The sequence below is a fragment of the Amborella trichopoda genome, chromosome 6 (assembly GCF_054954075.1).
Source record: "Amborella trichopoda isolate Santa Cruz 75 chromosome 6, AtrichopodaSantaCruz75HAP2 v2.0, whole genome shotgun sequence".
NCBI classification, from domain to species: domain Eukaryota; kingdom Viridiplantae; phylum Streptophyta; class Magnoliopsida; order Amborellales; family Amborellaceae; genus Amborella; species Amborella trichopoda.
In genome coordinates, this window is record NC_142341.1 from 31,826,534 (window position 1) to 31,970,712 (window position 144,179).

The following is a 144,179-nucleotide window of genomic DNA, read 5'->3' on the forward strand; positions in this document are numbered from 1 at the left end:
AGCAGTGGTCATAGCTCAACTCCATTGTGGATAATTCTCACCTTCAAGGGTGTGAGAGACAAAAATATTGCGAGGATTGTCATTGTTGGTCAAATGAAAAAGGCTAGTGAAATCAATAACAGAGGAAGAAAAACTATTACCATTAGTCATAGTGTTCCCACCAAGGATGACATTGGTGGAGTTTTCAGAAAGCGAAGGTATTTGGTTATCCATGGCAATAGCAATAAATAAGGAAATTTGACGGAATTGCGTCAATGCAATACAAGTACCAAGGAATTTATGGGCTTTCCCTTTCTTTTTTTTTTGGAGAAAATTTCAGATGTATTAAAAGGGAAATAAGAGAGAGCCAAATAGAGTAGCAAATAGGAAATAGAGTCATCGGGTGCGCCAGGTATTGGCAAACTTTCTCTCCAACTCTTCCAAGCACCAGATATCTCGCACTTCTATAACCATCAGCACAGTGGACATGAGCCAAGTTTGAAGGTGAGGCTATCAGGTGAGAACACAGGTGGAGGCATAAGCAAGGAAGATATTTCCACTCTCATCAAGCCCTATTCCCATATCAAACCTAGCTCCCTCCAAGCTGTTGGTGCACTGGTCTCGGTCTCTACTCCTCTAAGAGGACAGTAGAGTTAGCAGGAGTGAGCACAGAAGTGGCTTCAGAGGTAGGGAAAGGCAACAAATTTGCCTTCACATTGCCATTTGAGTTGGTGCCCCGCCCAAACAGAGCACCAATGGAATCTGGCAATGGTGCTATCCGTAGGACCTTCCCAGACTAAGTTGTGGGTCTTGTGGGACTTCAATAGATTGGCCGGAATTTGAATTTCAAAGTAGAGGCGGTTGAAGGGGCTCACTATCAGATTCTGGTGAGTAGTGGGGCATTTTCTAATGAGAGAATGGGAAATGTGGTATGGGAGAACATGGGTTCTTTGTGTGGATTTCCCTTTCTCGATGGGTTTGAATCTCGGATATAACTTTCAGAGACGAGAGAGGGAGAGACATAGATTGCTTGATTAGGAGAGATATTGTTGCTGTGGGGAGGTAGCCATGATGACCGGCCTACATGTCCTCAATGGAGCAACAATGGTGGTGAAATGAACACCCACTCTGGCTCTGCTTATATCGGATCTAGAGAGAGAAAGTACGAGGTGGCAAGAAGATGAAGGAGGAGGAGATGAGAGCACAAAGGAAGGGGAAGCTATGGCTTCAACGGAGGTAGAGGAAGGGGAAGAGGCGGCGGTGGCTCTAATACCATGTTAACTTTTGGAGAATTAATATTTCATTCATTGATCCAAAAATGTATAATTATACATGCCAAATGAGATCCTTTTATTATAGGGATTTAAAATTTGAAATAAAAACATCTAACAAATAATAAAATCGTCTAACACCCTCCTGAAAAATTTGAAATTTAAAATAACTTACTCTCTAAAAACTTTAAAATAGGCCTGCTCTCTAAAAGTTTTTATAATTTTTATCTCTAAAACTTTTAAGATAGTTTTTCTCTGTAAAACTTGAAATTAGATATAATTTATCTCTTAAAACTTTGAGATTGTTTCTCTCTAAAAATTTTGAGATAGTCTCTCTCTAAAACTTAAATTTTTAAGGTAGTTTAATTTGGGTCCAAGGGCAAACATTTTTCTCTTTCGTCATTCGAGATTTTGGTAAATATTTATCACATAGAATAAATTTTCACATGTTCAAAAGTACGAACCAAACAAATATAACCTCTATTTTCGTATGAAAAAAATTCTGAATTATTTTCATATGAAACAAACGACCCCTAATGGTTTTGCCCACAAATGAAACCTGGATAACAATTCTACTTCTTTTTTCTTTTCTTTTTTTTTTTTTTTTGGCGGGGGAGGGGGGCAGAATAATACACATCAATTGCTAAGAAAGCTTAAATAATACAATATGAATGTACAATAATACTGACGAACTCATGCTTCTTTGCATGTATGTAATACTAACAAACTTATGTTGCCCTCAGTTTTAAATCTTTTGGCATCCGCACATTCCCGATAGAAGGTCCATAAATTTGTTCTGCACAAATAAAAAAGCTCATGGTGTTAGAGGAATAGACAAAACACAAAGAGCAATGGACCATAGGATTGATGCCTCAGTTTTAACCACTCGTGTCTATAACCAAATTTGGGGCAATGGCTTTCTTAATTCAATTAGTACTCTTTTTGGAATTGTGCTGGAATTTGGGGGAGGTTATCCACAAAAGACAAATTATTGAGAAAATATCTTCATACAACTCTAATTTGGTGTACGATTTTTTGGAAGACTCGTAAATTTAAAATGCATCTAGTGGCATTAATTTTGCGAGAAGTCTTTCAACTAACCCCCTGAACTCATTGAACCCCTTTTATTATATATTTCTATCTCAAACAATTTTCAAAATAACACGTGCCATCTCTCTCGTTTTCTTATTCTAGCTGGGTCATTCCCCTATCCCATCCAACCGTAACAAACCTTTCATGTCTTTTACCTTCCAAAAACAAAACCACTTCTATCTTGTCACTATGCTTCTTTTGCCATATTGGACGGGCGTTGCCAACTCATTTGTCTGTATGCTTCTTTTGCCATTGGACGGGAATTGCTAACTCATTTTGGCCTTCACCTGGTTCTCTTTGGCTCTATCTATTTGTCTATTGTAAGGTTAAGAAAGAGAGATGGGTTAGGGTGAAAAAAAAAGAGTTTGGGGAAAAAGTGTGAAAAAGAGAGGTTTAGGGCCGAGGGTATGAGAAAAAGAGCCAGGATTTAGAAAGAGAGTGAGAGGGGCTGGGGGTAAAGAGAGAAGGAGCTTAGGGAGAGAGGGCATGAGAGAGAGGTTTAGGGGGGAGAGGAAGAGACAGAGGTTGGAGGAAAAGAGGGAGTATGAGAGATGCAGAGGGAGGGGAGAGGAGAAAAACTAGAGAGAAAGAGAGTGCCTAGAGGAAAAAGAGAAGGGGAAGAAAAATGGAAAAGCTAGAGTGAGAAAATATCATTTCAATATTTATTGGGGATGGAAACATTATATGTAACACCATTCTACAGGTTTGGGGAAAGTTGATGCTGCTAAGTACATTTTAAATATGTGGGTCTATTTGGAAATCATATACCGAATTAGAGTGCATGAAAATATTTTGAAAGCTAGTGTGAGAAAGATAGTGCCATTTCAACATTTCTTTGGGACGTAAACATTGTATGAAACTTCGGTCTATAGGTTTGAAGGGTTAGTAGAAAGAATTTTGGGAAAGTTGATGCTGCTAAATACATTTTAAATGTGTGGGTCTATCGAGAAATCATATACCGAATTAGAGTGTATGAAACTATTTTCCCTAAATTATTTATGATGGTGAGGGTAGGTTGTCAATAAATAAAAGACATAAATTATGTATGGGGGTGGGATCCGATATCAATCCACCACCATCCAATGGAGCCAAAAATAAATGGTCCCATGATATAAGACCTCATAAGATATATATATATATAAAAGGGAAAGGTTTCTAGATTTCCTCTATAACATAGAAGATCTATGCTTCCCCTACCATCCAACCATCCAATTTTGATAAAAAAAGCCACTCACTGTTTGATCTTAGATCCAATGTCTCAAAATACTTCATTTAATTTTTTTTATATACAAATTGTATGAATATTAAATTTGGTATGTACCATCGGAGGGCACCTATAAAAAATATTAAGATTTTAAAAGTATTTTGATCATTTTATTTTATTGAAAATATTGTTTTTATATTTTTCTCTAGTGCAAGTTTAATAGAGGATTGGACAAACAAAATTTGGTATCACAATAATTTATAGAAAAAAATTTTAAAAATAATATAGTTTAGAGATGCGACATTGTGATTGCGGCAATCTTAACCTCTATTCAGAATGGATGGTTGGATAAGGAGAATATATAAGCTTTATGTTGTAAGAGAAGCATAGAAAGCTTTCTCATATATAAATTCCTGCATTATCAAATAACATATTCAATGCTTTGTTTCATGGCCTCTGAGTTTCCATTGTCACTTTTTAATGAGGGTTCAAATAACATATTCAATGCTTTGTTTCATGGCCTCTGAGTTTCCATGGTTACTTTTTAATATGGGTTGTTGGACGCTATCCGTATCTCCTCGGATGATGAATCTCCACCATTCGTTGATATGGAGCAAAAAGAAACTATTTTTTATATTATGAAGGTAATTTGTTTCTTACTTTTTTATATTAGATTAATTAAATTATTCTTTTATTGGGAAGTTGAGTGTAAAAATAAATAGCATTGACATTATTAATTTATAGGAAAAATTATCCTATAAGAGAAACAATTTAACATCGTACTTATATTTTCTTATTTGATTTTGAAACACTATGCATGATTTTGAGTTAGAATGGTTATGAACATGCAAAATGTTAAATAGTTAATCTCTTATAAATATTTTAATAAATTTTGTTAAAAGTATTTAAGATATAGGTGTGGTTTGTATAAAGCCGACTCTCTAAACCATCAAAGTAAAGCACATCTTCAAATAGTGTCAAGAAATATGGTTTCAATACTAAAAATTTTTGTGAAGGCTTTAAAATATATTTTAATCTCTAATTACAAAATTTAAGACTTCAAAAATTGAGTAGATCAAGCATATCTCTGAAAACTTGAAAATTTTAAAAATTGACGGTCCAAAAATGTATTACAAGATGCCCTATTTCCAAAAATTGAAATCCATTTTTTTTCTCATGTTCATTCATCTTGAGATCAAGATGATCAATTTGATGATCTTTGAGCATCAAAACAACTTTTAGTGAAATTTTTGAGGTGTGGCCTAATTTGATTGTTTAGAGCCTCGCACATATATAAATTTTTTCCTTGAGATATACAATACTTAAAGGACCTTAAAAATATACAATTACATATGCACCTCAAAAATCCATCAGAAAATGTTGTTTTTAATGTTGAAAAACCCTCTAATTGATCATCTCGACAATAAAATATATGAATATTAAAAAAAAAAAAACGATTTTGAGTTCCATAAATAGTACATCTTGTAATCTCTTATCTAGACCGTCCATTTTCAAGATTTTCATATGATTATAGATCTGCTTGATTTTAACCCTTTTTAGAGTTTAAAATTTTATAATTAGATATGAAAATAGATTTTGAAATGATCCTAAACAAATTTTGTACTTGCATATTATGATAAAATTTGGAGGAGTGCCTTAATTGGATGGTTTACGATGATAACTTTATAAAAACAACACCCATACCTACAAGGAAAAAGTTTATATAAAGTTTCAATCTTATAATATACAATTAAAATACGCATAAAAAATCCAGGAAAAAAGAGTCTTCCGAAACTAAAACTCCAATTGATCATCCCGACCTCAAGATATATAAATAAAAAAAAAAATTATAAACCTTTTATATACATTAAAAAGATTCTACTCGTCCTAAATAGACAATTTTTTTATAGTGTTAGTGGGAACGATGGCTAAAACTCCTGTCCCCAAAAAAAGTAAAAAAATAGTGAGAATGATAATAATAATAATAATAATAAATAAATAAATAAATGAAAGCAATGGCTTTTAATGGGGCAAAGGCCCACTGCCTAAAAAAGTTGGCTAGAAATGGGGCCGTCTGTAACTTTCTTCTTAACCAAAACCACCTACGTTTGGTAAGGAAGTTGAGACAAGTCAAAAAGCAAAAATGTACGAACGCTGCCCCCCAAGGAGCCTATTTAAAGACAATAATACCCTCTTGTGTTTGGTTTTTTTACAATTGATGAAAAATCCTTGATCCGATAAAAGCAATGTATGATGTGACCATTTTGGGAACCCCATCCTAGTCAGCTTCCACTTTTTTCTTTTTTTATTTTATTTTATGAAAATTCCTAATCACCTTCCTTTCTCTCGAAAATAAGCAGGCTCCCTATTTTTCCTCGACGAGTGGCCCCCATAATCCCACATTTCTCTAAAAAAGCATATAAAATTGGAGGGTTTATCTTTGCACAAGATGGGTATAACCAATATGTGTTGTTAGATGTGAAATTTTATGGCTACGATGTGCTATCTACTATGTTCAACGCTCAAAAAAAATTTCTCAAGCTTTGAGACACCTCTAGCTGCCGGTTTTGGATCTAGGATTAGTAATGACCATAAACTGCTAAGAATAAAGGATATCGTCATATACCAAATGGGTTTTTTTTTTTTTTTGGATATGATAAAAATCAGGACGGGAATCGTTCGCATCATGTTCTGGCTCGGCCAACCTGTTCACCGAAGCTAAAAGAATATCCATTAGCACATCGGTATTTTTGAGGCTATGAAAATGCGAGCTTTTTTCTTTCTTTTTTTTTTGGGCGAGAAGGCATAGAATACAGAGAAAAGGGATAAAATGAACAAGGCATGAAAAGGGGTAGGTATCTTACTCTGCGAGATCGTCGAAGGAGCTCAGGTGGTATCTTGTAGAGGTCTTCATCCACTGGTTTGGGAGTCACTGCTGGTTTTCTTGGCATGGGTTCAGACACAGAGCAAACCCTAACTCCCACTTTCTTCTTCTGATCCTTGGTGTGTTGGTGCGGCTTAGTCCGCGGTTTTTGCATTACTTCGCCACTCTGCAACCAACCAGTCACGTATTGTGCTTTTTATAAGATTCATTTATGGTTTTAGAGTGCAATGCAATCAATTCTTTTCAAGATATTTTTTTGTGTAAGTAATTCTTCTGAAGATATGACATTGTCTGAGATGCATTCACTTGTAAAGACCATGTAAACCGTTTAGTAAACTGCTTTAGAAACTGATGATCATAACCCTGGTTAAGTTTTAACATTGTTGAGCAGGAAATTCACATATTTAAAATGACATATAGAATGAGATTACAATCACTCTTGTACATCAAATTCCAAATCAGGTGGTTGAGTGTTTGTACATCAAAATTCAAATCGGGTGGTTGTGAGTATTTTTACGTTAAATTCCAAATCGGGTGGTTGTGAGTGTTTATAAGTCAAATTAAAAAAATTACACCCAAACCATCCAATTTGACATCTAATAACTAGCAACAAATCGTGAGCTCTTTCTAACAAAGACAAATAGTATGGCAGTAGCAATCTCTTAAAAAATAATCCACTTTTTATGAAGTCTTTTTTATGAAGTCTTATTTAATAATTGGTCCGAAAATACCTTTGAACTGCCCACACATTTGGTATGTTTAGTGATTTTCAAACCTCCCTTTTCAAGGGCAAAGTCACCCATTTCGAAGGTGCAACCTTCGAACCTCTGATTATTTATTAAAAAAAAAATACAAAGGTTCCAAACTTCAACTTTCAAACAGCTCTAAAATCGAAAAAACATTGTAATGGAATGGTTTGAAGGTCCAACCTTCACATGGCTCCGTATCCTGGGTGCGGCATATGCAAGGAAATTCAAAAGTTCAACTTTCGAACCACCTTGCTGGTAAAATTAAAACCTTCCAACTGCCGTTTTTAAATAAAAATTATACTCCAAGGTTGCAAGGAAATTCAAATGTTCAACTTTCGAACCACCCTGCTCGTAAAATTAGAACCTCCCAACTGCCGCTTTTAAATAAAAATTATACTCCAAAGTTGCATCTTTATAAGGGTTCTGATTCAAACAAAAGATTCGACCCAAGCTCCCAATCTTCAAATTGGGTATCAAATGAATATAAAAGAATTTGAGAAATTTTTAAATAGCTGTGAAACCATTTTTTTGTGTGCGGTTTCTATAGAGCCAAGGCTCTAAACAATCAAAGTAAAACGTACCTTCAGCTTGTGCCGAGAAATGTAGTTTCAATACTAGAAATCTTTGTGATAGCCTTTAAATATATTTTTATCTCAATATAAAATTTAAAGATCTAAACATAGTATAGATCAAGCAAATCTATGAAAACTTGAAAATCTTGAAAATTGATGATCCAAAACACATTACAAGATGCCCTATTTCCAAAAGTTGAAATTTATTTCTAGATGCCCTATTTCCAAAAGTTGAAATTTATTTCTTTCTCATGTCCATGCATCTTGAAATCGAGATGATCAATTTGAGGATACTTGAGTAACGAAACAACCTTTCTTCTAGTAAAATTTGTAAGGTGTACTCTAATTTGACTGTTAAGAGCCTCGCACTTATATAAACTTTTTGATTTTTCTGTTCCATTAAATTTTTGGTCCGTACATAAATTTTCTATTATTGCGTCGATTTTGAATAAGTTTTTATCACGGCTTGTTGACCATGGATCCAAGCTTTTCACATGGATTTTACACGTGAAGCTTACTGGTCAAAGACGATATTGGGCTAGGTCGCTCCCTCAAAAGATATGGCGCCTGTTTTTCTTGCTTTCCAGTCTTTTGACTTTGGAATGCCCAAACAGATTAAAAAGTGTTCGATATTAAAAAATAGTTAATTCTCCTTAAAAGGCTACGCCAACTTTAAAAAGACTTAAACCCATTTGTGGAAGATTGTAAAAAACTCATAGAGCCTTTTAAGTAAGGTTAGCCTAACACTACGCTTTACCTACCCTAGAATGTAGAGTATGCAATTTGAAGTCTTAAATTGTATAGTATGTGAACACTCGAAAATGGACGAATGAGATATGCTGTCTTTAGGGTTTCAGCTTCTTTCTTTTTATCTATCTATAATAGTAGTGGTTGAGATAATTGATTTGAAAGTATTTTGTTGAAGTCATGGTTAACAAATCTCATCATTTACAATCATGCTCGTTTAATGAAAAAATTAAGTTTAGTACAAAAGAAGGCAAAATAAATGTTTGAAATTTTTTTATTAGTCCAACTAATTACTTTTGATCTATTAAATTAACTTAACAAAAGTATTGAGCTTGGAAGTAACTTCTATCAACATTAAACCTCAAACTTGATTATTAAATCTTTTCTTTTAAAAGCAGATCCAACGGATTCGAACCATCCAATGAAATCAACAAACAAATATCTTCTCTTTTTCCCAATACGGAAAACCCTTGGTTAAGGTTAGTCACAATCTCGTTTTCGATCTGCCACCTGTGAATACTCAATCAATGATACAAGTGAAAGTCATTAAATTACCCATGAGACCCATTCAAGTAAAAAAAACACTAAAGGGAAAAGGGCCTTCATATTGGTGGTAGCATCCTTGACAACCCCAGTCCCACTAACGCCACCCCACTATGTCTATCTGAAAAAACGGGGAAGCGGTTGTCTTCTCCACTAAAGTAAAAAATAAAAAAAAATAAAAATAAAAATAAACTAAACTAAACTGCCCCAGATATACAAGAGGCGAATAATGTAAAATACACTAAAATATACATAATTTCTCATTCTATAAAAAAAAAAAATCGGCTAAACCACCCATAATTTCTCACCCGAACTATGAAAATAAAAGAATGGACACTGACCACCATATCCATATGACTGCATTCCTCGCCCTAATTGGCCGCCATCACCAATCATCTTACACGAAGCAATCCCAAAGAGAGGGAAATACATAAAGAGTTAGGTTTCAGCCAAAGAGGACAAATGGCTTCTGGTGTTTATATTCGGAAAAAATTTGTTCCCCTTTGAAAACAAATATAAAATGAAACAAGGAGAAAATAAAAATGGAAATATGTAAAAGACAAACTTATTCAGTCTTTCTCCCTGGGTCTGGGATAATTTCCAGTTTTCTTTCAAACTCATGGCAAATAAAATTTGATAGAAATGAAAGTTCAATAGTGACAGTGAAAATCAGTAAATGACAAAAAAAAAACAGAATAATCTAATCTCCAAGAGAAATAAAACCAACAACATCAAATCACTCTAAGAAAACAAACAAGCAATTATTATTATTTTTTTTTGAAGAACAGACAAGCAATTCATTTAAACAAAAAGAAAAAGAAGAAGCAAAGCAATTCAACAAGTCTTCAAATGTTATTTTTAATATCCCCATCAATTGAATCATCATTATCATCGGAGCCTTATCCTAACCATTTGGGGCCTACTACACGAATCCCACTATTCATAAGATCATGATTCACATAGCAAAGTTTTAAGTTCTAACTCAACCCTCCTCTTTTACCTGGGCTCGAGACCGATACGACCAGTCCAGTCCTCGCGAATTAAATAGGGAATAAAAAATTTACCTTAATGGTTTGCCTGAAACCGCTCATATTTTCCTCAGCATGTCTTCTCAACAACCCTGCCTCTCTCGCCGACTCAAAATACTGAGTAATTGGGAGACTTTCCCCGCCATCCCAGTTACCAAATGCCGGAATCTGACCTCTTCTATATTCCTGCAACAAAAAGAAGAAAGAAAGAAAAAAAAACCAACAAACAAGGTTACAATTGGAGAGAAAAATAAAATCCCAATAGGAAGAGTTTCTCAGGGAGTTTGTGAGTGCTCCTCACCTCCATGGAAGAAGTGTGTAAGCAAAAGGAGTTTGCAGAAGAAAGAAGAATGTTTATGCATATAAACAAGGGCATATGAAAGGAAAGAGCGTAGAAGTTTTAAGAGGAATGGGAAGATGGGGACTGAAAGTCTTGTGAAGTCAAGTCAGGTGCAGCAGAGGGACCATAACTGAGTTTTTAAATGGGGGATGTGATATAAAATGGTTTAAAGAAAAGGAAAACAATTTCAGGGAAAGGAAAAAATCAAAAAGGTTTTGGTTCGTGGATCCAAAGCATAAATACTGAGAATTTAAAAAAGTGCGAGAATTGAGGGAGTCTTTCTGCTTTTTGATCAGTCACTCTGCCACCAGTGCTGCTGCTTTGTCTCCTCTCTTTCTCTCTCCTGATAATAAAAAGCAGAGCCCACCCCTTCCCTCTTTCTCTCTCCTAATAATTAAAAGAAGAACCCATCCTCCCATCCGAAGAAGAAAAGTTTTTGTACATGGTATCAGTACTCTTGGACTCAATTATAACTTGAAAAATGACGAAGATGCCCTTAAAACGTTTTTTTTTTTTTTTTTTTGGAGCTCACAATTGACCCGACCAGACCGATAACTTGATTTATAGAATTGGGTTTAGGTATGAGCCTAAATTTTGAACTCAAAAACTATTTGGCCCAAGTCCATCCGTATCCGACCAGTTGCCACCCCTATACTGTACTTCTTCAATTATCCTAGGGAAATTCCCATTATTTAGTCATGTGTCTCGAAAGAAACTAAAAACTAATATAAATGAATAAGCTGAGTAAAACAAGGGTTTGAGAGGAAGAAACAAGGGGGAAATTGCCCTAATTTTAAATTTTAGAAAAGTACAGCGGTTGCTTTTTTACCATCATTGTTTGTGGTTGGAATTAAAATGGGCTGCTTAGACAGAAACAATGGAATAAAAATGAACCTCTACCAGGAAATTCGCTGGATTTGAGTCGACATGAGGAACATGAGAGATGACTTTCATTTTGAATGAATTTATTTGCGATTTTATATGTCTATAATTTGTTCGATTTGCATTATTTTTAATAGTTTATATTTTTCAGTTAAAATTGAACACATAGATTTTCAAATCAATTTAAGGTTTTGACACTTGAATTTGGCAAAATTTAGATGTGCACCTTACCTTTATAGGAAGGTGGGTACCTTATATAGACTACTCACCTACAAAGCTATAGCTCGGAGAGAAGACTTGGGCACTATCCAAGCCGAGTAACTTGGCCCGAGTCGGGCCAGGTCATGGCAAGCCAAGAAGTGTTAAAAAATAAAAACTACAAAAAAAATCTCAAAAAACAGGAAAAATATTTTTAAAGTAAAATCAAACAAAATACATCAAAATGAGGTTAAAAAAGTAGTAAAAAAATATATTTCAAAACAAATTATGGAGGGAGGTATCTTTAAAATAATTTTAAAAAAAAAAATCTATAAAAATTAATATAGAGTTGTAAACATTGAGACCATTTATCTTTAATACAATGATGGTCTCAACTACTTATAACCATCAAATGTGAAATCCGATAGTTTGGATGTTGTCACAAAGTTCAATAAAATTCATTTTGAACTACAAGTTTAGTCAATACAATAAATGTAACGACCCAATATTACATCCAATAATTAAGATTAATTTTTTGAATCTTTTATATTTTTTTTAAAAATTAAAGATTACCGAGTGACTTGAACACCCAATATGGGTATGCTGACAGTTTGTTAGGGCGGCAAGTCAGTCTACATGCGTGTTCCAATTGGCCCGCCCGAGTAAACAAATACGGTTATAGATAAAGACAGATCCAAAGATTGATTGTTTTAAGAGAAAGGAAGACTTTTAGTCATCAGCAACGTGCGGAATACGGATGAAATTAAAGAATCAAAATTATCAAAGCACACGCAAGGATCAAACTGTTCATGTTTGAAAACTTAGATTCTAGATCTATCGAAAGACAAAAGAAAGGTAGAGAAAGAAAAAGAAAGTTGGCCACATGGGGTCGGGTCTTCATTTGGGCCCTTTATGCCTCACTTTGGAGGACAAATGAAATACTTGATATTTGATCATATCAAAATCCTTTTTAACTTTTTATGCTTTTGACATATGAGTCTCAAGTGAAGTACTTTTTTCTTTCTTTTTTATGCTAATGGCGATTTGTCTTTAGATGCACTTGTACAAGGATGAAATTTTTAGGAGTTAGCCTACTCATACTGTACATTTGCAAAAAAAAATTAATCTAATTTTTTTTGAGATTTATGATCTAGTTTAAGATGATCATGAATATAAAAATAAAATACAATTTTTGATATTTAAAATGTGACTTTTTTGAAAAATAATTCTACACCGTATAAGTCCGGTGAGTTTTTGACACGTTGCTGAGTCAGCGGGCTTTTGCACCTATTGACTCATTGCAACACACTCTCTTTCTCTAGGATTGCAACAGCCGTGGGTACCACGCGTGTGATAAAGCAAAAGTTCACTTTACTTTGTTTTATTTCTTTGGGGAGATTGATGGAGATAAGAGTCGGAGGCCAAACCAAGGTGTAAATAAAAAGGTGGGTAGGTTATTCTTGAAAAAGAAGGATATGTGCCAACAATGGAGATAGTAATTCAAAACCATTTTAATCCAGGTCAGCACTTATGCAATGTAGAAAATATATTTGAAAGGTTGAGGTGATAAGGTAAGCATTATTGTCTATAAAGAGGTCATTTATCTTTTTGAAAAAATTATAAAAAATTTTCAAGACTATATTTTTTATGCAACTTACTTCTATCTAATTTTTTTCTCATTTTTTTCTTCAAATTACACTTTCTATGCAAATACCCCCAACCAAATAAAAAATAAAAAAAAGTCTAAACTACCACTTTTTTTACTTTAGGGTGTGGTTTCTATAAGGTTGCAACCTTAAACAATCCAATTAAGGCACACTTCCAATTTTTATCATAACATGTAATTTTGGTGTAAGAAATTCTTAGGATTATCTGAAAATCTATTTTCATATCTAATTATAAAATTATAAACTCCAAAAATAGCTAAAATCAAATAGATCTACAAACATATGAAAATAGACGTCTAGATAATGAGTTATAAGATGCACTATTTCCGGGAGTCAAATCTTTTTTTTTGTCATATTCATATATCTCTATATCGAGATGATCAACTAGAGGGTTTTTCAACATCAAAACAATATTATCCGATGAATTTTGAAGGGGCATCCGTATTTCTACATTTTAAGGATGCAACATTATATAAATTTTTTCCTTTACTTTACCCTCCCTTACTTTACTTTAACCTAATTTTTTAACCCACAGTTTCCCTCTCTCTCACTCTAACTCCCTACCCGAACTACCACCCTCTCTTTCCCTCTCTCTCTTGACCCGAGCTCCTTCTTTATCTCTTACTCTCTCTCTCCTGGGCCTAGCTCTTTCCCTCTCACTCTTCAAAGGACTGAAGGCCCACCCTCTCTCGTAGTGAAACAGCTCGGGCTCTCAATTTATTCACCCCAGCCCAAGCCCCCAAAGCCCGAGCTCAATTTTTAGCTCAATCTCTCAACCCCAAATCAGCCCCATCAAAGGTGTGAAAGAGTTTTTAAATTATTTCTTATTAAATAAATATATAACAAATTTATGGAAGAGAACGCTAAAATATGTTGTTGGGTTATTGTTTGTCAAAATTTATTGTATTTGATCTATCATTGACAATGATGGGATGGATTGCTCATGGCTTAAGAATTATTGAAGTTTTTCTTAGGAATTTATTGTGGGGTTTGGCTTTTTTTTCCCTATTGTCATTTTAGGGCTAGAATGTCTTGGTGGTAGGAAATTTTGGGATTTTTTTAGATTGAAAATCATTCAGTCGTTTGATTTCAATTGATCGCTCATGGCTTAAGAATTATTGAAGCTTTTCATTTAAATTGTTATGGAGTTTGGACTTTTTCTCTATTGTCTATTATTATTTTAGGGCTAGAATGTTCTTGATGGTAGAAAATTTTGGGTTTTTTTTAGATTGAAAATCATTCAGTCATTTGATCTCAATTGATTGCCCATGGCTTAAGAATTATTATAGTTTTTCTTATTAAATTGTTATGGACTTGTCATATTTTTCTCTATTGCGATTTTAAGGGTTGAATGTTCTTGAATGTAGTAAAGTTTGGATTTGTTTTGCTGTATATGTTTTCTCATGGTTTTCTTTACATCAATTGTTTCTTATTTGATGATCCATCTTCTTTCTCTTGTTCAAATTTAGTTTGTTATTAAAAAAAAAATGCCTAGCTCTTGTTAATTTTTAGTAGTAGCTCTTTATAAAATACAAAACCCAAAAAACAGACTTTAGGATGGTCTATATTGCTAGTTGTATATATTGTGCTTATCTATGTTGTTAGATTGAACTATACCTTAGAGAAATGGTATTGCTTAGCTGTGGCATAGAGAAATAGTATTGTTTATATATTAAAAAAAACCCATGCTCCCCCCGTCGCAGTTGCACTCCCATGTATAATCCTCCACAGGCCATGATGATATATATATATATATATATGTAATTATAAAAAATAAAACTATGGTCCATTTTGTTTTTTTTATTGTTTACTTGCAATGACATACCTGTATAGAGATGCCACAAGCTGCACCTAATAGTGAAGTATTAGTCGGGGAATCCATGCGTTATATACAGGAGGCTCGTGATTTGATATTGAATAACCCTTCTATAGAGATAGGTGCCGAGGAGACAACGCAGGCTAGGAGTGGAGAAGTGGAAAGTGAGCAAGGAGGACGATGATGTGAAAGCGAAGAAGATGTTGAAGGTCACGATAATGGTGAGAGCGATGATGAAAATGAGATAAGAACAAAGAAAAAAGTTGATCACTTTCAAGCGTCGGCATTGCAAGAGGAATGGAGGTATAATTTGCGATCGCGAAGAGATGGGAATGCCCAGGAGGGAAGGACTATGGAGGAACCCGATGTGAGGGGAAATTGTGCTTTTAGTTTGGCCAAAAAAAGGGTGGAGAAATTGACCTTTTATTTTTTAGTTTGATATGTATATTTGAAACAGATGTTAAGTAAAGAATATGGTTGATATTTATTTTAAAGCGACGTTTCATATGTATTTTTGGATTTGATCAGTATATTTGAAATAGATGTTAAGTAATGATATGGTTGATATATATTTTGATGTTGAGTTTGACATGTATTTTTAGATTTCATATGAATGTTCAAAACAGATGTTAAATAGAGGATATAGTTGGAATGCATTTTGATGTTTAGCTTGATAAACATTTTTTAGTTTGTTATGTATTTTTAAAAAAGAAATGGTTCAAAAATAATTGGATATGCATGTTCTTTGTCTTTCTTAATCATGATGGTATGTGGTTTCTCTCCCTAGACTGCAACTCTATTGCAAATTATTTCTGATTACAAAATGGATTTAGCTATCAAATCTATCTGCCACTTAAAAACAGTGTCACCACTACCTAAAAGCAATACGTAAGTCCAGTTCTTATTATTATTAGCTAACATATAACACCAACCAAAAGCAAAAAGGAAAAAAAAAAAGGAGGTTGAGGGATAGAGAGAGAGAAAAGGGTCTGGTAATCTATGAGGGTCGTCAAGAAGAAAGAGTTTCTGGAATCACAGCGTTCCGGCACTGTGTAAGTACGGTCTAGCAGTGGAATACTCTGGAGTCATAAGGCTCCGGCACTGTGTAAATGCGGTCCGGCAGTAGAACACTTTGAAGTCACAGGGCTCCAGCACTGTGTAAGTGCAATCCAACAGAGGATCAAGCACTCCGGCACTGTGTAAGTGCAGTTCGGCAGTGGAACACTCTGGAGTCACCAAGCTTCAGCATTGTGTAAGTGCGATCCGACAGTGGATCAAGTGCTCTGGTACTATGTAAGTGTGGTCCGGCAGTGGAACACTTTGAAGTCACAGGGCTCCAACACTATATAAGTGCAGTCTAACAGTAAATGTTTTGGAGCAGTAGAACTTCTAGAGTCACTGGGCTCCAACAGTTGCAAAGGGCGATCTGACAGTACTCAGTTTTGATCCAGCAATGCGATGGTGCGCTCCGACAATGTGCTACTGGTATTTGCAAGTCAACATCAAATCTAACCAAATTGATTTTTTTGTACGGGAAGGGCATTTCTGTCTAAAAAAAATGAAGGTTTTCCCTTGGGAGGTATTTTCATAAAAAGTTTGTTTTGGGGAAAAAAGTGAGAGAAAAAGTTAGGTTAGGGGTAAGTTGCATAAAAAGTGTAGCCTTGGGGGTTTTTAATAATTTTCCGTCTATCTTTTGCACATAGAGATTATAATCATTTTCACTCATTAGATGTTAAATTGGATAGCTTGGGGTGAGTCAAGAAGTTTGATAGTTTCCTTTTTGGAATTATGTGTTTATTCAATGATACTCTTGCAACCACCAATTTTTTAAATTTAAGGGACAATATGATTGTGACCTCTATGTACAAAAGATAAATGGTCTCTTTGTAGATAATTTCAAAGGTTAAATTGATCCAACAAAAAGATTAATGCTCTTTATTGATTCCATTGTAGTTTGTTATTTAATTGTTTTTGGGGTAATTGAGTGAGGATTAGGGTCTAATGCTTTTTATTGATTCCATTGTACTTTATTTTTATTTTATTTTTTTGGGATAAATGAGTGAGGATTAGGGCCTCTACTCTCAGTGAAAGGGAGAATGGAGCTTGAGGCTTCGTCATGAGGCCGACAACTCCAGCCATTGTATCCAAGATATTAGTTGGGCCCAGTGGTTTAAAAAATGGATCGGGGCCTCGGATCGGGCACCCCAGAACCCATACGAATCTGTGAATCGACGATTCAGATTGAGAATCGGCCAAATTGGTCAAATTAAACCTTAAAAAAAATTCAAAAAAATTATTAAAATTTATTATAAATATTGTTTTTTAGAAATCCAATAAGAAATTAGGGTACTCTATTAAGAATTTTCATTTTTTTGCATCAATATGCGAATATTATAATGTTATTTCCCTGTATGAATTATTGTTAATCATTAAATTTACATCACACAAAAGAAAAAACATTAAATTATCATGGATGAAGTATCTAATCATACATTAACTACAATAAATTAATAATACAAACAAAGCAACTGTTATAACAAAAATAATACATTATAATACTTTATAACACAAAAAAATAATAAACAAAATACAATATTTGATTATCAATGTATAATTATTATTTATAATATTATAACAACTATGATTCAAAAAATATTAAAAAACACTTCCATATCATACGATAAAAAGTAAAATAAATTCCCTTATAAATGTGAATATTATGACATTACAAAATAATTCAAGAAAAGATTTTCACTTAAGAATACTAACTAACAATGTCAAAATTTAGAAAATAAATAAAAATAAAAAAATAAATTACGTATCATATATCCTAGTATTTTGTAAAGTATAAGATATACGCTACAATTTTTATGTCAATAAGCGTTCACAAGGGGAAACTGAAATTAATCCCACATCGTTCTCATTGAGAAGTAAATCTACCTATAAAAGGTAGAGAATGCATCGGAGTGGTAAGAAAATTCAACGCGTGAGAGAGACTTGACCAGTGCTTTCATGGGAAGTGATGATGTGGTTCCAACATCAGTACATTTTTATTTGGCCGTGTTTTCGCTTAAAACTCGGCGACTCTCTTTGGACATGAGCGCTTCTGCATCTTACAACTCGATGACTCTCTCTGGACACGAGCGCTTTTGTGTCTTTTATGTGACACGGGGTGTCCAAAAATTGTGTCGAATCAGGCGAGTCCGGTTTAGACTCCGACGACTTTTCTATCACTAATTGGGCCACATTTAAATATCTGGTTGGGCCACATTTAAATATCCAAGTTAAACGGCTGAGCAGAACATTACGACATTTAAATATCCAAGTTAAAAGGCTGAACAGAACATTAGGAAGCATTGCTGAGCATAACATTAGGAAGCACGCTATACAATTGTTGAGTAAAAGAGTTGGAAGGATTTTTTGGATGTAAAATTTTGGGATGCATCTAAGAATACTCGATGACTATTTAAAAAAAAAAAAAAAAGATTTTGAATTTTGGATATCACACTCTAAAACGATTGTCTTTGTTGAGGCATTATTTTTCAGGCACATGCAAAGTGCATGGTTCATTATTATCATCATCATCATTATTTGATGTTAATCGCTTTAATGAGGAATTATATACTTATATGGCAGAAATTTGAGGCCCTAAAAATATAAGTAGATTGGGTTTTACTCTAGGGAGCAAATGAACAATGCACTCCCACCAGAGCAGGAACCTTTGGCTAGAAAAGATTTTTATGAATGATCATGTATACTGTGCTACATCGAGAGCATGGTTTTATTTCTACTCATTCAGTCAAAAGACCTACTTGGGAGGATTTTTTCCACTTGGAATTTTGAGAACCACTTAAGATATGATTATTGAAATTTGAGTTTTCTAACTCTTAAATCTCATCATCTAAAAATTGAATAATTTCTATTCACCTTCAAAATTCATTTTTTTAAAGTGCATAGAGGGTACAACTGAGAAATTTTTCAGTTGAGGTTAATCTATGGGTGGGATCCTAAAACTAATTTTAGGTGGTATTTTACCTAAGGGAGTAAATGAACATTCTACTCTCCCTACTCCAACATTCTACTCTCCCACAGGAGTAAAATATCTTGTCTTTGTGAATTTACCACTCGGACTTTCATTGAAGTACACCATAGCACCTGTTTTTATATGCATGAGTCTTTGCTCGTGCTTTGCACCTTTTTTTGGGCGAGTATGTGGGGAAAGGCTCCTACCCTTGGTAAGAATTGAGTTTAAGACTCATTGTTACAATTCATCAAGCCCTAACTAATTAAGCTCAGGCTCTTTTCTTACATGCTTTGCACTTAATAATGAAGTATGCATTATTTAAAAAACTGAACTTATGAAAAATTCAATAAATAATCGGAAGAATTTCCTAAACTAACGTATCTAGTTCATTAAAGAGTTGAAATTAGATATTACCTTCCCTCCGTATCTCTCTTAAGGTGTTCTAAATAAGCAAGATTATGCCTAAAATTTTGAAAAAAGATATTCACATCAATTCCAAGTTCCAACCAAACCTCCTAAACCATCTTTAAGAATTCATATAGACTACATATATCAAAATTATTTTCTTTTTTGAAAAAAATCATCTATACTACATGTATGAACCTTATTAGGATGTTTGTTATTATCATACAACAAAGGTCTTTTATTTATTTATTTTTAAATATAACCACTTGATTTTTTTTCAACGAAGTCCTCACAAATAAGGTTTTAAAACTAATTATTTAAAAATTCTCACTCTTCTATTTCAAAATAAAAGAAAAAAAAAAGCTCCTAAGAAAATTTATCTCAACCATGGCCCTTCTCAAAATCGAAAGCCAAGATGCAAACTATATAGGCTATTCGCAAGATCTTCATTTTGTGTGATAAAAGGGTCTCTCCAATAAAAAGGAGACCCAAAACATATAGGGCATAAACATGTAAGTTATACGTGATCTTACTTTTTAACCGTTCGATTTGAATCGACAGCTAGGATTGTTCATGCTACAATGTCATATCAAATACTGTTTTATTTTTTTATTTTTTTTATGAAGATGAACTTAGAAAAAATAAAAAACAAATATTTTTGTAAAAATAAATGACCAAAATGCCCTTAAAATTTTCAGGGGTATTCTAAAAAACTTTTATCACTGGAAATATTGTTTTATTATTTTTATATGTGCGCCCCAATCAGATCTATGCGTGTGCCAAATTTTGCTTCAAAATTATTTGTAGAATAAAGATAAAGATTAAAAAAACTATGAGCTGTCAGATCAAGATCTGACAGTTAAAAACTAACTTGTGATATTGTGATTTAAGTCATCTCAGCCATCTGCTCCAATTTTACAACTGACAAGTCAAATCTACTCAAAACTGCCTCCCTCCTTATATTTATTGTTAATTTATATTGGTATTTGTATTATATTATATTCTATTATTTTATATATATTATATAATAAAAATAAATATTAATAAAATATTTTAGTATCTAATATATTATATAGAATACAAACATATATCAATAAAATAAATATAAAATACACTATATTATATATTATATTATATATAATATATGTTTCATATTTTATTGTATAATAAATAATATATTTTATAATATAATAGATATTTAGAATATTATATATAATAAAAATATATTAATAGAATAAATATAAAATATAATATATAATATATTATATTATGTTATATATATATAATTTATTATTAATGTATTCGTATTATATAATATATATTTACGTAATATAATATATTTTATTATATATTATATCATAAAATAAATATAAAATACACTATATTATATATTATATTATGCTATATATACTATATAATATTAAATATTATATTATGCTATATATATTTTATAATATACAAATATATTTATGTAATATAAGATATTTCATTATATATATTAAAAATAAGGAAAAAGCTCATGTTAGCCCATAGGCTGATGGAACAGTGTGAGCCTAACAATCTAGATTGAATCTATGCCGATCCAATGATCACAGTTGTATTTTATAATTGGACTTTAATTCTTTTTCTACAAATTCAAATCACTTTAAATTTGGAGTGTCTATTTGTTAAAATAGTGAAATTTAATAAAAAATATCAAAAAATAATAATTTGTATAAAATAAATTGACCAAAACCCCTAAAACATTTCAGGGGTATTTTAGTCAATTTATTTTATGTAAATTATTTTTTTAATATTTTTATTAAGTGCACCTTGATGAGAAGAGTTGTTGCTCCAAATTTTATATTATTTGAATTTATATAAAAAATATTAAAATTATATTACAAAAATATAGTCCTAACGGTCAGATCGACCCCGATTCAATCTCGGTCGTTGGGCTTATACCATTGTGTCAGCTAGTGGGCTGACCCTAGCATCTTCCTAAAAAATATATAAAATATACTATATTATACATTATAGGATGTTATAAATGTCATATATTTATATTTAATTTATTACCATATATATTTTATATATTATATATTTATGTAATATAAGATATTGTATTATATATAGTAAAATTAAATATGAAATACACTATATTATATATTATAGTATGTTTCAAATATCATATTTAAATTATTACCATATATTTATTTTATATTATTATATATAATATATATTTATTTATATATTGTGCTGTATAATATATTTTACAGATGTAATAGATGTTTACACAACAATATATATTATATATTGTTTTATGTCTAATATAAAAATAATATTTAAATAAACATGACTTGGTTGTCGAATACATGTACCTAGAACTTCTTGAATTTTTTTTACATTCCAGCAAGTTATGAAACATATACACTCAAAACTTCTTTAATTAACTTCTTTCTTTCCAACAAACAAAAATTACTAAAAACATTTACCCTCCAGTTATCAAACAGGCCATATATAGCCTAAATAAGAAAGAAACCATAAGTCACAAGGTCCAGGTCCTTGACCCCTACTCGTTGTGGAGGACGGAATAGCGGATCATGATTGAAAACCCAAATCACAAATTCTGATTGGCCTCTAGCATGCCAAAGTCACCCACTAAACTCAATTCAAGAGGGCGTCAGTGAGATATGGTGTACTGTACACTAGTGGTATATGATCACAAAAATACTCCAAGAAATTGGGCCTCAAGGCACCCACGGATGATTCAAAGCGGCACAAAACCCTTTTATCTCCAAATTTCATGCCAACCGATCGGGCCCTACCATAAAGATGAGGTTGCACGCTAGTCAAGCTTTGCGTTAATGATGTACGGGCAGGTAAGGTAAATGTTTTTTGGAAATTGAAAGTTTTCTTTGTTGGAAAGAAAGAAGTTATGGATTTCTATGTTTGATAATATGTTAGAATGTTAAAGAAGTTCTGGGTTTGTGTGTTTGATAACATGTTGAAATGTTAAACCCAGAAGTAAATTATGGGTTTCTGTGTTTGATAAGCTGAAATATTAAAGAAGTTCTGGGTTTGATAACATGTTGAAATGTTAATGAAGTTATGGGTTTTTGTGTTTGATATGAAATTTTAAAAGATATTTTAAGTACCTGTATTTGATAACGTGCTGGAAGATTATGAAGTTTTGGATAGCTGTATTTGATTAGCCATAAAAGTTATTAGGAAGATGTGAAATCTTAAGGTTGAGATCTAGTGAGAGAGATAGAGTTTAATTGATGAGTGAGAGAATCGTTTTAGAGAGAGAAGCATTGGATTTTGGATAGAGGACTATGGTTCTTATATATATATATATATATATATTTGTACAAAATTTGAAGTAGATGTTGCATGATATATTTCATTGCACTTAAAAATTCAAGCAATCTCTAAACAATGTCAAGCACAACCTCATTTCAATATCAAATATAATATTTTATAGGTTCACGAGACCTCAATTAAGTATCCAATACAATATTTTATAAGTTCACGAGATTTTACATGAAAATAAAAAAGACAAATACAAGAAGAAGAACATTAGTTAAACAAAAAATACAAAATATGTCTTAAGTGGCTCAGGTCAACAATAGAAAAATGATATAATTAGGGTTTTTAATTTTTTTTGTTTTACTATTTATAGGTGATTACAATTTAGCTTTTAAGTTATACTGGATTTTTAATCTTCTTTAAGGATATTTATGTCGCTTTCAGTTGTAGAGCATTAAGGAGTATAATTTATGAAGAGTTAAAATTAATTAGGTATCTTACTTAATAGAGAAAAAATATTGTAGTACCTATTTACAAGAACAAATGAGACATTCAGAATTATGCGACCTAAGGATCAAGCTTATGAATTATACTATGAAGCAATGGAAGAGAGTGATTGAGCAATGATTAAGGCATGAAACGAGTGTCTCTGAAAACCAATTTGGTTTATGCCAGGCAGGTCCTACTTAGACAATTGATTGAGAAGTTTAGGGCGAAGAGAAAAGAACTATACATGGTCTTTATTGATCTAGAGAAAGCATATAATAGAGTGCCTCAAGATTTGATTCGATTAGAGTTGGAAAAGAAAGAGGTTTTCAGGCACTGCATCGACTTGGTGAGAGATATGTATAATGGAGCACTTACTAGTGTACGAGCAACTAATGGAAAGACGAGTGAGTTTTCAGTAACAATAGATCTACATCAAGGGTCAGCATTAAACCCATGCCTATTTGTCTTAATTATAGACGACTTAACTAGACACCTACAGGGTGCATGTTGTTCGCAAATGATATAATTTTGATCGATGAGAATCGAAACGGCATCAAGACAAAATTAGAACTTTGGAGGCATGCTCTAGTATATCAAGGTTTTAAAATTAGTCGAATTAAAACACAATATATGGAATGCAAGTTTAATAACAATATGAATAGAGATGAGGTAGTAGTTAAGATTGATAGGCAAGAAGTACTAAAAAGACCGCACTTTTGATATCTTGGATCGATAATATAGGAAAATGGAGAGATTGAAGAAGATGTCTCACACAGAATTAAAGCTGGGTGGGTCAAGTGGAGATGTGCAACCATAATTTTATGTCATCGCCACTAGTGTTGGAAAACCCGAGCGATCTAATCGCTAACTGCCCGATTATAAGTATCAAATACAATATTTTATCGGTTCACAAGACCTCAATTAAGTATCAAATACAATATTTTATAGGTTCACGGGATGTTACATGAAAATGAAAAGGACAAATAAAAGAAGAAGAACATTAGTTACACAAAAAATACAAAATATGTCTTAAGTGGCTCAAGTCAACAATGGAAAAATGATGTAATTAGGGTTTTTAAATTTTTTTTGTTTTACTATTTATAGGTGATTACAATTTAGATTTTAAGTTATATTGGATTTTTAATCTTCTTTAAGGATATTTAGGTCTCTTTCAGTTGTAGACCAATGAGGAATATAATTTTTTTTTATTTTTTTATTTTTTTATGAAGAGTTAAAATTAATTAGGCCTCTTACTATAAAGAAAAAGTATTGTAGTACCTATTTACAAGAACAAATCAGAAATTCAAAATTGTGCAACCTAAAGATCAAGCTTATGAATTATACTATGAAGCTATGGAAGAGAGTGATTGAGTAATGACTAAGGCATGAAATTAGTGCATCTGAAAACCAATTTGGTTTTATGCCAGGCCGGTCAACAACCGAGGTTATTTTCCTACTTAGACAACTGATTAAGGAGTTTAGGGCCAAGAGAATAAAACCTCTACATGGTCTTTATTGATCTAGAGAAATCTTATAATAGAGTACCTTAAGATTTGATTTGGTGAGTGTTGGAAAAGAACGGAGTTTCCAAGCACTACATCGACTTGGTGAGAGATATGTATAATGGAGCACTTATTAGTGTACGAGCAACTAATGGAAAGACGAGTGAGTTTTTAGTAACAATAGGTCTACATCAAGGGTTAGCATTAAACCCATGCCTCTTTGTGTTAGTTATAGACGACTTAATTGAGCACCTACATGATGAGGTACCGTCGTGCATGTTGTTCACAAATGATATAATTTTGATCGATGAAAACCGAAGCAGCATCAACACAAAGTTAGAACTTTAGAGGGATGCTCTAGTATATCAATGTTTTAAAATTAGTCGAACTAAGACACAGTATATGGAATGCAAGTTTAATGACAATATGAATAGATATGAGATAGTAGTTAAGATTGATAGGCAAGAAGTACCAAAAAGACTGCACTTTTGATATCTTGAGTCGATAATATAGGAAAATGGAGAGATTGAAGAAGATGTCGCACATAGAATTAAAACTGGGTGGGTGAAGTGGAGATGTGCAACCATAATTTTATGTCGTTGCCACCAGTGTTGGAAAGCGGGGTGATTTAACTGCTAGCCGCCCGATTAGATCGGAACTGGCCATTGGCCAGTTCCAGTTTTGGGCAGTTTTGGTGAGCGACCAGTATTTAAAAAGAAAATTTAATATATATATATATATATATATATATATATATATAAATTCTCAAAAATAAGAAATTTGATTTGTGATGTGTGTTTTTAATATTCTTTACATTATGGTAAAGATTAAAAATTGTTTTGATCATTAATACTCACTTTAATTAAAAATTCAATTAGTTAAAATCCATCTTTTCATTAATTTTTAACTTCATTTGAATGTATTTTGTTTTAATCATTCTTTATATGCTTTTCATATTTTAGTAAACTTTTTTTTTGGTATATTTTATATTTTTTCAATATTTTTTTGACTATCTGAGACTTGTCCTATTAGAATGTTTCAATCAGCCGGTTTACCTATTAGGCCAGTTAAACGGCCTCTGAACCCATGTCTGGTTGATTCAATTTTGCAAACATTGATTGCTATGTACCAATGAAGTTGAACACAAAATTCTATAAGCCAACTGTAAGTCCAGCTTTACTCTATGAGGCAAAATGTTGGACGAACAAAACAAACATACCCATGGAATAAGTGTAGTGAAATTGAGGTTGTTGAAATAGATAAATAGCTAAACAAGAAGGGATAAAATTCAAAATGAATTCGTTCGAGAAAATTTAAGATGTGACATCTATAAACGATAAGATGAAAGAGAGTAGACTTAAGTGGGTTAGCCATGTATGGCACAGACCTAGTATCATACGTGGTTCAAAGTAGTTAAAAAAGATATAAGACTTATAGCCTCACTGAAGATATGACCATTAATAAAGCAGAATGACGGATCAAGATTTGTATCGCCAACCCTAATTAAATAGAAAAAAATTATGATGATAATGATGATGACTAAACAAGTTAAGTTCTAAGTTTCTTTTGTTTTATAAATATGTAATTTGACAAAACAGATAGTGAAGATAATAAAAGTTTATTTTGGACTCCCTAGAAGATCTTCTTTATTTTCTGATTAATTTATTTATGTCCAATCTTAACTGCATCAAACTTCAAAAAATATTTAATCAATAAAAAATTTCTTTTATTGAATATTTACATCTGTACCACACTCATGTCCGGAAAATTTGCATATTAGAACACAACGGATTATGTGAGATGCCCTGTGGCGGTTGAACAACTAGAAAGTGGGGTTAATAGCTAGTTCTCTGCCTCATCCATTTGGTAGCTGACCATTTCTCTCCATCCAAAACTTCACACCCTCCATGAATACTATTTGGATCTGTTGACCCATCAAGCCCCTGCACAAGGCCATAATAGCAAATTCATTAATTCAATAAACACTTGGGCTCCCATTAACAATGAAATGCTAGCTGTAAAACTATCTAAGCATGAAAACAAACCATGCTCCAAAACAGCACCGCATCTCCTTTCCCTGGTTTCACGCACAGCCCTTTCATCATCTTCCCTCCACAACTACATTCTCCATTTCCTGCCTACATTCCCAGCAATTGGAAGAAATGTGAGATCATTAGTAACATCAAAATTATACATAATTAGATATGAAAATAGATTTTTGAGATAATCCTAAGAATTGTTTATACCAAAATTACATGACAAAATTTGGAGGTGGCCTTAATTGTATTGTTTAAGGTTGCAACCTTATAAAAACCACAGGAAAAAAGTTTATATAAGATTGCAACCTTAAAATGTAGAACTACATATGCACCTAAAAAATCCATCGGATTGATCATCTCCACAACGAGATGTATGAATATGGAAATAACAAATATTTCGAGTCCTAAAAATAGAGCATCTTGCAACACATTATCTAGACCGTCCATTTTCAAAATTTTCATATGTTTATAGATCTACTTGATTTTAACCACTTTTTGATTTTAAAATTTTATAATTAGATATGAAAATAAATTTTTGAGATAATCCAAAGAATTGTGTATACCAAAATTACATGTTATGATAAAATTTGGAGGTGCACCTCAATTGAATTGTTTAAGGTTGCAACCTTATAGAGACCACACCCTTTAAGTAATGAATGCTTTAAACGTAAAAGTTCCAAATGTTCTTGGATATTCTGCCAAAAGGATGTCTGACAGTATAAAGGATGCCTTGTTGAACTAATATCCATTTACATTGGAATAAAATGTCTACAATTTATACAAAATAGACTTCATAATAATAATGCATGTAAGCTTGATGCTGCTCAAGGAAGATTTAAAATATAAGGATGTGGAAGGGGACCAGAAACTAGTATAAAGAAACAAATTAGTACTGCCATCATGGAGGAGAAAGGAATGCCAATGGGAACTCAGAACAGACAGAATCTTGAACACCAAATTCCTGAAGGCATACAGTCGCCTAACTAAGCTGCTGATATGATCACGCCAAAAGGCCTAACGTTGAACATCCAATACAAACCACATATAGGGATCATCATAGTTTATGGAAGTAAAGAATATTGTAGGCTATTGGGTGTCATTCTCCTAAGTGCACTGCAGCAACAGACTTTGGCACTTCTGTGCTTCTCAGTGTGCATTTATTAATAAAAATTATACGGGACCTGCTAAACCTTTCCTTGCCTACTACACATGCCTTCCTAACTAAATAGTGCACCCTTCAATTAAGTCATAATTTCTATCTTACAATACCAGGGGTGTGAGATGCTTTCCAAATTCATCATTTTGCCTCTAATTTAAAGCTTGTTATTGTCACAGGATGTGAAATAGTGGGAACTGTGAATGCTTTAGGACTCTTCTAGTCTATCTAGCTTCTAGTTGATGTGCAGGTAAAGGATTGCCCTTCTTCAGGTATGGTGCTTTTTGCCAGTATACATATGTAAAAAAATAGCGTGTGCGTGTGTGTGAGAGAGAGAGAGACAGAGAGAGGAACCAAAAAGCATGGCTGGGAAAAACTCACCGATGGAAAATATGTTTCACCCCCCACAACATTATCGCTTAAATACATGAGCATCGTTGCTATTCTTTGTCCTCCGCGTTTGATGTTGAACTGCACTTGCATGAAAACACGAACCATATTTACCATCAATAATATATTCACAAAACTGAACACTTTGAATATTCATTGAACCCTTTGATGAACTTTCCTTACGAACACAAAATGTAAATTAGAATGATTCAGACTTGCTTAAGTAGGTAACAATGCTTCATTTTGATATCAGCACGGTACTAAAGCAGGTGACACAGTACTCACTGCATCGGAAAAGTAGTCATGATGAGGCTTGTAGAATTGGCTCTTCTCATACCTGCGATTTTTCAGACATTAGTATTGAAATTTTGGCCTACAATTCATATTCATATACATTTCATTTATGATAATAGACAGTAGTTCTACCGCAAAACTTGTATGAGCTCTCCATTTTCAGCAGGCACTTGAGAAAAGACGGCAATTCGTTTTTCTATTGCCTGATCACATCAAAGACAAAAGATAAGAAACAGCGAACTTTGCAGTCGATATTAATATAAGAGAGATCTTAGAAAATCACTAAAAAGGTTGACCAAAAAGGTTAACAATACTAAGAAGAAACATATTAATATAGGGAAATTTGAAAAAGCAGTAAAATCAGCAAGAAAACATGCCAAACAAACGCAATAACTAGGAGAAACCTAGTGTTTCCAACTCACCCCAAGCTAGGGTTCCAAGAGCCTAAGCTTTTCTTTCTTTTTCAATTCTGAAAATCATGTTGAATAACCCATCTAGGCCCCATACACCTCATACATATTATACTGCCAAGTTAAAAAAAATTAAATGTCCATACAATAATTAAAATTTCCCAAAAAGTTCTAACTTAAACTAAAACTTCGTAATGACAACTTTACTCGTGTGAACACTATCCATGAATAGTAATTATTAAATAGCAGATAAAAATATTACAAAATCCTAAAATACCTAAAAAACTTAAAACACCCAAAAAATAAAACCTAAAACTAAGATCATGCATCCTTTGAAATTGTATAAAAAATCATCATCATCATCCTCAAAGCTTTTTCCCAACTAATTGGGGTTGGCTACACGAATCCTGGCCCCCCATTCTGCTCTATTAAAGGCCACACCTTCAGTGAGGCATAATCCTCACATCTTTTCTCGTTATTTTCAACCATGTCCTTTTGGGCATGGGCATACCCCTTCCCCTTTTTGAGCTTTCCACTTGAACTAACTCGCAACCCCTACCAGGTGTTGTACTGGGTCTATGCCACACTGGCCAGCTCACTTAAGTCTACTTTATCTCATCTTATCACCAATTAGTGCCACACCTAAATTCTCCAAACTGTGTCAGTTCAAATTCTATCCCTTCTTGTCTTGCCATTCATCCATCTCAACATCCACATCTCAGCTACACTCATTCTATAGGTATGTTGTTTCTTGACCGCCCAACATTTCGTCCTATAAAGTAAAGCTGACACTGGCCAGCTCACCTAAGTCTACTTTATCTCATCTTATCACCAATTAGTGCCACACCTAAATTCTCCAAACTGTGTCAGTTCGAATTCTATCCCTTCTTGTCTTGCCATTCATCCATCTCAATATCCTCATCTCAACTACACTCATTCTATAGGTATGTTGTTTCTTGACCGCCCAACATTCCGCCCCATAAAGTAAACCTGGTTTCCCAACTGTTTTATAGAACTTGCCCTTCAGCTTCATTGGTATACCACAATCACATAAAACTCTGGTGGTTGCACATCTCCACTTCGCACACCCAGCTCTAATTCTAAGTGTGATATCTTCTTCAATCTCTCTATTTTCATGGATTATCAACTAAGATATGAATAAAAATAAAAAATAAGATTAATTTTTCTTGCATCATTCTGTCCTGACTGGAGAAAATTCATAATCGAGTTTTGAAGTGTCCTAAGATGAATTTAGCATCAAAACCACATTTTCCAACCTCCTTTGTGGGCTCAAATATTATTCATGATAAGAAGAAATCCCTAAGAAACAGATCAAATTTGGCACAAATATTGTTCCAGTATGTATAGTAAGGAATTGATACGAACTTATCAAATTTGGCCATCCCTAAACTGGCATTGAAAATTGTGTAGGAAACTTCAAACTCAATTTTTTGACCTTTAGAGGCTTTCTCGACATATATTTCATTACACTCTGAAACCAGGGCTACAATTTGCGATTTATGAGTCAACCACGCTTCCTCTGTGCTACTCTGATTTCAATTCTTTAAATATGTTGAATGCTCCACCTCTTTAATATCCTTAAGATCTTCAAAAGCCATGCTTTTATCGGCTCCCCTACTGCCTTCAGGGCTACAATTTGCAATTTATGAGTCGACCACGCTTCCTTTGTGCTACTCTGATTTCAATTCTTTAAATATGTTGAATGCCCCACCTCTTTAATATCTTTAAGATCTTCAAAGGCCATGCTTTTATCAGCTCCCCTACTGCCTTCTCTCCATATTCTTGACGAGTAAGATCCTCTTCCGAGCATCTTCATCTTGATCTTTATCATAGATCGGATCTCCAAAGAGATATTGTTGTTCATCTAAGTACATATCGAAGATTGATGGCAAATCCCAATCTACAACATGCTATTTTTTTTATACAACCTTTGTCAAAATAAAAAGTGTCATCTTTACCAAATTGAAAACCCTAGAGTAATGTTCCCCACGTCTAGGTCTTTTATCGCTTTCCTCTTCACTCAACTCTTCATGCAGAGCACGGAGGTGAAAAGGGTTATACTCGATACCTTATTAGGCAGAAAGATTACCATGTTGCCCATGAATGATGCTGGCAGCTGCTAAACTTTCCTTCTAAGTTCCTCAATTTCATCTTTGGGATCACGAAGTGGATATTGCAAAAACCCCTTTCCATAGTCCCTTCTTTTTTTCATGGGGTTCGCCAATCACAAACTCTAGACAGATAATCAACAAAACCTGTTGAAACCAACAAGATCTAGGCTAATTTGGTAAAATGTGGCCCAAAATCAGTAAACCCTAGGCTTGGCTGTAGTTCCCGACATTCTTATTGAAGAAAACATGAGCTTTGATACCATTTGATACAAGGAAATTTGAGAAAACAGTAAAATCACCAAGAAAACATGTCAAACACAAGCAATAACTAGGAAAAACTTAAGATTTCCTCCTCACCCCAAGCTAGAGTTCCAAGAGCCTAAAGATTTTCTTTCTTTTTCAATTCTGAAATCACATGGAGTTATCCCTCAAGGCCCCACACACCTCTTATATATTATACTGTCAAGTTCAAAGACATTAAATATCCATACAATAATTAAAATGATCCAAAAAGTCTTACCTTAAACAAAACATTTGTAATAATAATTTTATCCTTGTGAAGGGTAACCCATGAACAGTACCCATGAATAGTAACTGTGAACAATAACCATGAATAGTAACTAGTGAATAGTAAATAAAAATAAAATTCTTAGAATCCCTAAAAAACTCAAAAATCCAAAAAATAAAACCTAAAACTAAGATCAAAATATATAACCTTTGAAATTTAATAGAAATTAAAAATAAGAATAATTTTGTCCTACATCACGGACAACTACAAAGAAGAAGCCCATGCATTTTGACTAATCGCTTTAGGATGCATATATTAAGAGGAAAATATCAAAATGACTAGCTTGAGACTAGAAAACATAAAGAACAATTAAAAAAAAAATGCTCTAAAGAAGTTATATAGACACAACAGCCATGGAGATCTTTTCCTTATGTTTCTAAATAAGCAGAACCACCATATACTAAGGTACTTCCTCCCTTCTTACATCACAAATTGTGTTCCCATTGAGCTCTTGGAGCTAGTTGGGCACGGCACTAAATGTGTTCCTTTTCTAAATATAATAGGTACTCTCTCCACTAGAAGTGCAAGTGAAAGAGCTTGACTACGAAAAATGATATTGAAGATAAATAATTGGGTTGTTATATTGTCTGTGACGGATTCAATATACAGTTTGGACTCTTCTTCAATTCAAGGGTTTTGGATCCCCAGATCCATTGCTAGGAAAACTCCGTTCAACACCACTTGAGCCTCAGCAAGACTGCTGACCACAAAACTCCTGTCATATAGAGAATTTCTCTCTATGGTAAGAACAACTCAATCAGCTGCTCTCCTGTATCTCCAACCTTGCTAAAAAAATCTGATTTGAAAATTGGCCTAAGCCATTAAAGAGATAACCGGACTGAAATTTCCAAAAATGATCCAATCCCTATAATAGGATGAAGGTCCAAGTATAACTGGCTTGTTGGATAGTCCCGGTAGGGTTCAGGAACATAGCTTAACTGGAAGGCATTAGGTGAGGTTGGGATCACACAAGGCTCTAACTACCAAAAACAGGAAAATGAAGCAAAGGATTTTAAATGTTTCAAGCAGGGTTAGCTTCAATTTCTTTGCGTATAAGAAATTAACATTTAGCCCAAAAGACACACACAATGTATGCACTCTGAAGTCTATCAGAAAGAGAGTACTTCCAGTTGAGACTATAACTATTAAAATTGCCTAATCAGTTAGCCCGTTGCTGGGAATGTCGCTGCAAAAATAATCAGCAAAGAAAGATCATAGCAATGTTGCATAATTGAATGAAGGAAATTAGCCCTGGGGACCTCTGACCTACTCTCTGCATTAATGGCATCTATCCCAGCTTAACACACTTCGTTTTTACTTGATTGTCAGCAACCATCCTAATAAGAAATATGGGATAGAAACTGCTGAAATTTTTCACAGGTAACTAATTAGATGATCAGCTTGTCACTATCAAGATAAGTATTTGAAGTAACTGACAGAATAGATACCAATCCACCCATACAAGCCTCAATGAGTTGGAGAACGATCCCAGGATGATTACTTGTGGTGATGAATCTCAATGATTCAGAGTAAGGTATCAATCTACATCAGAAATTATAAGTTTGATGACACTGAGAACTGACAATAGAGTTGGCATAACGAATGCCTGAAGATTTTAAGAAATAATCCAAGGAGCACAGTTTGCTGACTCGTGGCTCTCTAGTCAATTTTCTTATCAAGGGGTAATGAATGTAACAGACAGAAAATGAACACAACAAAATATTTTGATCTTTGGTTAAGCAACAAGATTTAACACATTGTAAACATAAGAAAGATTCCATGGATGAAAGTAAGCTGCATCTATTGTGAACTACAACGATGCCTTTAACTAGGGCCAACCACAAAAGATGCATTACAATTATTTTTGGCTCAAAGGTGACAGATGGTAGGAAGAACAAACAATGATTTTCAACAGCCATAAATCTAAATTATCACATGACGACCATAATCTAATAAATCGATATGTATAATAAGCATTATTTTTTATACTTATCCTGCAAAACAAACAGAAGCTGACAATCTTCATTTTGCAATCTACTAGTTCTAATAACAACCTATAAAAGAATTACTCCAGATTGCCACTTCTAGATCCACACACATGAAAATCATAATGATATTAATGACATATATGATAGCCTGAATTCCATGCGAATACCAAGAAGATGAAAGTCCTATAAAAAGCCAAATTGTGAAGCTCTATAAGGCATATGAAAACCAAATAACCTCATGGCTTCAAAGAAAAAAGGCATAAATTGTTTCCCGTTAAAATTAATATTGTCTGTGCAAATTTGATCAACTGAACCTCTTAATGTCAAAAAAAATACATCTAACCAATATTACAAAAGCTGTACCAGTCAGCCATCTATCCAAGGTTTGTTTTGTCAAACGGTTGAACCAAGCTTTCCTGAAATAACAAAAAGTATTCACCAAAGAAGAAAAGAACAAACAAAAACTTAATCATTTCTTTGAGAAAACCAATTTGGATAATGGTTTGACCTGGTTCAACCGTACTGAGCAAAAATTATAAAATGGTTACAACCAATTTAGCCACAAAAAAAAGGGAAAAGAAAAAGAAACCTAGTTCAACCCAATTGTAATAAGCCATTTCTCAGTAGCTTTAAAATTCTTTCCCAAGTACATGAGTAGGTCGATAACAAAAGGTTTGGTGTGTTTCAAACTTTTAGGGTCATTCCATGCAATATGGTTTTGAAACACAAGCTTTGTATTAACGTTCAGGAAATCTGTTTCAACAAGTAAATAATGTAACCTACCTGTATCATTGGATATTTTCTCTCCTCAGAATTCAAAAACATGCCAGAGCTTGTCCGAACTTCACTTTTGATTCCCTGCAAACAACATTAAAAATTGAAAAATAATGAGATTCAATATTGCTTCTAAATGCACTGAAAATAAAATTCCATGTGAAAATGAATACCATTCAACAACATAGCACATAAAAAAACTTTCTACTCTAAATTCGTAAAGTGCAAGCAACAGACAAAACCTTGATATATTCTTGCAGAGAAAAGACCCCGGATGGGCCAAATGGATAATGTGGCTATGTCATAGTAAGGATAATTCAAGGCATAGCAAGCAATTATGTAAAGTTTCCAGTCACTGAAAGATCCAGAATCACTGGATTTGCATCCAAAAGAATATGTAGAAGTAACAGACCTCAGCTTCATGTTGATAATTTGGACAAGACCACCCAAACTTCTAGAACGCAGAAGTAATGCATCTAGCTAGTGGAAAGGTTTTGACTTAAATTCTAGGTAAAAAGGTCTGGGCTTTGTAATGGGTAAACTATGCAGAGATTGAAGACAGCAAGGGGTGCCTATGGCTCAACCGATGTTGAATCCCTAAGCACATCATGGCTCTAGAAGATAGAACAGGGATTATAGGATATGATCCATCAAAATGCAGTTTCAATGGTATAGGACAGATAATAGATTAGGATCCACCGAAATGCAGTTCCCATGATCCCTCCTCCAATTAACAATGACTTCTTCCTTGCCTGTAAAATGACTAAGGTAGCTACGAGGAGCTCATGACTTGTTAATATAGTAAGCCTTATCATTCACAAATCGACACGGGTTCTAGTTGACCATGATTGTCAAGCCAGCATGGAAGGTCAAGGGCGGAGTAGACGGGCCTTGGTGCCAACACAGAGAAAACACATACACACTAATGCCTCATGTTCCTCTCTTTTCCTTTCATTTGTCTCACTCTAAATTCAGGAATAAAAGCAGGTCTGCAATACCTAGATTGCTGTGGAACTTGGTCAATATTTTGATGAGATCCATAATCCAATATTTAGTGTATACGTAATCAACAGTTGACATTTACACTAAGGAAACTTTAACGCTAACAAGTTTACTAAAGAAATAACAAGATCAGAATTAACGAATTATGTCCAAGAAGTGAAGTCTATATGAGGAATTGAGTATCCCTTTGGTTCTCAGATTGTACTTTTCTAGAGAGAAGATATTTTGCATACAAAAGGGAGGTGTCACTCATAGCAACAAACGCATGCAGAGGAATGCAATATAGTGAGACAAAATATGTAGAGGAAGAATAATAATGCACAGCTAGGGAAAATGGACTTAACTGAAGTTAAACATGAAAACAATGAACTGATAAGTTTGAATGAACATGAAAATTTTGACTGATTTAGCATACGTGCCTTCCCTGTTTTTGTATCCACAACAGTAGAAACTTGAAGTCGAGGTTGAGCAATTGCTCTAAGATAATCACACTCCTGCAAGTAAGCCACATTTTAGAAAGTAAATTTCATTTCACAATTTCGATATACAGTATTTGCACCACGAGAATTAAATACTGTGAATCGAAAGTTTCATATTCATATAAGCTTCCAGCAGTTGTCCTGGAAAACACAATTTCGAAATTAAGCCACATTTTAGAAAGTCAATTTCATTTCACAATTTCAATATACAGCATTGGCACCAAGAGAATTAAATACTGTGAATGGAAAGTTTCATAATGCATATAAGCGTCCAGCAGTTGTTCTGGAAAACGAACTAAAAAAAGCAGATATATGATAATATCATTAATACATGTATGCCACATCACGATGGCCATTTAAACTGAAAATAGATTAGTAGCCTAGTACTGATTGAATAAATTAGTATCCTAGCACTGATTGCTGGCATAATGTAACTATCAAAGTAATAAGGTTAAGGTTCTCCTTCATTATAACTATTAAATTGGGACAATTAAAGAGAATGGACTTGTGCACACCAATTCGTAGTTGAAATACCCAAGAAGCTAAGGTGCAACAATGAAGTCTGAAATTGGATTATGTTAGTTGTGAAAGAAGTGACAATGTGGAATTCCAAGGAATAAAAACAAAAAAATTCTCTTTTCTTTTATTAGTATATATGAATTCCACTCACAAGTGCCACAAAACAATGCTTTAAATAAAAAAACTAAAATACAAGCTTTAACTATAAATGCTAATACAAATAATGTTCCTGAAAATTGCAATAAATTCATTAATTAGAACCGAAAATAAACTTAGAACGGCTGGGAAGACTTACTTGACTTTGTATAGTATCACCCCTTAGGACTTGGTACACCCCACACTCAATTACCTATTTGATGGCATACTCTGATTCCATTGGCCCCACTGAATTCTCTGGGTGGGGAAGCTCCTTAGGTAATATCTTTTTTACTGGGGTTTTGAGAGCATAAAATAAATTAGGATTTTTCTAGACCCTTTTGAACCTATCTAGGGCATGCCACAAGTGGCACTTCCCTTGGTCCTTCTAGGGCTGGTTGTGGCCCTCTTATCTAACCTATGAGTAGCATGCCCCCGAGATCCCTAGAGTATTGAGCGCCACCCCCTTGAGACTACAGAGAGAGAGAGAGAGAGAAGAGAAGAAGAAGAAGAAGAGAGAGGCTAGGAATTTCCAGATGGTAAGAATCAGCTGGTCTGCCCCATATTTAGCGCCTCCAAGCAGGTCTAGGTATGCCTATTTAATTTAGAATTCATCTCGGCCATAGGACTCCTAGGTAATCTGTAAGGTACGAGAGGAACAAATCTAAGTCATCCATCCCATAAATCAGCCATCATGATTTAGGGAGGAATCTAGCAACCTTATCCCCTGAATCTTTTACCTAGATCCACTTCTAATCAACCTAGGAGAAGGCCAATAAAAAGATCTCTTCTATCTTGACTAGAACTTCATCTTTTCTCACAAAGCGATTGCAGGAATTCAAAGTAAAGAGATTTGGTCAAAAACAAAAATTTGAAAGAATATTTTTCAAACATAAAATCAGAATCTTCTCTACTCCCACAAAACTATGTACACTAAATCTTTTCCAACGATTTCGTAAAGTTTCCTTCTTTAATAAACCATCTATATTAAAAGACAAAGCTTAGTCCACAAAAAGAAAATGGAAAGACATGGGCATCAACAGTGAGCTACGACGTGTGGGCCTTGTGGCCCCTATGTCCCACACCTTTGTGGCCCCCAACATGCGGGGCTGGGCCCTTGAACCTCACATGGATCCCACAATGCCTAGGATTTTTGGAAATCATGAAAACACCTTTTTAACTGTTTTTCACTGCTGAAAATGATTTTAAAAATTTGAAAATTTTCTAAACATCACAAAAACATTTCTATGACTAAAAATAGAAAAATTCTAAAAAGTGGATTGGCACCATGGATCAAGAAAAGTGTCGAGGCACTCCACCCAATCCAATAACTGTGGTCCTCGATTGTCTTCTCAAATCAACCTAACGAGATCTATGACCCATAGTGTCATGCAGGTTCCCCCCTTTAAGAGCAAGACACACGTACATATCACTATAGTGCATGAGGGACTCTCTATGCACATGTACACAATCCCTATATAGGGTTACTTCCCCATATGCGGTTGTCATGTATATATGTCGTGCAGAAGTTTGTTGAGGATTTAATCATCTTCCTCACAAGCCCACATCTGCATACAGGAGACCACGAAACTCGTCTGGCCTATAAATCATCCTTGGGGAATCTCTTCAAACTATAGTTACTGGGAACGGGAACATGAGAAGTTCCAAGAATGGGAGCACGGAGCAAGTCTAGCTTGAAGTTCCCTGGGCGGCTGAGTGAGCTCCGTACATAGCCTGGAAATGGGAGCGAGTATCATAACTTCTAGGAAGTGCATTGCTATCTGGATGGGAGCGAGTTCCCGACCAAAAGGGATCACGTTGTGCTATTCTTAGGATCGGAGTTTTCGAAGTACACTATTTCCGGATATTGTAAATTGAAAGCGAGTTCCATTGGATAGCATGTTTAATTCTTTCCAAATCCACGGTTCCAATCATGGCATTGAGATTGCCTTTGAATTTTTGATGTCATTGGAGTATGATTTCATATCGAACTCAGCAAACAACAGTATTGGGGTACATTGGAACATGATTTCATATCAAATTCAGTGAAAAACCTTATTGTGATGCATTCGAGCATGATTTCATACCAAATTCAGTAAACAACATTATTGTGGTATACAATGCACCACTACACCCTAATTATACAATACCCTTCTCTAAACTAGCACTCGATGCTGGGCAAGATTTACCCTTCTCAAATCTATACTATTGACACTCAAGGATGGCCTAGATTTCCCATTTTGACCGAGTTTGTAATTGATGATTGAGCACATGTATTGTGCTCATGCAGGAGCATATTTTGCGTTACTCCCTCAGTCAAAAGACTCAAAACACCACACTAGGTTGATTGTTTTAGGCTAAAATTTTGAGAACCAAATGATAATTGGCCAAATTGCTATTTGATCAAATATAATTTGAAAAAAAAAAAACACAATTTGAGAAAATTTGAAAATCAAACGGCCCCTTAGGAATTATTAAATTGAATTTGGCCCAATATAAAAAGATATGCGAAGGAAGAAAAAACCTTATGATTTCAAATTGAATTGGTTTCTAAAACAATATAGAACTAAAATTTTCAAATTGAATTCCGTATCAAATTAGAAAGAAAGATACTATAGAATTTCTAACTGAAATGAATATCTAATTAGAAAAAAATAAAGAGGAGGGATGATAAATAAGGTGCTATTTAGAAAGAAATAAAAATGACACAAAGAAAGAGTCACAATTTAATAATAGAAAGAATCAAGGGAGAAGTTTCTCCATAGATAGATCGAGAGAGAGAGAGAGAGAGAGAGAGAGAGGGAGAGAGAGAGAGAGACTAATGTACAAGCCAAGCCAGGCTTGACATGGCCAATTAGGTTCAAGAAATGGCCAGTTGGGCCTCTAGACTTGAGCCTGGCTCACTGTAGTTACAAGCCCTAAAACTAAGGCCCGATCCTGCCTGACTGGTCTTCTCTCTCTCCCAAGACTAGCCATGTCGAGTCAGGCCTTCTAGAACCTGTCGGGCTGGCCTCGCTCATCTGAAATCCTAGCCAAAAACTTGTTGTTGAACTTCTTTTCAAAAAAAATTGTGGAGTGGATGTTTCAAAAAAAATTGTGGAGTGGATGTTTGTACTTGGTGTGCTTCCCTCAATCTATTAATCCACAATTATTAATCATATTAGAAACCTCACCTTTTAACTTCCAAGGAGTTAGTTTCAAAAAAAAAAAACTTCCAAGGAGTTGATTTTCCCCCTTTTTCACTTCCACTAGCCAGGATATTGAAGTCGCTGGAAACTAGGCATGGACCTTAGAGAGTTCCAAAGTTCCCCAAGAACTTTAAAGGTATAAATTGACAAAAGGATCCAAGGTTGATGATAAAGTTTTGGCGAATTGGGTGTGTTTGGCTTGTGGTGAAAAAGCACAGGTTTGGAATTGCTTGTCATTCTTTAATAGGTCCAAATGCATCCACCCTTTATCTTGGCAAAGTTTGCCTCTATTCCATAGGAATTTCCTAATTTGCATGAGATTTTTATTGAAATTCCTATATTTAACTAAGATTTCATAGGGGGATGAGGATGGTGGGTTTGCTCTTTTTGATGAATTTCATGCTTTGGAGATTTTCCAAGATCTTTGAGATGCCAAATATTCCAAGGATGATACTTATTAGTGCAAGGAGTTATGTTTGGGGTGGTCGGATTGTTTGGATTCTTTGATAACTGGAAGCAAGTTCTTGAACTGTAAGTTGGAAGTTCTTGAAGAACTGTAAATTAGAAGTTACTTAAGAAGTTCATGGTTTCTGTGTTAGATAACCTTCTTGGGAAGTTAAGAAGTTCATAGTTTCTCTGTTTGATAACTCATGAGATATATGGTAAATATCTTATATTTATATTTACATTGATAATAATTTAAATATAAATATATAATATTTATAACATACTATAGCATATGATATACTGTATCTTATATTTATTTTTAATATATATATATATGAAAATATCTTATATTACATAAATATATGATATATAAATATATATTTTATATAATATATATAACATAGTATAATATACAATATAGTGTATTTTATATTTATTTTATTATATATTATATATTATATAATAAAATATATATTATATTATGTTATATATATTATATTTATATTACATAAATTTATAATATATATAACATAATAATGCACTTTTTATTTATTTTAGTATTATATATTTACATAAAATAATATAGTATATTGTACATTGTATTTTATATTTATTCTATTAATATATATTTTTATTACATAATATTATAAATATCTATTATATTTTATAATATTTATAACATACTATAATATATAATATACTGTATTTTATATTTATTTTTAATATGTATATATATATGAAAGTATCTTATATTACATAAATATATAATATATAAATATATATTTTATATAATATATATAACATATATTTATATATACATAATATATATAACATAGTATAATATATAATATAGTGTATTTTATATTTATTTTATTATATAATATATATTTTATATTATATAATAAAATATATTATATTACATAAATGTATAATATATATAACATAATAATGTATTTTTTATTTATTTTATTATATAACATATATTTATATAAAATAATATAGTATATTATACATTATACATTATACAAAAAAGCATATTATATATTATACATATATCATATATAACATAATGTAAAATATAATATAGTGCTTTTTTATTTATTTTATAGATATATATTTATATTATATAAGATATATTATATAGTCAATTATTTTATTAATATTTATTTTTATTATATAATATACATAAAATAATACTATATAATATATATAACATAATATTGTACTTTTTATTTATTTTATTTTATTATAATATATATATATATATATATTTTTATATAAAATAATATAATATATTATAAATTGTATATATTTTTATTATATAATATTATAAACATCTATTATATAAATAAAATATAATATATAATAAAATATGTTTATAATATTCTATAATAAAAATATATACAATGTATAATATATTATATAATAAAATATATTATATATTATACATTAAATTATATTGTATATTATATAATAAAATATATACATTTTATATGTGGGGGGAAGGCGGGGGAGGTTCATCAAAAAAGAGTTCCTAGTTTAAGTTCCAACCCTTGGGTTGGAAATTTTTTTTTAAAGCAAGATTGGAACTTGAACAGTTCCTTGAAGTTTTGTTTGAAGTTCAATTTTTTATCAAACACGAAACTTGAACAGTATTAAAAAGTTCTAAACTTAGAGGAAGACACTTCCTGTTATCAAACACGCCCTTAGAGATGTCCTTGGATTGAATAACCTTTGCTACTACAACATTTCTAATCACACAAAAAGTCTAGATTGCGGGATAAAAGCTGTGTCACATGCATTAGCCTTGCATAAATCATTGTCAAGTAGCAACTAAACATCAAGGTAGCTAATTGATATTAATAACCTACTGCGATGGTTATTAATATATATAATAGCTAATTGATATTAATAACAGGTAACTCCAAAAGCATCAGCTAAGTCCTCTTATGGAGCATTTACACTCGATGGTCCTTCACCACTTGGTGATCAAGTACCACAACTATCAACCTTGTGCTCTGGAATGGATGTTGAGTAGCACATCATCCCACATTTAGGTTATAGCATCGAAAGAAATGGTTTCTAGGACGAGGCTAGCCTTGACAAACAATGCAGCTGTTACAATCTAATTTTAATCCACTAACATTCTTGTAGAAATTTTCCATGAATGAGAACTTCAAAGCTAATGGCCATAGGAAGTCATACATGAAGAAGCCATGAGAAGGATGATATGTCACTAAGGTGATAGGGATCCTAATACTTTTTGCTTAGATTATTTTAACCATAGTTGTTGGGAGGGGGAGCAGGTGCAGGAGTGAAAGCGGGATCATCCTCTGCATAAAGTTCCTTAAATTGGAAGCACATGAGACCTCTTGTCTAGGAGGGTGCTAGCAGTGCCCCTAGAATATACATATTGCGTATTATATATTTATTTTTTTTTGATAAAAGTTAACATATTGTGTATTATATAATATTATATATGTATAACACATAGTGCAAATAATATATATAATACGCAATGTGAGTGTGTGTATGTGTGTGAACATTATAAAATAGGTGACATTGTAAACGCTTAATAACCAAATGCATGCCTATAAATAATACTATATACACGTGCACCACAGAAATGCCATAGTGAGAAAGTCCCGTACCAAAACTAATCAAGATATAGGGCCATGACAAGAAAGGGAACTGAAAATTATACTTAAACCACCACAGTCTTTTTTTGAACAACTCAAGTTATGGTGTCTACAAGTTAGAACCATTTCTTATAGAATGATGGCATAACATGTAGAAGCATTTCACTTGCCAAAGAAGTTGAACTCAAACCCAAGTAACCAGCACAACTGGCAATCAATTATCAAATTTTTTCTTATGAGAATCCTATCCAAGACTGATTCGGTGGGTTGAAATAAGGAATTAATAATAAAAAAAAGGAAAAAAGAAAAGCAAAACAACCAAAGATGAATTACCTCTGCACTCAAAAAATTATGGAAAAGGATAATTCTTGGCGACCAATTGACTATTTCAGGTTTGACCTACAACAATGGGAGAAATACATAAGAAAAGCATAATATATAATACAGAAATACATAAGGAAAGTATAATATATAATAAAATAACTACTTTTCTTCCAACCTCATGTGACAAGATAGATAGTGATGCATCACAGATTGCACAATAATTGTTGGCAGAAAACAAACTACACAACCAAAAAATTGAAGCAATGGATAGAGAGATAAAAATCTATGTGAACAATTTCAAGATGAATTAAATCTATATAAAGTGATCCAAAAAGAAATCCACGCATCTGTGATATTAGATTGATCATTATCATCATCATCCGAGCCTTATCCCAACTACTTGGGATCGGCTATACAAATCATGTTCAACTATTTTACTCTATCAAGGACCATACCCTTAGTCAAACCATAAGTCATCATCAATATTGTCACTACTTCCATCTCTGTCTTTTGGGGCCTTCCCTTTGCCTTTTTAGAACCATCCACTTGAACTAAATCACCCCTCCTAACCGGTGTTGTTCTAAATTGACGTTGTACATGACAGACCACCTAATTCTACTTTCCCTCATTTATCACATATTGGAGCTACCCCTAAATTCCCAAGAATGTATTTATTCCGACTTCTGTTATTTCTTATCTTGCCACTCATCCATCTCAGCAACACTCATTTTATGGATATGTTGTTTCTTGACTACCCAACATTCTGTCCCATAAAGTATGGCTAGTTTTATAGCCGTCCTATAAAATCCCCATTCAGTTTCATTGCTACGCAACAATCACATAAGACTCTAGAAGCACATCTCCACTATGTCCACCCAGCTCTAATTCAATGAGCAACATCTTCCTCAGTCTCTCCTTTCTCGTGGATTATCGACCTAAGATATCGAAAATAATCTATTTTATGCAATTCATGGCCATCAATCCTAACTACTTCCTCCTTTTTATTCCTAATATTACTAAATTTGCATTTCATATATTTTGTCTTCGTCAAGCTTAATACTAGAATTATGCTATAACATCCATCAAAAAAATGTATAAATTAATGCTTGTCCAAAATCACCCTTGACTACACGAAATGCTAACCATGTAGAGATTTGTAGAATCTCTAAGTAAAAAATTCCACAAATAAGAAACGAAATCCACAAAAAAATCATAAATCAGCAGAACTCCAAGATCGAAATACCCTTATCAATCTTCAGATAACATAGAATACCTCCGGGAAACGCTAAGCCAGGATTCCACAATCTCTTAGAGCATATATCATACATAAAAGCGCTAGAAACTTATACATACAAGAAAAGACTCTAGGCTTGTACAACTACACCCTAACTAGGACCTGCAACCACTTAATCAAGTTGCAATGAAATCCTAGAAAGAATGAACAAACAACCAACCGCCTACAATTGGAACAATTTGCTTCAACTAGGACTTTTAGTATTGAGGGACCACGGCACTGGGTAACCTAGAATGAACAAACAAACCAGCCTCTTAACTCCTATGTTAACCAGGTCATTTGGTCAAATGCGACCTTATACATATGCACGTGCAAATGGCAATGAGTATAATAGAATGAATAAGCACTCAACGTTTAACTAATCCCTTGATCAAATATGATATTACACACACAAGACATACATACATACGTTTATGAACCATGTGCCAAGATAACCTTGCTTTGCCTAGTGCAATGGCCTTTTGAAACAAAGATATGAAGATGCATTTTGATTACTTCAAGGAAGTATACACTAGATCTATGATGCAAATAGGAAAGAATACATTAGGTGTCTGAACTGAGGTCAATTGGGAGGAAACTTTGAGACTAGGTGCCAAATATAGAGCGGTAGAGAGAGTCATCTACATTACAAACATTGAAACTTTGCATTGCATGCCCTAAGTTCAGAACCCCATTTGCAGGTAAGAGTTCTGTGATATCATCCTAGCACATTTGAATAAGACGGTATAATGAAGTTTTTCCTGCAATATAGCAGCACGGACCAATAGCCAACAGCGCCACAAAAGGCAACTTTAGATGCCACTGTTGACCTTGGTGTTTGTAGAGTGGTAGGTGAGGGCCTAGTTCCAATAAGGGAAATCCTTTTTTCCTATTTCCGATACCCCTGTAACAACTTTCTTTGATATTCATGGAGTTGGTTCACCTTAAGACATTGCCCTATGCAAGCCCAAATGTGAGACTTCTAATAAACTAATAACTGAAGTTCCCATCACAGATAGGTAGGTGAACAATACCTAATGAATCACCAGACTAAATATTGCATATGATGTGAGCAATGAATCAGTTCATGGATGGTCCTAGAGAACCTCAGTTGGAGGTATTTCGTAGCTGTGGCTTCCAATTTACTTTGCTTTTGCGACAATTCATGAAGTGAAACATCATTCCAAAAGAAATTTGGAAATTGATTCACGATTAGGGGGGTTCTTCAGCCAAGTAAGCATGTTTAGGGTTAGTAGGCCAGAAGTAGAATGCTTTGGTGAATTCCAATTTGAGGTGAATTTTTTTATATATTTCCTAGAAAATAGAATGGACTAGTCACAATAACCGTAGCTAGTTTACATTCATCATGATATGTACCACATAAACCAAGTACAAAATGATTTCCCAATTTATCAGTGTGAAAATAAGGTTCTTTTATATAATACCAAATGCATTTAGAATTTCTAATTTAAAGATGTGAAAATTCCTATCAATGCACTATTTAAAGCAAAGGTTCAATGATTAGATCATTCGATTAACTATCTAGGACACAATAGTTGCTCAGACCAATCAGACATCATATAAAAACCACAAGCAGAAAGCAAGTTTCAGTTGGCAATAAAACTAATGATGCAAAAATGAAATCACATAAACATGGAAAGAATGAAACTAAGGTCAGAGTACTCAAAACATACAAACCCAATGCGCAGAACACGGGCATCCTCATCATTTTCCCAAAAAGAAAGACCTGAAATGCATAAAAATATGAGCCACAATAAAATTTTGCATAAAAGAAATAGAATTTATGACACGTAAAATGCAATAAACAAAAGAAAGTTGTAACGTCAAAAAATGTATTCCAAAAATAATTCAAGTTTAGAACAAACTTCACAAATGTTAGATAAATCCTAATTGAGTAGACAAATCTGAATCACCTTCATGTATAGCATAGATAGTTATTAGAAATTTTGATGAGAAACCATAATGCTCATATGTAACTAGAACATTAGCTCTCAATGATAAAAGACGCAAAACAATCAGAAGAAATAGTTTTCATCACAAATGGAGTGGCAGCAGTAATGCTATTTCCATGGCATTTGCATCAAAAGGCCAACAAACACTCTTAACTAACACAGCAAAGATAGCATCCTCACAAGTTCAAAAGAGCATACCCTTTTAGCATTAAGTACATTACAAGAAAGAGAGGACCAATATTGCTCACATTATTGAAGAACGGCATATATGTAAAGAAAAACATTGCACTGTTAAGCCAATTAGTCTAGCTATCAACCAAAAGAAATATGACAAACCTTTAGGTAATTGTATATATCCTTCCATCTGAGCCTCATTTATTCTTCTATTGAGAGGAAATTTAGAGCCTAGAACCAAGAAATATGAGTGTGTCACATGACATGAATAAAGTATTTCAAAAACAGAATATTGAACACCTAAGAAATCCAAATCACTACAACTTGTAATCAAACACAAAACTAAATCATCTCTATAAGTAGGTAAGAAGCCAAAGTCAAACAAGTTCTATTCAGTGCAAAATATAGAAATAAAAATAAAAATGATTATTTGAAGGAAATAAAAATGATTATTTGAAGAGTCAAACAGGTTTCCCATGCCCTCCATTGATATTGAGGAGACAAGAGAGGACAGAGACCAAGGTCCCTTCAAGAAAGGCACAGTTGAGATCTATCCCTGCAACTACAAGCTCTGAAGAACCCTCTAATGGCAATGTACAGAAAACCCCTTTGTGATCGCAAACATTGGTTCCCACCCATGAGCCAGTTATGCCAAATGGATTATTAGGAAGGGCATGAGTTAGGTAATGGCACCTCCATAACAACCTTGATTACATGATTGCATGAGTGATTGAATAAGCCTTTGACAACCAGGTGGGGAAGTGTTTGCAATGATACCTCCAAAACCACCTTGAATACCCCATGAAATTGAAATGCCTTCAGAACCACCAACATCTTCGGTTAAAGAGAGGGGATTGGATGAGGAGAGAGAGGACAATGGAGGTTTTGGCCATTTGGGAGTGAACAGGCGGTTGGTCTAAGGTGCTTGTGTATATATATATTATCACGCACAAGCGCCTTACACCAACTGGCTGAGAGAGAGAGAGAGAGAGAGAGAGAAAGAGAGGTGAGGGAGAGGGTTAGCAACCGGGTGGGGGAGAGAGATTTGGGTGAGTAGGGTGCGACTTTTCAGGGCAAAGGAATTGCTTTATTTTGGTATCATATAGAGAAAAAGATTTCTGCCAGAATTTTATTTCCATCCCAGATTTTGGACTCAAAAGCAGAAACAGACAATTTCCTTGAAAAACCATTTCTTGATAATCTTTTCCCCAGAGATCTAAATGGCCCCTTGGAGTTTAAGAGAGAAATGATGGACAAGTTAAATCTGTGGCTTCGGGTTAGAGAAAGAGTAAAGGAATCATTTCAGTGGTGATTAAAGGTCAAAAGGAAAGGAACCAGTGAAGAGCAAATTAAAACTGATGCCCTCTATCCTGACTCTCTAAGAAAATCAATAGAAGCTCTCTAGCTCTCTCTCTGTGAACGGTCCTTCTCTGTCAAACTAGAACAAGTTCTCTTTCCAAGAAAATCCAAACCAAATCCCCCTCCCTGCCCAGCTAATCAGAGCTCTCTCTCTCGCTAGAACAAGAACTCATAGAAAATCTAGATTCTCTCTCTCTCTCTCTCTCTCTCTCTCTCTCTCTCTCTCTCTCCTACACAACCCGACGGTGCCTAAGAGCAAGGCCTAACTCCATAGTCCCCTATTTAACCTTTTCTCAACTCTCTCTCCAAGACCTTCAACAACAAGGACAAACTAATCTCATAAAAATCATCAACAACAAAACCAGTAGCAAATAACACAACTCCTCCTCATTTCAATCAACCCCATTTTGACCACTTCAACAAATTCTCTCTCCACCTATCATTCCGGCATTTCAAAAAAACCCCGAAATTCACAAAACTATTTCAGAGGGAGCAATAAACTCAAGTGCCCCTCTAAATCAGTCATGTATGAATAGCCCCTATAAAATCTCAAACCCATGAAATCTCATTTCCACAAAAAAGTAGCTCAGATATTTTCTCTTAATAAGCCTTCATATATTCTCCATTCACCAATTTCCAAAATCTGAAACATGCCAATAAATTTCAGATCCTTCAGATCCATATAACAACTCAATCACATGCAGAAAACGATTTATATTGAAACTAAGTTATATATTGTCTAAGTCAAAGCAGAAACCACTAGAAGATAGAACAACCAAAAAACCAGGCCCAAACCCTAGCCTTGCCAACATTGTCCATTAAGCAACTTCCATGATGGGCCATACCATCAGCTGTGGAAATCATCATACAAAGAGCCTTTCAATCACTATAATACAGTGTTAAATAATAGCACCATGAAACTTGGACAACACAGTTAGGATTCCAAGGGTCTTGCAACAAACAGTCATCATCTATCCAATATTGTTCATGGAATACACCTCAATCATTATCACTGTTTTCAAAAAGGCCCGCTTAGCGCGTAGGTGCCCCTCCACATTCCGAGGAGGCCATAGCCCACCTCGCCCAGGCCTGGGCTCTTGGCCAGAAGACACATGAGCTTAATGACACACATCATCAGAGACTGGGTGCTAAATTACACTTAGTGTGTCATTTAATGACGCACGACATGATGCACATAGCTTGCGACGAACACGTGCCCACATGGGCTAGGTGGATGCCCTGTGCCCAATCCTAGGCGGGCACCCAGGAACTACCATAAAAATGGTAGAAAAATTGTGAGGCCATTTTGGGTGGGTATTCTATCCCCCCAAAGTACCCAAAAGAAAAAAGGAAAAAATAAATAAAACACTCTTCCTATGCCCTAGAAACACCCAAATTGGATCATTTTGTGATTTTTTAGAAAGAAGAAAATTTTAGGAGTTCGTAGAATTATCTGAAACATTATCATATCTTATTGCAATCAATTTGAAAAATTGAAGATCAGACATCTGCAACATTGAAGAATTGAAGATCTCCTCTTTCTTTTCATTTGTACAGCATCTTTTGCACGTCATTTTGTATTGGTCATTTGTCTCATAGGAGAGTTGGAGTCCATGAGTACGACTATATGAAGTATGAATTACAAAGGATGGTGTATGGACACAAATCACTAACACATTATGCACTAGCCCCCCCCCAACACCCCCTCCAAAAAGAAAACTATTGTAGTTATTCAAAGCAGCAGCAAAATTCTTAGTGATTTGAATGTGTTTCAATGTTCATGCGCATATATTTACATAAAAAAGTTCGTTAGAATACATGTACACAATTGACACATATGTAGGCATATATTGCATTTGAACAGCACAAATATGCAGTTACGTGTATATCTCTCACCTGTAGGCTCCTGAGGCACCTAGAGGCCACCCATCATTCTTAAATCTTGCTCATTATTCTTGAATAATTTCAATGATTATTTAAGTGATTAAAATCAAAATTCAAGAAGGATCTTCAACAACGAGCCATCATATTTTATAAGATATGAATACGTCAAGGAGTGCCATCATGTTGGACTTTATGAGAGCACAAGGGAAAAAATGACTTAACACTACAGAAAGGCTAGGTTAGCAGATTCAATTTAGGACAAACTTCAAGGGTCCTCCCTCACCCAAATTTATACGTCTACCACTAAGCCAAAGCCTAAGAGGCAATGTAACTCAGCACTAACCGTGGCAAAATTAGGGAAATCCTGGATGACCAGTTTCAATTATTAAGAAAACTAGATGACAAAGGATAAAGAAGAAAGATACTTTGAGAGCACATAAGTGAAAGGTCCTCATTACAAGAACTTCAATATTTTGTTGTTTAATCCTAGAAGACATACTTCAACATAGTCAAGAATAAAAGGTAATCTGAACTTCTTCAAAGTTCCCATCCCAAGATATGATTGAATGGAACTTGATAGTGGCTACGTCAAAATAGACTTAACACCCTCTGCATTTGAAATAATAAGACAAGATTATCAATATGTCACAAACTCCAAGCAAATTGCCACACAGGCCTAGCATGTCATTAAAGGTAAAATTACAAACAGTAGATCCAACTTCACATTCCTACCAACACATTTATGAAGGCTGCGTTTTGTGTTTCCATCAACATGATACTTAACACATTCCAAGAGTGCCTATTTCCATGATTACGCATCTAAACTATATGCTATTTTTTTTGTTTGGTCGGATTGATTAGTCATGCATCAGATTTTAAACTACCCTTGTTCATGCATATTAATTTATAGAGAACACACCATTCAATTCAAAAGACCCTTATGTTGTTCCAAACTAACCAAGTGTCAGTTTTTTGGATGAAAATCCCCTAGTTTTGAGGTATTATTTTTGGGACGAATACATAATAGTTTAAGTAAACCATATTAATTAACCAACTATTAGTATATTTATGAAAATTACATTTGACTTGAAGATATTTCTTTGTAGATGAATTTAAGATGGTATAAATATGCAAACTTTAGCTTATCATGCAATCTTTAGCTTATCATAGACCCTTAACTTTCTAAAATCCCAAAATTAATTTGACACAACATCCAGCTACTTATAGGACTATAATAACTCCAATTTCGACTAAAGCAAAAGGACCACCAAATTCCGGTAAAGGAAGCTCTTTTTTCCACTATTTGTGCATTGCACAGGGCTTCAAATTTTCGTTCCTAAAATGCCCATGCTTAAATGCCTTACTCACATAAGAAAAAGATAATTTTTATATGGTATTTAAATTCGTTATTTGCTCATCTAAAAGTAAGAGATTTTTTTTTTTAAAGAAATGGCTCTTCTTAGTTATTAGATTAATTACATGTTGGGCAAGCGTAATACTCTATTTAAAATATTTGAAGTTTAAACAGTTTCTTCAAACTTTTATTACAGTTAATTTTTTGCTAATAACTACATTACTACTTTAATCAATGGTTTAAAAAACGGATCGGTGACCCGGATCGGGCTCCCAAAAAACGGATCCGGATATGCGAATCGACGATCCGGATCGGGAATCCGGTGAATCGGTCAGAATAAAGCTTAAAAAAATCCGAAAAAATTATTAAAATTCATTATAAATATTGTTTTTTAGGAATTCAATAAGAAATGAGGGTACTCCATTAAGAATTTTCATGTTTTTGAATGAATATGCGAATATTGATATGTTCTTTCCCTGCATGAACCGCCATTCAGCATTTAATTTACATCACACAAAAGGATAAACATAAAATTCTCATGGAATAAGTATATCAACATACATGGACTACAATAAAGCATAAAATTAGTAACATATGATCTAAAAATAAAATGATAGACGACGTTATTGTTCTTCTTGGTCACGCTGGTGCCATTGATTGAATTCGTTTAACAATTCATTGATTCGATCTAAAAACGAATCATCGATATTAGCAGGCGTCTGACTATTCCCAAATCTCTGAGTGTTAGTGTTTTGTTGTGTTCCCAATCTAAAATCCCCGAAGATTGGCCATCCTTCAAGCTCACCTGCACTGTCGTGCTCATCCCTACACTGTTGCTGTTGGGACTCGATATGTGAATAATATGGCTGGGATAGGGTGGCCTCAGAATCATCATCTCTCTCATTTTCTCTTTGAATAATATGGATTAAAAAAAAAAAATAACAAATTTTCAAAAAAATCGATCATGGATTAAAAAAAAAAAATCTTAAATTTTCAAAAAATTCTATCATGGATTACCAAAAAAAATTCGATCATGGATTAAAAAAAAAAAATCACAAATTTTCAAAAAATTCAATCATGGATTACAAAAAATTTGATCATGGATTACATAAAATTCGATCATGGATTACATAAAATTCAATCATGGATTACAAAAAAAACAAACAAAAAATTCAATCGTGGATTACAAAAAAAGAAAAAAACAATTCGATCATGGATTACAAAAAATTCAATCATGGATTAGAAAAAACTCTATCATGGGTTACAAAAAAAACAAAAAACAAAAAATTCGATCATAGATTACAAAAAAAAAAACAAACATTTCGATCATGGATTACAAAAAAAAAACAAACATTTCGATCATGGATTACAAAACATTCGATCATGGATTACAAAAAATTCTATCATGGGTTACAAAAAAAAAAAAAAAACAAAAAATTCTATCATGGATTACAAGAAAAAAAAACAAACATTTCGATCATGGATTACAAAAAATTCGATCATGGATTACAAAAAATTCTATCATGGGTTACAAAAAAAAAAAAAATTCGATCATGGATTACAAAAAAAAACAATTCGATCATGGATTACAAAAAAATCGATCAAGTATTACAAAAAAATCTATCATGGATTACAAAAAAGAAAAAAAAAATTCCGTACGGGACTCGTCGATTCGCTGTACGGACTCGCCAATTCCGTACAGCGAATCGGCGAGTCACTGTACAGAATCGTCCGATTCTCTCTAGAACTGGACGATTCCCGTTTTTTTCGCCGATTCGATCCGTCCATGACGATTCCCGAGTCGAACCGGGCGAGTCCGGTTCGACTCGGCGTTTTTTTAAACACCGACTTTAATAAATACAATTGAAATATTTAGTTGTCCAAAAAATTACGACCAATAAAATTTCTTCCTGAAATACAGTCTTTGTCCTAGGTATGTTACAAGGTCCCAAGATAACATACAGAAAAAGCAAAAACAAATAAATTCCTACATACATCTAGAAACCGTCATTTTCCAATAGAGATCTCCAACCCTTTAAGAAAACTTCCTATAATGTTAAATTTTCAACTTCTGATAGAGATTTCTAATCATTATGAACAACCCTATAAAATCAAAAGGCACGATAACTTTTTGAGCAAGTGTTAATAAAAGACAAAACGACTTGTAATCGAAGAAAATTAAAAGGCAATTTAGATAAGAGAAAAATTTTAAAAAAATGAACTTATTTAGTCTTTTTTTGTCTCTTTTGCAAGTGTGAATTTATAATATTCTTGATAACAAATACAGGTGAAAGATGAGGAGTTCCAGTCAAATCAAATACTATTGAATATATTTCATATTTGAAGTAACTTAATATTAACTATTAGGGAGATTCTCTATTTTATTTTTTTTGAGAATGTTTAAAAAATGTTTTAATTAATGGCCCCCACAAGCAATAATTGGCCCCAACTGCACGCTGAGCATGTGCTCAAGCATGAGCATTAAAATGTTACTAATGAGAATGGAACTCAAGATCTCTTGTAAAGAGATCCATTTATGTAAGGGGGGACTAACTACCGTGCCAGTTTACTTTTACTATTAGAGAGATTCTCATAACTTATAACCTATAATATATTTATTTTTTTTAAAAAAAAAGGAGTTCTGGTCCGCGAAGGAGTGGTATTTCGTAATTTAGCTGTAAGAGTGTATCACTTGAAAGGCCAATGTTTTAGGAAATATTACCTATCTCCATGAGAATTAATATGATGAATACAACATTTTGAGTTTCTTAGGTACACCTCCACCTCATTAATGCATGTCTGAGAGAATTATAAGTTTGGAAGGATATTTGCTTTTGCAAAGGAAAATTAGGAGTCCAAATTCAACACACCGAGTTCTGCAATTATGTTGGAGAGAAAGCATGTCATGACAGAAACCGTATGAAGCATCTCATCGAGATTCCATAACAGAGCCAGAAAACCAAGAAAATTAGAGTTTTAAGGCTACTATAATCCCAATAATCTCTAAGCCAATCCCTCAAGTTTCCAACGCAATAATCAGAACTAAATTGAATCTTCTAGAATAGAGGTTAAATTTCTTAATCAGATATTATTGTCACTGACAAGTAATTATACAAATAATAAGGAAATATTAAAACAATGCATCTTTATCTACTTAAAAAATAGTAATATCCAGTAAGAGTTTAAATCGATTGAGGTGATCGAAGAAATTGTACCAGATGATTCTTCCAACCTTCGAAGGAAAGCTAATTGCAGCAAAGCACCTGTAAGTATCCACAATATAAGGCACTCATAGATAGGCAATCCTTTTGAAACTGTATGTGAAAAGCCATGCATTCAAAAGGAACATGCGATGCATCAATCTTCATTTTATAAATGCTAGCATAAAAGTAAATTATGATGTCATAATTACAAAAGACTACGAAGTTCTAATGAAATGATCTATTGCCAGGGCCCTTTTCCAACATCCCACCTAGCAGTTTTTGCATTTAAAGAAGACTTGAAAGCAACAAGCATTGAAGCAAGAGACTGAATGCGACCAGATAAAAATATCTAAAACAGAAGATCACATTCCCGGCATCCTTAGATTGATCTAGAATAGGTGTAGGCCACACTGCTCTTCATAGATCATCATCTGTTATTACAACTTACAACAATGATCGGCTTTTTGGTCAACAAAATATGCCAACTTGGCCAGATTGTGATGCAATCATAATACTGTGATACTAGTGTCCAAAAGGCCAAATTTATAGCTTAATCAATCATATAAAATTCTCCATGGATCATTGTTCTGTTACAGCAACAATTAACATATTAGCCCACATATACAAATGTAAAATTGGTTGAAAGTTGTTACTGGGGCAGCCACATTACCACAATATGATGCAATCATAATCCCTGTGAAAGTAGAGATATTACTGATACATATGGATTTTGGATCCAAAAGGATAAATTTATTACTCGAACCACGATAAAAAAACCAGCACTATGCCAGAATAAGCAACACATGAGTGGATTAACCTCAGTAAATTGAGTCTCACAGGGTGCATCAAAGCTTTTTAATTCCTAGTACATGTGGGCAGTTATAGGGTTATAAAAATATTTACTGCCATTCTAGTGCTTTTTCTTTTTTTCTTTTTTCTTTTCTTTTTTTTTTTTTTTTTTTTTGTTTTTGGGTAAACGGATGTGAGCTTCAAACATTGGATAGTCTGTTGAAAATGTCAACATTCAACACCATAACCAATGAAGCCAGTGCTCAGAATTCTGCCCCACAAGGTGAAATTTTGCTTATATTGTTTATTAGTTTCCTAAGAAATTATAGCAAATTTATGGCAACTCATGGAAGTAAATTGAAAAATTTTAGAATGTTATAAGCAAATTGAGGGAGACAAAATCCAGCATGATCTAGAAGTAGACCTCTTAGGTTTAGGTACATTTTCTACCCGAAAGACAAATTTCAGACAGAAAATTTTTATTTGAGGATAACTAAAGCCAACCCTTAGTGTCTCCCCAGGTCCTCTAGATGTCTGTGATTTGACAACGGAGAAGGCTTTCGCTCTCCTCATGGTGACTTGCACATTCCCGATGGGTCAACCCATTGGAAGTTGCTGCAGAATCCATGTAATCATTCAGCAACTGCAGGAAAATTTACAAAATTTTACCTTCATATTCGTGCAATTAGTTGTTTAGGAGACTTGGTTCTCTCAAAAAATTTAAACGGGGAAAAATTAGATCTGTAGAAAGGCTCATCTGCATTCCCCTCTAGGGTAACTTACTCTCCCTCTCCTATCACAGTTATGTATTCAAGTTAAATATGATAGCAGCGATGCCATACTTTGTGCAGGCACCAATTATCATTCGACAAGGTTAAATTTGTGCATCTCAACAATGTCAGTTGTCCTATATAAGTTAGTTAGATCTTAAATTAGACGAATCTCACATGTTGTTTTGTCCTTTTAGAACTCTATAGAAGAAGCTCTCATGGTATCATCCCCATCCAGGGAATCTAAAATGTTTCTAATAACCAAGTTTGGTACTTAAAAATCAATAAAAGTTAAGCATGCACAGGGATCAATTGCTAAGTTTGCTCAAAAAAGAACTGCAGAGAATTTTATAACGTTCCATCCGACTTAAAATTATAGTTTACATACAATAGGAAATGGCCAAGTCCACATGATTAGACTCTTGGTATAGATTAATCCTACAAATAGTCACAGTCCGACCCAATTCAACATGCCCTAGGATCTAACAATTCATGCTTGACCAAGGCCACACAAAAAGTAATCTTAAACCTAACCAATGAACTACGGTGGTTTTTCAGAAACACAAACGAACCTGTAGGAAAGTGTCAAGTGAGACTATCAAGTTTCGAGTAGTCATCTTGGGCTGATGCATATGCAGCATTGAAACGGAGTAGTCACCTTGGGCTGATGCATACGCAGCATTGAAAGGAGTTCACATTTTGACCAATGAATTCCATGAAGTGGCTATAACCCATAATGAAATTTGCACCCTATGGTTGTCAGCCATGTACGTAGAAGCAAATGCAATACGAAACAATTGGACTGACCCGGAGTTTTTAGGGCAAGTTTAGTTTTTTACTTCTTTTTTTTCTGTCACACTAGGAGCTAATTTCAGAGCACCTATTCTGTTTCTATAATTTTAGTTACATAAGTCACTACTTAGTACTCATCAAATAAAACAGAAGAATCAGTTGAAAATATTCATGAATTCCATATGCTTCATATCCAGAGGACATTAAACATCCCTTTTTTCAGTAAGAGGATGAAATAAAAGATCTCAAATGCTATTTTACCCCTTATAAATCAAGACTCGTAATTTTAACCGTCATTGTACATATAAAAGCTCTCTCCACTTCTTAGCAACCTCCAAAGACTTCTCAGAAATGGCACAAACAAATTCATCCCAATAAACCGATCGTGTCTGCCATCTCACGCAAAGAATTTCTTTCTTCAATTCCAAGAAAGAAAACCAATCACCAAATTTCTCGAATAAGCAAGCAAACCTACAAAGTATAGTTTGCCATGAATAAAAACATGAGGAATGAAGGGAAGATTCATTCACAGAGCCCTCAACTCACCTATTATCATGCCCACTGTAACAAAAGTGAGCAGCCCGAACACCATCTTCACTCCACCCATGGCAGCCACAAGAAGAGGAGGAGGATAAACAAATAACAATGGCCTTTTCAATTCTGATTCTCCTCCAAAAGCTTGAGACTTGAGTATGATACACACCTAGAGTTCAGCAGACATGAGACTAAATGAGAGAGACGAATGGAAAGCGCTTCATTTAGGGGGAAATTGTTTCATGCGGGCTGGACTGCATTTCTACATATGCGGTTCTGAAAAAGTGTAAACCATCCATCTTAAATATGGATGGACTGCATTTCTACATATGCGGTCCTGAAAAAGTGTAAACCATCCATCTTAAATATGGATGCAAGCAGGTGATCCATAAAAAAAAAAATTTACTTTTAGTTTTTAAAAATTATTTATTTTTTTGATTATATATTTTTAAAAATTAAGTGCATCTCAAAAATATATGTATTAAGAGGCTTTGCATTTCTATATATGCGGCCTTGGCTGCATAAAAACCGGTACCATTTAATGAGAGGGAGCGAATTGAATAAAAAAGGCGCTATATTTAGGGGCGCATGAGAGAGAATTGAATGAAAGGCCGCTATATTTAAGGGCGCATGGGTGGGTTCACTGCGGCCGCAACGCCCCTGGTTTTGCGATGCCGGTATTTGCCGTGAGTTGAAAATAGAGGGGAGTTACGCTTGTCCGTTACCCTCCACAAACGCAAACACTATAAAATTCTATATGATACACAAGGTACATATGGTTTAGGTATACCCGGTGGTTTAGAAAACGGATCGGTGATCAGGGCACTTCAAAATCTATCCTGATCGGTGAATCGGCAATCCGAATTGAAAATCGATTGGATTAAGTTTTAAAAAAAAATCTAAAAAAATTATTAAAATTCATTATAAATGTTGTTTTTGAAGAATCCAACAAGAAAGCAGAATACTATATTATTAATTTTCATTTTTTTCATCAATATGTGAATATTTAGTTTTTTTCTCTTACCTATTTTAACAAAAATACTTGTATTTTTGAAAAAAATAAGAAATGAGTTTTTTTGACAAAAATATGAACTTATTTTAACAAAAATAACAAATGAGTTTTTTTGACAAAAATACTTGTTGTATTTTTTTTTATAAGAAATTTTTATTTTTTATTTTTTTGACAAAAACCTTTAATTTTTTTTGACAAGAAAAATAATTGATAAGAACTTTTCATTTTTTTTATATGAAACTTTTTATTTTGTATATAAGAAAAAAAATTGAAAAAAGTGAAATTGATAAAAGCCTTTTATTTTTTATTTTTTAGAAAAAGACTTTAATTTTTTTTATAAGAAAAAAATTTGAAAAAAATTTTCATTTTTTTATACAAAACTTTTTATTTTATTGATAAGAAAAAAATAAAACAAAAAGTGAAATTGATAAAAACCTTTTATTTTTTGGATAAGAAAATAATTTGACAAAAAAAAAAGAGAACAAAAAAACCAACTCAAGAATCAAACCCGCATCCATCTCACATTGAGGACGCGCAACAACCAATAGGGCACTTGCAACTTAGTGTTTGCAAAATAGTTAACAAAAATATATAGTGTATGAACATTTTAAGGTATTACCTATTCACATAGTCCCACATAGAAGAGAGAGAAGAAAATTTATATAGATAAATAGTTCTTTGTACTCATTCTTCACAACGTGTGTGAAGCAATGAAATTACACAAAGCGTGTGAAAGGGGTCCTTTTGCCTCTTTGAATTTTACAAAAATGCCCTTGACTGCGGGTCATCACACATGCGTGAAGAACTTAGGGTCACGCATGTGAACTTAGGGCCGCATGAAGCCTGCAAGGGGGGGTGTCCTTTTGCCTCGAAACGGGTCATGACGAACCGATGTCATGACGCGAAGAACCAGGCGAGTTATTGTGCGAACCCGGGCGATTTACTGTGCAGAATTGCCAATTCCTTTATAGAATTAGGCGATTCCCAAAAGAACCAAAATTCTTTGAATTTTACGAAAATGCCCTTGACTGCGGGTCATCACAGGTGCGTGAAGAACTTTGGGTCATCACACGAGCGTGAAGAAAGAACCGAAATTTCCTGAATTTTATGAAAATGCCCTTGACTACGGGGGTCATCACACGTGCGTGAAGAACTTAGGGTCATCACACGTGCGTGAAGAACTTAGGGCCGCACAAAGCGTGCGGGGGGTCCTTTTACCTCGAAATTCCCTGAATTTTAGGAAAATGCCCTTGACTGCGGGTCGTGACGAACCGACATCATGACTCAAAGAGAGACTGTGGGTCCTGACGTCATGAATCGAAGAACCAAGTGAGCCGACGTCATGACTCGAAGGACTGGGCGAGTTATTGTGCGAACCCGAGCGATGTACTGTGCAGAATTGCCGGTCCTTTCTAAAACCAGGCGATTCCCAAACGAACCGACATAGGATGACCGATTCCCGATTCGAATCGGTCGATTCCATGCCGACTCGGCAATTTTTAAGACGCTAGGTATACCTATATGCTTCGATCTTCATTGGCTAGATTCGGGGCTATATTCACCGTTTGTTAATGAGGTGAACGGTCGATGGCAGTCTACTTACACCATGCACGCTATAATTCACCGTTTGTTAATGAGGTGAACGGTCGACGGCAGTCTACTACACCATGCACGCTATATGCCATAGATGCTCTCCCCTATGATGAAAAAGAAGACGATGAATCTTGGGCGTGTACAACGCTTACTTCGTATCTGGACGAGTTGAGTTCGACCTTCTTTCGACCTGGAGCAACAAAGGAATCTTTTTTTTTTTTTTTTTTATGGGTGTACTTTGACAATTCAATCTATGTTAAAAGATCAAAGATCTCAATAATATATTACAAGATATATTATTTTCAAGGCTTAAAATCAATTTTCATATACATATATATCGAGGTTGAGATTATCTATTGGACGGTTTTTGTAGTGTCCGATCAATCTGTTTTGGTGGGTTTTTTAGGTGACCCTTACTTCTGGAGTATAAGGTTGACACTATATATAAATTTTTTTTTTTTGTTTTATATATCAGGAGGTTTGTATTAGGTACCCATCTCATGTTGTACAAATAGGGGGGAGCACCTTTAAATTTTGCCAAAAGATGTAGCTCCTGTGTTGAGAACTTTAAAATGGCTTGAAAATCAATATTTTAATTATGAAATTTGAAATTTAAAAACTGATGCACGTTGAGCATATCTATAAACACTTAAGAATCTTGAAAATAGATGGTCCAGATAACTGTTTACAATATGAACTATTTTTAGGAATCTAGTTTTTTATGTTGTTTATACCATACATCTAAAGGTCGAGATGAACATCAATTGCAAAGTTTTTCAACTTTGGAATACTCTTTTCTACTAAAATTTTGAGGTGCAACATATTTCTATGTAACATATTTCTATGACATAAGGTTGTAGCCTTATATAAACCTTTTCCTTTATAAATAAATACAAAGGATCATGGGAACTGCAAAATTTCTTAAGATCACCATCTGATGAAATGATGGACAGTGACGAAAGCGGGTGAGATCCATAAGAAGTCCATAACATAATTTGCATCCCCCCATCACTTTAATAGATGCTGAAGACCTCAAGCACAATATAGTTTCCCTATGGTCCTTAGTATGTGATTAAATTAAATCTGATTTTTAGTCTTTGATGGGCTGCAGATACTGGGTTGGGAATATATTGACTGATATAAACACAAAGTGAAAGAAAGAGGGAAAGACTAACATCTTGAAAATTGATTGATTCAAACACAAACCACAGGAAAAAGAGAAACCAAGCATCCATTGAAATGAACTCATCCAGCTTTATCTATATGGTCAAAGCATGAGCCATGAATCAAGTGCATTCAAAACTTTGAACAAAGACCCATGTTTATGGTCTAATTTATCTTAGTCTAAGTCTTAGACTACAGGAAAACCCCAATTCTAAAATAACATAAATAAAATCGCATATGAAATGCAATTTTACCCCTAAGATTCTTACCCTGACATTAAAAACTTTAAATGTCCATTTTTTTCCTTAAGTGGCTTTTTTTAGCAAAGTTAATAAGGAAAATTGGTGAAGCGAGCTTAAGTATCACAAAGTCCTATGATACATTTGAAATGAGTAGTCATAATAACGATTATGAGTTACAATCAAAAGTTATGGGCACTTGAAGGTAGAGTGTTAAAATCAGTACTGACCTGTGGTATGGTCCTAATCTGCCCTAATTTGTTGGTTTCATTGTCCTTACATCCTTTATATCTTGTAATTTGATATTTGTGATGACTATTAACCATATTCATTAAAAAAACATGTCATAGTTTGAAGCTTTTTCTTTTCTTTTGTGTGTGTGCGCGTGCTTTTTTTTTTGGTAAATCAATTCGTGGCTCATATTTTTCATTTTTGATGCTAATTTGAGTGTGACTATTATCTATGAGCTTGTAGTTCTTGACCTATTGTTGATTTTAGTCTAACCTAATTTTAGGGAATTTTATATATTTTTAGGTTATCTAGTTAAGATAAGGATGTTGAGATGGATGAACGGCAAAACAATAAAGGATAAAATTCGGAATGAATACATATGAGGGAACTTAGGAGTGGCTTTAATAGACAATAAGATGAGGGAAAGTACTCCATAATGGGCTGGCCATGTGTAGCATTTACTTAATACAACATTGGTTAGAAAGTGTGTTATTTGGTTCAAGTAAAAGGCCCTAAAAGAGCAAGGGGAAACTAACTTTAAGAGGTTATGAATTTTCAAAAAAATAGAACATGTAGCTTCCATCCCCCAAATGGAACTTTGATTATTTTGTTTTTCTAAGAAGTCCCCCTTTGGCCTTTTTTTTCACTTCCCATATTTTTTCTTTCTTTAACTATTTAACCATATCCTTTCCCTCTCGAAGTTCTCTTTGTGACCGTGTCTTTCGTATCTCAAACTCATCTCTCTCTGTCACACACAAACTCAAACTGTGTCATTTCTCTTGTTAACTCATTTTTTTCTTCAAATGTGCCATCTCTCTCTCTATTGCCTTTTTTCTCTCTATCTCTGCCTTTCTCTCTATCTCTGCCTACTATACCTTTTTAAATCTATGCCTAACCCTGCTTTTTCTCCCTGACCATGCCAATTTTCTCCCTAAATCCTTTCTCTAACTATGCATCTTCTCTCTCTAACTCCATTTTTTCTCCAATCATGCCCTTCTCTAAATCATCTCTCTAGTGTCATTTCTCTCCATAACTGTCTTTTTTTCTATGTTATCTCTCCAATCTTGCTCTTTCTCTCTAACATCATTATCTCTTTAAATGTGTCCTTTTTCTATCTAACTTTTTTTTATCTAACTGTCCTTTTCTCTACTATATAAAACTTATATTTTTTTCATATTCAACCGTCCATTCTGAATGGACGGCTGAGATGACCCAATCACAATGTCATATCTCTACACTATTTTATTTTAATTTTTTAAAAAATATATTGATACTAGATTTTGGGTGTCCACTTCTCTGTTAAATTCACACATGTAATATAGAAAAATATTCTCAATAAAATAAAATGACAGAAATACGCCCAAAATATTTAATGGGTATTTTGGTCATTATATATTATAAAAAAATTGTTTTTAATATTTTTTTGAGGTGCACCTTATTGAAATGACATCATGTACCAAATTTCATATTCATATAATTTATAGAAAAAAACTAAAAATAAAATACTATGAGGTATCAGATTTATAGACAAAACAGTCATTGGCTCACTTGATCTAAATTGGACAGTTGGATGAGGGGAAGCATATATCTTCTATACAGTAGGGGAAGTATAGAAACATTTCCCTTCCCTATAAATATATGTTGTCTCTCTAATTCTTATTCCCTCTTTAAGTATCAGTGGTCACAAAGGCTTTGAATGAGCTCAATTAGGGCAATAAAGACTCACATTAAAAATAAGGAGAAAACACCAAAAAAATCAGAAAATGTGAGACCAATATATTGTTTAAAAAGATAGGACTCTATGATGAGTTATAGAGATAAACATCTAGAGGCAGAGTACCGTTGGGCTTTAATCAAGAGAAAAGTTGAAAAAAATAAGAATAAACAAATAAATATATAAACATATAGAGAGAGAGAAAGAGAGAGAGAGTGAGAGATGCACACCCGAAGTTCAATGCACTGGTCTACCTATCTTTATTCTCAATGGCGATGGTAAAGAGAGGGGGATAAAAAAGAGTACAACGTGGGGAAAAGGGTGGGTGAAAGTGATTTTGTATTTTTTTTTATATATATTTTTATTTTTATTTTTTTACTAGGTCTTTATTCACACACACACCAACTTATGTAGGTACGTTTCCAAAATTTTCTCTTCAATGGTGAGGGTTGCAATTGGCGGTATCCTCGTTTGAGGATAATGGAAGTTCCAAGGATGTTAATTAATGTAGTTGTTCCAGTTAACAAATACAGAATTGTTGTAAAAAGTTGGAAAAGTTGCTTCCAAACCAACAAGTCCCAATTATCAAACGCGTCATTAGAATTAAAAAACATAAGTTAACTAATGGGAAATTTGAAAAAAAGATTAATGCGATCTTGCTAGGAAATTTTTATTTTTATTTTTCTTCTTTTCACCTATTTTCTTTTCTTTTGGCAAAGATCACTTACAAGTAATTTTATTACAATAATTCTTGCTTCAAAGAAAATAAAACTAACAAATCCAAGATCTTAAAAATCTTAATGCCATTAAACCAATTTCTTTAAACAAATAAAATATCCACAATTCTTATGCTTGGGAATATAAAAATTATATAATTAAATATGACAAAAAAAAAAAAAGAGTGCTGGAGATTATCTCAACCGGGCTTATTACACCCCAAACCGAATCACCACCATTCGATGGCACGGGATCAATGATCAACCTTCAATCTCAACCGGGAAAGTAAGTTTAGGCCAAGCCACACCAATAGAACATGAACCCCTTTGATCACAAACTCAAACCCTTCCTTTAGAATCCTAGTTTGAGATAGATGGATTCTCTTTTTGCTAAACCCTAAAACCCTTAGTCATAAATCTATAGTTGAGAGACAGGAGAGAGAAGAACTCCATAACCTAAACCCTTACGTTTTTTCACAATGTGGAAGAGAGAAATCAAATATGAGAGAGTGGGGCCTGCTCGCTTTGGCTTCCATGAGAGAGAAACTTTTCTTAAGAGAGAGAGAGAGAAATTCTAAGTGGGGCGTGCCCTTTTGTGGGATATGAGAGAGAAATATGGAATTAGGTACAAGAGATAAGGTGTAGATATTTTTGGATAGAGACAATCCCTTTTTATAGGATTTGAACAAGATCAGGGTTTCTTAGGGTTTTCCTTGGCTTGCCTCTTCTTGTGAGATTGAATATGAACCATTGATCTTGGGTGACTTGTTGGGTGAGAGATTTGAGCCATCCATTCCATAGATGGGCCATCAACATTATGGAAGGTGCATGAACCATTATCCCCCTTTTCTAAACCATTTTCTCATCAATAGGAATTAAATAAATTAAATCTAATCAAAATATTGTGCATGCCATAAAATAGCACAAGTCTACTCAATCTTTTCACAAAATATTTCAAAGATATACCAAGTTAATATTTAGTCAATATCTTCAAACCATATGGCCACATATCATATCACCAAAAAATAGGAAATAGAATAAGGGTGGAACATGCCACCCAAGGGAGGCACTCATAGGCCCCACCTTATAGAAATATGGTGGGCCCATGTGCACAATAGGCCTCCATGATATTTTTATATTTTTAAAATTAATAAAAAAATTAGAATATTATTTGGATATTTAAACCATTGTAAAATCAATATCTTTAATTTTATAAATCAAAAAATTATAAATAAATTATCCAATGGCTCATAAAAATTCAAATAATAATTCTAGAATAATTTCTATCATAAAACAAATACAATTAAATTTATTTGATAGGAAAAGGATCCACATGGTTTAGGAATTAAATCAACAATAATGGGGCACTCCACCTTCAACTGTGGACTACATACCATACTTGCTTTATCATACCGACTCAGTGTTTCCCATGACACACAATTTAAGTAGAGACTCATTAGCAGGTCACCAAAGTCTAGCCAATGAGTCAAGGGGTTGCAATCCCAGTCTGTAGATTATAGGTCCTCCCCTAGAGACGAGTCAATGTCACTTAACCTGATGCAACCACAGTTTTGTAGCGCATATGTGGCACGGCCCGTGATGACACCCGAGCGTGAAGAAAAGCTAAAGAGAAGTTGCTGATCCGTGAAGAAAGTGCAGGAAATTCAGTAGCGTCGTGCCTCCCTCGAACAGTCAAATCACACCGCTCGCGAGCCCGATCGACACGAGACCAATTCCATCCCGTGCATAAGGTCTCGGGCTATCTTTGACTCAAACATCGTACACGATGAACAGTTGGATTTCACACACGAAGCCGATGAAGTGACTGCAAATTCCGTCGCCAGAATTTCAGATTCCTGCCAAACTTCCAAAGTTGCAAAATCTTCTTTTGGGCACATAATCGAACTGTGTTTGTTGCCCCGCGGTTGTAACGGCATGCTCAGTGTGATCCAGCGAAGAAATCACCAAAAAACTTCAAGGAACGAGCACACTATTGATCCGAAGTTTCAAGATCCATTCAAATTTCAAATCACATGATTATGCACCTAAATCATGATCCATGACTCGAAGTTGTTATCAAATTAATCTCCATTTTGAGCCCTACAAGAAAACAATCATCTTTCGATCAACCGGGCATCTGAATGACCCCGGATCATCCATGAAAAATCATGCACGTTCTAAGGCAACACAAGGACTGTTCTGGAATTCCACAACTTGTTAGGAAGGGGCAAATTTGTCATTTTGCACCCTATTTTCTAATTTCTTTTAATTTAATTTAATCTTAATTTCCAGCAATTAGGGTTACTTTTGATCATCCACCTATGTTTGGGGCAAATTCTATATATACCATACCATCATGGTACGCAAAGGGCCAGATGGAGCTCTTCACAAAAGAGAGAGTTTTTACTTAATAGAGTTTCTCTTTGTTCTCATTGTTGGGTCTGAGAGAGAGAGAGAGAGAGTAAGGAGAGAGAAACTATTGAACAGTACCACTAGGCTCAAGATAAATCTTCTCTCTTTTTTTTCTTTTCTTCTTCTCTCTCTTCCTCTTATTCTTCTTTCTCTTCTCTGTTTGAGCTTCTCTCAGAGGCCATGCACAGCAGTGGCAGTGCCGTGCATGCCTCTCCTGTAGTCTCATAGATTGTGCATGGAGATGGTAGCGCCATGCACGAGCCTCCTTCTCCTTCTGTTCGTTCATCTCTGTCCCTTAGTGAGGTTTGTTGTCGACGCTACTCATCGTCATTCGCAGACGTATCCTCGATGCCTCAATGAAGAGCGCAGACGGCGAAACTCATTATCGCCCTCATGGGTCTCCCCTTGTTGCGTGCCTATCGCAGATGGTGATGCCTATCACAAAAGGCGATGCCTATCGCCTCCCGCGAGAGGTCTCGGCAATACCTATCACTGTCCGCAGCTTCCTTTGCGTGCATGGTGCCTATCGCCGTACGCCAGTCTCCCACGCGTGCTTGACACCTATCACCATTCGTAAGCTTCCCTTGTGTGCGCAGTGCCTATCGCTGTCCACGAGCCTTCGTCACGTGTTCGGTTCTCATCGTCGTCCCTCTTGTGTTCCACGCCTATCGCTGTGCGCCTCATGAGAGTTATCGTTGTGCACTTCGCAAATGGTTATCGTCGCGTGCCTCACGAGAAGCTATCGCCGCCCATGCAGAGGCGTGATGTCTTCTTGTGTTGCCAATGGTGATGCCTAGCGCCGTCTGTAGTTCCCTGTTCCCACTCAAGCAGTGAGTAGTAGTGTTTAGCGTCATCGAAGGGTCGTGACACTACTACTTCACAGTCGTGGGTGGCGACGCCTAGCGCCGACGGGACCCTATCCCTTCACCATCTGGTGCCTTCTCTCCTCTTCTCACCTGATAGAGGTTTGATCTAGCCTAGTACCGCTATATCGGCCTCGGTTTCGAGTAGTATTGCTGTCGTGCTGGTCCTGAGTAGCATGCATGTCTTGTTACCACTCTGAGTCAGTCATTGTTGGGCTATCGAGCTAGGCTCGTCCCTTCACCAAGTTTTCTTCTTTTTTCGACCTTGGTTCGAACCTTCCACTTTATCACTCTAAGCCCTCACATTCCTAGCCATACGAATGTGTATTGCCCTAAGACATGGGTAGACCCTTCGACCCACTTGTCTTGCAAATTAACCATAATAGTGTTGTGCAAAAAAACAAGAAGATTGCAGGTCAAGGGAGACAATTCCGAACCAGCTAAAACAGCTGGGGGGCTTTCCGTCGTGATTTAAGAGGGCCTCCACACGAGTCAGCCCGAGTAAGTCCCGGACCTCACATCCAAATTTCCTCTCTCACTAGTTGGATACATGCCCTTATTCTTAAACAAGGTTCTTGAGAGAACAATCTCAAGTCCTAGGTTTTTTTAACCTGAGACATTGTCACCCGATCACCTAGATCGGGGGAGGTGAGATCGAGGCACTTAACCAGCTTGACGACTCCACTGGGGACTTGCTCCCCCTTAGCCGGTTCACTCTTGTTTGACCAGTATCCTCTTTTACTTTCTGTGTTAATTTCTATGGCATCTAGGTTGTTCAACCCGTTTATCCTAGTCGAGGACTTCCTTATCCCCACACTCATGACGCTTCTAAGGAAGCGAACTACTCAAGCTTCCTTCCTTTCTCTATTGCTGAGTCGCGACTCACAGTCCGGCTCCTAGGTTCTTTCCTGGGTTAATGCAAGAGGGGACTTAAAAGTCCCTGACTCCTTGAGTCCTCACCCTGGTAGATCCTCCACCAAGGCCCCTTGCATTGGTAACACATCTGCTGTCGCACACCGCGCACACCCAAGGGCTCGTGGTACATCCACCTAAGCCACACCTTGGGGTAACCTTCACGTCGCCTTGAGCTCGCATTCAGGGCTAGGCCTTTTCGACCCGAACCCTGCATGCGCCATGCATTTGCTTTCCACAACTCGGGGCAGCGCTAGCTCTACGTCACCTCGAGCACTTGAGGGTCGATCGCTCCATCCTCCCTCACAGCACACACAGCTCCACCCTGTGAGAGATGGGCTCCTGCCCAATCCAAAAGAGATGGTCAGTGTCATGATAATAGAAGATCCGAATGGCGCTCACGAAGAGCAGATGAACAAGTTTGAGGTAATGATGCAAACTCCCCCACCGGTCTCTCAAGACAGCTCTACCTCTCGAGGAATTTCCCAGACTGATATAAATGTCATGGTCGCCCGCAGTCTCAAGAACAAGGTCCCAGGCATGCAAGAGGAGCCCCTCTACTAAAAGTCGTACCCTTCGTACATTGACCAGGTGTCGTTTCTCCAAAACTACCAAAAAGGGAAACTCCCCCTGTTTAATGATGCTACGTCCCCTCACCAGCATACCGCCCACTTCCAAGCAGCGTGTCGGGAGATGGTGACTAATGGACGACTCCTCCTCCATCAGTTTGTGGAGACTCTCGAAGGGCCAGCCTTCCAGTGGTATGCTCGCCTACCTCCAAACTCGGTGCACACGTGGCAAGAAATGGAGTAGTTGTTCTACCAACGCGTCTACGAAGTCCAAAGGAATGTGGAAACCATCGAGCTCCTCATGCTGATGCAAGACCCTGGTGAGCCAATTGACAAGTTCATCACCCGATGCAGAGAGTTGGCAACCTTTCTTACCGCTCTCATGACTAAGAAAGAAGCGGTCCAGACCTGCATACGGAATATGCTTCCCGAGATCGCCCTGCATGTCGAGGCATCCAATCCACCCTCCATGTCAGAGCTCACCTCTAAGGCAGTTTATATTGAGGGATTGTTCAAACACCATGGCAGCTCTCGACAGCAACCCTCCAGCTCAAATTCTCGCTCCAACAATCGGGGCAACCAAAAGGCAGTGATCAGCACGATCATCACTGTGACTGACACTAAGAGCACGACTCTTCAGACCTTGGACCTCTCCAAAGCACAGACGCCTTAGTCCTGGGGCAAGCAGCAGTCCCATAATGAGGTCCCCCCTCCTAGAAATTCTAAGCAAAATGACTTCCGGATCCAGCACCAGAACAAAGTTTAACCCTTCGACAAGGAGTGGACTCCTGCACTACTTCGACTGCTGTTAGAACAAAACATGATCCAGCTGCCGGAGGTCAACACCGACGTGCTGGTTAGTCAGGAGACAAATGAGAGGTACTACGCCTATCACTAGAGAGTAGGCCACCCTACTCATGACTGTTATAAGCTCAATGACACTATCGAAGCCCTTATTAACAAGGGTCAGAAAAAGCTCGAAGAGTTAAAGAAGGTGTTTGGGGCAACTGAGGCTTCTCGTATAGTGACAATCCAAGAAGGTGACGACACACCCGCTATCCTCCGTGCATTTTTCTCCATAATGCTCGAAGAAGGACTCGTCACACCCAAGCCGACAAGGCAACCTAAGTTCCTGTCTCTAGGAACCGAGAACCTCTGGTGCACGTACCACCAGATACGAGGCCATGACGTCAGCGAATGCACTGGCTTCCACGAGCTCTTGGCAGAGAAGATGCAGCAATGCCAGGAATTTTAGGGTAACTCAGAATGACACCCTCAAGTCCCTCTCCCACCGGTCTCCCGAATCAAGCCCATTAAAATACTAAGCAAGACCCTCTGCAGGCCCTCTTCAAAGTGATGCTCCAGCAGGGTCTTGTCCCTCCTAAGCCTGCCAGGCAACGGAGGTGTCTTTCCCAGGGCATGAAAAAACTTTGGTGCCCATATCACCAAGTATTGGGCCATGAACTCAAAGAGTGCTCTGGGTTCGAAGCTATAGTTGCGGAGAAAGTCCAACAAGGCCACATCGTTTGGGTAGTCCTCTCAGAACGCTTTTAGGACATCGCTCCCATTCAAGAGGAAGATAGATTACAAGCCCCTCATGAGCATACAAAGGACCCTTCAGAACCCTCAACCTCTCAACCCTGGGAAGTTTACCATGGATGAAGAAAGCTCAAGTCCTTGAAGCGTGAGGCAGTCCACCAAGGTAGGGCTACTCACCGACCCGATAGGATGGTCCAAACACCTCCTCAGGGATCCAGAAGGAGACGACGAGCGCCTAGGTCAGCTTGACGAAGAAATCGTATTTCTTAGCCACCAGTTGAGGAAGAATTTCTTAGGCCTCTGCCCCCTCTTCTGACATTGCAAGACTTCATCCCAGGCGCAGCTCGCCTTGTCCTTTCGTCCAATCAAGCGGACATCTCTGAGTCACCAGCAGCTCAGGATTCCTCCAATATGGGTGACGATGCTAACATCACCCCACATCGGTCAAAGTCGAGGCAAGACCTTAAATACCCCCTGTAAACGTCCAATTCCGGTGACGACGTAAAAAGCTGCCTGAAACGTTCTAACTGTTCTTCTCCTCCCTCCTTTGCTATTTGTTCCATAGGTGCAGCTCGATAATGCCCAAACTTCAACTCTCTAATTAGAGATCTTGGAGGTACCAGCTTCAGCGAGTCGCAGTAAAAGTGCTTAAGAGAAATGCTGGCCCAGCCGGCTGGATTCTCGACAGTTGCTGGCGCCCCGAGCAAAAACTGAGTCATCTTCAGGCTCTAGCTCCCACGAGGCCTGCCACATGATCCAAGTGCATGAAGCACCTAGGTCGGGGCCAGCACCAAGTGATCTTAGTCATGAGATCATCGACTCAAACCCTTCCATAGCCTGGACCAGCCAGAGACCGGTCCTCTCCCACATTGTGCCCCTTCTAGAAGCTGAGATGTAGAGATCATGGGATTCTGCATTCGAGGTCAATGAGAATCCTTGTGAGTCACCTGACAAGGAACTTCAAGAAGCTCCAAAAGAGTGGGAAGAAGGCAGTCCGGCCACGGCTGATGAGCTTGAAGAGATCAATCTGGGGGATGAGGCTGACCTGAGGCTAACTTTCATCTCAACAAAAATGTCCCCAGAGGAGAAAGAAAGTTATATTTCCGTCATCCGAGCAAATTGAGACGTCTTCGCCTGGCATTATCATGGGACGCCTGGTCTAAACCCCCAAATTGTTGTCCATCACCTCGGTATTGATCTAACCATCAAACCCATGAAGTAGAAATCAAGAAGGTTTAGACCCGACCTCGAGATGCAGATTGACGCTGAGGTGAACAAGCTCAAGCAAGCTGGATTCATACGTGAAGTCAAATACCCAAAATGGCTGGCAAAAGTTGTCCTAGTCAAGAAGAAGAATGGCCAAATCAGGGTCTGTATTGATTTCCACGACTTGAACACCGCCTACCCCGAAGGACGACTTCCCCCTGCCGTTCACCGAGATGTTTATTAAATCCACGGCTCTTTGCCAAATCTTCTCCTTTATGGATGGGTATTCTGGTTATAATCAAATTAGGATGGTGCCTCAAGATGAGGAGGCCACCGCATTCTTGACCCCAAAAGGTATCTTTTGCTACACTGTGATGCCTTTCGGGTTAAAGAACGTCGGTGCCACATATCAGCGAGCCATGACAATCATCTTCAAGGACATGATCCACAGGGAGGTCGAGTGCTATGTGGACGACCTGGTGGTAAAATATGAAACAAAAGAAGCTCACATATAAGACCTTAAAAAGGTATTTGAACTACTGTAGCATCACCAACTCAAGATGAACCCCTTGAAATGCGCCTTTGGTGTACGCTCAAGAAAGTTCTTGGGGTTTGTTGTGAGGTACCGAGGAATGGAGATCGAGCCGATCAAGATCAAGGCAATTCAGCACATGCCACCACCTACAACCCTATATGAACTGTGGTCTCTCTAAGGACAGCTAGCCTACATTCGAAGGTTCATCTCAAACCTTTCAGGACGATGCATACCCTTTTCACACCTCTTGAAGAAGGGTACCCCTTTCATATGGGATGAAGCATGCCAAGCTACTCTCAATGACATCAAGCAGTACTTGTTGAATCCACTAGCACTCTCTATGCCAGTGTTAGGAAGGCCTCTCATCCTGTTCGTGACCGCCCTAGATAAGTCACTCGGGGCACTCCTAGCACAGAACAATGATAGAGGGAAAGATACATCACTCTATTATCTCAGCCGCAGAATGCAAGGAGCCAAGAAGAATTACCCTCTCAGCAAAAAGATGTGCTTAGCCTTGATCTTTGCGGTACAGAAGCTCTGCCATTACTTGCTCGGCCACAAGGTCAAGTTAATCTCCAAGGCAGACTCGGTCAAGTTCCTTATGACCCAGCAATGCTTGTCAGGACATTTGGCCAAGTGGGCATTATTGTTGATGGAGTTCGACATCATGTATGTACCACAGAAGGCAATCAAAGTTCAAGCCCTAGCAAACTTCCTCGTGGCTCACCCAGTCCCATAAGAATCTCCCCTGTCAAGCGATCTCCCGGGTGAAGAAGTTTTCTGTATGGCGCTAACTCGGCCATGGGAGATGTACTTCGATGAAGCATTCCAGTCTGATAGAGGGGGCACCGGAGTCGTGTTCTTGACTCCCGACGATGGAATGATTCCTTTATCCTTCTCATTAGCAGAGGCATTTTCTCATAATGAAGCTGAATATCCAGCCCTCATAATCGGGTTGGAGATCGCCCAAGAGCTAGATCTGGGGCGACTGAACATCTTCGGCGACTCTGAGCTAGTCATCCGACAGCTTAATGTAAGGAAGGATACCCTTAAGTCTTATCATGACACAGCCAATCTTATATGGCCCGTTTGATTTTCTCCCTGAGTCATATCCCTAGAAGGCTAAACTCGCAGGTGGATGAGTTCTCAAAGCTCGACGCCACCATTCAAATGTCTTCATCAAGGCCTACGCTAGTCTGGGTAACCGAATGGAGACACACCGACTTGAGAACCGAAGTTGATGCAGATGAAGAGAGGGACGTCTTCCCTGAATGCCCGCCTTACGGAGCACTCCTTGCGGCCAAAGATGCCATTAAAGCAGAATAGGAAATATCCCGAGGCAAAGAATCCAAGGCCGAGAAGCAAGAGCTTGAATGCTTCAACCCGATGTGCACGGAGGTTGATCACGGAGAAGACTGGAGGGAGCCTATCATGGACTTCATAAAGTATGGAAGGCTACCTCAGGATTGGGCGGAACGCAACGTCATACGACAAATGTCCACCAAGCACACCCTTCTCGATGGGGATGTTCTCTTTCGTCGGTCATTTGATGGAATCCTCAGATGCGTCGATGCACAAGAGGCAAGCAAAGTACTGGAAGAAGTGCATTCAGGTATCTGTGGGCTGCATCAGTCCCGCCCTAAGCTCTAGGAGCGCATCCGTAGACTCGGTTATTATTAGCCTTCAATGGTGGACGACCCCCAAAACTATTCCAAAAGATGCCAAGTGTGTCAAATTCATTCAAGCCTCATGCATCAGCCTCTAGAGCCTCGCCATCCTACAATGATGTCATGGCCCTTTTCCTAGTGGGGTATGGACATTGTAGGACCCATCGACCCTCCTTCAGCTTTGGGTCATGCCTTCATTCTGGCAGTGACAAATTACTTCTCCAAATGGGCTGAGGCAGTCCCTCTCAAACAGGTTATAGGGACCACTATGCCTAACTTCGTGCGTCACCACATCATAGACCGGTTCGGCGTTCCGGACCGAATAATATCTGATAATGGCCCTCAGTTTAGAAGCCATCACGTTGATCACCTGACCAACTAGTTCAGTTTCGAGTGGAAGTACTCGACCATGTACTACCCTCGAGCCAACGATTTAGCTGAGGCATTCAACAAAAATTTATGCGGGGTGCTTCCAAAGTCAATTTTAAAGTCAAAGAAGAACTGGGACTCTGTGGGCCTATCGCGCCACCACTCGCAATGCTACAAACTCTACCCCTTTTAGCCTGGTCTATGGAGGTGAGGCAATCCTACCCCTCGAGGTCCAAATACCCTCACTCCGTATTACTATACATCAAGGACTAACCGAGGACGAGAGGGTTAAGCTCTGTTACAAGGAGTTGGATGCCCTTGACGAAAAGAGATTAGAGGCTCAGTAGAACCTCGAGCTCAATAAAGAAAGATTGAAGAGAGTCTTTGACAAGTCTGTCAAGGTTTGCTCATTCACTCGTGGGGACCTAGTCTTAGTAGTCAAGAGACCAATTGTCATGCACGGGCGCCGTAAAGGAAAGTTCAAACCCAAGTGGGAAGGCCCATTCATAGTCAAGAAGCTCACACTAAATGGGGAGTATATACTGGTGAACTTAGATGGAGAGGAGGCAATGCCCCCTATCAACAGGCGATACCTAAAGAAGTACTATTCGTAATGCATATTCAAGAAAAGAGACTCAACGCAAAGCAAGCAAGGCAGTCCGAAAAAATTCTAACTCTTTTTATTATAGTAAAAATGAGTTACAAGATACAAGCTAAGAAGCCCATTATTAGGGAGATTACTATTCTCTTATATCCGAGGGAAAGAAAACAGTTGACACCAAAAGTGTTGCTCTTGCATATGAGGATAAGAAGATGGTTATAGGCCAAAAGAAGAGGCCATCCATTTCCGAGTCAGCTCCAATTATCTGGCGTGTATATCAAACATACAAGGCAGACTTCTCTAAGAAGAAACTAGACTATGATGGAGAGCATACCCTATTCACAATGGATGCCGTTCTACAGAACAACATGGACTCCATGGTTGTGTTGGAGGACTTGGCTTCTAACAAACTGCAACGGCAAGGCCTCCTCACTTGCCATCACTCTTGGCCCTAATGAGACATCGCCATCCACAGTCATCGCCGTGCGCAACCCGACACCATGCGCAGCCATCGCCGTGTGCAACATAATGCCACGTTCTACCATCACCATGGGCAGGCCAACGCCATGCGAGACCATCACCACGAGAGGCACACTCTCAAGCATGGCTATTGACTTGCGTGGCCTAGGGGTACGCGAAGGCAGCACTGCATGCGACGTAATGTCATGCGTATCCTTAAAGTACCCCGGTTCCCACTGTTCCCAATTTCCAGGGGACATTAACTCCCATGCCTCTTTGGTTCCCCCAACCGTTGTCCCTTGTGGACGGTCTACCTTCTCATGGCCTTTCGTTTACCCCGCAACCCTTCAGGTTTTCACTAGAAACTCCTTCTGCTCACTGAGAAACCCCTCTGACCCCGTTCTTTCCCCTTGCTAACAGCCGAGAAAATAAAAAAAACCACCGAAAATCCCCAAACGGCTTCCCTAACCTCGCGGGTTTCCCTCCTCCCTGGTTTTCCCACTACAGCCATTCACCACAAAAATCACCGAAATCCCACTGAGCTCCTGATGAGCCCTTTGCTGCTCCTCCTTCTTCTCCTCCAACAACGAGAGGACTGACATAGCCCTCTGAACTCTCTGCAACCTCTCTTCAGCCACAGGACTGTCGGAGAAACACTCGAATTTCGGTAGAGCACCTCTGCAAAACTTGCTAATTCTTTGAGAAGTCCTGAGAGAGCCTCGGCACTCTCCGAAAATGTTCGCGATCACAGTACAAAGCTTCACGACCTCCTGAAGCTCGCTAGAAAAGCTCCTAACCGCCTATCTCTATAAATTTTAGCTGGGAAGTTCTCACTGAAAATCTCTTGTTAGAAGCTCTGGCTCTCTCTCTCTCTCTCTCTCTATCTAAAACTCTTCAACCGTTTTACCCTTCGGTAAAACAGTAAAATGGGGTTTTCTCCCTTTTATGCTCAGCAGTGCCACAAACTGCCCTTGATAAATATGAAATTACGCTTCGATCCCTAGCTCCTGACGGTAATAAGACCAGGTCGGGGCGGGTCAAGCCCAAGACCCGAAAGGGCCTTCGTCGCGTGCTTACCCAAAGGTTATCACCGTGCACTTCGTCAGGAGCTACCACTGCGAGCCTCGTGCTTCGTCAGAAGGCTATCGTCGCGCACCTCGTCAAGAGTATCACCGAGATCTTCGTCAGGGGGCTATCGCCGCGTGCTTCGTCAGGGGCTATTGCTGAGTGCTTCACCAAGGGATATAACATCATGCGCGCATCATCTAGGCCTCATGTCGTGTGCGTCGGCCAACATTTAGTGCCACGCATATGCCATGGCATTCACATCTTAACCATCATCCTCCATCCTCAGGAAGTTCATTCCCTATACTATAACCTCGCTTCTCAGGGAGTCTAGTCCCCAGTGATAGCTCTGTACCCCATACAGTCACATTCCCTCACCACACTCTGATCTATACTGCATGACCTTAAACTTCACAATCATAGTCCTAACTGCATGACTTTAAACTGCACAGCTTTGATCCATGCTGCATGACTTTAAACTACACAGCCGCGGTCCAAACTATATGATCTGAAACTGTAGTGGAGGTCTAGTTGCACGATCTTAAACTGCATGGTCCATGCTTCATGACTTTAAACTGCACAGCTACAATCCAAACTATATAACGGAGGTCTAGTTGCACGACCTTAAACTACATGGTCCATGTTGCATGACTTTAAACTGCGCAACCATGGTCCAAACTATATGACCTTAAACTATAGCAGAGGTTTAGTTGAACGACCTTAAACTGCTTAGTCCTCGTCGCATGACTCTAAATTGCACGACCATGGTCCAAATGTGTGACCTTAAACCATAGTGCATGTTCTGGCTGCATGATGTTAAAATGCTTAGCACCATGGTCCAAACTACATGACCTTAAACTGTAGCGAAGATCTAGTTGCATGACCTTAAATTGCATGGTCCTAGCCGCATGACTTTAAACTGCATCACCATGATCTGAGCTACAAGACCCTAACGTGGCCCGAGAGATGAACCACCTCTTCGTTAAGGTGTATTTCATCAACATCCTTAGTGGAGTTAGATGTATGCAAAGGTCATACCTAGCCCTTTAATCCCCAATGGGTTTGTTTTGCACCAACATCCTTGTGAGAGTCACATCCTACTATGACCCACTATCCCCAGGGAGTTAAGGCTATTCTTATCCCTTTAACCCTTAGTGAGTTTCATATGTGCTCTGTCATTCTTAATAGAGTTACATGCATACCATCACTCATTGTCCCTGTGGAGTCACACTGGCCCTCCTAATCCCTAGTGAAGTCTCTTCCGACTGCCACTCCTCGTAGGGCCACCATCTTCATCTAAATCTATCTGCTTGTGTATAGCCTTAATTATCTTTATTCCCAGGGAGTTAGATGGCTATCCATAGACCTATCCCCCATGCAGCTTCACCTACATTGCGACCCACACTCTGGTTCTAGCTGCATGACCTTAAACTGCACAATATAGTCCTAGCTCCATGACTTTAAATTGCACAGCTCCGGTTCAAACTATATGACCTTAAAACTGTAGCGGAGGTCTAATTGCACGACCTTGAACTGCACGGTCCTAGCTGCATGACCTTAAACTGCACAAGCCACGGTCCAAACTATATGACCTTAAACTATAGTGGAGGTCTAGTTGCACGACCTTAAACTGCACGGTCCTAGTTGCATGACTTTAAACTACATAACCACAGTCCAAGCTATATGACCTTAAACCATGGTGCACATCCTAAATGCATGACATTAAACTGCTTTGTCCAGGTTCAGGAGGCATGACCTTAAACGCGCCCTCACATATGCGTACACCCCTTTACATGCATCTTCACGCACGCCTTTCCTAACCGACCCACTCGTGTGCACACACCACTTTCATTACCTCCCCAGTGAGTCCACATATGCGCACACCCCTTTACGTGCATCTTCACTCATGTTTTCCCTAATCGACCCATTCGTGTGCGCACACCACCTTCATTACCTCCCCAGTGAGTCCACATACACGCACACGCCCTTTACGTGCATCTTCACGCACTCCTTCCCTAACCAACTTGTCCGTGTGTGCACACCATCCATCATTCCCCAGTGAGCCTTACCCTTGTTCACGAAACGACAAACCATTTCACAATCCATATTCGTCGTCAACTAGTGGGTCACCATTCTTCACCCACCATTCTCCCTTCATAGGTAGCCTTGTGCCATCTTCCCAAAGAGAGTCGTAACTACCACCGTACTCACTTCATGGCCTCTGCAAATTGCCATTCATCATCATCACGGTACAGCTGTATGACCCTAAACTATAGTGCACCTCATGGCCGCATGACGTTAAAAGGCTTCACACAGGTCTTGAATGCACGACCCTAAACAAGTCTTCACATGAAAAACTGGCAAGGTGTACACCTGGACAAGGGAACGCCATGAGTAAAAATGACGGATAGACATGGTCACGAAACCATGAGTAAAGGAGTAATGTGAAAACAAAAACCCAGTCACGGTGAAAACCCCAAAAGGGCACTGTGAGAAAAAACGGATGAAAAGGGTGAACATGACCGTGAGGTCATGAGTAAAAGAGCCCAGAAATAACAGAAGTTGGTGAAAATCGTCTTTACGGCTCCACTTTCCCTGTTCACGTGAAAACTCGTGAAAGAGCGCGACCGACAAAACAGGTTGACGCACTACCGCCGCCTCAGCCGACACTCAATTTCCAAACAGTCGCAAGCCTGGCTAATGAGGTCTACCTAAAATCCTCAAATGCCAGCATCCAATCACAACACAAATTGGCTCATCAAGGAGTGAGAGCCACAGAAGATCTCCCAAATAACAACAACACAAATTGGCTCATTAGGGAGTGAGAGCCGCATAAGATCTCCCACATTTCAACATCAACAACAACAAGAGTTCTTGAGGGTGAGGACGATGACCAAAAGATCCATCCGGAACACTAAAGACCATCATGAAGGCAAGAAACTGACAAAGCTAGGGTCTAACCTACCAGAGACTTAAGGGTATTCCTCGCCATGAGATCGCCTCGCCTAAAACCATCCTTGGCCGACAGGCTCAGACCTTCGGGACCTGGCAGGATGGGGCCCATGAGGTCGCTCTCTAAAATCCCTCTAACCGTCAGGTCCAGACTTTGGGGCAGGTCAGAAGCCCCCAACTGGACCCTGCTAGACGAGATCTACAGAGATACCCTGAACATCAAAAGCAAACTTGGTGCAACAGCGAACAATGCTGACCAAAGGTTCATAGCATTTGGCCTCCAGTTAGGATTGTTTATGTCCGAGGAGGTCCCTACAAAAGCCTCATGCTTCAGAATCGTAAATAGTCCCTTGAGGGTGAGGACCTCGACAAGATCCCTTAAAAGTTTTTTTCTCCCCATATAAGTCTCCACGGATGGACCCGTACATTGCGTCCAAACGTCCGAGCATCCTGGTCATCCTTAGTGTTTGCGTAGTCCTTGGCTAGTTTGAGAGAAAATTTCCCAAATGATTGCACTTCTCGATTCTCTCGAAGCACAACATTCGACCGGGCATGCTGTTGGAAGATATTTTTCATCAACACGGGGCCCTCGCTCAATAAAGGCTTAGCAAATAGTGGAAATTTTGACAATTTCAAAATAGCTTCAGAACTGGTTAAGATCTTCATGCGAACTCTCAAAAGTCTCCTTGCCAAGTTTGTCGTATTCCGACATGTTTATGGCAGTGTAGACCTAGAAACAGTCCTGGCAAAATCGGTCTTTAGCACCCTGAAATAGAACCTATAACTAGAACTACATTTTTTCAGTGTATCAATTTGTTGTGGGACCACCTCCATTGGATCCGGCATGGTTGAAAACCCCTTAAGGTCAAATTTTAGCTTATATGGACACTCCAGGAATAAGTTATAGGCAAAAGCGTGAAACAAGAGGACCCGCACGCTATTCCCGTGCGGCCACCCTGCAACTCCACACCATTGAAGGGACAGTCACAAACAACAACTTTTGTGGCTCCTGTCCTAAGTCGGATCGCACACAAATTTGGTGAGCATGTTTGTCTCGTCAAGACGAGCATTTCGATATGTGGCACGCCCCCCGACGACACCCGAGTGCGAAGAAAAGCTAGAGAGAAGTTGCTGATCCGTAAAGAAAGTGCAATAAATTCAGCAGCATCGTGTCTCCCTCTAACGGTCAATCACACCACTCGCGAGCCCGATCGACAGAAGACCAATTCCATCGCGTGCATAAGGTCTCGGGCTATCTTTGACCTGAACCCCATACATGATGAACGATCGGATTCTGCACATGAAACGATGAAGTGACTGCAAATTCTATCACAGAAATTCCAGATTCTTGTCAAAATTCCAAAGTTACAAAATCTTCATTCGGGCACGGAATCAAGCTGCGTTTGTTGCTTCGTGATCGTAACGGCATGCTCAGTGTGATCCAGTGAAGAAATCACCAAAAAACATCAAGGAGCGAGTACACTATCGATCCGAAGTTTCAAGATCCATTCAAATTTCAAATCACATGATCATGCATCTAAAACATGATACATGACTCGAAGTTGGTATCATATCGATCGACAAGCCAAGTATTACAAGAAAACAATCATCTTTTAATCAACCGGGCATCAGAACACCCCGGATCATCCATGAAAAATCATGCAAGTTCAAGGGCAACATAGGATACATGGGCTGTTATGAAATTCCACAACTTGTTAGAAAGGGGCAAATCTATCATTTTACACCCTATTTTCTAATTTCTGTTAATTTAATTTAATCTTAATTTCCAACAATTAAGGTTACTTTTGATCATCCACCCATGTTTGGGGAAAATTCTTTATATATCGTACCATCATTGTACACAAAGGGCTGGAACTCTTCACAAAAGATAGAATTTTTACTTGATAAAGTTTCTCGTTTTTCTCATTGTTGGGTCATGTTGAGAGAGAGTGTAAGGAGAGAGAAACTATTGGCTGGTACCCTTAGGCTCAAGGTAATTCTTCTCTCTCTTGTTTTTCGTTTCTTCTTCTCTCTCTTCCTCTTCTTCTTCTTCCTCTTCTCTATTTGAGCTCCCCTCAGAAGCCATGCGCGATAGTGGCAGTGTCGTGCGTGCCTCTCATGTGGTCTCACAGGTCGCATATGGCAATGGCAATACCACACATGAGCCTCATTCTCCTTCTGTTCGTCTATCTTTGTCCCCTAGCAAGGTTTGCAGTTGGCGCTGCTCATCACCGTCCGCAGATGTATCTTCGACACCTCAGTGAAGAGCGTAGACAGCAAAACTCATTGTCACCCATAAGGGTCTCCCCTTGTTGCGTGCCGATCGCAGACGGTGATGCTTATCGCCACCCGCTAGAGGTCTCGATAATACCTATCGCCGTCCACGAGATTCCTTGGCGTGCACGGTGCCTATTGTCGTCCGCGAGCCTCCCACGTGTGCTCGACACCTATCGTCATCTGCAAGCTTCCTTTGCATGCGCGATGCCTATCGCCGTCCGCGAGCCTTCTTCAAGTGTTCGGTGCTCATCGTCACCCCTCCTACTTCCCACACCTATCGCCGTCTGCCTCATGAGAATTATTGCCACGCACTTCGCAAATGGCTATCGTCACATGCCTCATGAGAAGCTTTCACCGCCCGTGCAGAGGTGCGCTGCCTTCTTGTGTTGCCAGCGGCGATGCCTAGCACCATCTGTAATTCCCTATTCTCATTCAATCTGTGTGCAATAGCATTTACCGTCGTCCAAGGGCCGTGACATTGCTACCCCACAGTAATGGGTGGCGGCGCCTAGCACCGACAAGACCTAGCCTAGCACTGTCATAACGGCCTCAGTTTCGAGTAGTATTGTCGTCGTGCTGGTCCTGAGTACCATGCCCGTCTTGCTACTGCTCCGAGTCGATCACTGTTCGGTTATCAAGCTAGTTTCATCCCTTCATCAAGTTTTCTTCTTTTTTAGACCTTGGTTCGAACCTTCCACTTTATCACTCTAACCCCTCACATTCCTAGCCATACGAATATGCATTGCCCTAAGACATGGGTGGCCCCTTCGACCCACTTGTCTTGCAAATTAACCATAGTAGTGTTTTGCAGAAAAACAAGAAGATTGTCGGTCAAGGGAGGCGATTCCGAACCAGCTAAAGCAGGTGGGGGCTTTCTGTCATGATCTAAGAGGGCGCCCACGCGAGTCAGTCCGAGTAAGTCACGGACCCAGATGAGGTTGATCCTCACCTCACATCCAAAATTCATCTCTCACTAATCGGATACCTGCCCTTATTCTTAAACAAGGTTCTTGAGATAACGATCTCAAGTCCCGGGTTTTTCGAACCCGAGACATTGTCACCTGATCACCTAGATCAGGGGAGGCGAGATCGAGACACCTAACTACCTGTTACTTTGATTTCCAATAAATTGTACCCCCTCAAAGCAAGAACACATATCCATATGTAGACTTTGCATCATCTGGATCCGTGAGATAGCTTGCACCTGTATATCTGAATATCCAAGCAGTTAAAAAAAAACCTGGAACTGTAGCAGCTCCCACTAAATTATTGCACATACAACATATACATTCTCAACATTCTTATGCATATTCCATGAGGTAGCATAACAAGTCTTATGTAATATGTAATTCAATACCCGTTGGTTTCACAATATGCAAAACCTTCATGAACCATAAAGGTTCAACCACACTAGTCATCTTGGTAGTAAATCCATGCAAACCAAGTTATTTAATCAACACAATATGTATCAAGGAAGCCTAACATGATAGCCTTCCTTCAACATTCCCTATGGTTCAAGGTCTTAAGTAATCGAGGATTTTAAATAATTAGAAACATAGGTCAAGGCACATGGTATTTAATAACCAGTGCAGGACAGTTTTTCTTCTATTTTTATAAATACCATCAAGACAATATTTTCTCTTTAATAAAAAATATTGACTTGGTATATATATAATAGTATGACAGTGTAAAATGATTTTCATAAAGACTTAATGGACCTTGCAAGACTATGTGGTTTTCTCAAAACCATATTCATAGATTTAGGTTTTTCTCAAAGCATCCAATTTTAATTTTAAAATACATGCTTAGCCTTCATAAATCATTTTACAGCATTCTTTTTTAATTTCCTATCCAGTCAAGTTCATCGCCACAAAAACAAATCGTAAATACCATCTTATAATTTTGCCCAAAATAAAGCATCTATTAAAGCCTTGACAAAATATTTCATTTTTGGCAAATATGGAGACTTTATCAAGAGATCATTATCACATGCAACACATCATATTATAGACGTTATTGGAAGGATGGTCGCTAAGACCGAGTTCCATCAAAATACTCCCTTCGTGCTTACATATTTGAATGAGCCACACCCATCTCTTGTATTTCATCCTTAGGGCTCAAAGCCCTTGATCAAATCACATCTCCATGTGTATTAGTACCTTAAGTAGTTCATACTCTAGCCCAAGGAGACACTAAAATACAAGGTATTAAAAAATTGGCTCTTTGTTAACACCTATCACTTAATGTCTATACACTCTATACATATTCATAAAACAAGTAGCCAAAATATAACCAAAGCATGTTAAACATAAAATAAAAAGTTATTAAATCTTCTTTCCCTATATGTTCTTATCATGTAATGTGAGATAGATTACATACCTCAAAACCATGTAGTGTGGTACCTGGCTTTATTGATTCATTGCTTTTACTTCTTTGACAAGATTTTGTGATCTTGGAAGAGCATGCAACTTATGGAGAATATATTGATCATCGGTTTCACATGTCACGAAGTGTCCATCTCTTTGGTAGTTAGATTCTCACTGTCTCACACCGTAAAAAATTAATCTTCTTCTTTCCATCATTTTAAATTTCACAATTTCGATTCTCCCACATATCTTTAGCGTTTCTATACTACCAGATCTATATATCTCTTCGTTTCATAGAAACTAAGATGCTTTTATTGGTATTGTGTTTATTCTTCTTTTTGCTATTCCCATATCGAACATTCTTCATATCGTGTCTTATCTTGCTAACTCTATATTATCTCTTTCTAAAGTTTTATTATAATAAATCATACTCATAGCACACTATTAAAACCCTTTTAAATGAGCTCTAAAAAGGTCTCTATAATTAGAAATTCAAAGATGTGCCTTAACATGCCACATTTTTTAATTTATTGTAAAATAGAACATGAGCATCCCATGACAAAAATATGATATCTCTCAACTTTTAAACAGTTTATCTCCGAGTCCTTTTGAGTATTGAAAAAAACTCAAAAATATAAAATAGTGCTCAGTTCCATTCCTAAATCGTACCATTTAATGAGTCCTCATTTTAGTGACATTTACATCACAATGCAATTTTCACAGCAGAAAATCAGGTTGAGCACCTCTCAACAAAAAAAAATTGTTTGTATCAATCCTTAACTAATTTCTTCCTGAAATATTTTGTGTTGAAAACTAGACTCAAAAGTAAATCATAATAGCATAGTGTGAATCTCAAATAATACTTATCTTTAGAGAAATAAATAAGTGACATTCACGTTACAAAATAAATCATATTGCAGAATTCCAAGATGATTACTATCTCGTAAAATTGTTTTTTTTCTCTATCCTCATGGTGTTTCCCTTTCAAACTAATTTTGTTTGAAAGTAAACACATAATAGTAACACATATATTTCCACAAGCCTCACATCACTATGTTAAGTAGGCTTGATAAATATAGTTATTCATGTCTCAATAAAGAACATAACAAATTGCAGAAAATTCAGGATGACCTCTCTTTAATCCACAATTTTTATTCCTCTCTTCCTATTGATATTTCCCTCTCAAATAAATTTTATTCGAAACTAGACTCTGATTGGAAGTATAAAAACTTAGTGTCAGCTATAAAATATTACATTAAGAATAGAAATAAAATTATGACTTCCAAGTGATAGAAATAGTTTTCGTTGTAGAAAACAACACTTGTGCCCTTCAATAAATTGATCGTATCTTACAAACCATAAAGAATTTCTTAACGAAATGTTTTTTTCTTGATATTAGACTCAATTTTGTAAGTCACAAAAAAAATTTAGCAAAAAATCAAATCATATGATTGGTGGGAAAAATTACCGAACTAAGTTTTTGGATTTTGCAGGGTCAGAACTGACACCCTTGATTGATGATTCCATAACTCTTAATTCCCTTAGGATCTCCTACTTAAATTTTACAAGTCGATCCTAATATAAAAAACACACAATATCATTGAAATATGCAATAGAAAAATACATCATTATGTTCTTCCTATCACTGATCTAAAATATCCCAGAATACCCATTATGCAGAGTGCCTTTTTGGTCTTTAACTGGGGTGTATTACTTGACCACAAAGGTCATTAGCTTTCTTATATCTCATTCTCAAGCTTGATCGGAACTCAATAAAGAGAAAAGACAACTAATGACATCAAATATCAATAGATCTGATACCAATGAAAGAAAGACTAATGCAATATTGCTAGAGAATATTTTTTTTTTATTTTTCTTCTTTTCACCCTTTTTCTTTTCTTTTGGCAAAGATCACTTACAAGTAGTCTTATGACAATAATTCTTGCTTAAAAAAAAATGAAACTATCAAATCCAATATTTTAAAAGCCTTGATGTCATTAAATCAAGTTTCTTTAAACAAAGAAAATATCCACAATTCTGGAAATATGACAACAAATAAAAAGAGAGTGTTGGAGATTATCTGTACCGGGCTTATTACACCCCACACCGAGTCACCACCATCCGATGGCACGGGATCAATAATCAACCTTCAATCTCAATAAGAAAAACAAGTTAGGCCAAGCCACACCAATAGAACATGAACTCTTTTAATCATAAACTCAAACCCTAGGTGCATTCCCTTAGCAACCTAGTTTGAAAGAGATGGATTCTCTTTTTGCTAAACCCTAAAATCCTAAGCCATAAATCCATAGTTGAGATATATGAGAGAGAAGAACTTCATAACCTAAACCCTTAGGTTATTTCACAATGTGGGAGAGAGAGATCAAAGATCAGAGAATGGGGTGTGCCCCCTTTAACTTCCAAGAGAGATAAACTTTCTTAAGAGAGAGAGAAAAAATTCTAAGTGGGGTGTTCCCCTTTGTGCGATATGAGATAGAAATATGGAATTAGATACAAGAGATAAGGTGTAGAGATTTTTGGGTAGAGACAATCATTTTTTATAGGCTTTAAAAAAGATTAGGGTTTCTAAGGGTTTTCTTTGGCTTGCCTCTTCTTGTAAGAGTGAATATAAACCATTAATCTTGGGTAACATTTGATGTGAGAGATTTGAGTCATCCATTCCATAGATGGGCCATCAACATTTTGGAAGGTACATAAACTATTATCCCCCTTTCCTGAACTATTTTCCCATCAATAGAAATTAAATAAATTAAATCTAATCAAAATATTGTGCATACCATAAAATAGCACAAGTCTACTCAATCTTTTCACAAAATCTTTCAAAGATATACCAAGTTAATATTTAGTCAATATCTGCCAACCATATGGCCACACGTCATATCACCAAAAAATAGGAAATAGAATAAGAGTGGGGCGTGCCACTCAAGGGACGCACTCATGAGCCCCACCTTCTAAAAATATGATGGGCCCATATGCACAATGGGCCCCCATGATATTTTTATATTTTTAAAATTAATAAAAGAATTTTAGAATATTATTTGAATATTTAAACCATTGTAAAATCAATATCTTTAATTTTACAAATTCAAAAATTATAAATAAAATATCTAATGGTTCATAAAAATTTAAATAATAATTCTAGAATAATTTCTATAATAAAACAAATACAATTAAGTTAATTTGATGGGAAAATGATCCATGTGGTTTAGACATTGAATCAACAATCATGGGGCACTCCACCTTCAACTGTGGACTACAGACCACACTTGCTTTATCAGACCGACCCAATATTTTTCATGACCCACAGTCTAAACAGGAGCTCATTAGCGGGTTAACAAAATCTAGCCGATGAGCGAAGGAGTTGCAATTCCAGTTTGTGGATTGCAAGTCATCCCCTAGAGACGAGTCAATGTCACCTAGACCTGATGCGACCATAGCTCTATGATGCATTTGGGTATCTCTCGTACGTCCATACGCTTCACTTTAAAGGTAGCTTACTTACTTTCTCAAATGATCTATCAATATGCATGCTGTGTGATGATCCATAGATAATGCTTTGGCTCCTGTCTCAGTAGGCCACCATCACACACAAGGGTCACACAACCCTTCGGCTCACTCATCCGGGCATATGCTCTGACTTCATCAAGGGATGACCCATTAGAACCCTTCTCAGTTTGTTCTCTATGCCCAGGTAACATGAGTTTTTCCTAACCAACTGGCCTAGATCGTCAAGCACAGTCTAGTATCTACAAACATCGTTTGTATAATATGGTCTACGAAGGACCACACTCCCGCCGAGTTCATATTCCACTTATTATTTCATTTTACAAGTACTCATAAGCCCTTTAAAGGCCGCATAAACCTAACAACATTAGTAAAAATAAGAAATTATTTTTAAAAAATATTGTAAAAAATTAACTCACTTTAATAATAACCTATTATATTTTAAAAATTCGTAAATTGCCATGACTAAATATTAATAAATAATTAAACATTACATTTTATTGAAATAAACATTGTATTTTGTTTAAATTAAATATTAGTAAGTAGTTAAGCAATGCGTATCTTTTAATTAACCATTGTATTTTGTTTAATTAGTGCATATAGAAAGCTTTTCCTCTTCCGTGGGTATGGCACAAACACATAGTGAGAGAGAATACAATAAAAGGCAAGATTACCATTTATTTTTTCAAAAAGAAAGTAAAGGTATAACCCTTTTTTTTTATCGCAATTTTTGGCAAAAAAAAAAGATTCCAAGCAATCAGCATTAGAAAAATGGAAAGGAAGAAAAAGATCATTTAAACAATCGGCAATAAATTTGAAAAATAGAATTTAAGCTCAACAATAAAATCTAAGCTCAAATTTTCCAAACCGGGTGGACCAATCAAATTGGCAAAATCAGCTATCGATTGCTGGTTTTGCCTGGTTCTATGGAAATCCTAGTCTAGTACTCGTATTGCACCAAACAAAGTTCCATTAGTTCTAATCGCTAGTTTTACTGGTCGGACCGCCGTCCAATTGGGTTTTAATAACTTTGGTATACACTAAAATTGTAACTCAACCAATATGATGGATGCAATTAGCTTCCTGTCAATGGTCCCAAATCCTGTCCCTTTAACCAATTCAGGTGGCAATACAACAATGGGATGAATTTGAGCCACTATGAGATTATACATTTCAATTTATTAACTTTGATATAATGGATGTCATTGGTTTGGTTTACTTTATTTTAGATTGGAGATTTACCATGTGGCAGTCAAACATTATTAGACTCTTAGTATCTAACTATTTTCGATAAGGAAAATTGTTTCATGAGTCACTGAGGGCAAGAGTCTGCTTGATGGATGTTATCTAAAGTATTATGTCTATAAATAAGATATAGATGATGCATAAAAAAATAGTAAAAAATTATATTTTTAATTTGAAAATTTTATTTAGAATCTATCAAAAACTAATAAAAACTAAAAGAAAATCATCTAAAATGAATTTTAATGGGGGGCGCATATGTACATATGAGTCGGTCGACTCATAGAAACTGCATCCTTCCAATAATATAAAAACAATTAGTATAATCATCATTTCTCGGGGGATCACAATGGTGAGCTTTTTATGTTTTCGTTAGGGATGGCAATGGGCCACATGGTCTGGCCCAACCCAAAAAACTACCAGGGCCTCAAAACTATGGCCCAAGGTCAGAGAGTCAGCCAAGTCTTAGGCCCAGGCCACGACATGGTCCGCCAGGTTCAGCTTGGCCCAAGTCCAAGCCTTTTTAGCCCGCTCCAAGCCAGACCAGCCCTATGGGCATTAAGGTTGGCTAGGGCCACGTTGGCTCGGCCGGTTGCTGGTCCTCCTTTTGCTATTCTCTTGTCTGGTGCGACCGGATTGGTCTGACTCAATGACATGGGCTCGACTCAACGTGAGAACCCTCGGTGTTATTTATGTGTTATGACCGGTGTTTAAAAATTCCCGATCTGGAATCCGGTGGTCCGAAATCGGGCAATCCAGATCGGGAATCAGCTGAATCATCCCAGATATGGCCATAAAATGGGATCCAATCAATCCAATCGATTCGCTACAGTAAATTGCATGTATGACATCACGGATCGGTACGTGATGTCAGGTATTGCAGTGAATCACCGAGTCCAGTGAAGTCCATGAAACTATGGCGTGTTTGAAAATATTGTAGCAAATCACATGTATGACATCACGGATTGGTATGTGATGTCAAGTATCGCAGTGAATCACCGAGTCCCGTGAAGTCCATGAAAGTATAGCGTGTTTGAAAATATTTTTAAAATTGAGGGCATTAAAGCCCCATCCCAGGCGATCTGGATAGGGAATCAGCTGGACCGTCCTAGATCTGGCCATAAAATGGGATTTGACCGATCCGGTCAATTTGCTACATTAAATCGCATGTATGACATCATGGATCGGTATGTGATGTCAGGGATAGCAGTGAACCACTGAGTCCCGTGAAGTCCATGAAACTTGGACGTGTTTGAAAATATTTTTAGAATTGAGGGCATTAAAGCCCCATCCTCACAACTACCAACACGTGGCTCCCCCTAATAAAATATATACTGCTTCACGGCTGCTACACATGGCACCCCAATGCAATATGGGCTACCCCCACATACTTTTAGGTGTATACGAAGGTACTCTATTGTGCCAGCATTTATCGAGGCAAACGTGACACTCATTATTCGATGTGGGACTAATCGTTCCAATCACCTTTCCTTGGCACCGGGTTGAATACTCAAAATTCTCAGCTTCTATTCATTTTGTGCGTGCTGAATTTTCTTGTAGCATGTTGTACGTTTTGCGTGTTGTTTACACTATCATATTAAATGCTTTTTTGTGTGCAAGCGTGTTGTATGTGTTACTGAGAGGCTAAGGGATCCAATCCTATTGACTTCAAAATTTTATTTCGGAGGTTTTGTTAGCTACTACTGTTGGAATATATCATTCATCACCATAGGTCCCCGGTCAAAAAAGCCTAATAAACAGTGGAAATTTTGATATTCTCAGAACGGCCCCAGAATTGGTCAAGATCTTCATAAGGACTCTCAAAATTTTCTTGTCAAGTTTTATCACATTCAGACATGTCTAAGGCAGCGCATACTGAGAAACAATTTCGACAGAATCAGCTTTTAGCACCCTTAAATGGACCCTATAACTAGAACTATATTTTCAGTGTCTTAATTTTTTGTGGGACCACCACCACTGGATTTGGCAATGTTAAAAACCCCCAAGGGTCAAATTTCAGCTTAAACGGACATCACACGAAGACATTATAGGCGAAATAGCACGTCCCGCGACGACGCCCAAGCGCGAAGAAAAGCTAGAGAGAAGTTGCTGATCCGTGAAGAAAGTTGCAAGAAAATTAGCAGTGTAGCACCTCGCTTGAGCGGCTAAATCATGCCACTCACGAACCCAATTGACACAAAAATAGTTCCATCACATGTATAAGGTCTAAGGCTATCGCTAGTTCGAACCTCGTACATGATGAACAGTCGCATTCTGCACACGAAGCCGATGAAGTGACTGCAAATTCTAAAGCTAGAATTCCAGATTTCAGCTAAAACTCCAAAGTTGCAAAATCTTCGTCCAGACATGGAATTGAGATGCGTTTGTTACCATGGGATCGTGATGGTATGCTCAGTGTGATCCAGTGAAGAAATCACAGAAAAACATAAAGGAATGAGCACACTATCGATCCGAAGTTTCAAGATTCCTCAAAATTTCAAATCGCATGATCGTGGCCTAAAAATACGATCCATGGTTCGAAGTTGGTATCAAATCGATTGCCATGCTGAGCCCTATAAGAAAACAATTGTGTTTCGATCAAATGGGCATCAGAACAACCTTGTATCATCCATGAAAGATCACGCACATTCCAGGGCAGCACATAGACTGTTTTAGAACTCCATGAATTGTTAAAAGGGGCAAATCTATCATTTTTCACCCTATTTTCCTATTTCGTTTTATTCAATTAAATCTTAATTTCCAACAATTAGGTTTAATTTTGATCAATCCACCCATGTTTGGGCACAACTCTATATATACCACGTATTATCATTGTATGCAAAGGCTTGAACCCTTCACCAAAAGAGAATTTTTACTTAATAGAATTCCTTTCTTTCTTATTGTTGGGTCACGTTGAGAGAGAGAGAGAGAGGAAGGAGAGAGAAACTTTTGGATCGGTACCCCTAGGCTTGAGGTAAATCTTTCTCTCTTTTCTTTTCTGTTACTTTATTTTCTTCTTCTTTCTCTTCTTCTCTTTCTTCTTCTTCTTCTTCTTCGCCTGAGCCTCTCTTTCAGAGGCCATGCACGGCCGTGGCAGTGCCGTGCATGCCTCTTTCTTTTCTTTTTTCTCCCTCCTGTGGTTTCACAGGTCGCGCATGGCAATGGCAGCACCATGCGCGAGCTTCTTTCCCCTTGTGTTTGTTCATCTCTATCTCTCGACAAGGCTCGTCGTCCTTACATGTGTCCTCGATGTCTAAATGAGGAGCACAAACAGCAAAACGTATTGTCGCCCACAGGGGTTTTCCCCTGTTGCATGCCTATCACAGACGGTGATGCTCATCGCCGCCCCCGAGGGGTCGCGGTAACGGCTATCGCCGTCCGCGAGGGGTCGCGGTCGTGCTCGGTGCCTATCGCCATTCGCGAGCTTCCTTCGCGTGCTCGGTGTCTATCATTGTTTGCGAGCTTCCTTCGCGCGCTCAGTGCCTATCGCCATCCGCGAGCTTCATTCGCACGCTAGGTGCCTATCGTCGTCCGTGAGCTTCCTTCGTGCGCTCAGTGCCCATCACTGTCCGCAAGCCTCTCTCGTGCACACGGTGCCCATCGCTGTCTGGAGGTTTCTCTTGCGTCCCATGTCTATTGCCGTATGCCTCAAAAAGAACTATCACCGAGTGCTTCACAAGTGGCTATTGCTACCCGCGAGGGAGCGTGCTACCTTCACGTGTTGTCAACGGTGATGCCCAGCGCCACCCATGGTTCACTACTCACCCTCTAGCCGTGAGTAGTAGTGTCTAACTCCGTCCAAAGGCCGTGAGACTGCTACTTCATGATTTTGGGTGGCAACGCCAAGAGTCGTCGGGACCCCATCTCTCCGCCACCTCATGCCTTCTCTTCATTCTCTCTTCTTCTTACTTGACTGAGAGTTAACTCAGTCTAGCACCGACTTAGCGGTCTGGTTGTCGAGCAGTATTGCCACCATACTGGGTTCGAGTTTCATGCCCGTCTTGCTGCCACACTAGATTTAGACACTCCTATCGGCCTCAGTTTCGAGTAGTATTGTCATCGCGCTGGTCCTGAGTACCATGCTCGTCTTGCTACCACTCCGAGTCGGTCACTGTCCAGCTATCATGCTAGTCTCGTCCCTTCATCAAGTTCCCTTCTCTTTTCTATCCTCATTTGAACCTTCCACTTCATCATCCTCTCATATGAACGTACATTGTCCTAAGACAAGGGTAGGTCCCTTTGGCTCACTTGTCTTGAAAATTAACTATGTTAGTGCTGTGTAGAAAACAAGGTGATCGCATGTCAACGGAGGTGATTTCGAACCAGCTAAAGCAGCTGGGGATCTTTCTTCGTGATCTAATAGGGCACCCACTCGAGCCAACCCTAGTAAGTCCCGAACCCACCTTAAATTCCTCTCTCATAAGTTGGTATATCTGCCCTTACTCTTGAGAAAGGCTCCTGATAGAGCAATCTTAAGTCCCGGGTTCTCTAGAAACTCGAGATATGTGCTGCCAGATCATCTAGAACTGGAGGGCGAGATCGAGGCACCTAACCAGCTTGGCGACTCCACTGGGGACTTACTACCCCTTCGTCGGTTCGCTCTTGTTTGATCAGTATCCCTTTCTACTTTCGGCATGGCATTCTATGGCATCTGGGTTATGCAATCTGTTCATCCGAGTTGAGGACTTTCTTATCCCCGCACTCGTGACTGTCCCAGGGAAGCGAGATGCTCAAGCCTCCTTCCCTACACTCCTTATGAGTGAGGACTCACAATCCGGCAGATTCTTTCCTAGTTTGGTGCAAGAAGGGACTTGAAGGTCCCTGATTCCCCTCTTCCTCGCCCTGGTGGACCCTCCACCAAGGTCCCTCGCATTGGTAGCACAACTGCTACTGCACATAGCACGCGCCCTGCCACTGGCAAGTCCCTTGCCGATCATATTGTTGGGGTACGCCAAAAGGCTGCCCTAACTCCTCTCATGAAAGGCAAGCAGATTGCCGTCACTTCTGAGGTTCGCCGTAAGGCAACCCCCCATGCTTTTTCACCACTCCGAACCTCTATACCTAGAGGCTTGACACACCGAGGCAGAGACCCTACGGCCTCCACCTCGTGCACACATCTAAAGGCTCATGGTCCATCCACTCGAGCCACACCTCGGGGAAACTTTCATGCTGCCTTGAGCTCGCATCCCAGGCTAGGCCTTCTCGGGCCGAACCCTGTATGCGTCATATATTTGCATCCCACAGCTCGGGGTAGTGCCAATTCTATGCTAACTCAAGCACACGAGGATCGACCACTCTGTCTTCCCTCTCAGCACTCACAACTTCATCCTGTGCGAGTTAGGCTCCTGCCCGGTCTCTCACAAGCACAAGCTTGTGGGTCTCGACCTCCCAAGGTCGGACCAGTTGACCGAGCCCGGGCTGACTCCCAAGTCACCCCGAATGGCTAACCCTAAAGGTGCACATGCACCAGCTTTGCAAATTCCTCCCCGATCTTGACTCAGGGGGAGTCACGAACCAGCTCCTTTTTTTGTCGCTCTTCCTTCACCAGGCAAGCATCTCGAGACCTAGTACTCAAAGGTTTTCCCTAAGAGTACCATCTTGAGTCAGCCGCCTCAAGTCAGACATGCACTCGGACCCCCCAAGGGAATTTGGGGCAACAACCTGATGTCAGACAGAGGCCTCCAACCTCCAAGGCAGAAATCCAGGTTGCCTTCTGTCCTTGGACCCCACTCTCTGCTCCAATTAATAGACACAGTCCTCACATGCTCAAGAAAAGTGGCGCAATCTAAATCTTGCGCCCGGTTCTAGGGTGAAGTCCATAGCAACCTCAAGACTAAGCAGAAGCGAGGCCTGCAGATCCTGACCAGAGGAGCCTCTAAGGCAGTTGAGGTTACCACTCTTGGTGACCTCCTACCACACAATCTCTTCTTCCCTCTGTGAATCCCAGACCTTAGCAGGTCCAAGAATATTACTCGGTGATCACTGACAAGAAGCCACGGTCCTAAGATTGGCGTACAAGGCTCGAGTCCAATTGGGGCATGCAGAGCCCCTGCAGACTGACTTGCCTCATGCGACTCGTCAACCCTGGCAGTCCACTACTCTTCCTGGCTCTGACCCTTCAAAAGAAACGGTTAGTGTCATGGTGATCGACGACCCTAATGATGCCCAAGAAGAGCATATGAACAGGTTCGAGGTAATGATGCAGTCCATCCACGAAATGATGGATCTCCTAGAATCCTTCAGGTCCCCTTCTTCTCACCATGAGACCGATCCCCCGTTTGGTAAAGACACAATTCCCAAGCAAACTCCCCCACCGGTCTCCCAGGACAGCTCTTCTTCCCGCATGGTTTCTCAAGCTGATATAGACGCCATGGTGACCCACAGTCTCAAGACTAAGGTCCCGGGCATGTAAGAGATGCTGCTCTACCAGAAGTCATACCCTTCGTATATCGATCAAGTGTCATTTCCCCCAAACTACCAAAAAGGGAAGCTCCCCCTGTTCAATGGTACTACATCCCCCCACCATCATACTGCTCACTTTCAAGCTGCTTGTCGAGAGACGGCAATTGACGAATGACTCCTCCTCTGTCAGTTCATTGAGGCTCTTGAAGGGCCAACCTTCCAGTGGTATGCTCGGTTGCCTCCAAACTCAGTGCACACATGGCAAGAAATGGAGCAGTTGTTTTACCAATGCTTTTACGAAGTCCAAAGGAATGTAAAAATCATTGAGCTTCTCACCTTGACTCAAGACCATGGTGAGCGGTTGATAAGTTCATAGCCCGATGGAGAAAGTTGCTAACCTTTCAAGCTACTCCCATGACTGAAAAAGAGGCAGTTTAGACCTGCATACGAAACATGCTGCCCGAGATCGCCCCTGCATGTCGAGGCCTCCAATCCACTCTCCATGTCAAAACTCATCTCTAAAGCACTCCATATAGATGTCCTGTCCAAGCACCATGGTGGATCTCACCAGCAATCCTCTGGCTCGAACTCCCGCTCCAGCAATCGGGGCAATCAGCAAAAAGCTATGATAAGTGCAGCTGTCACTGTGACTGACACTAAGAACACTGTCCCTCAAACCTTGGACCTCTCCAAGGCACAAATGTCTCAGGCTGGGGGCAAGCAGTAGTCTTATAACAAGGTCCTGCATCCTAAAAATATCATTCGAAGTGACTACTAGATCCAACACCAGAACAAGGTCTATCCTTTTGACAAGGAATGGGTTCCTGCACTGCTTCGACTACTACTGGAGCAAAACATGATCCAGCTATTAAAGGTCAACACTGAAGAACAAGCTAGGCATGAGACACATGAGAAGTATTACGCCTATCACCGGAGAGTAGGCCACCCCACTCAAGACTGCCATAAGCTCAAAGACACTATTGAAGTCCTTATTAACAAGGGTCAGATAAAGTTCAAAGAGTTAAAGAAAGCATTTAGGGCAATCGAGGCTTCTCACATAGTGACAATCCAAGAGGGTGACAAGGCACCCACTATCCTCCGTGCATTATTCTCCATAATGCTCGAAGAAGGACACGTCATGCCCAAGCCGACAAGGCAGCCCAAGTTCCTGCCTTCAAGAACTGAGAATATTTAGTGCTCGTATCATCAAGTATGAGGCCAGGACGTGAGTGAATGCACTGGTTTCCACGAGCTCTTGGCAAAGTAGATGCAACAATGCCAAGAAGTTTAGGGTAACCCAGAACGACGCCCTCAAGTCCCTCTTCCACCGGTGTAAGAAGACCTCCTGACACAAGCTCAGGGATGCGCTGAGCTAGATCCTATGTAGGCCCTCTTTGGGGCAATGCTCCAATAGGGTCTTGTCACTCCCAAGCTCGCTGGACCGCTTAAGCGCCTTGCTCAGGGTATGGAAAACCTCTGGGGCCCATATCACTAGGTATGGGGCCACGAGCTGAAGGAATGCTCTGGGTTCAAAGCTATAGTCATGGAGAAAGTCCAAGAAGGCCACATTGTTTGTGCCGTCCTCCCAGAACACTTCCAAGCCATCACTCCCGTTCAAGAGGAAGTCCCATTACATGCCCCCTATGAGCATACACTAGACCCTTCAGAGCCCTCGACTTCTCAGCCTTGCGAAGTCAACCATGGATGAAGTAAACTCAAATCCGTGAAGTGTAAGGCAGTTCGCCAAGCCAGGCCTACTCATTAGCTTGATAGGAAGAACCAAACCCCTCCTCAGGGATCCAAAAGCAGACGAGCACCCAGGTCAGCTTGCCAAAGGAATCATGTTCCTTAGCTACCAGTTGAGGAAGAATTTCTCGGGCCCCTTCCTCCACTACCAACCTTACAGGACTTCATCCCAGGCGTAGCTCGCCTTATCCTGTCGTCCAAATAGACGGACATCAGTGAGTCATCAACGGCTCAAGATTTGTCCAATATGGGTGACGACGCTAAAAGCACCCCACAACGGTCAAAGCCGTGGCAAGGCCTAAAATACCCCCTGCGCATGTCCAATTATGGCGACGACATAAAACGCTGCCTAGAACATTCTAACTTTTCTTCTTTTCCCTCCTCTTCTATTTCTTCCACAGGTGTAGCTCGGCAATGCCCAGACTTCGACACTCTAAACAGAGAGCTCGGAGGCACCAGCCTCAGCAGGTCACAGCGGAAGTGCCTAAAAAGATGCTGGCCTAGGCGGTTGGATTCTTGACAGTCACTGACGCCCTGTCAACCCAAGCCAATACCGAGCCATCCTCAAGCTCCTCTTTCAAAGAAGCCTCCCACATGGTTCAAATCTTGGAAGTACCATCCAGCACGGGGCAAATGAACCTGAGATCGGGGAAGAAGCTACAAGCCACACCTCAAAAGTTCAAGGTCTTCAAGTTTCCTGATCCTTCACTTTTCCCTAAGCCTCAACCTCAAACCTCTACACCCATAATACAAATCCCTATTACTTCCCCATCAACCCAGACTGCACCAGCTGAACAACAAAGTCAGCCAGTGTCACAAACCAAAACTCAGTCAAAACCTATTCCTAAACCTCCCCTGCCATCTACACCAGTGACTGGATCAGGAACACATAATACTAATTAGGATAAGGTGAAATATGATGTAATTGGGCATTTGAGAAAGCTTCTAACCCTTCTAAGCATCTATGATGCCCTTCTGCTATCTAGAGACTATCGTATGGCCCTAGTGCAAGCTCTTTCTAACCTAGAGGTGTACGAGACTGAAGTGGAACCTATTGAGGTTGACCCAGCCATCCTCTATGGGTGCTTGGCAATCTCCTTTTCCGAAGATGACCTGCAATTGGGAGGCAAATTTCACAATCTCCCCCTCTTCGTGAATGGTGAACTACACACTTACCCTATCAACCAGATCATGCTGAATGGAGGGCAGCATTCAACCTGATCCCAATAAGGATCCTCATCCGATTGGGATTACGATCTGGCGACCTCATTCCTACCCACATCACCGTGTAAGTTCGACCAATCAGGAGAGAAGCTAGCTGGCACGGTGCGCCTTCGTCTCAAAATCAGTTACCTCAATGATTGCACTCAGTTCCACGTAATCGACACCGATACCTCTTACAACGTCCTGCTTGGCCGCCCTTGGCTTCACGATCAGGGAGTGGTTCCTTCCACGCTCCACCAATCCTTCAAGTAAAGCCGAGATGGGAGACAGCACACGGTCTATGCTGATAAGAGGTTGTTCCCTGTAGTTGAGACTCACTATGCTAATGCTAAGTACTATTTCATAGACCTTCAAACACCAGAAAAGTCAAAGGATGATGATTGGAGGCTTGTGACTTAGACATACGCTCTTCTCATGATGATGTTGAAGATCTGAGATTACAAACATGTTCAACGAGGAGGAAAGACAAGGAAAAATCTTCCCTTTGACTTCTATCTACCCAAGTATACCTTTGTACACCGGACCAGCAAAAGGTTTTGCATGTCCCCATTGCTCTTTTAGAAGCAGAATTAGCACACCAACCACCAAGGAGGGTACTTCAAATTCCATCCTCCTTAAACAAGGGGATCACCAGCATCCAAGAGAAGGTCTTACACCTCTCAAATGCTCCCAAAGACGTACATGTGGACAAGAGTCAGCCCTCCGGCTCTCAGGAATAAGACCCAATGACAGAGCTAAGAAGTGAGGTGTGTAGCCTCCAGAGTCAGTTGGAGGTTATGCTCGTTGCTTCAAAGCACTTGAGGAGTTTGTCCCTGAGACTAAGGTTTATGACGAGCTCAAAAGCAATGTACCTCGAATCGAAGCCAAGGCTCCCCTTGATTGGAGTATTTACAGCGAACAGGCTCATCAAATCATGAGAACTGTGAATTATGAGCCCCTATCCAATCAAACACTAAGGGGTGAGGAGCAACTGCTCTCCCATTCGAAGTCATTGAAGCCATGACAAGCTGTCAAAAGACGAAGCAAGGAGTGAGATATCCTTTTTCGCCTTACACAATGAAAGGGCGAAGCAATGAAAAAGAGAAGGAAGAATAAAAGACATGCCGATCACAGAAAGAGAAAAGAATTGTTCCATTCATAAATTAAGTGGGCATTACAAGCTTCTTTTCTTTACAATAAGAAGAAATGAAAAGAAAAAGAGAAGAAGGCATCGTCAAAATCGATCGATGGCTTCATTGATCTTCCCCCTGTATGTTGTAGCTGATACCTTCGCCCGCTCGATTTCGCCCTTCAAACCTGCCTCCAGCTCCGTTTCATGCTCCATCAAGGTGGTCACTTCTCCCAAAGAATACTCGAGGGACAAAATGTTATCAAGAACCACCTTGTCCTTTGCTTCCCAAGCCACAATCTCCTTCTCCAGCTTGTCAAGCTTCTGCATCAGCTCTAATATCTTCACCCTCAGAGCCATCACCTTGTGGTGGCGGGTGATGGCCTCTTCAGTAAGGTAGAATCTCTGAGAGACTGTAGCATCCCTCTACTGCAACTAGGTTTCTACCAGTTCACAGTAGCGCAAAAGTGAGGATTCCAAAGGGGTAACTGCGAGCCCTCCAGCCGCTGCGCAGTTGCTTCTTCGCGCAAGGCCTTTGTTCTCCACCCTTCTAGCTCATTTACGACGCCATCAAAGTAAGGGCAACCTGCCTCAACTGTTGGATTGCACCATTAAGTTTAGTAAGAGGCAGACCCTTTAGCTTCTGCACGTCGAGATGAAGCATGTCCATCATTATGCCAGACAACCCACTCAAGCTAGGCCTAGGCAATGCCGCTGCGACTGCTGCAATGGGATGAGTATTAGTCTCTGCAGTAGAACCCGAAGGGATAATAGCCATAAGAGTCACCGGCTCCTCTTGAGGGACTGTGAAGCCCAAGCTCTCCTCATTTGCAGGTGCGGAAGGGGCCCCAGTTTCAACCTGCTCAGCCCTCACATCCTCCACACCTGGCTTGTCAGCCTCACCATTAGCACGCTCGCCCTCTAAGGCCAGCCTCTTCTCCTCGTTTCAGCCCCTTAAGGGCCAGTCCCTTCTCCTTTTTCCCTCTCTTCTTGAACCGCCGTTTCCTCCTCGGCAGATTCGACACCTTCTTCCCCCTTGCCTTCCATGGTGACCACTTCAGCCACGGGTTCCCCCATAAGACCCGCCTCCTCTGCAGCCAAGGGTGCCGCGTCTGGGCCCCCAAAATCTGACCCCTGGGGATGTACTGTCACAACATCCTCCACGACTACATCACTTGAAACAACTTCCTTTTGCCCGGGTGGCCCCTCGTCAGTCTCAAGGGTACTAGCCTCTTCTATGACCACAAGCTCTATTAGGGCTTTCCTTTCCTTGGTAGGAATAACAACCTCCAGAGGTCTAGAGGCCCTCTCCGCCTTAGCCGCCTCATCAGGGCCAGCCTCATCAGCCCCGTTCACTTCCAATGGGACTGGACCCTCCCCTTCAACCATGGACGTCACTTCCTGATCCGAATCAATTTCGATTGGGGCAGTAGGATCTGAGGAACCAGCTTGAGCCTCTGAAGTGTCAGAAGAAGGTTCAAGTGAAGGAGAAGGTGAATCCTCAAGAGCAAAGGGCGATACAAAAGCAGCAGGAGACACGTATGACTCCGAAGAAGCAGCCGGCGAAGAGCCATCTTCCGGCTCTTGAACCACTCGACGGTTGTGCCCCTTACGCTTTGGACCCCGACGAGCTGAAACATGAGGAACAGTCGGGGCAGCCCGCTTCCTCTTCTTTCCCTTTGCTTGAGGAGGCACAGCAGTCTCAGAAGCCCCCTTTCAAGGGGAATCAGCGGCAAGTTTCCTGTGAGGGTCAATCCCTTTCAACTTGTTCAAATCCTAGACCGAGTGCCCTTCGTACCCTAGAGCCTTGTGACCCTCTTTCCACTTAAAGATAGCAGAGAGGTTGTCAAAAATGCTCTCTGTCTTCTTCTCCATGTTGGGAAACCGGGGTAGAGACCTGTCCACAACAATTTGGTGAGGTCGCCCAAGGGTGTGCTAGTCCCAAGGAAAGCCCAAGGTGAATACCTCCCCCAGCGGAGGAGTCCTTGCCATCTTTCTCTGTCTCGTCTCCTTCCTTCAGCAAGAATTCTCCCCTTTTCAGGGGTGGCTAACATCCCAATACCCCTTATTGGTGATTCACCACCAAAGTTCATGGGCTTCAGTCACTCTCTTCTACCAAAATATGGTAGCACATACTTATTAACCTCTGTGAACGCCAAGCACGTGGCCCAAGCTGTATGAAGGTGCCTTGGGAGCCAAGTCTCCCTGTGGGTTCCCAGCTGGTCCTTCTTCCAGTGAGCCGCCTTGCTATGCCGCTTCTCAAAGAATATGGAGAATGGGCCCGAGCAAATCTATGAGGGAAATACCCCTCTAATTTTGCACTATGAACAGTGCGATAGGGAAGAACTCCGCCCCTGACACTCAACATATACATCAACTCCTTATGAGTGGTAGAAGCACCGTCCAGACTCTTGCCCAGCTTGTCAACAAAGGCACGATCTGTGAGATTCCCTATCGGGAAGGTGCGTCTCCTCATGTGGAGATGGTCGATGTAAAAAAAACAACGCGCGTGGCCGAGAGTATGGAAGATTGCTTTTTACCCCGCAATCCTCAGCAGAAATGAGCACATTGTTTCCTCCAATTTTCCGGTTCGGAGGTAGGTGTCTGGGAAATAAGCCCCAAGCCAGCCATAGACATAATGGATGGGGAAAGGCGTCTTGAAGTCCCCTAGGAAGCCTTCATCATCCACTATGTCATTCCCTCCTTCATCGCTCCTCGGGACACGGCTCTCAACCCGTAATAAATGCTGCACAAGACTGGTTGTGCAAGGGTGTATTCTTGCCCCCTCGCCATCTCACAAGCCACATAGAAAGTGTCCGGACGAATAATGTATGCTCCACCAGGGAGAGAAAACTTGCACAAGAAAAGTACCAGATAAGCAGCCAGGAAGATATGCCCATTCTCCTTCCGTAGCCCAAGAATTGGTGGGGGCCCCTTCTCCCCTTTCCTTGGTGATGGACCGACTTCATCATCATAGTCCCCATAGAAAAAGGCCACCCAGTTGGTGAAGGTGATGCGTCCCTTCTTGGTCTCAGACCAAAGCAGCTGGTAAATTTGAAACAACTCCTGAAGCCCAACTGGTGGGTATTCCTTCTCAACGTGTTCATCTCCAAAAATGACTGAGTTCATGTCACACCCCATGAATTTACAGTACTGTTATTCCTGAGATGTGACAGACAAAACATATATACATCTATTGATAGGACAAATTTACAGTGGCGAGGTCTTACAAAGTAAATAAAGAAAGCTAGTACAACAACAGTATCTTCCAAGGTTGATCTTGACTATCACTCAAAATGAATCCGCAGTTATCCTGAAAAAAATGTTTACCATAGTTTGATGAGTTTGGCTACTCAGTAAGTGATCATCATAATCCTAAAAATAATCATGATAGAAAGATATCAATATTTTCCAAAATGAGATCTATTAACAGAAATGCATCAACAGTTTCACTTTCAATAAATGCATAATTAAGTCTAATCCGAGTAATTGAAATGCTTATAATACTTTTAACGGCAGTACATAATTCAAAGGATTTCACAAAATACCCTACTGGCGTCCCAAGTAGGTCACCTATATACCCCATCAGCGTGCTGATAGGTCCACTTAATCCCTATCGGCGTCCCAGATAGGTCCACTTAATCCCTATCGGCGTCCCAGATAGGTCCACTTAATCCCTGCAGGTCCACTTATACCTCACCGGCGTACCGGATGAGTCCACTTAAACCCTACCGGCGTCCCAGATAGGTCCACTTATACCTCACCGGCGAACCGGATGAGTCCACTTGCATACTTAAATTATTTCTAAATCTCTTTAAACATTCGAAAGCAGCAATATCATGTACTCAACATATCACTGAAACCATTAATATGAATTTCACTTAAACCATTAATAACAGTCACTCTCTATAATATTTCAAAAATAACCAATCAAATATTTTGGGCTCAAATTTAGAAAGGTAGCAGTTTGTAAAGGCATTCTAGCATAATTGCCAATTTAATATGTATACAAAAAAAAAACTCTTATAAAAATTCAAGAATACGAAATTATCACAATTTATGGAATATCAATTCACAAATAAACATTTCACAACAATACTATAATCAATTGCAAAAATGTCAATTTTTAAATAATAAGGCAGTCATTTGCACATGAATTTTACAATGTCTAAATATTCAAAACAGTAGAAAGAAATATCACAATTTTACTAAAAGCAGAAATATCACATTTATTTCTAACAATAGACAAGAAAAATAAATAAATTTATTTTTCTAATTTACAGCATTCAAAATTTCTAACATAGATAAAATATCACAATTTTTATTAAAAAGATTATTTTTCAAGATAATGAGGTCACGTGCGCATAAAATTTATCGCGCCTAAAATTCATGATAATAAGCAGAAAGAATTATTTCATTTTATTTTTAAAAAGAATGGATTATTTTTCGAGACAATGAGGTCACTTACACACAAAACTGATAAAATAAAGATCCTAGACGGAAATATCACTATTTATTAAAAATAGACTATTTTTCAGAAAGACGATGTCACTTACCCACAATTATTTGAGAGGGAGCTTCCGATAAAAGAATTCGGTTCGAGAGAGAAGTTCACTGTGTTTCGACCAGAGAGAGATCTCAAAGTTTTGTTTTAGGGTGGGAGTACTCACATCCCCTATTTAAATTCTTATAACGTATTATTATATTGTTTTATTACGCTCTACCTCATACCTGAGGTGTCGCGTTAAAAGCAGACTTTTATCGTACGAAAACCACGTCCACTAAAGGACGTTGCCAGCTGCAAGCAGCAGCAGGCAAAAGAAAAAAAGTAAAGGCAAAGGCAAATCTTTTTTTAAATAGTGATGGTCCTCAAGGACCATCATATTCAAACAGAACATCACCTATTTAAAAGCATATTTTCTCCTTTTTTTTTTTTTGAAATTTTAGGATTGTTACAGTTCAGGTGCACGAACTCGTCATACATACTACCAATGAGCGGCAGCCCACCAATGAAATACAGATCTAGTAGAGATATCCTTGCCTTCCCATGGCCGAGCAACCATGTGTTACTAACATGGCTCCAGGTTTCCAAAAGCACCTTGACCGTGTTCGAGTAATAGTCATAGTAGCTCACTTAGCACTGAATGGCGGCCAACAGGGGAGCACGCTTCAGAATGCCCCTGTACCGCCTCAGCACTGTCATGGTAACCCTTCAAATACTGGTGCTCTCCTTGCACCCGCAGCCCAACAGAAGACCATTTCATGCCCGGGGTTTTCACCATCCTCTTGCCTAGAGTCAGCAAGTCCCCATTTGAGGCTATATTTCGGTGCAAGCAATGCAGGAGGACTACTCCATCTTCTACACTCACATTATCGTCGTTATCTTCTCTCACCCTAAACCAAACAGGGTTACTAACAAAGGTGATGCTTAAAGGCCACCTGAGTTCACATAAAGCCTCGGTGAGCCAGATTGGCTCACCTCTCACCAAGATTTCACCGGTGATATCATTGGTGCCGAGCTCCCCTGCTCACAGAAGGTTCTTCACATCTGGAATAGCACCCAAAGGCTGGGCCATTAGAGCAAAAAGACGGTAAGGGGCCACAAAAAAATTGCGTAGACTATCGTCGTCTCGCAACCAAGGGTTGGACTAGCGTCTGCCCGCTGAGATGGTATCGCCATGTGTAGAAGCAGGACTATCGTTGTTTCACGGCTAAGGAGTTGTTGCCATCTGCCAGAAGAGATGGTATCTCTGTGCACAGAAGACAAGACTATCGTCGTCTCACGACTAAGGACCTATCACCGTCTGTCGAAGTAAAGCACTTGATGCCACATGTGCTCTAGCTGTTCGCATGTGTTGCATGTGCGGTGTACCACATCCCTTGAAACCTGAGCACGCCGCCTGACAATCACGATGTGGCCTGCCACCGCACGTGCGGAAGGCGACCATTCACCGTCTTACAACCCTTCGTCTCCCAACCGTTGCAGGCATCTGACGCCTCGGGTTCTCACCGGCATTTCCTCTTCTCACTGGGAACTCACTCTAGTTCACCGGAAAACCCTTCCCTACCTTCTACTCGCTACCAAAGTTGGCAAAAGGACCACCGGAATCCCTAGAAAGCTCACTTATGACCCTGCGGGCTTCCCTTCTCCCTGTTATCTCACTTTTGTAGTTCGCCACAACTCACCAAAATTTCACTGTGGTTCTGGTGAGCCTACTACTGCTCCTCCTTCTTCTTTTCTGATAACCAGAGGATCGTCAGAGCCCCTTGACCTTTCTGCAACCTGCTCGCAATCGCGGAACTACCAGAAAAACACTAGAACTCTGACAGAACACCACTTCAACTCTTGCAGCTTTCACGGGAAAAGTCTCGGCAAAACTTTGAGTAGCCCCTGTTCCCTGCTCATATAGCCTTGTCACTCTCTGAAACACTCGCAAGCATGGTGCGAAGGTTCGCGACCTACTCAAGCTCACCAGAAAACCTCTAAAGGCCTGTATGCTACAAGTATTGGTCGGGGAACTCTTGTCGAAAATCTCTTCATAGAAACTCCGAGTCTTTCTCATTCTAAAACCGTCCTTCGCTATTTTACCTTTCGGTAAAACAGTAAAACGAGGGTTTTCCCCTTTTACACCCAGCGGTCCGAAAAGCTCTCCCTCACAAGATCAAAATGACGCGTTAGTTCTCCTCTTCAGACGGTAATAAGACCAGACCAAGGCGGGTCAAGCTCGAGACCCGAAGAAGCTATCGCCATGCGCTTCCTCAAGGGGCTATCGACATGCGCTTCATGAGGACTTATCGCCGCACGCTTCACCGAGAGGCTATTGCCATGCACCTCATCAAGGAGCTATCGTCGCGTGCCTCACCGAAAGGTAACATCGTGCGCTTCACACCATGGCTAATGTCATGCGCACGTCATCTAGGCCTAATGCCACGTGCGCCATCCAAGACTTAATGTCGTGTGCATGCCATGGCACTCTCATCTGAACCACTGCTCTGCATCCCCAAGGATTAATTTCTTGCACCACAGTCTTACTCCTCAGGAAGCTGAGTTTCCAGTGATGGCTCTATTCCCTCAGAGAGCACATTCCCTCACTACGGCCATGGTCTAGATGCACGACCCTAAACTACATGGTCCAAACTATATGATCATAAACTGTAGCGAATGTCTAGTTAGACGACCTTAAACTACATGGTCCTAGCTGCATGACTTTAAATTGCGTAGCCATGGTCCAAGCAACAAGACCTTTAAAATGGAACGCATGGCGCGACAAATAGTCCATACGTATGACTTTAATTATAAGATGGTCCATCTATTCATTAGGTGTATTTCATCAACATCCCCAGTGGAGTTAGGTGTATGCAAAAAAAAGGGGGGTCGCACTTGCCCCTTCAATCCTCAAAGAGTATGTTTCACACTAACATCCCCCAGTAGGAGTCACATCCTATTGCGACCCACTATTCCCAGGGAGTTAGGGTCATTCCTATCTTCTCAACCCCCAGTGGGGTTGCATCTGTGCTCTAGCCTATCATTCTCAATAGAGTTATACGCATACCATTATCCATCATCCCCGGGGATCGCACTTGCCCTCGTAATCCCCAGTGAAATTTGATCTTCATCTAAAGCGCCCTTCTTATGTATAGCCTTAGCTATTTTTATCCCCAGGGAGTCATATCGCTATCCACATACTTATCACCCATGGATCTTCACCTATATGGCGACCCACACAATGGTCTGTGCTGCATGACCGTAAACTGTACATCAATAGTCCGTGTTGCATGACCTTAAACTGCACAGCCATGGTCCAAACTATATGACCTTAAACTGTAGCGAAGGTCTAGTTGCACAACCTTAAAACTGCATGGTCCTAGTTGCAAGACTTTAAGCTGCATAACCATGGTCCAAGCTATATGACCCTAAACCATAGTGCACATCTTGACCACATGACGTTAAACTACTTTGCCTGGGTCCCAGAGGCACGACCTTAAACTTGCCTTCACATATGCGCACACACTCCTTCCTTAACTGACATATCCGTGTGCACACACCACCTTCATCATTTCCCTAGCGAATCCATTCACTTGACCATTACAATTTATCATTCCCTAGTGAGTCTCACCCATGATCACAAATGGCGAACCATCCCGCCATCCATACTCGTCATAAGCTAGTGGGTCACCAGTTTTCACCCACCATTCACTCATTATCCATCTTTCATAGGTAGCCTCTGCCATCTCCCCAAATTGAGTCAAAACCACCACCATATTCACTCCATGGCCTCCACAAACTGTCATTCATCACCACTATAGTCCAGTTGTATGACCTTAAACTATAGTGGACGTCCTGGCCGCATGATGTTAAAAGGCTTCGCACAGGTCTCGAAGGCATGACCCTAAATACGCCTGCACAAAAAAAACTGGCATTGTGTACACTTGGACAAGGGAATGCCATGAGTAAAAATGACGGACAGGCATGATCACGAAACCATGAGTAAAAGAGTTCCATGAAAACAAAAACCCAGGCATGGTGAAAACCCCAAAAGGGTACCGTGGGAAAAAACGGATGAAATGGGTGAACATAGACGCGACGTTATAGGTAAAAGAGAATAAAAATAAAGGAAGTTGGTGAAAACCATCTTTACGATGACACTTCCCCTGTTCAAGTGAAAACCCGCAAAGGGCACTTGGATCAACAAAATAGGTTGGCACAACATCACAGCCTCAGCCGACAACCAATTGCTAAAACAAGCATAATTTTGGCTAATGGGGTCTACACAAAATCCTCAACTGTCCAGCATCTAATCACAACGCAAATTGGCTCACCCGGGAGTGAGAGCCTAATAAGATCTCCCACACTTCACCTCCAAAAACAACAAGAGTCCCTGAGGGTGAGGACGACGATTGAAAGATCCCTTCAAAATGCTAAAGATCTTCACGAAGGCAAGAAATTGACGAAGCTAGGGCCCAATCTATTGGAGACTTCAGGGTTATTCCTCGCCGTGAGATTGCTTCGTCAAAAACCTTCCTTAGCCAATGGGCCCAGATCTTCGGTACGGGTCAGAAGCCCCTGATGGACCGGACAGGATGGGGCCTACGAGGCCGCCTCGCCAAAATTTCCCCTGGCCGACAGGCCTAGAGCTTTGAGACAGGTCAGGAGCCCCCAACTAGACCTCGCTGTATGGGACCTACAGAGATACCTTGATCATCAAAAGCAAACCTGATGTAGCAATAAACAATGCCGACTGAAGGTTCATAGCACTTGGCCGCTAGAGAGGCTTGATTCTGACCAATGAGGTCCTTCCAAAATCCTCAAGCTATCATAATCGCAAATAGTCCCTTGAGGGTGAGGACTTCGACAGATCCCTCAAAAGTCTCTTATCCACCTAATGCCTCCACGGATGGACCCATACATTGCATCCAAACGTCTGAGCATCCTAGTTATAGCATTGCGTGGATCTCCTCGACGTTCACATAGTCCTGTGGCTAGCCAAAATTTTCCAAATGATTGTACTTCTCGTTTCTCTCGAAGCACAACATTCGGTGGGGTATGCTGTTGGAAGACATTTTTCATCATCATGGGTCCCTGGTCAATAAAGCCTAACAAACAATGGAAATTCTGACAGTCTCAAAATAGCCGTCAAGATCTTCATAAGGACTCTCAAAAGTATCCTACCAAGTTTCGTCGCATTCCGACATGTTTAAGGCAGTACAGATTGAGAAACAATTTCGGTAGAATCAGCCTCTAGCACACTAAAATAGACCCTGTAACTAAAACTATATTTTCGATGTCTCAATTTACTATGGGACCACTTTCATTGGATCTGATACGATTGAAAACCCCCATGGTTCAAATTTCAGCTTAAACAAACATCCTTGGAAGAAGTCATAGATGAAATACCAAAGCAGGAGGAGCCGCACGTTATTTCCGTACGACTACCCTGCAACTCAACTCCAATAAAGGGACAATCATGAATATTAACTTTTGATGCTCATATCTCCCCCGTCTCGAGTCGAATCATGCTCAAATTTTGTGAGCATGTTCGTCTCGTCAAGACGATCCTTTCGATATATGGCATGCCCCGCAACGACGCCTGAGTGTGAAGAAAGGCTAGAGAGAAGTTGTTGATCCGTGAAGAAAGTTGTCGGAAAATCAGCAGCATCATACCTCGCTCGAGCGGCCAAATCACGACAATCGCCAATCCGATCGACGTGAAACCAGTTCCATCATGTGCGTAAGGTCTAAGGATATCTCTAGTCCGAACCCCGTACTTGATGAACAGTTAGATTCCACACACGGAGCTGATGAAGTGACTGCAGATTCCGACCAAAACTCAAAAGTTGAAAAATCTTCGTCCAGACACAGAATCGAGCTGCGTTTGTTGCCACGAGATCGTGACGGCATGCTCAGTGTGATCCAGTGAAGAAATCATTGAAAAACATCAAGGAACAAGCACACTATCGATCCAAAGTTTCAAGATTCATCCAAATTTCAAGTCGCATGATCGTTGCCTAAAAACATGATCCATGGCTCGAAGTTGGTATCAAATCGATCGCCATGCCGAGCCCTATAAGAAAATAATCGTCTTTCGCTCAAACGGGCATCACAAAAACCCCGGATCATCCATGAAAGATCACGCATGTTCTAGGGCAACACAAGAACTGTTTTTGAATTCCACAAATTGTTAGGAAGGGCAAAATCTATCATTTTACACCTTATTTTCCTATTTCTTTTGATTCAATTAAATCTTAATTTTCAGCAATTAGGTTTAATTTTGATCAATCCACCCATGTTTGTGCACAACTCTATATATACCATGTACTATCATGGTATACAGAGGCTTGAACCATTCGTCAAAAGAGAAGTTTTACTTAATAAAGTTCCCTTTCTTTCTTATTGTTGGGTCACGTTGAGAGAGAAAGAGGAACGAGATATAAACTTTTGGATCGGTACCCCCAAGCTTGAGGTAAATCTTTCTCTCTCTTCTTTTCTATTACTTTCTTTTCTTCTTCTTTTTCTTCTTCTTTCTCTTCTTCTCTTTCTTCTTATTCTTCTTCGTCTGAGCCTCTCTCTTAGAGGCCATGCACGGTAGTGGCAGTGCCGTGCATGCCACTTTCTTTTCTTTTTTCTCCCTCCTCCCGTGGTTTCTCAGGTCGCGCATGGCGATGACAGCACCATGCACGAGCTTCTTTCCCATTCTGTTCGTTCATATCTATCTCTCAGACGGCGTTGTCCATGGCTGTCTGCAGATGTGTCCTCGACGTCTCAATGAGGAGCATAGACTACGAAACTTATTGCCACTCGCAGGGGTTTTCCCCTATTGCGTGCCTATCGTAGACGGCGATACCCATTGCCGCCTATGAGGGGTCGCAGCAACACCTATTGTCGTCTGTGAGCTTCCTGCATGTGCTCGGTGCTTATCGCCGTCCGCAAGCTTCCTTTGCGTGCTCGTTGCCTAAGGCTGTCCACGAGCTTCCTTCACACGCTTGGTGCCTATTGCCGTCCGCGAGCTTCCTTCATGCTCTCGGTGGCTATCGCAGTCCACAAGGTTCCTTCACACGCTCGGTGTCCATCGCCCTCTACAAGCCTCTCTCCTGCTGGTGCCCATCGCAGTCCGCAGGTTTCTCTTGTGTCCCACGTCTATCGCTGTATGACTCTGAAAGAACTATCGTCGCGCACTTCACAAGTGGTTATCACTGCGTGCTTCACAAGAGGCTATTGCCACCTGCGAGGGGGCGTGTTTTCTTCACTTGTTGTCAACGGCTACACTCAGCGCCACCCGTACTTCACTACTCACCCTCTAGTCGTGAGTAGTAGTGTCTAGTGCCGTCCAAAGGCCGCGACACTGCTACGCCTTAGTTGTGAGTGGCAACGCCTAACGTCGTCAGACCTCATCTCTCCGCCACCTAGTGCCTTCTCTTCATTCTCTCTTCTTCTCACTTGACTAGGGGTTGACTCAGTCTAGCACCGCCTTAGCGATCTGGTTGTCGAGCAGTATTGACGCCGTGCTGGTCCTGAGTACCATGCCCTTCTTATTGCCACACTAGATTAGGACAGTCCTATCGGCCTCGATTTCGAGTAGTATTATCGTCACGCTGGTCTTGAGTACTATGCCTGTCTTGCTACCACTCCGAGTCGGTCATTGTCTAGCTATCATGTTAGTCTCGTCCCTTCATCAAGCTCCCTTCTCTTTTCTATCCTTATTTGAACCTTCCAGTTCATCACCCTTTCATATGAACATACATTGACCTAAGACAAGGGTGGATCCCTTTGGCCCACTTGTCTTGAAAATTAACCATGTTAGTTCTATGCAGAAAACAAGGTAATTGCCGCTCAAAGGAGGCGAATCCGAACCAGCTAAAGCAGTTAGGGTACTTTCTTCGTGATCTAAGAGGGTGCCCATGCGAACCAGCCCGAGTAAGTCCCGAACCCACCTTAAATTCCTCTCTTAAAGATTGACATACTTGCCCTTGCTCTTGAGCAAGGTTCCTGAGAGAGCGATCTCAAGTCCCAGGTTTCTTTAGAAACTCGAGATACGTGCCGCTAGATAATCTAGATCTGGAGGGCGAGATCGATGCACCTAACCAACTACATCTTAAAAAAAAAAAATTCTCGGTATTTTTTTTTAATGTCATAAGTTTTATTTTTTGTTTTTAATCATATGATATGGAAGCATTTTCTAATAAATTTTTAATCATAGTTGTTATAATATTATAATTAATAATTATACATTTAATAACCAAATCTTGTATTTTATTTATTATTTTATTCGTATTATAAATTATGTAATGTATTATTTTTCTTATAGTTTTAAATAAGATTTTTTAAAATTAGATGATAGATATTAGATTTGTTCTTATTTGTATACTAAAATAAATATAACATATAAATCAACAATTTTTCTTTAAAAAATTTTTAGTATATAATATTATAGTTACTTAGGTTGTAATAATTTTGGTTAAGTAAAGTAAATTAATAAATGTTTGACACTTTCATGTGACCCTAATTTTATTTTATATGGGAAATTATTCTTTTTAATCTTGTAATACATAAGTGTTTGCTAATATTTTTAAATTATTTTGATTCTATATTGTAATAATATATTAAGAATTATATACATTGAGACCATTTATCTTTGATACAAGGTGGTCATAATTCCTTACAACCATTTGATGTGAAATTTGATAGCTTGGATGTGTCACAAAGTTTGAGAAAATTTCTTTTGAAGATTGAGCTTGGTCAATGGAATAATTGCATCCACCCAATTTCACATCCAATGGTCAAGATTAGCCTTGTATCAAAGGTAACTGGTCTCATTCTATACTTTCTCAATATGTTATAATTAATAATTATGCATATATCTAAACAGGAAAACAAGGTCTCAGTATTCACCTATTTTTATAAAGTAATGAAAGTCCATAATGCACCACTCCTAAATTCTTTTAGAAACTAAAAGAACACTATTTTTAGATATTTATAGTGATTTTTGTAAAAAAATTTGAGAAAAAAATTACCAATTCCATTGATTCTCCGATCCCATCCACTGATTCCCCAATCCGACATGGGTATGGGTATGACTGATTTGAGTCATCGATCCATTTTTTAAAACCTTAGTTTTGAATTTCATGAAAGAGGTGTGGTGAACATTAACATGAATTCTATTTTTATTGCTCTTATACCTAAGAAGAGAAGCATTCAAAAGTTGGGGGATATTAAGCCTATTAGTTTGCTATCTAGCCTTTACAAGATCCTTGCTAAGTGTTTAGCTAAGAGATTAAAAAGTGTTTTTCCTATGGTGATTAAAGGCCCTCAATCAACCTTTATTCAAATAGGCAAATCATGGATAGCATTTTATGTGCTCAAGAAATTATAAGTTCTCGAATTGCTGATAAGACAGAAGGTATAGTATGCAAAATTGATATAGAAAAGGTATATGATAAAGTTGAATGGAGGATTTTATTGCAAACTATAAAAGCTATGGAATTTGGAGATAGGTGGTTAAAATGGATTGAAGGTTGTTTGAGTTCAACTTACTTTTCCATTTTAATTAATGGGAAACCGAAATATTTTCTTAAAGCTTCAAGAGGAATTCGACGACAAGGAGATCCTTTTTCTCCCTTTTTGTTTACAACTATGGGAGAAGTTTTCAGTGTGATGTTATCATCGGTGGTTTTTGCTTAGTGGTTTTTAGGTTAAGAGCAATGGGACTAATGTATCTCATCTGCATAAGTGGTTTCTAGGTTAAGAGCAATGAGACTAATGTACCCTATCTGTAGTATGCAGATGATACATTAATATTGTGTGGTGCTAATGAGGTAGAGATCTCTGTTTTGAAGAGATTTTTGAAAGTATTTGAAGTGGTAACGGGGCAGAAGGTAAACTTGAATAAAACACATATTATTGATGTTGCATGTGAAGATAGCAAAGTGCAACAGTTTGCTGAATGTATGAACTGTGAAATTGGTAGATTTCCAGTTAGATATTTGGGGATACCACTATCTGACAGCAACAATAGGGTGGCTTTGTGGGATCCAGTTATTCAAAGGATACAATATAAGCTTGACTCATAGAAATACAAACTTTTGTCCTTGGGGGGCAGAATTACATTGATCAAGGAAACTATAGCAAATGTGAAAGGTTTCTATACTTCCCCTACAACATAGAAGATATATGCTTCCCCTACCATCCAACCGTCCAATTTTGACACTTACCGTTTGATCTTAGATCCGATGTCTCAAAGTATTTTATTTTTATATAAATTATATGAATATGTTATCCACCATATTCTCATTGGGACGCACCTATAAAAAATGTTAAAAATAATTTTTTGATAAAATATAATGACCAAAATACCCCTTGAAATTTTCATGGGTATTTTGGTCATTGTATTTTATTAGAAATATTTTTTTAATATTTTTCTTTAGTGCGAGTTTAATAGAGGATTGGACATCCAAATTTTTGTGTCAAAATAGTGTAAAAAAAATAAATAAAAATAAAATAGTATAGAGACGTGACATTGTGATTGGGGAAATCTTAGCCCTCCATTCAGAATGGACGGTTGGATAAGGGGAAGTATAGAAGTTTTATGCTATAGAGGAAACATAGAAAGCTTCCCCATAAAAAATTTACCAATATATGCATGTCATTGTTTAAAATACCTAGATGTGTGGCAAAAAAGATAGAAGACTTGATAGAAGGTTTTTATGAGGGGAGCATGATGGTAAGAAGAAATATAGTCTTGTTAAATGGGACAAAGTGTGCACTCCAATTGATGAAGGGGTTTGGGGTTAAAAAAGATACAAATTATGAATAGTGCTTTGTTGACTAAGTGGTGGTGGTGATGTGCAACAGAAAGGATAAGTTATGGCATAGGATTTTAGGGGAGAAATATAGGGAGTATATCGAGCATGGGATAGTGGCAAAAGGATGACAGAAGAAAGGTATATCACCGATTTGGAAAGGTATGTTATCCCATAGAATTTTCTTTATGGGTAATATGAGAAACATTGTTGGTAAAGGTGACAAAGTGAAATTTTAGCAGCAGAAATGGATTGGTGAATGTGCTCTTAAGGTTCAATTTTCTCTTCTTTTTGCTAAAGTTACTTCAAAAAACAAATATGTTTATGAGATGGTAGGTAGTACATTCAATTTAAATTGGGATATATGTTGTTCTTATAGGAGAGTTAGGAATGAGGTTGTGACTGAATATGTACAATGTTTGGATATTCTTAAACAATGTTTTATTATCTTGATATGGAGGATAAAGTTATTGCAAACCTAGTAAAATGGGAAATTTTCAGTTAGCTCGGCTTATAAGTTATTGTTTAATGATCACAATAGATGGATGGATAAAGAGGCAGGAAAGATTTGGCAGTGGTCTGTTCCCTTGAAAGTCAGAGCTTTCTTATTGTTGCTGAAGTTAAAGAAGAGTGTTAACAATTGATATGCTGCAAAAGAAAGGGAAAATCATTGTGAATGTATGTATTTTATGTAAACAGAATGAGGAAAATGTTGAGCATTTATTATTGGAATGTGTATTTGCTAAGCAGGTTTGAACTAAAATTCTTATGGGAATGGATTTGAATGCTTGGGACCAGTTCAGTATGATAATGAATTGGGGGATTGGCTGATGAATGGATTGAGTAAAAAAAGGGGAGTTATTTGGAAAGTTGCAAGGGCTGCTGTATGTTGGGAAATTTGGAAGGAGAGAAATAAGAGATGCTTTGAAGCTAGGTTATAGACACCTATACAAGTAGTTGAAAGGATTAGAAGTGTAGTGGCTGATTGGCTTGGAGTTAATAAATTCTGGTGGGGTATCTCGATTTGATTTGATGTATAATTTGGATCTATTGCTAAGAGATCGTATACCAAAAGTTATAAGAGTGGGGATATGGAAATGTCCTGATGGATTAAAATAAATTTTGATGGCAGTTCTATGGGCAACCTTGGTCCTGCATGGATTGGTGGGATTATTAGAGATAGCAATTGTGGTATTTTAAAGAAATTTTATGCACCAATAGGGATTGCTACATCAAATGAAGCAGATGCAAGGCGGCATTGCAAGGTGTGAAATTAGCCAGAGAATATAAAATGCCATTGTAATTGAAGGGGACTCAATGAATATCGTAAATTGGATAAAGGGCATGTGGAAGTTACATAGTCTGATATGTGAGTTGATTGATGCTTGCAAGGAAATGCAATTTTCTGTAAAACATGTTTGTAGAGAGAACATGGAGGTTGACTATTGTTTAGTGCTTCCCTTTTGACTGTTGTTTAGTTTCCTTCATTTGCTTTGTTTTTTGATGTATAATTTGCCAGTTTTATGAAATGTGCATTACTGTTTTATGAAATAATTGTGTTTGTTGTTGAATGAAAATTATTCCTTTTTTTAAATAAATAAATAAATAAATAAATAAATAAATAAATAAATAACCACGAACAAAATGATATAAAATGTACGATCGTGGTGCTGTGTCGAATGATCGAACCCATTAGTGTGTTGGGGACAAAAGTAGAGCGCAAAAAAAAGTGGTATAGGCGTGTCGAACTCGTACCAATACTCTTGTTGGGCGGAGCCCACTGTTGGCTCGTTGGCGGCAACAAGAAGAGGGAAGGAGAACGTTGCAGGGGTTTTAAAGCAGGAGCAGCTGCTGACTCAACTCCACACTCGATGGACTCCATACAATACTCATGCAATCTAATGATGAAAAAGTTGCAGAGGAGGCGCACGCACGGGCCCCTGCCTCTCAAACACCAGGCAGCATTCGAGACATGGACCTTCTCCTTCTCCCTCTCCTTCTCCCCACCCTCCCTAACGAACAGGTTTCGCCTTTTCCTTTCTCCTCCTATAAACCACAACAAATGCTCTCTGTGTGTATGTGATTTAATGGCGTCTTTGGTCACACATTCTTTGATGGGTTCGTCTTCGAATGATGCAGATCACAATTTGGTGGTGCCGGTCTCTCTGTTCGTTGCGGTGCTCTGTGTGTGCATTGTCCTTGGGCATCTTCTCAGAGAGAGAGGATGGGCAAACGAGTCCATAACTGCTCTGATCATTGTAGGTTCACAGATTATTGCATTGAATAGCTTTCTCTAATATGGCTAGATGGGGCTCTTTCTTTCTCTCCTTGTGTCTCTCTTAACTGTCTCATTTTTATTCACATTGGAACTGAAATTTTCTTAATGGAAGGGATGCATCACTGGAACTGTGATCTTGATGCGGAGTAGAGGCAGCAATCCCCACATTCTGAGATTTGACGAGGACCTTTTCTTTATTTACCTTCTCCCTCCCATTATTTTTAATGCTGGGTTTGTGCTCTTGAATTGTTAAATGTCCATTTCACTCGTGAATTTATTGATGCTTCTTTTATGGAAGTTCATTTTTCATGCTTGCTGACTGTTTACTCTGTTTTCAGGTTTCAGATAAAGAAGAAGCGATTTTTTCAAAATATTGTGGCCATAGTGCTCTTTGGAGTAGTGGGGGTTTTTATTTCATCTACTGTTATCTCGGCTGGTATGGATTGCTCAAATTCAGTGTTTGAATTGTGGCCAAGGCATATGCAAATTTGAATTCTAGCAAAACGCGAATCAACACCATGCTCTTATTTTTATTTTTTGTGAATTTGATTTATAAATATTAATACAAAAGGAATCTGATCACTATGTATCTCTTATGGAATGTGACATTCTGAACCATATGCTTTTAGACCATCCTCATATGCACGTCTTTGATGTATTTTTTATCACTAAACCACATGGATTTCTTTCTGTTTATCAACAGTCATGGCAAGCTAATCCTCTCTAATAGAAATGTGAGAAGGTATTGCTGCATGGATTGGATGTAGAATTGCGGCTTATGCAACCACAATATTTCAAAAAATTATTTGTCTTTTTTTTAGGTATCAAAAAAAATAAAAAGAGAAGAAAAACATAAAAAAAAAAAAATTGTCTTCCCTGTCCAGTTAGTGCAATATCCTTTTAGTCATTGGTTTTGGATTGAATTGTAATAACTTGCTTATTTTTGCACTTGTAATAACATGCTTATTTTTGCACTTTAAGTCAACTCGTTAATAACTACAAAATAAGTCAACCAGTATATAGATGTTAGTTGGGCCTCACTACTTGTTGAATAGGTGGTTCTTTTGACTATTATATCCATGCATTCTTATGTCCTTGCTAGTTAAAATTTAGTTAAACTAAGACATAATATATGGAATGCAAGATTAATAATAATAGGAGTAGAAATGAGGAATTAGTTTAAGATTGATAGTCAAGAAGTACCTAAAAGAGATTTTTTTTTTTGATATCTAGGGTTGATAATCCGTAAGAATGGAGAGATTGAGGAAAGTGTCGTGTATACTATTAGAGCTGGGTGGGCGAAGTTGAGATGCTTCTGGAGTCTAATATAATTGTCGCATTTAATGAAACTGAAGGACAAGATCTATAGGATGGCTGTAAGACTAGCTATGCTTAATGGGACGGGATGTTGGCCGATCAAGAAACAACATATCTATTGAATAGTGTAGCTGAGATGATGATGTTGAGATGGATGAGTGGCAAGACAAAAAACGATGGAATTCGGAACGAATACATTCGAGGGAACTTAGGAGTCGCGCCAATAGGCGATAAGATGGAACACACACTTAGGTGGTCTGAACATATGCATCGTCGATCTAGAGCAACACCAGTTAGGAGTGGTTTGATTCAAGTGAATGGCTGTAAAAGGGCAAGGGAAAGCCCAAAAGAACATGGATGGAAATAGTGAGAAGAGATATGGCGATTATGGTCTGACAGAGGGTGTGGCCCTTGATAGAGTAGAATAATGGCGTAAGATTCGTACAACCAACCCCAAATGGTTAGGAAAAGGCTTGGATGATGATGATGATCTTATGTCCTTCTAGTCTTGTATTCTTTTGGGTAAGTTCTTGTTTGAAAATACACTTTTCCAAGACTGAGTTATATAGTAGGCATTTAAGATGGCTGACATTGGATAAATGAAACACTAATGCCCACTCTAGGCTCATAATTCAGCTTTCGAACAATGAATATGTGAAAGCTTGAGCCATATTTAATTATTTCCTAACTTATCATTTGGTGCTCTTAATATTGGGAAGTAGTTAAGGGTTGCAATAGATGGGACTATACCTGATATATGGCATCACACTGTAGTAGTTGGGGTGTTTGTAGGCCTATAGTAGTTGAGGTTTGGTTCTTTAGGGGCATATGAGTGGAAATGATAGGTCAGCCAATGAAGCTAACCCTATCTTTGTCCAGGCACCTTTAGAGAGAATAAACAAGGCCTTCATGGATGATTTGTATGATAAGGCAATGATTCACTAGGTACAATAATGAGATTTGATCAGAAGCAGTAATTAAACGATGTCTTGCCACCGTTGGCAAGTACATACTATTTCTTAGCTGTCACAATCAGTGTTTCATATGTTATCCTTTACCATATTCAAGAGGGGTTTATCGTTCGAACTATATTACATGGATTCTTCTGATTGAGTATTGTACTTATGTCGAACATGTGCCAATTTTTTCCCATTTTTCTTCTTGTTCTAGAATTCAATGTCTTTTTTGTTTTGAGTGACATTTTTCAAATTCGAAAATATATGAATTCAACTATCAAGGCGTAGTTGATTCTTTAGCTATTCATCATGAACTAGAATATTGGTAAATAATATTGATTTTCATTATCTCTCTATATGTAGTATGGAAGTTGGAGCTGCCTTAGATAAGCATCTATGAACTTGTTTATTCTCATTATGAGGGGTTCATTGGAAACACATGAAAGACACTGAATTAATATGAGTGTTGCAATTGGAAAGTTCCTATATTGTTGTTTTTGTAGGATGGCAGGGATATATGTTGATTCTTTCACTCAGGAGAAATTGAAATGCTATGCTTAACGGTAGTACCTTAAGCTTTGCTCCAAATACAAGGGCTGCCTATGCTTCTCTGTGAATGTACTATTGGAATATTCTTTCTTATGACTCAACGTTGTTGGTCCCCGAGTTTTTGATAAATCTTGAATACCAATTTCCATATCGAATATGTAGCAGTAGACTTCTGACCCTGACAAAGTCAATGTCTCCCTGAGATACTCTAATCAAGTTCCTATTTTGTGACTGTTTTGCTCAAGTTATTAAAGTTCTAATGTCGGAATGGAGCCCTTATTTTAGGATTGAGGCAAGTGGGCAAAACATGTAGCACGTGAATGAGCCAAACCATCTATTTCAAAAGCCTTCATCTATAAAATGCCGCCTGGCAAGAACTTGGCCTTTGGCTCAGTCTTCAGTGCATCATGAAAAATTGATCTATTACACTTCACACATTCTTGATGTCCTTTACTCTGGCTTAGCGAAACCTTTAGGACATATGTTTGCAGCTCTTGCTGACACCTCCTCTGTGATATTTCCCAGCCTACAAATATTCCATTTCACATAAATAGTTCTGAAGGCCTTCAAGTCCCTTGTGCCATTGAATTTGTTGTGACACTTTAATCATTAACATCTATATTGGTCATGACATACGTCTTTCTTTAGCTTGCTGATATTTTCCATCAGTCAGGCACCAGAGCTTGTCCATGACGCCCTTGTTAGTCTTTTCTAAGGCTTTCCACCTTGGCGTTGTTGTCAATCCTTTTGTCCATTTGCTTCCTTCCAATCCAATAGTGTTTCAACCCGCCTCTATCTCTATCTATCTCTTTTTCTTTGTTTTTTCCCTTCTTTTGTTGATCAGTGGCGGGTTTCAAATTTGGAATGAGGTGTTGTAATTGTGAATACCGTAAATAACAAGGCAAGTGCCCAAATCCCATTCTACCTACCTCTAGTCCAAAAAGATCATCAGTGACAAGCTACCACATCTGGCATATTTTGATCTAAGGCCCTGAAGGAGTTCCAACATCGTAAATACCAGTTCCAGTATTATAATCAACCTGTCAGGCAAGTCTCTTTGATGGTCTTATGGATTTTTGCTTGTCGCAAGTCAGCAAAAGTCTAAGACTTCACCTGTCATAATGATCTTGCACTCTGGCCTTAACTTATAATGCAGCGGCCTACCCACTGCTGTAGAATCAGTCTCTGTGAAGAAGTCTTAGCATAGCCCAAGTAGCATTGTTAATTTATTTATTTATTTATTTTAATGCCACTCATGTGATGTGTTAGTTGCACAGTTATGTCCAGGGGAAATCAAGAGAAATCGCTCAAAGCATGTTGCTGTTGGAATATAGAACATTTCCATTGAAGTGATTTTATTTCCATGAAAATCAAAATACTCATCAAATTTGTACTTAGTGAGTTTATCGGAGGAAGAACTAATGCAAAATGAATTGTCAAATTCTAATACCACCTGCCTCTCAAAAAGCTCATTGTCACCTTAGATGTCAAAGCAGAAAAATTTTGCACGAAATTTGAAGACAAATAAATATACAAGTAGAAAAGAATGAACTTTTACTTTGAAGAATACAGTCTTCAAAGAAGACTATAAGAAAGGTCTAGGACTGTAATTGGACAAAGTAAACATAGGGAGAGTGGGTATGTTGATTTAAGGTTAGACCTACCTTGAAGAACAAGATTAAATAAGAATCTGGAAGCCAATCCAAGTGGTACTCTACTTCTTGAATTACAATCCAAGCCCTACACAAACAAGGGTGCTACTCCATATTTCTAGAGTCTGGTGTAGATATATATATATATATATATATATATATATATATATATATATATATATATATATATATATATCTAAGGGAGAGTAGGCAATCCTCATGGATTTAAGGTTAGACCTATATTGAAGAACAAGATTAAATAAGAATCTGGAAGCCAATCCAAATGGTACTCTACTTCTTGGATTGCAATCTAAGCTCTACACAATATATTTGAGTCTGGACTGTGTGTGTGTGTGTGCGCGTGCATGCGTGCGTTTGTGTGTGTGTTTGTTTGTGTGTTTGTTTGTTTGTTTGTTTGTGTGTTTGTTTGTTTGTTTGTTTATTACCATAAAATGTCCTTATATGTCAAAAAATGACGTTTGATTATAACTAGTTTATGACTTTTAGGAACGATATTTTTGTAATTTCAAAATCCCTCCAAAAGTCAATTGTTAGAGAAATGTTGCTGCAAGGCTGGACATTATTTTCAAATATATCATGGTGAAACATTGTGCTTCTCTGATATATTTTGTAGTGTGAATACAGGTAGCTGGTGGCTGTTTCCGAAGCTTGGTTTGTTGGGACTTAGGGTGCGAGACTATCTTGGTGTGTATCCATTGGTTATAGCGAATAGTTTTTTTCAAGAGTAATGTACTTCTAATCACATTGATTGTAATCTATAAATATAGTGCAACTAAACCACTTTAATACTGCTCAGCACTCGGGGCCATCTTCTCCTCCACAGACACTGTCTGTTCTCTGCAGGTTGATAAATTATTAAATTGTATACAACTGTTTCTTAATGATTTATTGACAGTATCAATTATAATTTGTATTCAAATTTCATGTATTCGTTGTAGGTGTTGCCTGAAGATGTAACTCCAATATTACATAGCATGATATTTGGCGAAGGTGTTGTTAATGATGCAACTGCCGTGGTTCTCTTCAGATCTGTTCAAAAGATTGCTGTCTCTCATGTTGATGGAATCTCCGCTGTCCGTATTGCCAATGATTTTCTGTATCTTTTCTCTGCTAGTACAATACTTGGAATTTTTGTAAGTATATATTTGACATTGTCATAAGAAATATAAATGAACCATGACACTACCTTTTGTCTTCTTGCTGTATAGCCTCTCTATCTTCTCATTTTCCTGTAGCAAAATAAAATTCTGAATCATCGATACAATTTTCTTGATGATTTGCTTGTACTGGTGTGAAACAAAGTAATGCTATATATGACCAAAATTTTACATTATATTATGGCTACTTAGAGATTAATGCATTGCTGGAATTATATTAAATGTTGAGGTTTATGGTCTACATGTCTTTCTCAACAACTGCTTATTATTATAATGATGGACACTTAAAGATTTTTCGTCCACAGCTTTCCTCGTTCACATTACATTTATCCTTCATCTTGATTCTTGAGTTGATATTCCTTTTCAGACTGGGTTACTAACTGCTTATGCAATGAAAGTTTTGTACTTCGGCAGGTAACTGAATCTTTTTCTCTCAAACATTGTCATTGAGTACTGAAATTAAACTTTGTAAGTTTCTATTGGTTATGTATTTCATGGAAGTGCTCTAAAGATGTCTTTGTTCAAATAGGCACTCTACAGACCGTGAAATTTCCCTCATGGTTCTTATGGCTTATTTATCATATGTTCTGTCGGAGGTGAGATTGTCAGAAGTTTAGTCTTCTTTTCATTCCACTGGTGCCTATAATTCTCTTGGCTTTGTGCTTTATTCTTGTGTTTTTTGTGCAGTTTTTAGACCTCAGTGGAATCCTTACAATATTTTTCTGTGGAATCATTATGTCACACTATGCATGGCACAATGTCTCAGAAAGCTCTGGAATTACTACTAGGCAAGTAGATTTTTCTAATTACTCTGGAAAATACTCAGTTATATTGTATTCTTTTAGCATATTTCCTTGTTGCAGTAATTTAATCACTTATATTATCTAGAACAATACGATTTTTTACTCAGTACAGTCCATTGCACACTATATTGCTACAGATGCATGTGTTCTGTTGCATTGTTATCCTATAGTAGCAAAATTTGGAGGAAATAGTTCCCCAATGACTTGTCAAAGGAAACTCGGAAGCCTAGGATATCTTTCAGTAGTATGTATTCTAAGCAATATGCCATGTATTGAGAGAAACTAATGGACCTTTCATATTGTATTTTTCAGGCATGCATTTGCTACAATGTCATTTGTGGCGCAGACATTTATATTTCTTTATGTCGGAATGGATGCCTTGGATATTGAGAAATGGAAAATGACAAAGTCAAGGTGTGTGGCTATTTTCACCTCAGCAAATGGTTATTTATAACATTTATACTTAATACAAGTATCCCATCAAAATTCATAAATATAAAGCATGGCTTGTATTCTATAAATATATTGCATTCCTTGTATGATACAGAACTATATGACTCTAATAAATCGATACCTATATTGTAGTGTGTAATATATATAGTATTCATCTTACTTCTTTATTGTCCATCTTACATCTTTTACATTCATGCCATCTTATACCAACAAATATCCTGGTAGTATCCTATCAGTACCAGTGTAAAAATCATATGATACCAGCACATGAAGCATATACAAGTATCCTTGCATTGTAGAATGGCTTCAAATTTATTATGATTTATCTATCCCTATTTGGAAAGCTTGAAAAAACAACAGACTAAAAAAAGGTTGGTCAGCTTGGTTGGTTTTGGGAGTCGGGACAAACTTCAAGCGTTTGAACCCTTGACCTGCCTCACACGATATTCTCTTACCAAGGGCCAAAGAGGGGGGAGATGTGGATAATGTTTGATTTAATTAGGGCTAGAAGAGATGAAATATAATATTACAATAAGGGTATGGAGGACAAAATACTTTTATATGAAGAAACAATAAAATACATGAACACAGTTAACAATTTCAAAAACAAAAAACAATAAAATACATGAATATGACATATATGTGCATGAAATGAGTTAACTCTTACATTCCCCTCAAGCTAGAGAATGAATGCCAATTATTCTCATCTTCAGTATGAATAACTAGAATTGGTCTATCTTGTCAACGAATTGATTTTGTGACTTGCTAAACTGAGATTGACTGTACTATTCACAGAGACTCTCTTATTAGGGGACAGTTTGAAGCCAAAGTCTTTGGTGAAAAGGCCATTTGCATATATATACTTCGCGCGCACGTTTTTGTAGGTGAAAATTTTGTAAGTCAATGAGCTTATGCTATAGTAGAAGGTTAAAGCCTGAAGAACCCATGCTTAATTGTGTAAATGCAGCAGGGAGAACTATGGTGTATGCTATCTTGGGACAAACGATATATCTTAAGGACTAATAGCTCAATGATGGTTGGCATGCAAGGGTATGATATCTAAAACATGTCATACTCTATGATGAGACTAATAAATCTGTAATGACCTAAGTTTACTGTTTAAAGCCTAGTCCTTTTTGGTCTTTTCTCATTCTGCAGGAATGCTAGCCTTAATTGTATGTGTGTGATGTTTGAGGTTCCATTGTTTGGTCATGTGACACCTCAATTGGGCAAGCTCTAACTTTGCCACAAGTCCTCACAGAAGATTTCCACTTTAAAGCTTCCCCACTTGGCATTTCACCATAATTTTTGAGCGTGTAGTCTTATAAACAAGTTTCCATCTCATATGGATCCCTAGTTCGTACCTGGACATCTTTGGTGACGGGGTGTCGACGTTGGCAGCTGCATAAATGGAGTATATTTTGGTGTGACTGTGTAGAATTCCATAGTATAAATTAAAATTTTTTTCTTTTCCATAGTATAAATTAAAAAATTTTTCTTTTCTTTTCTTTAATTGATTGAATCTCTACTTAAAATTGCCACAAAACAACGCAGAAATAAAGTTACTACAATCTAGGATGTATAAATCTTATTGCCAAACAACAAAAAAAAATATATTTGATCTTGAACTTGAGCTTACAATTTAGGAAACAAATATTAATAAAAAAATGGCAAATAAAATAAATAAAATTGAGAAGACTTTTTAAAATTTTTTGCCTAGAGTTTCCCCCTTAGGACTTAGCACACCACATACTTGAGTACTTGACCGTTGGGGCACTTAATCCTTAGATCCTGACATCATGTTGAATCCACCAATTTGCAATGGGAAGCACCTCTAGAACTCCCTAACCTGAAATCTATGGGACTGAGAGTATGGGTCACAATTAAGGTTTCTAAAAGACCTTTTTTAATCCCTGGGGCATGCCACTGAGTGGCACTGCCCCTAACCTAGTCTCGGGCTGGGCCTGCCCCCTTACGCTCCATGTCTCTTAGATTGTACGTGCTAACCCAAAATATTTCCATTAATAAAAATTTGCTCCCACAAAAATGGGGGACATGAGCATCCCATTATATGGGGCGCATCGCTCATGTGAGCCCCACGTCACACACCATGTGGGCCTCACATGTGTGGGGCCGGGCCCATAGCCCACCATGTGGGTCCCACTATGTTTAATTAAAATTTAGAAAAAAACCCCCTCATAAAAAAATTCAAAAATAATGTTGAGGAGTTTTTTTATTCATTTAAAGATAATTTTAAAATTTTGAAAATATTCAAAAATCTCATAATCACATCTATAGTTGAAAAACAATATTTTTGGAGTCCTTAAAAATTTTAAACGCACAAAAATACCTTTAGAAGTGGATTGGTACCAACAAGTCAAGAGCAAGTGACTATCAGGGCATTCCACCTTTGCCATGATCCATGATCCACAACTGTCTTCTCAAACCAACCCAACGGGATCCATGACCTACAGTCATGTGCAGTAACTCATGATTGACCAGTCAATGTTGGTCAATAAACAATGGAACCCTAGTCATAGTATGTGGATTACAGGTTCCCCCTAAGAGCAAATTATCTGCACGTATTACTAGAGTGCAAGGGGGCTCTCTTTATGCACAAGTACACGTATCTCTCTATCGGGTTGCTTCCCAAAAAATGTGGATATCATATATACATGCCGTGTAGAAGTTTTGTTGAGGATTTGGCTCTTGCTTTCATAATCCTACATTTGCACATATGACCACAAAACTCTAAAGCTCGCCTGGCTTACAAAAAATGTCCTTGGGCATCTCTTCGACCTCAACAAGGGATGACCCTCCGTAAATCCTCCATGGTAGTGCCTATGCTTAAAAAAAGGGTTTTGGATATGACCTGACCGCCCAACCCTAGGTTGGTTAATCATCGCACACTTCTGCTGAAGTACACAATTCACTATCATTTATGATATGTACATGCTCTCACAGCCTTTAGAGGCCATGACCCCAACATGTCTCATTCTGCTATGTTATTAACCTAATGTTTTTGTACCTAGAATGCGGACGCCTTTGAGGATAATTCAAAACCCCAAAAACACTTCCTTGAGTTCAAAGAAGATTGTTATTATGGTTCACTGGATGAATTGTTTGGCCTACGAATCAATTTTGACAAAATCTTGTGTCGGCTGTACTTTGCTGAGCTAGTTTCCATCTAGTATGGCCTGTAGTTCCATAGTAAAGTTTGACAAGTGTATTTGTGGAATCTGTGAGGACATTGCTTGCTTCCAGTGATGTTGATAGCATACGAGTTCACTCTTGTTATAAAAAGGAGGAAAATTTTGGCTTAGCATGGGAAGAGAATCATACAATGCACCTTTTGTTTTCGAAAGTGCATATATATCACTATAAAAAATAGATTCTTATTATTTTTGGTTTTATCTGACTGCAGAATGTTTTTGGTTTTCTCTATGTTAAAAGGTTTTGTGAAGGTTGATCAGTTTTTTTTTAAAAACCATATACTATGCTCAACATATATGTTTTATCCATTTCTTTTTGCACAACTATATTGTGATTATTGTTATTATTATTATCACTATTATTATTACTATTGTTATTTTTCTGTTGTTTATGTTTGTCTCATTAGCAATTTGGATTGCATTGCATTTTAGTTTGAAGGTTAGTTTTACCTCGACACTAACCTTCCCAAACATACGTTTTCCTTGCAGCTTTTGGACATCCATCGGGATTTATTCCACAATAATATCATTGATTTTACTTGGACGAGCTGCTTTTGTGTTTCCTCTCTCAGCATTGTCAAACTATCTGATTGGAGATCCAGAAAACCCAGTGCTCACATTCAGATGCCAGGTTCTATTACATATTTTTCTGTTTTAGATGCTCAATCGACCAAATTCAGTGCCTTGCGTGTTTGCATACATGGATCACATGACTACACTAAATTGCATGCATGGATCACATGCATTCACTTTAGTGTAGGTTGTTGTAAATTTAATTACTCGTACTTGTGAAAAGTATGCTTTTTTTTTTTTTTTTATGTTCTGCCAAGATCGCTAACTGTTTGAGTTAACTGGCTCATTCTTTGAAGATATCAAATAACCCCATGAAGATATTAATTATTTATGGGTTATCGATCCTCATAAGATGTTTATTGTTCAGGAGTTATTACTTAAGAGAAAACATGAATTAACTCTACCTGGTAGTGCCTTTAGCACTATTGTTCAGATAAGAAATAACAGTTCAACCAACCCACCAAACACATAATCATGCATAGAACAGCCTGAACGCCACATGTTCTGCAGAAATCAGGGTTGGGCTTCAAACGTGCATAGGTTAAATAGACTACCTAAATAAACTACCTTAATATAAAGTTTGGCAAATAAAAGCTTATTTGAGAGACTGTTTGTTGAAATGCTGGGCTCACGTTTCATATGTGACATGGAAGTCAATGGACTAAGTTATTAAAGGAACACCATTGATGAAGCTGGCCATAATTTCAAAGCTTTATACTTCTGTGCTAGAGATTCCAACCTTTGAATATCACAGAGAATAGAATAGAACAGTTGTGATCATTGTTTAGTGAAGCCAGGATTTGTTTGCTTTCTTTTAACATATAGATTCAATGGACAAGTCAAAACAGATCCTATTTTGCTACTGGACTTGGAAGAACGATTAGCAGTACGTCTTAAGATTACTTGTGCAGAGACCAGAAGATGATAAGAAATTAATTTCTATCACATAATTAGACATATAAGAATCAATCAGACTGATGAACTTTGGATTGAGAGAAATTGATACTTGACAAGTTTGCTAAGCAATCAACAGCAAAATCTGCTCATTGCTGTCTCAGGTTTATTATCAAATAGGAGAAGCAATTTCTGTTAGAGAGAAATCTGCTATTACAATGAAAACAAGATTCTCCAAAAGGTTATGTTGAAAAGCCTAAAGGAGGTTCTGATATGTGGGAAAGTGGGAATATTGTTGAAAATAGCTTGAGGGGTCTTGACCAATTCAAGAAGTTAAAAGGCTCTTCAGTCTTCCATACACAGATCCAATTGATCTAAAACTTGGTCCCATTAATCAATTTTGGTACAAAGAGGTGGTCCCAAAAAGAAAAATAGAGTTTCTGACGTGCATAGCAGATATGTGAAGAGCACAATATATATTTGCTTTTAATCAAATGTTAGAATCTGATGGTGACAAAAATTGATGGTGTTCCCAAGCAGGTGAGGGCATCCCTAAGTATGTGTTCACAGAGAACAGCAGAGATCTGAAGTAAGCCGGGGTTATCCTTACCCCAAAAATATTGGATGAGAAGCACATAAGTAGTTTTCTATATTCTATTGCTCAAAACGTTGACCTTTGTTGGGCTTTCAAATACCCAAATGTGGCTCTAATACGATGCCGAGTGTTAGTGAGATTGAGTTTCAAGGAATGAGAAATTAAATCCATTGAACGAGTGCATTCCTGTAAAATGGCCAAAATACCCTTATAGGAGAGTACCAACATAACAACAGAGCAAGAAAAAAGCCACTACACATCGATACAACATACATGCTCTTGCAATATAGGGTTTCCTCCCTCATTTACTTTTATGTATACCTTTTTTGTTGGGTAGGTTCACAGTGGGATTCAAACCTGGTTTGTTGTGCTGCAATAGTGACGTAGTTGAAAATTACCGGTGAACAACACCAGGCAAACTAACTGCGTTTTAGAGAGAGAAATAATAATCGAGAAGGAAATTGCAAGCAGAAAGAGCAAATGTATGGATCCGAGTCGTCCGTTACGGGCCCACAGGCAGAAGAGAAAAAAAAACACCCACAAGAAGGGCCTCTCTCTATACAAAAAAAACTTTATTTCATTCCATAAAAATTAATTCCCTTTACAATGGGACGTCCATCCCTTTTTATCATTGTTTGTCTAACCTCCTTTCCTTATCTTTAGAAATCAAATATTTGTCTTCCTAAAGATTTGCTTGCTAAAAAAAACCTCTTATCCTACCTCCTATAAAGAACGTACTCATCTCTTATTTGCTTTTAAAATAAGATCTCAAGAAAAGGGATTCTAATAGTAAAGACTCTAATAAATGCCTACTAAAAAATAGGACTTAACTTTTTCCTAAGAAAATATGGACTCCTAAGGAAAGTATGGACCTACCATCTAAGAAAAGATAACAACTCATTTAACTTAAAAAGAAAACGGACTTAATTTTCCTATCTCTAAAAACGTACTTCCTAAAATTTAGACTTAATCAAACTAAAAAAAAAAAAAATCCCTATTAATCCTATTTTATTTCTAACAGTTGATCCTAATAAAATAAATAAAAGTCTCTCACATCTCTAAAAATAAAATTTAAATTTGTAGCAACTATATCTTGATCTGCATCATTGTCCCCTAGTTGGAGAAAACTCGTCCTCGAGTCTTAAAATGTGCTAGGATGAAATTTGTATTAGTCTTGCGCCCTTCTTCAACCAGAATATTATAAACACGATCCTGAGACCTGTGGGTTACTTCACTGATCAAAACACAACAATTGTGCATTGAAAGTAAGCCCTCAAGGAAATTGTCGTTGTACATCAATAGATTATTTTGAGCCACATAAACTTGTTGAAATTACTCAAATTTAACCTTAAGACACACAACGTGTGCATCTTTTTCTTCGTCAAGTAATCTCCAAAGGTTTGAGCTTCTATAGATTCCCTATCTCTCCATTGATGAGAAAACTAGATATCCTTGTTGCCTCAAGGATAATTTCTCTCCATTCATCTTGCTCTTCATCAAATATAGGACCTTCATCAAAGATGAGATCATTTTGGAATGCTAGTTCCAATTGAAGATCTAAACCTATTGGTTCTTCATCAAATTTAACTAGATTACTCTCCCGACTATGAGGCTCCTGACGCAAAGCGTGTACATGAAATAGGTTCTCGAAAGCAGCTTCTGACTCACTACCGTCATCATAGTGTGTCGTGGCTAGATTTTGCCCCAAGCGCAGGATCAGCTCCTCTACTTGGCTTCTCAAAATTTTGATTTTAAGATATCTGATTTTGATCTCAAGATCTCGGAGATCTCCGACGTCTCACTCTCGTTGGATGGAGTTATTCCGGGTACCCGGCCACGATCTACACAAATCGACTGATGCTCTGATACCACTGACGTAGTTGAAAATTACCGGCATCAATACCCAGCAAAATAACTGCGTTTTAGAGAAAAATAGAAATCGTGAAGGAAATCGCAAGAGGAAGGAACAAACATGCGGATCCGAGTCATCCGCAACGGGCCCACAAGCACAAGAGAAGAAAAAACACCCACAAGAAGGGCATCTCTCTCTACAAACGAAATTTATTTCATTTCATAAAAATTCATTCTCCTTACAATAGGACGTCCATCCCCTTATATTATTGTTTCTCTAACCTCCTTTCTTTATCTTTCTAAAATAAACCTTTAGTTTCGTAAAGATTTGATTGCTAAAAGAAAACCTCTTATCCTACCTCCTATAAAAAATGTACTCATCTCTAGTGTGCTTTTAAAACAAGATTCCAAAAGACAAGACGCTAATAGTAAGGACTGTAATAAAAATTCCTACAAAAAAATAGGACTCAACTTTTTCCTAAGAAAATATGGATTCCTAAGGAAAGTACGACCTACCATCTAAGAAAAAATAACAACTCATTTAAGTTAAAAAGAAAACGCACTTAATTTTCCTATCTCTAAAGGCATACTTCCTAAAATGTAGACTTTATCAAACAAAAAAAAAACAAATCCCTATTAATCTATTTCTAAAAATTCTAATAAAATAAATAAAAAATCTACCCGCATCTCGAAAAATAAAATTAATAAATTTTGTAGCAAACAGACTTAATTTTTCTATCTCTAAAAACGTACTTCTTAAAATGTAGACTTTATCAAACTAAACAAAAAAAAATCCCTATTAATCTATTTCTAAAAATTATAATAAAATAAATAAAAAATCTACCCACATCTCTAAAAATAAAATTAAAATTTTTTAGCAAGCAGATATTGATCTGCATCAAATACTTAACACTAATCATCAATTCAGGTGCGTGATTCCAAACTTCCATCTATTCTAGCTTGTATACAAAAGCGAGTACTTTCAGCATCTGCTTTATTATTCAGCTACTAATGAAGTAGTCACCCTATATTCCTTGAACTTGCATATTTGACGAGCATTAGTTGCCTTCTTACCCTGCTTGAGGATAGCCTAAAGGATTACTTTCAATTCCATTGGAATCTAAACATATATGTAAATGGAATCGTAATAATAACAAAAGTATTATATTACCATATATGTACATTGACTTGTTGACTTGCTTTAGTAGAAGCTACGAATTCCCACTTTGGAGAGCCTACAAATGGATTTTTATACAAGCATTAGGTGCTGGTTACCTCATGTTGTTCAACATGCTGTAAATGTCCCAAGTCAATGGACTTCAGTGAGTTAAATGACTAATTGAATTGATTCTGTCCAGCTGCTTGAGACTTGGACTATTTAATTAAGAAGGGTCCCACTAACATGGCCTGCTTCATTGATGTGTCAAGTTGGTGTAATTGCTCAAACAAACTTCCTGATTCTCTGAACCTTGGATTCGTTAAACAAGTTCACTTGCAGGAGAATCCATAATCCTGTGCAATATAATTCATGTGGCCTAAAAATCAGGTGGTTGTTTCGTTCGCTTGGAGTCTATTCATGATTATGATTTTATTCAGAAGTGAACAGGACAATACTTCCAAGTCTAAGGAAATTCAGTGCCTGACAGGAGAAGCTTTACCGTCACCACACTGCTCTGTGCGGGGGATCCATTTTTTTTTTGTTCATAATTTATTTTTCTTCATTGATTATCTATCAACTGTTTCATATCTCTTATCGGCCCTTCTCAAAATGGTTGACTAGGTTCCTTTCTTTGTGCTTCCCACCAAACTTGTTAAAAACCCCAGGTGTTTTTTTATTCTCTGTGTTTTTAAATCTTAATTCTTACTTAATGTCTAATTACAATGGTCTTTTGAGCTGTCAGGATTTTGAGTTCATTTTACATGTTTTGCAGCTTGTGCTGTGGTTATGTGGTCTAATGAGAGGAGCTGTGTCAATAGCTTTGACTTTCAATCAGGTAAATGGGACATCTATGTCACTTTCTGGGGTTTAAAGAGGCAATTGGTTCGTTATAGGAGACAATAAGAACTACTTTTTAAATTTTGTTTGGTTTGATCTCTTAAAAGATTTCCTGTGTTTCCAGTTCACTCTTTCTGGTGTTACGCGGAACCCACTTCATGCAACAATGATAACCAGCACCATAATTGTTGTACTCTTCACTACTGTGGTATCTCTCCCTTACCTTGCAAGCGCTCACTCTGTATTTTGGTGAATGCCTTGCATTTGCATAATGGAACCAAAATTGGTAAAATATGGATTTTTTGGAGGACCCTGGACAGTCCAGTCTATTGAGCAGCTCATGTCTCAGTAAACAGGAATGATTTTTGAGTCACCGGTCTCTAAAATCATGCCTCTTTAAGATATTAGAATTAGTCAATACTCGTCATGTGACATCAAACATTCTTGGACAGACATGCACACATGCTTTCTTAGTTTAGGGAGTGGAATCAATTTTGTTTTCTGCAAATTGGTTTTTACGGAATTGACAATGGGCCCTTTTTGATTTTCAGGTGTTTAGTTTTCTAGCGAAGTCAATTATAAGCTTTTTGGTACCATGCTATGTTCAGTTGAGTGAACCATCATCTCCAAAACCAGTAAACACCCCTAGAAGCAGCCTTACATCTCTCTTGGAAAGGCGTGCAAATGGTATACACTTATTTTGGAGGAGATTTGATAATTCATACATGAGACCTGTATTTGGTGGTCAAATATGAAATTTAATATGCTTTAGAAAAGTGTTTAAGCTATTTGATTTTTTTGAAAGTGCTGGTGAACAAATGAATGGGTGTGGTTGATTTGTGTTGTGCCTGAAATGTTCACATAGAGTTGTCTTCACCAGTTATCTTCACTGATCTGTCGAGCTCGAGTGTACCATAATTGTGAATAACCTAAAGGGTGCGGTTTGTATAAGATTGATGCCCTAAGCAATTAAAGTAAGGCATACCTTCAAATAATGTCGAAATATGTCGTTTTAGTATTAAAAATCTGTCGTGGCCTGAAAATTTATTTTCATTTGTAATTATAATATTTGAAGATTAAAAATAGTGTAAATCGAGCAAATCTATGAACACTTGAAAACCTTGAAAATTGACGGTCTAGATTACATTATAAAATGCTCTATTCTTGAAACTTGAAATTTATTTTTTCTTATGTTTATACATCTTGAGGTTAAGATGATCGAATTGAGGGTCATTTAGTATCGAAACCACTGTTGTCTTGATTATTGATGCTCTATTTTTGCGACTTGAAATTTATTTTTTCTTATGTCCATAGATCTTGAGGTTAAGATGATTGAATTGAGGGTCTTTTAGTATCGAAACTACCTCTTCTCTTGAATTTTGAGGTGTGCCTTATTTACGGTATTACCCTTATATGAAGTTATTGTTTTATTGAAGATAGGGGAAAGTTGTTTTTTTGTTGAAAATCTCGAGCTTTTCCCACCTACTATTGTCTTAAAATGGCACATGGGTTTTGACCCCTGATAGTGGCACTTTTTGTGAATAATGGAAATGACATCGCTTTATTCTTTTCAAAACAAGGAAAAGCTTAGCTATCATGGTGAACTTGTGTGATAAGAGACTTAATTAGTCCACTTCTTATACTTACATGATGCTACCATCGATCATAAAAACATTGATTAGGTTAGGCCAGTTTCCATCATTGGGAAAATGTACCATAGCCGAAATGTGTTTTTTTTTCTCTAATTTTTTGGCTAGGTTTTTAGATGACGGGTCTTTCCATAAATAAGGAAAATATCTAGAACAAAGTATGAGATATATATATATTAAAAAAAGCACATTGCCCAACATGTCCGAAATCCTTGGTCAAACAAACAAAAAATGGAGAAGTGTTGTTTTGACTGATTTTTTGGCAAATCCCCGTTGGACCATTTTGTAAGGACGGTCGAAAGTTTGGCTAGTCTTGCTGGCTATGTTGAGTCTTAGTAAGCTGTGGATAGTACGTTACGGATGGAACTAGGTTCTATGTGATATGTTTGGGTTTTAGCTTGGAAAATGTTTTGATAGGGCTGCAGTGCTATCATAATAAGTAAAGCTTCACTTTAAAACGACAAAAAATTGTAGTATTGTGATTAGAAAACTTTTAAATCAATAATCTCCACTTTGACCATTATGACTGTGAAAAAAGTTAGGATTTCAAGCTCTAAAAATAGTGCATTTTGTAACACATCGTCTAGACTATCCATTTCACCTTAAAAATAAGTGTTCATGGATCTACATGATCTATATTATTTTTTGAGCTTCAAATTTCATAGTTGGTGTTGGAAATTGATTTTAGGGCCATCATGGAGATTTTCAATGCCTCATGTACTTTCTAGACTAGAATTCATGGTAAGATTGAATTTTGTTTTTATAAAGCCTAGGTCTTATAGAAACTAATGCATCTTTTTAACTTAGGATGTGGTTTTCATAAGGTTGCAACCTTAAACATTCCAATTAAGGGGCACCTCTAAATTTTACCATAAATGTAATTATGATATAAAAAATTCTTAGGACGGCTTGAGAATTTATTTTCATATCTAATTATAAACTTTTAAACTCTAAAAATGGCTCAAATCAAGAAGATCCAAAAACACATGAAAATCTTGAAAATGGACGGTTCAATAATGTGTTGCAAGATACACTATTTTGCAGACTCGAAATCTTTTTTTCTTTTCATATTTATACATTTCGATGTCAAGATATTCAATAGGAAGGTTTTTCATTATCCAAACAACCTTTTATAATGGATTTTTTAGATGCATCTTTGATTCTACATTTTTAAGGTTGCAACCTTATAGATGTGCGTAGGAGTCATAACAGAGCTCTGATTACCTTCAACTAGGCCAGAATATGGAAACGTAGTTTGTGGGTTTGGCCACACACATATTTAGAGAAATTTTTTTGAGAGAAAATGAAACTACGTCAAAATTTTAACGAAAAGTATAAAATATCTTTCTCTCATGTATGCGGGGTAAGGATTCACATTGTCTCTCAAACTTTATTTCTTATGGGAAAATTAATGAATTTAAACTAAACAACTCTAGTGGCAGTAAAGTTTTATATTTGTGTGTGGAGGCGGCCTTATAGAAAAAGTAAGGCCTCACGTTCAAACATTACTTGAACGTGTTGTTCTGGCACTGAAAAACCCTTATGTGACCTGAAAAATATATTTTTCACAATTAATTATGAGATTCAAAACTCCAAAATGTATAAGAACATTGAAAATGGTTGGTCCAAAAACGTTGCTACAAGATGCGCCATTTTTAGGGTTTGAATTTTTTTTTTCTTTTTCTTCTCCATTATTGTCGAGGTTGAGATAATTAATTTGAGGTTTTTTTTGACACCACAACAAATTTTTTTTGTGCCTCCCTCATCACAAAAGAAGTTGATGTCGAGCCATTTTTTAAGGGATTGTCTACAAATAGACCATTTATCTTTTATACAAAGTAGTCACAATCACTCTTATCATTTACATTTCAAAATGGGTGGTTGTAAGAGTGATATTGAATAGACATAAAGCTCCAAAAGTATTATCAAACTTCGTAACAGACCCTAAACCATCCAATTTGACATCTAATGGATGTGAATAGTTGTAACCTTTTCATACAAAAGCTAAAGTCTCTATGTAGACAATCCCTTTTTTTAAACCCATTTATGCAAGACCCTTATGAGCATATGCTCATTAAAAAAACTTTTAACAAAAAAAAAAACCTAAAATGTGGTTTTCGAAGAAGAGAGAAAATTTGACTAATTCCAGTTGTTTTTTTATGATGCCTATTTGATTAGAAGCACTTAAAGTCATTTTGTGAAATTGTTTATCTAGTGTTTTTAAGGTCATTCCCAAAGTTTGGGGTCCCTAGGGAGCATACTATACATTTACTCCCTCATACAAAATCCTAACTCGGGAGTTTTTTTATTTGAAATTTCACATCCATCTAATTCTAACCTGATCATTGTTTTCAACAAAAAAGATTTGGATTTTGAGTTCTTGAGCATCTAGATTATTACTTCCAAAAATTGGTTGGTTCGACTGTGATCTTTGAATGCCAATTGATCATTTCATACTATTAGTTAGGTGCACCTCAAAAGTCCTATAGAAGTTAGTGTTATGACATTGGAGAATCTTTCAGTTGATCATGTCGATCTCGAGATGTATGGATGTGAGGACAAGAAAGAATTCTAAATTTAAAATATAACTTATTTTGTAACAAATTATCTGCTTTGTCCTTTTTCAAGATTTCGAATTATTTATTGATTTGCTTGATCTGAGAATTTTTGAAATTCAAATTTTTATAACTAGACATGAAAATAGATTATCTAGCCTTCATAAGTTTTCGACACCAAAAGGCCATCTAAGCAAATTTCAGTACTTCTAACTTATAAGAAGGCAACTTTACACACACACGGGTAGTGATTTCATGCAACGATTGTATCATAGTATAATACAACGACACTTCTAGAAACCCATGTTTGTGGTATTTGTATGATCCAAAATTTTGCACATACACTCTCTTCATCTCAATAACCAATCCCTAAAAAAAAAAAGTTCAATTTGAACCTTAGATATGGTCAAAATGAGTCCCCTACAAAAACAAATCTAGACCATTCATTTGGTGAATTTCAAGATCTTAGCCTTTATGAACTCAAAATTATTTTTTTCTTTTTTAATATTATTCATCTAATGATAATAAAACCATCCAAAAAAATTGGAAATGAAAAAAATTCTTCTAAGGCCTAGATCTAAGAATCTCACCGAAATGAACGGCCCATGTTAATTGGGCTAAAAAAAATGCTTTCTAGGTTGTTTTTTCAAATTCTTCTTTATTTTTATTGTTCATTAGAATGAAAAGAGTGTAAATTTCAAAATTTGGATCAAATAAATGACCATAACATGATTTTTAAGATTGTTGTATCATATCACTATACAACAATTGCATGAAATCATTGCCACACACACACACACACACATATATATATATATATATATATATATATATATATATATATGGAGTGGATTCTATACGCCCACTAGCTGACCGCTACAGTAAACGCTAATGGCCCAGATTGAATCTGGGTCGATCTGACGGTAATTTTAGGTGTATATTCTTCTCATCAAGACGCACCTAATAAAAATATAAGCAAAAATATCTGCAAAAAAAAAGATCAAGATACCCCCGAAACTTTACAAGGGTATTTTAATCAATTTTTTTTCACGTAAAATATTTTTTTTATATTTTTCGAATATGTACCTATTTTTTATGTACACACGCTCCAAATTTCAGATCAATCCGATTTATAGAAAAAAAAATTTAAATTCAAATACTACCAGACATTCGGGATTGTCAGATCGGCCCAAATTCAATATGGGCCGTTTGCGTTTACTATAGCGGTATGCCCTTGGACTGACATGATCTTTTCCCATATATATATATATATATATATATATATGGCCGATCTGATGCTCACAGATGTCCGATAGCACTTAAATTTTTATTTTATTTATACAGATCCAAATCATTTAAAATTTTGGTCATGTGTTCTTCTCATCAAGGATTAACTAATAAAAATATAAATTTTTTTTTTTGCAAAAAATAAATTGACCAAAATACCCCCTGAAATGTTTGGGGGTATTTTGATTAATATATTTCACGTAAATTTTTTTTTTTGATATTTTTTGTACATTCACTTATTTTTGAAGAACACATTCTAAAATTTCAAGTGATTTAGATTTGTAGAAAAATAATTAAAATTCAAACACTATCGGACATCTGGGATCGTCAGATCGGCCCATATTCAATCCGGGTCGTGGGCATTTACTGTAGCAGTACGCTCTTGGACACACAACATACTTTCCATATATATATATATATATATATATATATATATATATATATATATATATATATATATATATATATATATATATATATATATATATATATATAGAGAGAGAGAGAGAGAGAGAGAGAGAGAAAGAGAGAGAGAGAGAGAGAGAAATGATTCTATAAGACCCTTTCCCATCCATATATGTAGGACCCAAAAGGATCACTATTAAATTTAGCATGAAAATCTAAAAACGTCAAATCCTACACCCATGTGATAACTTTTCTAGAGATCTATGTCAAATTTAATGGTGATCATTTGAGGTCCTACACACATGGGTGGGGGAGGGTCAAATACGTTCATTATATATATATATATATATATATATATATATATATATATATATATATATATATATATATATATATATATATGATGCGGTTTGTATAGAGCTTAGGCTTTAAACAATCAAATTAGAGCCTACCTTCAAATAGTGTTAAGAAATGTAGTTTTAATATTGGAAATATTTGTGATAGCCTTAAAATATATTTTCATCTTTATTTGTAAAGTTTTAAGCTTCAAAAATAATGTAAATCGACGGATCTATGAAATCTTGAAAATTGACAGCCCAAAAATGTGTTAAAAAATAAACTATCTCCAAAACCCGATATCCATTTTTTTCTCATATCTATGCATTTTGATGTCGAGATGATCAATTTGAGGATATTTGGGCATCAAAACAACATCTTCTATTGAAATTTTCGAAGTAGGATCTAATTTGATTGTTTAGCCTTAGCTCTATATATGGGAAAAGTTTAGATAGAGCCGAGGCTCTAAACAATCAAATTAGAGTCTACCTTAAAAATTTCACTAGAAGATGTTGTTTTGATGCCCAAATATCCTCAAATTAATCATCTCGACATCAAGATGCATGGACATCAAAAAAAAAAAAAAATTTAAGTTTGGGAAATCGTGCATCTTGTAATATATTTTTGGCCCATCAATTTTTTAAGATTTTCAAGTTTTCATATATCTGCTCAATCTACACTATATTTGAAGCTTTGAATTTTATAATTAACGATGAAAATATATTTTAAGACTATCACAAAGATTTCTAGTGTTGAAACCACATTTATCGATACTATTTGAAGGTGTGCTCTACTTTGATTGTTCAGAGCCTCGGTTTTATACAAACCGCACCTATATATATATATATATATATATATATATATATATATATATATATATATATATATATATATATATATATATATATATATATATATATATATATATATATATATATATATATATATATATATATATATATATATATATATATATATATATATATATATATATATATATATATATATATATATATATATATATATATATATATGCAGTGATTTTATGCAACAGTGGTATAGTAATATGATGTTACAACCTTCAAAAACTATGTTAGAGCTATTTGTTTGAACCAAATTTTGAAATATAGACTATTTTTATTCTAAAGAATAATCACAAAAAAGAAAAAATTGAAAACGTAACCTCTAAAGTAACTTTTTAGCCCAATTAACATAGGCCGTCCATTTTGGTGAGATGTTTAGATCTAGGCCTTAGAAGGATTTTTTTTTTACCAATTTTTTTAGATGGCTTTATTATGATTCGAGGAATATCTATATATATATATATATAGAGTAATGATACTATAAGACATTCCAATACCCATGTGAGTAAGACCTCAAAGGATCACCATTAAATTTTGACACAGATATCTAGAAAACCTATTCACCTAAGTCCTACACCCATGTCATAACATTTCTAGAGATCTGTTGTTGGGTTTATGTGGCCTCTAAAGGCCTTATGAGTGCTTGCAATAAAAAACTTTTGATATAATAAAATATAAACCAAGTGGGAGTGTAGTCCCTCATAGACTATACCATGCAAATAGTGTTTATAGATACCGATCTATGCTTAACAATATAGGCCAGTCGGTTGAGAAAAACCCATGCTACCTGAGCATAGAGGATAAATCGAGAAGGGTTCTAATGGGTCCTCCCTTGATGAGGTCAAATTATATGCCCAGATGAGTGAGCCGAGGGACTGTATGACCCTTGTGTGTGAAGGTGGTCTACAAAAATGGGGGCCAAAGCCTCATTCATGTGCCATCACACGGTATGCATATCGATAGATCATTCGAGAAAGTAAGTAAGCCACATTTCAGGGTGAAGCGTATGCATGTACGAGAGATACCCCTATGAACCATAGGAGCTGTGGTCGCATCAGGTCTTGAAATCTAATGACTGGGATTGCGACCCTTTGACTCATCGGCTAGACTTTGGTGACCCACTAATGAGCCCTAGCGTAGATTGTGGGTCATGAAAAACACTGGGTCGGTTCGATATAGCAAGTATGGTCTGTAGTCCACAGTTAAAGTTAGAGTGCCACATGATTGTTGACTTAATTCCTAAGCCATATGGACCCATTTCCTATCAAATTAATTTAATTGTTTTTGTTTGATGATAAATAGTATTTTAGAATTATTATTTGAACTTTTATGAATGTCTAGATATTTTATTTATGAAATTTGGATTTGTAAAATGAAATATATTGATTTTACAATATTTTAAATATTCAAATAAATATTTTAAAATATCTTTTATTATTTTTAAAATATAAAATAAAGTTTCATGGGGGCCCATTGTGCACATGGGCCCACCATGTTCTAAAAGGTGGGGCTCATGAGGCCTCCTCATGGGTGGCACGTCCCACCCTCTTTGGATTCCTTTTATTTTGGTAATATTCAATATTGACTTGTAGTCAATATATTAACTTGATATGTTTTGAAAGATTTTATGGAAAACATGAGTAGTCTTGTGATATTGTATGGAATTCACAATATTTGATTGAAATTAATTTTGATTTAATTTCTATTGATGGGAAAATGGTTTAGAAAAGGGGGATAATGGTTCAGGCACATTCCATAATGTTGATGGTCTATCTATAAAATGGATGACTCAGATCTCTTACCCCACAAGTCATCCTTGATCGATGGTCCATGTTCAATCTCACTTAAGAGGCAAACTATGAAAAACCCTAGACCTAATTTTGTACTATAAATAGGGGTATACCCCCTATTATCTACACTTTCTCTCTTCTTTCTCTCACAACTCTCTTTCCTTCCTTTAAGAGGCATGCCCCACTCTCTTTCCTCTTTCTCTCTCTAAATCTTCTCTCTCCTAGCCATAAAGGGGGCACGCCCCAACCCTAGGGTCTACCCCATTCTCTCTCTTCTTATATGCTACGGGTTGGGAAGTATGCTAAAATATTTTGGGGTTAGAATCTAGGTGTGATGAGTTACAAAAGAGTTATTTAAAATAATTTGACTGAAATTTGCTCTCCAGGTTCGAGATTGAAGTTAGACCGTTGATCCCGCACCGTCGGATGATGGTGACTTAGTGTGGGGTGTAATAAGCGTGGTTGAAGTAGTCTCCGACGCTTTTCGTTTTATTTCTTACAATTTTATCTTTTATTTTCAAGCATAGTACACAGTTGTTTCAACGGCATCAAGTTTTAAGATCTTGGTTTTATTGTTATGTTGATTTTAATTTGAAGTTCATGTTATTGTAATAAGACCACCTGTAAGTATTCTTTTGCCAAAACAAAAGGAGTGAAATAAAAAAAAAAAAAAAGTATTATTCCTCGGTAAAAGATCTCATAGGTCTTTCTTTCATTGGTATAAGAACTTAGTTACTTGATTGTCATTAGGAGTCTTTTTCCAATTTTTTGCTTGAGAATTAAAAGGATGGCTATTAGTACTTTATCTCAGAGATCTTAAAAACCGAAAGGTTTGATGGGACCAATTATGCTTCCTGGAAAATAAAGATTCGGTATGTTCTTTATGAAGAAAACTTGCATGAGATACTCTATGAGCATCGTCCTCATCGTCCAACTGACGACTCATATCAAGAAACTAAAGATGAGTACGCCAATTAGAAGAGGAGGAACTTGAGATGCGAGCACATTATTTTATGTGCTATGACCGACTCGTATGCTTCCGAGTATGAGTCAATTTACACGACAAGTGAAATCTTTGAAAAACTTGAAAGAGAGTATGTTGAACCCTCTCTTATGAAGCAAACCATGGCTATGAGAAGGTATAATGAGTTAAAAATGACAGAAGGTACCAAGTTTGCAGATCATGTGCACATCTTTCGTGCACTAGTCAGAGAGTTGGAAGACTCCAGCATGAAACCTACTGAACTCATGCAAGTGATTCATCTCATGAACTCACTTTCTAATTCATGAGAAAATTTTGTATCTTCTCTCTCAGCTAGAAGAAAGGCTCAAAAGCTGGAGGATCTCATCATGATGATCAAAGCAGAAGAGCAGAGGAGAAACTCAAGGCAAGCACTGACAACAACTCTAAGGCAAGCCGTACACATGGTAAAATATGCACCATCTTTTACACCTAAGAAAGGAAAATGTAGAAATAATTTTGGAAAGAGAAGAGATTCTAAAATGAGATATTTTGGCTATAAAGGAGGAAAAAGAGAAACTAGGACTTGCTTCATTTGCAAGAAGGTGGGCCACGTAGCCAATAATTACCGGTTCAACAAATTTGGAGGGACCAACAAGGAATTGGCTTGTGTTGTCTTTAAGACTTTTCTAGCTGACCTCAAGGGAGCTTATTGGTGTCTTGACTCAGGGGTTACGACTCATGTCACAAACACCAATGAATGTTTTCGTTCTTTTACTCCTATGGGGCCAGGACATCAATATATCTATATGAAAGGTAATCATAAAACTGATGTATTTAAAGTTGGAGATTTCGAGTTGAAATTAAAGAGTGGGAGCACTTTGATCATAAAGCAAGCACTTTATGCTCTTGATATGAGGAAGTACTTGGTTTCAGTTCCCAAGATATCTATGACTGGATTTATGACCACTTTCATTGGGGAGAAGGTGGTGGTCAAGAACGGGAATGATGTTGTCATCACTAGACGTCTTGTAGATGGCTTATTTTCCATTGAAATAAAAAAGAACGTTGTTTATGTCTCGTCCCCTAATGAATTAGATGACACCCTATGACTTATGACGTTAAGATATATTAATTTCAAACGAATGGAATGATTGAAAAATGACGGCATTCTTCAAAATTATAAAAGAAATTTATCGAAAGTGTGCGAGTCTTATGTGTAAGGAAAATTAATAAGAAAAAATACCACTAGGTTAAAAGAACTACTAGCATTTTAGAAATCATTCATAGTGACATATGTAGACTTATGAATATAGCTACCAAAAGCAGTAAGAAATATTTCATCACTTTTATAGATGACCACTCACGATATGGCCATATACATTTTATTCACACAAAATTTGAAGCCCTAGAAAAATTCAAAGTATGTAAAGCCGATGTAGAGAATCAAACCAATTTGAGAATTAAAGTCCTTAGAACCGATAGAGGCGGAGAATATTCATCTGACATTTTCAAAGAACTCTGTGTTGAAAACGAAATCATCCACCAAAACACCATTGCATATACTCTCAAACAAAATGGTGTTGCCGAGAGACAGAAAAAAACCTTGGTTCAAATGGTAATGAGTATGCTGGGGTATCCCAGTCTTTCTCTAAACTTTTGGGGAGAAGCCATGTTAACGGTATGTTATATCTTTAATCGGACTCCCACAAAAGCTGCCCTACTTACTCCTCACAACATATTCACTGATCA

At 37.5% G+C, this 144,179-nt stretch overlaps 3 protein-coding genes and 2 long non-coding RNA genes across 32 annotated transcripts; 2 read left to right on the plus strand and 3 right to left on the minus strand.

Moving 5' to 3' along the window:
- Positions 1–1,890: 1,890 nt before the first annotated feature.
- LOC18434972 (uncharacterized) lies at positions 1,891–10,514 on the minus strand. 3 transcript variants are annotated; one of them, XR_016058097.1, is made up of 5 exons: positions 10,371–10,514; positions 10,106–10,255; positions 6,411–6,596; positions 2,498–2,657; positions 1,891–2,046 (listed from the first exon to the last, which is right to left on the minus strand). XR_016058097.1 is itself a non-coding variant. In XM_011625385.3 (4 exons), the coding sequence occupies exons 1-4, from the start codon at positions 10,443–10,445 to the stop codon at positions 1,996–1,998; spliced, it is 462 nt and encodes a 153-aa protein (XP_011623687.1). In that variant the 5' UTR covers positions 10,446–10,514; the 3' UTR covers positions 1,891–1,995. The 3 variants fall into 3 exon arrangements, 2 of the variants coding, with proteins under 2 accessions (XP_011623687.1, XP_020523448.1); XM_011625385.3 differs by lacking the exon at positions 2,498–2,657; XM_020667789.2 differs by lacking the exons at positions 1,891–2,046; positions 2,498–2,657 and adding an exon at positions 5,837–6,251.
- Positions 9,030–9,453, minus strand: LOC148781694 (uncharacterized). The gene is made up of 2 exons (XR_016058098.1): positions 9,383–9,453; positions 9,030–9,194 (listed from the first exon to the last, which is right to left on the minus strand). It is a non-coding gene; the product is annotated as an uncharacterized LOC148781694 (long non-coding RNA).
- A 3,011-nt stretch (positions 10,515–13,525) lies between the features above and the next one.
- On the plus strand, positions 13,526–15,541 carry LOC148781695 (uncharacterized). The gene is made up of 2 exons (XR_016058099.1): positions 13,526–13,954; positions 15,089–15,541. It is a non-coding gene; the product is annotated as an uncharacterized LOC148781695 (long non-coding RNA).
- Positions 15,542–26,387: 10,846 nt separating this feature from the next.
- Positions 26,388–99,758, minus strand: LOC18434973 (prolyl 4-hydroxylase 1). Its single transcript, XM_011625387.3, has 14 exons — positions 99,567–99,758; positions 99,140–99,406; positions 57,285–57,441; positions 54,400–54,447; positions 46,750–46,818; positions 46,135–46,187; positions 43,177–43,242; positions 35,856–35,930; positions 34,444–34,518; positions 28,695–28,765; positions 28,554–28,605; positions 28,260–28,349; positions 26,729–26,821; positions 26,388–26,626 (listed from the first exon to the last, which is right to left on the minus strand). Exons 1-14 carry the CDS (start codon positions 99,756–99,758, stop codon positions 26,519–26,521), a joined length of 1,416 nt encoding a protein of 471 aa, XP_011623689.3. The 3' UTR covers positions 26,388–26,518.
- Positions 99,759–115,946: 16,188 nt separating this feature from the next.
- Positions 115,947–133,457, plus strand: LOC18434974 (sodium/hydrogen exchanger 4). Of its 26 annotated transcripts, none has more exons than XR_016058123.1 (17): positions 115,947–116,297; positions 116,414–116,532; positions 116,665–116,783; positions 116,891–116,988; positions 121,672–121,731; positions 121,844–121,890; positions 121,986–122,180; positions 122,572–122,618; positions 122,734–122,800; positions 122,892–122,992; positions 123,320–123,421; positions 124,256–124,344; positions 124,428–124,510; positions 127,162–127,303; positions 132,517–132,579; positions 132,706–132,789; positions 133,133–133,457. XR_016058123.1 is itself a non-coding variant. In XM_020667772.2 (17 exons), exons 3-17 carry the CDS (start codon positions 116,692–116,694, stop codon positions 133,334–133,336), a joined length of 1,485 nt encoding a protein of 494 aa, XP_020523431.1. In that variant the 5' UTR covers positions 115,947–116,297; positions 116,414–116,532; positions 116,665–116,691; the 3' UTR covers positions 133,337–133,457. The 26 variants fall into 26 exon arrangements, 21 of the variants coding, with proteins under 21 accessions (XP_020523431.1, XP_088726427.1, XP_088726428.1 ...); XR_016058124.1 differs by having other exon boundaries at positions 124,431–124,510; XM_020667772.2 differs by having other exon boundaries at positions 124,256–124,355.
- The last annotated feature ends 10,722 nt before the right edge of the window (positions 133,458–144,179 follow it).

Bases quoted from the DNA above. Each gene is read 5' to 3' on its own strand.
- LOC18434972 (XM_011625385.3), bottom strand. From the start codon at position 10,445: ATGCCCTTGTTTATATGCATAAACATTCTTCTTTCTTCTGCAAACTCC. The intron at 10,256-10,370 runs GTGAGGAGCACT...TTTTTGTTGCAG, and splicing joins TACACACTTCTTCCATGGAG to GAATATAGAAGAGGTCAGAT. The intron at 2,047-6,410 runs GTAAGATACCTA...TTATTTGTGCAG, and splicing joins TCCTTCGACGATCTCGCAGA to AACAAATTTATGGACCTTCT.
- LOC18434973 (XM_011625387.3), bottom strand. From the start codon at position 99,758: ATGGCTATTATCCCTTCGGGTTCTACTGCAGAGACTAATACTCATCCC. The intron at 28,766-34,443 runs GTAGGTTACATT...TGATGTGATCAG, and splicing joins GAAAATATCCAATGATACAG to GCAATAGAAAAACGAATTGC. The intron at 26,822-28,259 runs GTGAGTTTTTCC...CTGGGAATGTAG, and splicing joins GTGAAACATATTTTCCATCG to GCAGGAAATGGAGAATGTAG.
- LOC18434974 (XM_020667768.2), top strand. From the start codon at position 116,362: ATGGCGTCTTTGGTCACACATTCTTTGATGGGTTCGTCTTCGAATGAT. The intron at 122,181-122,571 runs GTAAGTATATAT...ATTCCTTTTCAG, and splicing joins GTACAATACTTGGAATTTTT to ACTGGGTTACTAACTGCTTA. The intron at 124,511-127,161 runs GTATGATATCTA...TTTTCCTTGCAG, and splicing joins ATGATGGTTGGCATGCAAGG to CTTTTGGACATCCATCGGGA.